This window comes from Leptopilina boulardi, unplaced genomic scaffold, assembly GCF_019393585.1.
Source record: "Leptopilina boulardi isolate dan_hultmark-lab unplaced genomic scaffold, ZJU_Lbou_2.1 LbouV2_224, whole genome shotgun sequence".
In the NCBI taxonomy this organism is placed as follows: Eukaryota; Metazoa; Arthropoda; class Insecta; order Hymenoptera; family Figitidae; genus Leptopilina; species Leptopilina boulardi.
The window spans coordinates 1,689,143-1,833,321 of NW_026137779.1; the positions used below are offsets into that span (position 1 = coordinate 1,689,143).

Genomic DNA, 144,179 nt, shown 5'->3' on the forward strand with positions numbered 1-144,179 from the left:
GTGCCAGAGTAGGTATTAAAATTTTATCAAAAAATTGCATATTTGAAGAAAATTTAATATGACGGCAATTCGATTTTAGTCATTGTCACCAAAAATTAAATTTTTTAAGAATACATTTTTTAATAGAATATTAATACTCTGGCAAATAACAGAGATTCTTAATACTATTTTTTAGTTTTTCACAAAATTTTAACTCAGTCTATTAAATATTTTGCGAGAATATCTTAATTAGACAGGAATAATTTAGTGCCCATATATAAGAGGAAAAGTTGATGCAAAAGAAGAAGAATCCTCTTTTAATGAAAACATTTTTTTCCATGTGGAATTATTGCAAAAAATATATTAATTGAAATATTTTTGCTTCAAAACATTTCGCAATTTTATGAAATTAAAACCTTTTTTGAGACCTAAATATTTTAGGTTTTGCAGATATTTTATTAATAATAATATAATAAATTTAGTATTAAAACTTGACGAATGTGTTTTGCTTCTATTTGAGATTATTAAATGTTTTACTGAAAAATTTTAACTCTAGAACTTGAAGTTGTTAATTTCTTACTTGCGAGTTTCGTTTTTGGTATAAAGTAAAGCTTTATTTTTATTTCAAGAAGTTTATATAGTATGTATACTTATTTATCTAATATTCTTCATTTTAAAAAGTGTCCAAAGTATTTCTCCTTTCAGAAATTCTCTTCAAAAATAATAAATTTTTCTTGATTCTTTTCAAATATGGAGAGAATCTTTATTATAGAAGTTTAATTGTAGAGTAGAATGGGGTGAAAAAGCCATTTGGCTTTTATATTAAAACTGATGAATTGTTTTACCAGCCATTTAGAATACACTCAAATTTCTATATAACGAGATTCCATATAACAATAGCGCTCGGTATAACGAATCAGCTGTTTCCCCATATAACGAGAAACGTAATTTCCGCTTACCCCCACTATCTAGCATATATTATTGAAGTTATAGGTTATGTTTAGAATATTTTGATCTTTTACTTACGCACAGTTTTTGCGCAACTCTCGTTATATAGAGAGTTTCCGGACCGAGCTTTTCGTTATACAGAAATTTGAGTGTATACGTTTAATTGAGTAACACGTAACTTTTTATGCTAGTTTGGATGTTGTATCGATAATATTATAGATTTTAATTAGAAGGTTTCGTATGAATAAAACGATAACATTCGGACCATTATTATTTTAATAAAAGTTTACTCCAACGTTTCGAAATCTAAATGATTTCCTCTTCAGGGAGTATATCAAATTACAATAAATTTGTCAAATAAACAAATTCAATAAATAATAAAAATAAAATAAACTGCAATAATAAATTAAATTTCAAATAATCTTACCAAATTAAAACAGATGTCAAGTCATAAAGTTAACAGTCATTTGCGGTGTCAAATTAAATAAAATAAAAAACAACCCTAACATTGGAGAAACAGAGTTTGGAGCTTAAGTCTAAAATTAAACAAATTAAATTTACTATAAAATTATTTGAATGAATAAATTATTAATTTTAAATAATCGAAATAATAATCGAAAGGGAAAATTATAAACACGTACCAATAAAAAGAATCCATTTTTTAAAAAAATAATAAATAAACAAACAGCAATAATTAAATAAATAAATTTATGTTATCGTTTTATTCATACGAAACCTTCTAATTAATATACTTCTCGGACGTTAAACATTTTTAAAAATTATAGTTTTTATTGTAATTTTTATTTTTGAGTTGCTCATTTCGATTACTGTAAATCAATAAAAGTAGGTAAACTTAACATAAAATACAATTTTGCATGCCAAAAACTTTTTAAAATTATTTATTTGCCATGTAAATAAAAGAAAAATATTAAAAAAAATGTGTAACAAAATATTTTGGAAAAATCGCAAAGTGGCAAAAAGCCACTTGCAAGTGCTTTCGTAAAGCTCTTATAATTGACTCCTTTCATGGAATACAAAAAATTGTTCTACATGGATTTTGAAGCTTAATAACTAAACTTTCAGTACCAATTGGAAATTAAAAAAAAATTTGAATTCCGATTTTATAGGGTAAAATGTAAAAACGTGGCTTTTTCAACTCACGCTACTCTATAACATGCAAGGAACAAAAATCATTTGTAGATTTTTAGTTTCATATTTCTTAAAAACGATTAGTTTAGCATGTTTAGTTTAACGATATAATTTATTTTACATACAGTTACCACATTTTTTCTAGTAAGAAGGTTCGTAATCGCCTTACATTTTTTAAACAACATACAGAATCATTTAAAAAATTATTCCCTGTTCTTTTCTACATCTTTAAATCTGCATTCGTAAAAATTGAGCTCTTCATTTGTTTTATTGGAAATGTCAACTAATTTTAGTTATATTTTTTACAAAAGACTAGAAAAAAAGAAATGAACAACTCCATTAGTGACATATCACTCACAATAATCAGTTGACATTTTTTACAATATTAAATTATCAGCTCCATTTTTACTAAATCAGAATTAAAGATATGCACACTTGAAATTTAATTATTAATTTTGACGAAACTGATTTTTTAAATATAATTTAAATCAAGTGTGAAAACAAGAACATCTATTGATAAGTAAATAACCTAACGTCATAAATGATTTTTCTACATTTAAAAACTTTGCAATTTCTCACGTTTTTAAAAACTTAGACTATTTTTATTTACAAGTCTTTCGGCTACTGGCCGACATTGATATGACTGAGAAATACTTTAATAACAATAATAATACTAGAACGTAATTATGGCAGTAGTAATAACTAATTTAGATTATCGAAAATGCATAATAATGCATTGCACATAACACTATGCGACAAAGCTTTTGATACAGACTTTCTTAAAAGAATGTTGTTATTGTGTTTTGTTGAATTAGTACTTTATACTCATTTTTTAATCTAAGTGATATTTTTTAATTGTTCAATCAAATATTTGCTTATGTATAAATACAATTTAATTGTAAGCATAACAAAATAGTTGTTTCAATCTCCTCGTTAATAGTAAATAAAATAAAAAAAGGATTTTATGAGAATAGAACTAAAAAATGATCTACTTTACAAAGTATAATTTTAAACTGAGATATATATTAAAAGAAGATAATATGTACATTATTTTAGAACCTATTATTCAAAAAAGTAAAATGGATATCTATATATCTTCATAAGTAAATGCTTAAAATGAAAGTATAGGTTTTTAAATTATTTAAAGAGGAACAAAAACTGACTGATATAAAGTTAACTAATATAATTCGTTTCTCCAAGAAAATGAATAATATAAAAAAAGAAACACTTTCTTTGTCGCACAGTGTAATTCATTACGGGTCTGGAATGATTTATATATTGTTTATACAATTTGAAATCTTACAAGTAAAATTATTACAATTAAAGAAGACAACTTTCAAGGAATAACGAAAATTATTGACGTTCAAGTTCATTGTACATTATAGTTATGATTTGTTTGTTATTTAATTTTACAATTTTCTTTCAAGATAGTAATTGGTTTGTCATCACTCACAATTTGTAAAAACCACACATAATTTGAATTTGTGTTCACTTTAACATCAATCATCATCATCATCAGAATCCAAATTATCATCCGGTTCACTATTATCGAGAGCACTTAGTTTCGAAAAATCTGGTTCTCTGAAATTCATTCGCCAAGAATGATAAAAAAAGTCAGTATCTTTTTTGCAGTTAAAGGTTCTAGGCGACCTTGAGAACTGCTAAACCACCTGATACTTTTGATCTGGAAGAATGTAATCTGATGATTCTGCTGGACACGAAGTAATATCATTCGAAGATGAATTTAAATGGTGTCCTGTTAGATGAGACATTGAAGACGTTAAGGTAACATTATGGTGATATTGCGGATGATGATAGTTACTTTGTGGGCTATGATGCATATGCGATATTTGAGACTGATAATAGTCTCCTGGCGTATAAGGATTTTGATAACTATTATATGGTTGACTTGCATAACACTGACTGGGATTAACAGCACCTGGGGAAGCGGAACTCCAAGCGAAACCGTAATCACTATGATGAATTTGATTTACAGAAGGTGGATATGATGATGGTGTCAATTGGCTAGAACCAGGCGTTAATGGTGGTGAAGGTGTCGTTAGAGCACTGCTTGCATTACTGCTACCAGTTGGTGTAGAACCCAGTCTAGGATATGATGAATTTACTGACAACAGAGGGGAATTCGATCCTGGAGCTTCCTTCCCTCGAGGTGGTGAAACTGGTGGCGTTCTTCTCGTTGTTGCAGGAGGAATTTTAGTGCTTGACGAAGAAGATGACCGTGAAGCCGGTCTTCTCGGTGCAACAGTTTGCTGTTGTTGTTGCTGTTGTTGTTGCTGTCTACATTTTGCTCTTCTATTTTTAAACCAAACCTGAAAAACAATAACAATGTTATAATCAAGTATAGAATATAACGATCATTTCGAATAATTTTACTCAAACAGGAGCAGTAAATAAAAAAAATAAAAATATAAACAAAATTTCTAAATATGAAAATTGATAATAAAGCACTCTATAAACGTACATATATGACGCGCTGAATAAGAGTTAATCGGTGCAATGAGAAAATAATCGCGGGCGGATGGGCGTAACATTTCATTAAATCGCAACAATAACAGCACATTCTGGTAAAGAAGGGCGAACGAGAGATCTGGGCACTCAGGCGAATCACCCCTGGGATTCTTTAGTTGATATACTGTACACAAAAACGTATTTCTATACTGTAAACTGAAATTATGTGTAACAGTGAGCGTGTTCAAATCTAGAATTGCACAAACTGTAGTACAATTGTAATACATATAGTTCATATACGTATATGAGATGAAGTGAAAAAGTGTGTGTTAGCGTGCGGTAGGTAACAGGGCGGAGAAAAGAGACAAGAGGGGACAAAAAGTTCCCCTTATATGCCACAACGTAGTACACACCCCTGTAATCCTTCGTACAATGTGGCTAGGGGCGCGATCCTATGAATCTATGCTATGCCTTTCAAATTGGGTCCCGCTGTTGTTGTTATTGTTATTATCATTTCTGCCGACGTTATTATTGGCTAGTTCGTCACAAGCGTCACAATTCACATTGTCAGATATACGTGGTAAAAAAATATCTCTCTTGTGATGACTATTGGCTGCTTATATGACAGCCGACACATGCATACAAGTTTCAAATTTAAAATAGAGGAGACAGTACCCAAGTTTGCTTTTATTACAATTTAGAGAGTTTAACGACGCCAATAACTGAAATTTATTTTTTTTCGTTATTTCTAAACAAAACAACTTATTTTTTATACAAATAAAATTTTCATTATTACAAAACTCATTAATCCAAACATATCATTCAAATTATAATTATATATTATATACTGAATGATGAGAAAGATTAACATCGTAAGAGCAAGAGCTTAAAATTTCTTGAAAATTCTAAGAAACTTGATAAAAAAATCCAAAAGGTACATGTGCTATGCGGAGCAGCTTTAATTTGGTATATGTTTTTTTCTTTGAGAATGTTTTTGAAAAATAATTCTGGGTGAGATCGCGACAAAAATAATTATGGTTTTCGGTATTCAAGTTTGGGTTTTTAATATAAAAAATTTCAGTTTTTTTGGTAATCGCTTTCAGGTTTTCAATTGGTTCCCTCTGATAATAATATGAATGAAAATATTTGTGTGGTTTGGATTATTTATAAAAAAAAATATATTATTATAATTACTCATAATTAATTTATAAATTTATTTTATAAGTATGATTAACATTTTTGATTAAATTTTCTTTGACTTGTTTTGATGATTGTAAAGTTTCATTCCTACTCATTTGTTTTAAGTTTAAAAACCGAAAAGAACTGAAAAAGCAAAATTTAGGTTCCGAAATTACTGTTTTTAAATTTTTACAATAAGGGTTTCGGTTTTTTAAAAATTTCTTTTTTCGTTCAGATTACCATCTCTTGAACTAACTAGCTCTACTCTAATCTATTCATAATTTTAATTCGCTTGTGATACTGAATTAAATATTAAAAATATTTTAATTCTGATTCTAAAATTGCAATTAGTGACACATAAATTTTCTAAATATAAAGTTTTATAAGAATCTATAATTTTATAATCCCGCGTATAGTACACCTAAAAAAGTTGCGTAATGCGTACACGGAAAAATTTTGTTCAAGATATATGTTCTTAAGAAATTTCTATCAGTGAATAAATTTACACAATTTAAGGTTTACAGATTTAATGTTTGCTTCATTGCATGTGTACCACGCCAAAAAGATGTTATTTAGCCTAATTTGAGGTTGCTGAAAATGAAAATAACACTAATTTATATGTATAACCGCACGCAATTCGACTATATATATATCATGGTTACTCAAGGCACGCAATTCAACCTATACCTGCCATCACTTGGGACGCAATTCAACCAGGCGCACGCAATTCGTTATCAGGCATAAACGGGCCCTCTCCCTTATCTGTTTTATAATTTTCAATCTATTAAGCTTTAATTTAAAATATATAGAAACAAATGGGAATTGATTGAAAACATAAAATTAATTACTGTGAAAATAAATATGAAACAATGTTCCTTAAAACAAATATATCATATACTGTGAATTTGGTTATAGTGAACAGAACCTACGCGCAGATCCGATTGTATAATTCACAGTATGTACGATTTTTCAATTTCAGTCGTTGAATTCATTTAAAAATTCTATTTTTTTCAGGAAATTCGTATTTTATGTATGGTTTTTGTTATTAAGCTTTTTTGTGTTATATATATATTTCGTGGAACTATACGATGGAGAGTATCAGCAATAACGTGAAAATAGGACAAAAGCAAAGAAAATCTGTCCTGAACTTTCCGCGTAAAGTTAAGCCGATATGAATAGCTTGCAGTTAGAAAAGGGTGTCCACACAAATATAAATACGTATGTATGGAGAAGTATACTGGTATGTACACTTCGCATAAGGCATAGTTATACATTCATGCTTATTTGTTGCTTCTGACTATTCCCCCCCCCTCTATATATATATATATATATATATATATATCGCACAATTACATGATTACACCAATGGAATTGTTTTTGTATGTGTGTATATGTACATTGCTAGAAGCTATACATACATGTATATATATATATGTACAGAAGTGCAGGATATAGTACACAACATAGTTGATTTGTTCGTGGATTATAGCCCCTGCGCCTCGCGTCATATATGTCCATACGTGAACATCGCAGCTGCGTTATTTCTCTATGTTTGTCGGTCGGTTTACTTATTCTCATTGGCATTTGAAAGAATTTTTTGACTATAGTCTTGACAAAATTAAACGAAAATTAAAATTTTTTATAAACATGGTCTTATAAACTTTTTACAAAAATGTAAAACAATAATTTTAGTACACATTTAATTGAATTGAATTTCTTTATTGTTTTTGATAGATAAATTTAACAGTAATGTTTAATTTAACAGTAAAAGTCAACAAATTAAAGAAACTTTCACTTCAATATCTCTTGTTGTGGATGAGTTTAACGAAATTTTCAAAACAGAATATTAATTTTTTTAGTTAAAATCTAGTGAATTTTAGTTTTACTTTTTATAAATTCAATTTTTCCTTTGACTAAAATTTTACACTTTCCTCTTGTTTCAAATTCAATAACCATTTTTCGAAATTTATATCATGTGCTGAATTCAACTTCAACACCGGCGAAAGTTCACATTATATACTGCACAGAATGAATGCATTTTTCCTGAAAAATGTAGTTTTACAATAAAAAATCAAATTTTTCTCCGTGCAGAATCACAATGTATACTGTAATGTATATTAATGTATACTCTAACCAGAATTCTAGCACTGTAAAAAAAGTACTAAAATAGTACCGATTTTAGGTATCAAAACAGAACCAAATGACAATTAAGTGCCTAAATTTGGTATTAAATTAATACCTTTCGTTTTACAGTGAGTTGAAATAACCAGTATTCTGGTTATTCTAGCCAGAATTCAATCCTTTTCTATACTATTTTAATTTTAAATTGGTTCAATCTTTCTACAATGTGGATGAGTTTTAAAAAGAGTAGTTTATGATTAATTTTCAATTTGTCTCCATAAATATAAAGGTGTATATGTCATAGGCCGATAGACTTTTCAGGCCAGTAGAGGAAATTGAATTTATATATTCTTTTAACGTCTACTTGCCTAGGAAAATCAGGCCATTAGACAAATATTTCACAAATGGGCTACTAGTCTGTCCATTATTAGACTATTAGAATAAGCACTGTTTATGTTATTGATTAAGTCTTGTTAATTAATTTAAATATTAGAATTAATACATTAATTAAATGAAATCAGTTTTGCACTTACATTTACCACGTAGAATAATTTTAAAATAAAATTTTAGTTTCTGAATTTATATTTTTCGATACAGTCGCGATTAATACGATGGAGAATATTGTCGATCGTGCGGAATTTGAAAAAAATGGATGATTATTATCAATAAATGCAAGTATCAATAATTTTATTTGGAATAAGGTGCATGAATTGAGTCTTATTAAATGTCTCTTGGAAAGTGCAAAGTAAACCGCGAAAAAAAGTCAATATTATCATTACTCTAAATTGTATGAACTCGTAAAAATCGGAGCAAACATGCACGTAATTTTGAAAAAAAAAATAAAATATAAAAGTATAATTTAAATTAATTAATGTTAAAATAAAATTTTTCTATGACTTACAAACTAAACAATTTTTTTCTATCGGCCTAAAGATAAATAGGCTAGTATATAGCCATCAGCGAGTTTTTCGTCAACTAACTGGCCGGCCAATAGAAAATAAAATAAAATATAGAAAAAGAGATTCAAAAGAATGAAAGTTTTTATTATATTATTTTTTTGTTACTGGACATTTGCAATTGTTAGGTTAATTTTACAAATTTTAAGATACTTTTGGGAGATAAAATTGGTAGTATAATAAATGTAATTCTTGGAATGATTGATACCCCAAAAAATTTTGACTTTACTATTTTATAAGTAAAGCGTTGGTGCATTATACTTAAAAAATCAACTTTTTATGAGAAAAAGTAAAAAAAAAAGAATTTAAATGAATTTGATCAATTAGTTCCTTAATACAGAAAGAAACTAAACTCAAAATGAGCCGTGTAGGCGGCTCATTTTGATGTGCAAAAAAAATGAACCAGGTTGGTGGCGCCACTGTCTATGTCGTTTACCATTGGCTCATTTTGATTTGCAACAAAAATGAGACTAGGTTTTTTCTGTGAATAATATTACATTTTAAAGTCCATTTTATAGTATCAAACAGTTATTGAGATGTCACAAGAACCACAATAAAAATGTCGAATAACCAACTGTCATATCTATCAATATTACAGTAGGAACAATGATTAAACGTACCAAAAGGAGATTCAATTTCTCCGCTCCCTATATAAACACTTAAATCTCAGTTCAGCTTGCAAGAGCACGAAGCATTTTAGATGGAAGAGTCATGTTACAATAATACTTTGCCCTATGATGCAAAAATACATTACAATTTACAATGAGACAACATATTTTCAAGACCGTAGATAATGTTAAAAATAAAAGATGAATGCAAATTAATATAAAAGAAAGTTTCATATAAATATGTAAATGTTATAAATTATTAATCTTTAAAGAAAAATTTCGACTTATTTATATATGTCAATGTTCGTTAAAATATAATAATTATAATGTAATGTTGATGAATTATAATTATAATGTTGTTGAATAATGTCGTTAGGGTGATTTTCTACTGGCTGGACAGTAGACAAAATCGAATTTAAATAATATTCTTTTAACGTCTTCTCGTCTATATAGAAAAATCTACAGGCCATTAACTGAATATCTAGACTGACCATCTTAAGGTCGTTAGAATAAGCACTGTTTATTTTATTAATTATTGTAAATGTTAGTATTTTCCTAATAAGAAAAAAACCTAAGTTTCGCACTTACATTTATCAAAGTAAAATAATTATAAAAATAAACCTTGCAGTTTCCAAATTTTTGAATATCTGTAGTAGAAAGAAGGCCAGACCAGTAGCCCTCCAGCGAGTAATTCGTTTGTATCGGCCTGATTTTGACTACTGGCTGGCCATTCATGCTGAGGGCATGAAAAGTTTATCGGCCTACAATATATATATATATTACATAAAGTTGATATATTACCTGAACTCTTGATTCCGGTAAATTGATTTTCAGAGCAACTTCTTCCCTCATAAAGATATCAGGATACCTCGTCTTTCCAAATAAAGCTTCTAAAACATCTAACTGGGCTCTTGTAAACGTCGTTCGTTCTCGACGTTGTTTACGTTGATTCATTCCTAAAATAGAATATAAAAAATCAAATTAGTTTTGTTTTAATTTTAAATTACAAGGATAATATTTAATATTTTTTTAAAATTTGAGAATTAGAACATTTGTGTTTTTGTTAAATTTTAATTAATAAAATTCATTTAAATGTATAATTAAATTTCGTAGAAAATATGGAGCACTATTTTTTAACTATCTGGATAGCTAGAAAATATAAAGTTGTCCGACTATCAGGGACTGTCACGAATCATTCGTGTCGTTTCTGTTCTGTACACAACACATTCACACATTGACTAATGTGAAATAAAAAAATGTTTTCATGTCCGAACACGGCACATTTTCTCATCGAATAACGTTTCGTGTTTGTATCTGACACTTTTCAAATAAAGAAATGTTTTCGTGTTCGGACCTGACACATTTAAAATAATAAAATGTTTTGTGTCCAGACACTACACATTTTCTCGTTGAAAACGTTTCGTGTTTGGATACGAGACATAATTCTTTTTTAATGTTTCGTGTCTAGTCACTGAAACATTTAATTAATTAATTTAATTTAATATGAATAATTTATTATTAATTTAATTAAATTTTTATCTTTGTGATCGGGGAGGGGAGGAGAAAGGAGAGTTGCTAGCTTTTGGGATCACTGAATCCAAATCTAATTTCAAAAATGAAAAAAAAAATCAAAACGGCGGATCTAATATGGCGTAACAAGTAAATTTGTTCATGAGAATATTTTACAATGAGAAAGTGGGTCCTATCCGGACACGAAAACTCTTGATTATATTAAAAGTGTCGGGTGTGGGCACGAAAACATTTAATTATTTTATAAGCGTCGTGTCCAGACACGAAAACATTTGAATATTTTAAAAGTGTCGTGTCCGGACACGAAAAATTTAATTATTTTAAAAGTATCGTGTTCAGACACGAAAACATTTAATTTTTTCAAAAGTGTCTGCTTAGAACACGAAAACATTTAATTATTTTAAAAGTGTCGTGTCAGGACACAAAAACACACGGAAAGAAATAGTTCAGAAAAAAATCCTGAAACAGTTTAATAACTCTGGATAAGGCGGTCATTTTAAGAGATTTTCATGAATATTCAATAGAAAGTCCTAAAAAGTTCAGGAAAATCTCAAAATAATTCAGTACTTTTTTTTCAGTACTTTCTCAAAATAAATTAAATAGTTTCTTCTGAAAAGTTCGCAAGATCTTATAAAATTACATTCCCAAATTTCCATTTTGCTCGCCATGAAAAAGTCAGGGATTGATCCTGAGAAATTACTAAACTCGTTCTTGACTTTGATGCGCAGTTGACCATTGCGCATCGCGTGACAGTGTATGCATTAAGTCCCCGTTCACAGTCACGCTCGCACTCGGCAAAAAATAAATTATTCTATTGGTGGAAATTCGTAAATTTAAATAAGCGCGCTAATCTGAACCAATAAGATAATTCTTTGAATACTTTTACATAGAGGATTTTATTAAATAACAGATATTACATAGCTTATGCTTAGGTTAGGGGATGCGCATCGGATTTCTGTACCGGAGACGAGAGTTCTAATCCGCCTGCTGTCAAATTCTCTCTAAAATTGATTTTCTGTTTCAGATTCTTAATAAAAATTGTTTCATGTGTGTGTTATATTAATAATATATTGTTTGTATTTGTTCGCTATGTATAAATTGTAAAGTGTAACGTAAATTATGTCTATATTTGTGTTTTAAAATAAGTGTGAGTGATGAAAGGAGAAACAAAATAAAATTTTTTTCGTCTTCCTTAGCTAAGAATTTTCCTGAAATAGTTCAGGAATTTTTCATGTGGGGCTTCATGAGAAAGTCGTGTGGTAACTCATCAATAAGTAAGGAAGTATTTCTTTAACATTTCTGGAATGAACTAAGCAAATTCTCATTTGATTTATTTTTGAATTTTTAGTGTTTACTTCAACACAAAGTGATGAAATATTTAAGACTATATCCAAAATATTTTATTACTTATTCAAAACAGATAAGATTTAAAATATACTGAAATGGTCGCGATATCCAAAGTTACAAAACTGAGTTCAGGACTTTTTCCTGAACTATTTTTTTCCGTGCATTTAAAAATTTTAAAAGTGGCGTGTCCGGACACGAAAACATTGATTTTTTTTTAAAGCGTCTGGTCGGGACACGAAAACATTTCATTAATTTAAAAGTGTCCGGCCAGGACACGAAAACATTATAAATTATTAAATGTGTTTGTGATTGACCACGACACTACTCAAAATTGATTTGGCGTTTTGTTTCGTTTCCGTGTCAGTCCTTGAAATTAAGGGAAATTTTTAATTCTTTATAAAAAAAGACAAATCCGTATAACAACGATTAATTCTTATCAGTATATGTACACTGCGGTGTTTCAGTGACATTCAACTGATGATTTATAGATTTAGAGATATGAGATGGCTGCTGCTGCCAAGCTGCTGATAAAAAAACTTTTTGCTTTTCATAAAATTAATAAATAATATACGTATTAATTTTTCTGTTGGTCTTAATGTAGCACGATAATTTCTACTTTTTTTCATGCGTATGTGTCACTATTTCTGAGATTTGGTAGCGTTGCCGCTTCTCTTTAAGCGCAGCTGAAACCGAGTTGAAACTTGGACTCCTCAAAACAGCGCTATATATTCCGAATGTGCCCCATGACCCCCTTGTAAGCGGATTATCTGAGTCCCGAAAGGAGCAAAGCAAAACTCGATGGCACGAGAAGGGCTGCTCAAAATTACGCTATCACGTCCTCCCAACGAGCAATGTCCTCCCTGACCCCTCGATCCTCTTCTGCATGTTGTAGTTGATACGATGGTTTTCTTCTTCTCTCTGTTTCGCATTTTACTATATATACTATGTAGTATTTCATTAACGAGCATTCTATATAGTACAAAGAGGACAACAACTCTTTGAATTTTATAAAGTAATAATAATCAGGGAGAGTTACCAAAACGAAATGTTTAAGTTTTAATTTGAAAGAATAAGGTATCAGAAAATATACATATAACATTCCACATATCTTTCACATAAAATACATTTTTTGCAATTATTACTCAAAGAAAGTGTAGATCTTAAATTCTTATCTAATTTAACGACTCCTTGAAAATCCAAAGCCCTTTTAAGTTTAAAAATGTTTGTTTGCAAAATTGTGAATGTAAAAATAAAAATATCCATGGCAGAGCTGTTTATTGTGATTCAATTATTGGTGGTATTGCTTGAATCCTATAATTTTATATTCAATAAATATTTAAAATATATGATGTATAACACGATAGTAAATAAGAAGGCGCATGTATTTTTCCTTTAACATTTTTTTGTAAAACGAATATTTTAATTACCTAATAAAGTAAAAAAACTGTAAAAATTTTATTTACAAATTTCATTGAATTTCAAAACATAAATTGTCGTATCTTCGACAATAACTAAGGAATCGTTTTCGAATTTGGTATTATTATATAATAAAATTGTAATTTATATTTATGTCAACAATAAATGGTTAAATATTTAAAATATTTAAATATTATTTTTTAAAAAATAAGAATTTTGAGCTGCAATATATATGTAACCTGGACAATTATTATATAATAATATTATTATTAAATTATACGAAAAAATATGTAGTAATTAATTTTCCCTCGTAATAAATGCCCTAACGAAGTCAAGCTTGGCTTGAAACTCCGTAGAGGCGATCGCTCACGCGCCGCGCGCTATTTGTTTAAACTAATATATTTCAAAAACTAAACGAGGAATCCTTCTGCAAACTTCCTTGTATATTAATAAACAAATGTCACACTAGAAGTTCTTTTAATTTTAAACTTCCTCGCACACTTTTTGTCGGCAATGGCAAGAACACGTTGTAGCAGACATTTCTCTATTTACAATAAAAAATAATTAAATAATTGATGATTTTCATCCTTCTTGTTATATTTTCGCCTTCTATGGACCTAAATGCGTGGTATAACAAATTCCAAAACGATTCCTTAGTTATCGTCGAAGATACGACAATTTATGTTTTGAAATTCAATGAAATTTGTAAATAAAATTTTTACAGTTTTTTAACTTTATTAGGTAATTAAAATATTCGTTTTACAAAAAAATGTTAAAGGAAAAAAACATGCGCCTTCTTATTTACTATCGTGCAGTACTTTTCAAAAATTAAAATTGTCCAAAATTGTCCAAATATTTCAACAGGTCACTGTCGACCGGTTAAAGTTAATATCGGTTAACTAGAGGTAACGGCCCGTTAAAAGTTGGTGGAACATACACGTTTAGAAATTTGACGGTCCTTTAATGACTTAACCATGGTTAGTGGATCCGGGCATAGAACTAATATCCGTAAGGAAAGTAAAAGTGCCTCTTAAAATTTGTTGACTTTGAACAATTATAAATCGAGGAATAAAAATTGAGCTGTAGCGTGCAATAACGACATCAACGCTCGGGCTATAGGTCCCAACCTCAATATCTACTAGGGGAGACTGGGGCTGTTTGGCGCACTTTAGTTTATTCAAAAGTGGGTTTCAAGTTAAAGTACTTGATGAACTGTAAGTTTGTACAAAATTTCATTAATATTCATTAATCATTGTGGAGTATAGATTAAAATAACTGATTTTGGCACTACTAAGTAATTTTTTAACCTCTTCATTTTTTTGTGACATCTCTTTAAAAAATGAATTTTAGAAGAGCTCAAATATTAAGTTTTGAGCTCTATACATTTGTTATTAAGAAACAAAAAAAATTTTTGATTTATATTAACAGTTTTTATAAAACATTAATAAATATTTCAAAAGTATATTCGGGGTTAGGTGTCGCGGTTATCTGAAAATTTCGTTAAATATTAATAAAATGATTAAATGAAGTTGATTATATGAAATTTACACATTAATAAGCACCAATAACAATCCTTTTCAAAAAATTTAACCGAATATTGGGTTTTTAAATATTCACAGCGTAATTATCAAAATATATATTTTGTTTTTGATAATTTTACGATTTCATAGAAAATGCTTTTAATTAAAATGAAATTTTCTAATTTTTAAAATAATTATATTGTAAAATTACAGTGCAAGACTTATTTTGTTAAGTCTTATATTGTTTAAACTTTAAATCGAATAATTTAATTAATTTCACTCCTGCGCCACGCAATCCCGGGCTAGGGTTGCTTGGCGCGCTTTGCACAGCTTCAAAAAAAGTGGTATAAAAAGAAAAGTATTAAATATATTTCCACTTTATTTTTTTTAAATTAAAGCTGAGATGTTACAACAAGTTTTCTATACAATATAACTTTTTATGAAAAGGAAAAATGAATGAGTTACACAACAAAGAGTAAAAAGTGCGCCAAGTAACCCCAGAATCCCCTACTTCGAGTTGCGCGGTAGAAATTAGACCGGGACAATTAGGAGACTAGATTCTATCCCCCTCTACGTGACTCGAAGTAGATATTGCGGTTGGGACAGACAGTCCAAGCGAACGTGCTGTTATTTCACGCTGCTGCTCAATTTTAGAATTTTGAGGTAAAAATTGATATAATTATTTATCTGCGTAAAATGACTAGATACTTTCAGGAAATTTTTTTTTTTTGTTAATATATACAATTTATAATTTTGAATAAACAATATCTAAAAAATTTTCTAACTTCACCAAGAAAGGCATTACTTTTTCATTTGTGTGCCAAGTGTAATGAATTTTCATCAAGTAATATTTCAGTAATTTTAAATTTAGTAAAAGGGTGCAAACATAAACAATGTATATAAATGCAGCGACAGTAAGAATAAATTTAGTTAGTTTATTTATTATTTAAATTAAAACATGAAATTCTTCTACTAAGAGTAAAATATATTTAGAAATTTGAAATTATTTTCTCTTAATGCAATGTTGGTATAAAATGAAAAATATATATTTTTGTCAAGTTATATTAGCATTGCATAAAAGAGAAAATAATTGAAATTTTTGAAACTTATAAATGTATATTTTAGATAGAAAAGCTTCAAATGATAATTTTAATAATAAAAAAGTCACTGCTTTGGTCATGACCAAGCAAAAAATCATTTCATTTCTTGCTTATAAAACTGCGTATGTCACAATCTACTAACAAATACATTGAGTCGAAAAAGTCCATTCTATGTTATCAAATTTCTAGAAATTGATCAGTGCTTGTCATACCATACCAATTATGATATAAGGTTTTTGTAGACTTCCGCGTCAGTAGACGACACCAAGACTTTATCTTCTTTTATTCTTCCTCTTTTCAATGTCTATAACCACACTATAGGTTTCCTCCCAGTCATTGAATCTATGATCCATATCTTATATATTGTTGGAACACACATCACGATCGTCATGCTGGGTTATGCCATAAAGAAGAACGACAAGGATAACAAAAACAGGAAAGGAAGGGAAAAGAAGTGGGAACCTTGATTGCCGAGTGGGCGTTTACGCTACCGTTAACGACGCCTTTGCTGAGCTACCGAGATTCCTGGGAGCGACCCATCTGCACCGTATAATAGAATTCCTATTATAACCATTCGTCCCTCATAAGTTCCGTAAAACGAAGTCAATTTGACCATTTGATATTGGATTTATAATTATTAAAGGTTTCAAGAGAATTAATAAAAAAGATATTAATAACTCTTCGTTGTCACTAAGTTTAGCAATTTTAAATGTAATTGCTTAAAATTATATGATATTAATTAAAAATACAAAAACTAGTCTCTCAAATAGAAGAATTTTCCAATGATTAATTATTTCGACCACTTCTCTCTTAAAGTACTAAATGAATTGAGCTGGAATTTTGTAGAGAAGTCTAAAATATTATGATAAGGAAGGGCAGTGAGATACGAAACTTGATATTTATTGAAATAGTTATATAACATTGGTAAATTGTTAGAAAATATGAGGTTAGGAGTGACATATTTTAGACTTTTCTACAAAATTAGTAATACCTTTTTTATTCAAGTTTTAGTGAAAAATGACTAAGAATTAGTAGAAATTTTCACTTTTTTAAATTAGTTAACGAATTCTCACTAATTCAAATTTACAGATTATTATTAGATTATTATAGGGTTGAAATAAAATATTCTTTCTCGAAATCTGTGATATATTTTTAAAACTTACTGTATAGGGGAGGATGGGGATCATATTGTTTTCTATATTAGTGCTTTCGAATATTTATTTACGTATAGTGTTTTCCGGAGTAGAATTTTCTGTTGAACACGAATATCGTATTTATTTTCAAATTAATTTACGTCGTTCCTTAAAATTTAGAAAAAACTGAAATATGGGATCATGGGGCAAGGATAGTTAGAGCTATTACGGCTCGATAAAATCCTGCTAATGCGACTGCAAATTATAAAAAAATGTTTAATTGTTCTTTTCAGGTTGATATACATAATGATACGTAATTATATACGGAAAACGAAGCTTATATTGACCAAGAAATTCGGGATCATCTGAAGAAAATTGGTTAAACCTCAGATTCTAATTCAGACGAATTTTAATGCAATAATTGATATTTAGAAAATGTTCAAAACATGTTATTAACACTTGATATATCAATATTGAATAGCCTAAATCCAAAAAAATAAAGAAAACAAAAATTTACTGATTTTCTATGACATTTTTAGCATCCGGATTCTTCTAACTATCCTTGTCCCGGTACTGGGGCAAAGATAGTTAAAATTTTTTTTTACTTTTTCATTCGTATCTCGTAGAGATTGCAGTCTACAGCAAAATAATGTAAAGAAAAATTATAGCCAAATAACCAGGCTTTCCAAAAATACTACTCGTTTGCAGATACAAATTCAGGTTTGGTTGCTAGATTCGAAAACGACTTACCTGACTATTCTTGCCCCATCCTCCCCTACATAAAAATATAATCCTAAAAGTGTATAAAAATTGTTTTCTTTGTTTCTAATTTTCACATTCTTTTAGGTTTATATTTTGAATATTTTGATGTAGAGAAAGTATAGTTTTTAAAAGTATATCACATATTGTTTGGAAAAAAAGCATTTGCTTCAGCTCAAAAATTCAGACAACACCTATTTAATGGCAATATGTTTCAAGCGAGCATTGTGAACCTAACAATATCACATGCTATTAATGAAGAATATCTTTACATTCAAAATAAAATTTCCTTGGGACCTTATATGACTTTTATATTATAACTTTATAAGGCTCCAAAAATTACGCACATTAATCGAGTTAAATATTATTTAATTTGAGTTATTTGAAGTTAAAATCAACTACTTAGATCCCCATATGTTTTTCATTTTCGATCCATTAGAGTTCCCCGCAGTGCGTCTATTATCATTGACGAGCATTGAATTTCAAACTCTTTATCCCTTTTCATCAAGGGGTTTTTTCTCTTAGGAGTTTAGCTAATACAAATTTGCAATTTACATGTTTTTAAAAATTTTTTATCTATAGGAAAAGCCAGAATAATAAGTTTCAATTCGTAAGTGAAAAAAGATTCTACGTAATTGATTCTATAGAAATTATATATATGGAAATTTCAGTATTGGACTTCCAATATGAATCCAGTATGGATCCGTCATCAGTTCATTAACATATAGAAACAGTACTTGAAAACCAACATGAAATTGATATCGGTCCAATATCAATTTTGTACTGTAAATACAGTATCGGATTTTCAATATGAATCCAGTACTGATTTAATATTGGTTCCTTACTGGAAAACTGATACAGGATTTCGGTGTCGATTTGGTATTGGTCCTACTTAATTTCTATTGTTTATCCAGTACTGAAATTCAGTACTGGATTACGATATCGGTTTGGTACCGTTCCGACTATTGGTGTCGGAAAACCCTACTTGGGAAGGATTTACGTCTTTTAAACGTCTTAAAGACGTTTTTAATTTGGCCTCGTATAGTATGAATAATATGTCGGAGGTACGTCCAAAAAAGGTTCTATGTCTGCTTATAGAGATGTTTTTATCATATCTAAAAGACATCTTTTTCAGATTTTGAAAATTTTTCATAAAAATAACTTTTAAATTTTATTTTCTAAGTTCAACGTAAACATAAAAACTGTTTAAAATAAATGTTATTGAAGTTTTTTAAGTTCGATTCATTTCATTAACAAATAAGTTCGTAATCTTTGTAAAGGCTTTTATCTGTCTCTGATGGCTGAGACGCTTAATGCTGACTCTACATTGGCTGCGTAAACGTGTACGTGAACGTGTGACGTCACCCATTCCCAGGTGCGAATTGTCGGTCGGGCCATGGTTGGGCCAACCTTGTGAATGGTCGTACCAACTTTGGCAACCAAAGGTCGGCCAAACTAGCGAATTGATAACGGCCGCCAACCAATGGCTGACAAAGTTGGACCGACTATCGGTACCAAAGTCGGGCCATCTATGGGCGCCAAAGTTGTGCCGACTATGGTGACGAAGGTCGGCTTGACATTGGTAGCCTTTGTCGGTCCACCTTTGGTAAATATGGTCGGGACAACTATGGGTGCCAATGTTTGGCCGACCTTCGGAGAAAAGTTTAAAAAATGATTATTTATTTCTACAATTAATATACATAGGGTATTATCTTAAATTCATAATTTATGTGTTGTTTACATCTTAACATTAAACGCAATCTTATACATACATATTATACTACACTGTTAGAAAAATCTGTATTAGATTTAATATACATGCGTATGAAGCGAATATGCACTACAGGTATTGAAATCTAAGATACATGTATATTAAATTTAAAGTGACAACATGGCGGCTGTAGATGCCTATTTCACCAAACGGTCATTATTTCCTTGATATTGAAAATTTATTTGAAATTGAAACAACAGTGCGTAATTCTTTAACTATTGTGTTGTTTATGTCCAAATAATGTTTTATAAGGGGGAAATTTTTCAAAAAAAACATTCTAAATACAAGAATTTTAATACTTATATGTGACATTTAGGTTAAGTACTATAAATGTCAAATTATATGCATTTTTACAATGTAAATTGATTTAAACTTGTATGTACATGAAAGAAATTACTTTGCTTTATTAATAAAAACCTTATTTTGTACACAAGAACAAGTATAAATTGAGTAAAATGCAATTTTTTTATTTGAATTTTTTTCAGTGACAAAATTTAATATACTTTGTATATGAATTACATTCTAATATACCAGTTTCTTAAATTTAAGTACTTTATGTATATTAAAACTACAAACATTTTTAACAGTGTATATATTATATCAGCTAATATTTTGGAAAGTTTAAAGTCAATTAATAGAAATTTTTTAAAAATATTGAAGTTTTATGAAATAGTGTATAAAGTATGAAAAATAAATAATAATATTTTAGAAATAAAAAGTAATATAAATTATTTTATTTCATTTCATAAATTTTTAATGCTTCCTAAAGAATGAACTGCCTAAAATAAATAAAGTTTTACCCTACACGGAGAGAAAAATCTATCTTTAATAGCATGAAAATGATTGCTACCATTAAAGCATGAATTTTTCCTACAAAGAAAGCCAGAATTCATACGTTCTTAGTATGTTTGAGAAACACGCCTTCATAGTATGCATTTAATACTTTAAATGCATAAGCACCACGCGTAAATTGTATGAAACCAAAACCTACTACTATTGCAGGAGTCTTATGCTTTTTCAGTATTAGAGTCTGGCGATCACCAAGTTTGAGTCAAGTTGCAGGACTCTTAAGGCCTGAGCAGAATAGAAACGTAACCGGAATCGTAATCGTAAACGCAAGCGGAAGAATAAGTTAGAGAAGGACAAACAATCTATCTATCCTTCTCTAACTCATTCTTCCGGTTGCGTTTGCGATAACGATTCCGGTTACGTTCTATTCTGCTCAGGCCTTAATACCGAAAAAGCATGAGACTCCTGCAGTAGTAGTAGGTTTCAGTTTTATATGATTTGCGTATGGCGCTTATGCATTTAAAGTATTAAATACATACTACGAAAGCATGTTTCTCAAACCTTTTAAGCATGGACGCCAATCATACTAATAACGTATGAATTCTTACTAATATTACTAGAATTTATCTACTATAATAGCATGGAAAAGATTCATGCGTTAAACGTATGCCTTATCATGCTATAAAAGCTAGATTTTTCTCTCCGTGTACTTAAAGCAAAAATGATATTTTACTCAAAAATATTTTATACGTGCAAAATATCTGAATTTCAATGATTTTTATATTTCATGTATAATAAAAGAATACGTTAAAGACTGAACGGTCCTAATGGGTTGTCAGACACCCACAGTAGAGCGGTTGCCGAAGTTTTATTCGATTTATTATCGCTGATACGCTGTCACAGGAAGACACAGGGAATTGATATATAAGGGTAGCTTTGGTTCATTGATCCGCAACAGGATCAGACACGATCCTAATAGCAAACTCGTTTTCTGTTTATTAGATTTTTGACTCCCTCAGTCAAGATTGCAAATGGAACCTGCTTCATGAGTTAATAGGGCTCTAATAATACATTTTATACCACACTTCTCTTTATATAAAACATACGAAAATATAGTTCTTGGTTTATGCATTAATTGACAAATGACAACATGAATTATATATATAGAAGTCGATAAAAAAGCGATACAATAAAAGCAACTCGATCAAATATTTGCGATGAAAAAAATGGAGGACTTTTTTAATTCTTGACCTTGTTTTTTCAATTGAAATTGTTTAAAAAATTGATGAAATATTAATAAAAATCATGAACTTATTTCGGACGATACCGCTATTTGAACAATCGAGCTGTCGGATGAAAGAAGGCCACATAGCCCATTTGAACTATATATATATAAGTTATATGCCCTTCTTTGATCCGGCACACAGCTCTATTATTAATAAACTCCATTACGTTAATTAATTTTAATTTGGCGGAGCTTTTAGCATCAAAGATGTTTTTGTTGGGATTTATTTAATTATGTCTTCAGAGTATTTGTAGTACCTATATACATATATGGACAAAATGGTTTAAAAGAACAGTAAAAAGCGTTTGTAATTATAAAAGTTTTTCAAATTTTTATGAAACATTGAAAATTATACTTTTTTAAAAATATCTAAACAAAATATTGTCAAAATCACTTCTTTCAGGTCTCGTTCATCTGATAATTTTATCAGTCTTTTAAGGTCATGTGACTGTTATGTCTGTAATGTTAATTTGTCCGTAACTTTTCTCGTAAAATGCTGAATGGATTATTCAGCTGTGAAGGAATTTAAAATATGATAAAGATTGGTTATGAAGTGCGAAAATGTTGATATATTGTTAAATAAATATAATAAAAAGCATAAAAATTGTTAGAAAATCCGATACTCGTAACCCTACATTTTCTAACTATTTTCAAGTATTTTATAATAATTATTTAACAATATGTCAACATTTTCGCACTTGAAAGCCAATCTTAATCATATTTTAAATTCCTTCATAGCTGAATAATCCATTCAGTATTTTACGAGAAAAGTTACAGACAAATTAACATTACAGACCTAACAGTCACATAACCTATTAAGTTATAAAGTGAAAACGTTGTTAGTTCCTATACATTTTAAGTTAAAATGCGTTTTTCTTGCAAAAAAATGAGTGGTCGCATAATTCTGTCCGATGGTGTACTCTAAATTTATGTTATAACAGTAAAAACGTAAAGAATCGGAAAAAAGCAGAAAATAATTGAAATGCATCAAGACGTAAGGATAATGGAGTCTAGATTATTCAAGGAACCGTGGGGATAATAGCACGTGGCAGAATATTAACAGTGGGTAAATTCATCCTAAAAGACCATCAGCAATACAAATATTTGGATAACTTTTCTTTTACACCGATGCACAAAAAAAAATTCTTAGTACATTTGACTACTTTTTAAATGTATAATTCAATAGGTTATCAAATGACTTTAATATTAGTCAAATATTAACATATTATAATAAAATTGTTTATATTTCTTTAAAGTTAGTTGTATGATTCATTTTGTTCGTATACTTTTACTATCTTCTTCATATTTTTAAGGGAAACTGAAAATATAGTAAAAATATTCCGTCCATTTTTTAGTGTTTTTTAAATTTTAGTTTTAATTTCATTTAATACTCGATAGATGCTTTTGTCACAATTTTTTAATGTATTCCCTATTGAAAATCCCTGTAAAAGATCTTATACAAGAAAATGTACATGTTCAGCAGTTAAACTTGTATCTGTTCTGGTGAGAACATGTACAAGATCTTGTACAATTTCGGCACCAGAATTTGGAACAAGTTCTTGTACGAGAACTTGTACAAGATCTTGCACAAGATTTTGTACACGTTCTTGTAGAGGAGACCATACTTGGCGCACTTTTTACTCTTTTTACGTAACTCATTCATTTTTGCTTTTTATAAAAAGTTATTGTATAGGAAACTTGTTGCAGCATCTCAGCTTTAATTTTAAAATATAAAGTTGCAATATATTTAATACTTTTCTTTTTATACTACTTTTTTGAAGCTGTGCAAAGCGCGCCAAGCAACCCTGGCCCGGGGTTACGTGGCGCAGGAGTGAAATTAATTAAATTATTTGATTTAAAGTTTAAACAATATAAGACTTAACAAAATAAGTCTTGCACTGTAATTTTACAATAAAATTCTTTTAAAAATTAGAAAATTTTATTTAAATTAAAAGCATTTTCTATGAAATCGTAAAATTATCAAAAACAAAATATATATTTTGATAATTGCGCTGTGAGTATTTGAAAACCCATTATTCGGTTAAATTTTTTGAAAAGGATTAAATTATTAAAATCTCAAATTTTTTAAAACAAAATTTTTTTTAAATGAACTTGTACAAGAACATGAACGGTTTCATGTGTAAGTACTTGTACACCCACACAGCACCGATAATTCCCTGAAGCTTCACTGAATGTTTTTAGGTTATCTTGGGAAAGTTCCATCTCCGCGTTCAGAAAAGATGGTTTAAATCTTAAAATGTCCGCATGTGAGCAAATGTTTAAGGCGAAACTTGACTGAATATGTAAATTACATTTTATCCCTTTTAGGGTTCCGTACTCGGTTCGGAACTCTATTAATATCGGTTTTTTTTTGAAAATTTGGTACACATATGCATTTTCACGTGTAGATTACAGGAAAAATATAGCGAACCTGATTAGAATTGATTATTATAGCGTTGTCAAGGAAAAACCATGAATTTTTACGAAAAATGCCTAAAAATGACTATGTACCCCCCCCTCTAGCGGCCACATCTTTTGACATAAAGAGCTCAAATTTGGTACGCTTACGTATTTTTACGTGAAAATTACAGGAAAAATATATCGAACTTGATTCAGATCGATTTACATAGCGTTGTCAAGGAAAAATAAAAAATTTCGAAAAAAAATGGTTTAAACTCCCTAGCGCACACATTATTCAACCCAGAATGTTTATATTTGTTGTATAAAATTTTATCTAAAGTAATTCAAATTTATATATTTCGACGTATTTTTACGTGTAGATTACAAAAAAAAATATAGCGAGGACGATTGGACTTGATGGTCCTGGTGCTGCCAGGAAAGAACTGATAATAATCACTCAAAAAGTTGGGTAAAATGGCTACACATTCGCTTTTGAACAAAGTTTCACCAACTGTAGTTCAAAATAAATTTTTAGTAGATGAAAATAAAATTGATGAATTTTTAAAATAAACTTCATAAAATTTCAGCAACACTTTGAAAATAATATAAAACTGTGAGTTAATTATCAAACCACATTTGAATAAAATGTAATCTAAAAATGTAGGAGAACGTATTCAACACATTGCAGTTTCACCTTTTAAAGCTTAAATTTCAGTCAAGAGTTGGGTAAAATGTGAAGCATTGATTCCTGTATTATCTACACTATATGAAAACTGTCAAAAAATTTATTTTTAATTGTCGATGGTTGATTTTCATACTTAGCACGAATTTCTGCAGTACATACACATTTTTACATACACATTACCGCTTTTTCACTCACACACCTTATAATACGCTTACATATAACCTAACCTAACACACATACAACGCAATACTAATTTCGCTCGCAGTTACATTGAACGGAATGATTTGAACTGTCCTTAAATATCAAGTGGCAGAAAAATTCACAACTTGTGAAAACGCTTGTAAAGCGAATAAATGATTTATTTTACTTTTATAATTATATTATTGACTCTTAATAGAATAAAATATATTGCGGTCAATTAATTATGGTTTAGAAATTAAAAATTTCATTCAAGTTTTTAATTTAAAATAAAAAAAAATATGAAAAAAACATTAATCTATTAAAAAAAACAGAATAAAAATAAAGTTAAAAATTATTTAGCAGAAGAAATAATAATTTATTTTATATTGTAATAAATAACTAAATAGAATATAAATTATATTGAAATTTATAGAATAACAGATTTTTTCATGTGAATGAGAGAAATAAATTTTTTTTAATTTTCAAATATACAATAATAAACTCAGGTGGGTAATAAAAAAACTTGGCGCCCTGTTAAAATATATATGGTTTTATAATCTATAATTGTTGATAATTATTAACTTTTATCTTTTTGAACTGCTTTATTAAAAGTAAATGCTACTAGTAAACTTATTTACAAATTTTTAAAAAGTTTTATAAATAATGTTTAAGTAAAAAATTTTTATGGGTGCCTAGAGTTTCACATTCAGTCCTGGCAGAAGTTGCGTGGTGGGGACATACGTTTTACTCAATTTTTGAACGAACTGTTAAGGCGGTTCCAGAATAGGTGCAAAAGCCAAGTACAAGTGCAAGTCCAAATGCAAATCCCATGAGTGCAAGAGAGATAGATAGACTACCTATCTCTTTCGCACTCATGAGATTGACACTTGGACTTGCACTTATACTTGGCTTTTGCATCTATTCTGGAACCACCTTTACACACGCAGACGAATAAGTACCAAAGTAAAGCATAAAGTACTACCAAATGTAAATCAGTTTATGATCAAATGCATTCTATAGTTTAGTCTAACATTTGTTTTAATCTTTACACTACTGTTTGAACACACTTTAAGAAATATATTTTAATAAACATACAAGAGAATTTTAAATATTAGAAAAATGCCCATGTGTAGCCATTTTTCCCAACTTTTGACTATACTTTAACATTCAATATTTGGTCTTTGGTTTTACTCCAGTTTACTTCCTTAGGCGTCTTGTTTATCGTGCAATTGGACAAAAAACATCGTGTGCAACACGGGCAGAAAGGTCAATTCCTTACCTCGTGCGATTGCCGCCCTCGCTTAGCTTGTGCGGCAAAATTCACACTCGGTCAGAAATTGACTACTTTCCGCCCTTGCCACACAATGTACTATTCATGTACAAGATCTTATACAGGGATTTTCAATATAATAATACTTTATATTTAATTTAAATAACTATTTATTTGATACAATAAAATAAAATACTTAGGTTTAGTAAATGTGTATTTGGTTCAAATACATATTTATTGGTTAATAGACAAGTAAATGATGAATTTGGATCAAATACTTTTTATTTGATTCAAATAAATTTTTTTTTCAGTGTGGATATCCATAGAAATGGATGTATCAACTAAAAAAATGCATATTCCATATTTTTAGGAAACAAAAAGAAAAAAAATTAGTTTAATATATTTAAGTTTAGTTGTTCTATAATCATCACAAAAATTGGAAACAAAAGAAAAGTTGACAATTATTTATTGATGTGTAAAATAGAAATAACTAAAAAAACACTATATTCTAGTCGGGAGGTGAGTGGCTTGTAATCAGACTTATTATTTGTTAAAGAGCTTTGGTATTGAGTAACATGATCTCATGATCTGATGCTGTTTGGGCAGTAGGGTGCTAGTCAGGTAAATATTTTGAGATATTCTATTTGAGAAAATTATCTGTCTATAAATATTCACCATAAAGAGTGCGAAGATGAGCGCCCATTCTATATCCTAGTTGCACACTAATTACGACGTATTATGCTGTCGTAAATTTAAAATAATATTGTAATATGTATAATTTTTTTAAGTATTTAAGAAATAATAGGTAATAATGAAAAAAGAATAAAATTGCGGAAAAAAATGATGTAGAAAACTAATAGTTTTAGCAAGGATAAGTGGCCTTCATAAGTGAGCTTCATAACAATAATGCAGTAAAGATGCTAATAAGTAACAATATACTAACACACACAGTTATACATCAAGCGAACTTAATCGGATGAGTCTCTTATTACCACTATTCGATGCATTTTATCCTTATTAAATATAATATAACATATTAATATTCCAAATGTAAGGGCGTGCAAGAATTTTATATCATAAAATGTAATATAATGTTGTGCAAGGTGTATAGTAGAAAAAGATTTATCGAATCGCGCGCAATTCCTCAAAAACGGATTCAAATATTACTCTTATTTATTCTGATACAGTTAATGGCACAGAAAGAAATGTAATGGGTGTGATATCCATATAAATATTGTTGTATCACTACTGCTAAAGTAACCAGTGACACTGAAAAACATATTGCATATTATATGCACTGACCAAAAGTGGTACGTACATCTATATACACCCTATAACTATGTTTCCTATAGAAATTTTTTTTAAAAATTTCCGCATTCAAAAGTTGTCTCACAGGGAAAGAATTTGTTTATTTTGTATGCCCAATGGTAAAGTATTTATTCTAAAAGTTTTTTCAATTGGTTGTTTAATTTATATCTTATGAATTTTATGAAGAAACAAAAAAAGTCTGATTTACTAGAAAAAATTATTAGAAGAAAAAAATCTATGTTTTATTCTTTGGTCCACCATTCTCTTGAGGAATCGAACATCCCTGGTTTCATACAAACTTTCGTCTTGCGAAATATTGCGGAATAAAAATGATATCGCAGTATTTAATAACTGCTAGATTTCAATTCATTCTTTACAATAACAATAATAATAATAATAATAATATTTATTGTTTTTATTAATTACTAGTATTTTGATTGATTCAGAGATAGAAAGATTGAAGCCAAAGTGTGTTTGAAATTTTAATTGTTTTCTAGCACTGAAATCCAAATAAACTCGAGTGTTTACTCTGCAATTAGAAGCGGATTTGTATTATTTCTGCCTCACCCTTCTGACGCTTTGCCATTTTCTCCAGTTCAATATTCTGAGCCTATCTACTCAATTTACTAACAACACGCGTCGAAGTAGGGGCTTTCTGTCATGTGGCATTCCACTTTGCTATCCTATTTGCGGTCACTTGGTAAGGACCTAGGACCACACGTGTCAAGACACGTGCCACCTTAACTTGATACCTATGATTGAATGATTGCTACTTTCTCCACCGGATGTTCTTATTTTCCGCTTGTATTCATTGCAACAAAAGTAAAAGTATAATCTGTTATCCCGAATTGTTAAAAATGCTAATCTACACTAACGCACATTTACTTTTAATTCATTATTATTTTTCAATAAAACACTGCCTGATGGAGCAGCGTTTATTTTTCACGAGAGAAAAATTAAAAATAAATAATTATTTTAAATTTAAATTGTTTTAAAATTTATTTTAGTTTAAAATTACGACTCCCTTTAAAATTTTTCAAATTAACACATGTGAATAAATATACCTAAGCTAATGTTATTGAGATAAAGATTTTTTTACAACTTCACTATAGTGATGGGATATCGAAAAAACTATAAATAGATGTACATATATTAGGGTGGCCCTTATTTTTCGAAATTTGGAATTTCTTAGGTCGCCGGACGGAATTCACTTTAAAATGTCAAAAAAATCACCTGTGCACAAGGACAGCTCGATTAATGAATATCATCCCGTGCCACCGAGGGTTTAAAGTTTATAAATGGGGTGTAACACAGGTTTAGTGCACTTTTTTACAGTTTGTATATTACTATTTTTACTTATTAATTTTTTTCTTTGACAATATGTATACTTATGATTTAGAATATGCTGAACACGAATTCGATGACAAAAATTATTTTATATATAATATTTATTTTATATGTATATATATATAAAAAAAAAAAAGTTGGTCGGATCTAACTTGCACATAGTTGCACATAATACTTTAACCACGAAGTATATTGTTAGGTTTTTTCAAAAACTGAAGGAGAGGGAGGGGGTTAAATTTTTTTGAAAAATTTAAACAGTGAATTATTGAAGACTTATAACTTTTAAACAGAAAGATTAAAAAAAAATTTGACCTATATGTTTTCGAAAGGTTTGTTCCTGCTCTTTCGAATGGAGGATAAATTTTTTTTTTAAATTCAAAATTTAACCCTTTTTTTAAAATCAAAAATTTTTTGACTTTTTTTAAGTTCGATCTTTTTTTTATTTTTCAAATTGTTTTAGAAAGTTAAAACGTATACTCTTAACACAAAAAATATGGAAATGTCCTTTTTCCTTGTTTTCGAGATATTTATTAATTAATTAATTAGTGTTTATAACAAATGAAATATTTTATAAACAAATAAAGTTATCGTAATTCTGACGTTAATTGAAATTTGACATAATTCCGCATCCAACGAGCCCTATATGAAGCATTTGGGAATAGTGGATTGTTAATAAACAATTGGCTAACATTGCAATTATTTATAAAAAATCTTCTAATCCAAAATAGTTCATATAAGGCTTGTTGGATGCGGAATTACGTTATCTTTCAATTGGTAGCTTCAGAATTACGATAACTTTATTTGTTTGTAAAGTTTTTCATTTTTTATTAACATTAATTAATTAATTAATTAATATCTCGAAAATAACAACAAAGGACATCTCAATATTTATTGTGGTGAAAATACAAACTCTTCAAAAACATATAGGTTGTCATCATAAAAATTAAATTTTTGGGTAAAATATAAAAAATTTAAAAAAAACATAAGACTTAAAAAATGTATTTTGATGCGTTGATTACGAAAATCATAGTGACAATACCCAAAAATTTAATTTCTATGGTAAAAACCATCAATTATAGAACTTTTTTATGGTTTTTACCATAAAAATCAAATTTTTGGGTATTGTCACTTAAAAATTATTGAAATCAAATTATTAGTTGTATGTCGTATGACCTGTTTCCCTGAAACAAGATATCTTTTAATCAAATATTTGTCATTATCGATTGCGATATCCGAGAGGATAAATGTAAAAGCGTGCTTTTTTAAAGTTAAATTTAGTTCGGTAGGCCGTGGGTTTGATCCCAAATAATGTAAGATTTTTCCGATAAATTCAATTGTTAATAATAAATATGCAAGTGTGAATGAATTGAAAATTAGAGAAGGTAATTGTGGACTTGTTAATAAGCAAAATGTTTGTTTTTTTTGTAAAATATTGAATATATATATTATATATATAAACATAAATATATATAAAATAATACATATATGTATATAAAAGCATATAGGTATATATATATATATATATATATATATATGTAATGTATATAATAAATCCTGAAGATTTATTTTCAGTATTTTCTTGAAAAAGGACATGTTTTCGTAAATTCGCTTTTTCTTAAAACAACGTTTTTTGACCTAGGTAACATCCTAAAAAAACTATTGCACCGATTAAGCTAAAAAATTTTATGGCTTGTTCTACATATATAGAGGAATGTGGGGTAATGGGAGCTTTTAAATTTCAAGTACACAGAGACTTTGAATTTCGTGGAAATAACTCGGAAAACTTGAACAATCTTCCTGTATGTCATACGAAGACAAACGGTCACATTTCTGACAGATTTGTAGAAACTATACTGAGAAAAATGTTTAGTCAGAGTAACCAAAATTTGGTTGGGCCAACAAAAAAATTTTGTTGGTATTTAAGCAACCAAACTATTTGTTTGAGTCAACCAAAAAATTTGGTTGAGTGTTTTTTGTTGGCATACCAAAAATGTTTGGTTAGCTCAACCAAATTTTTTTTGTTAGGTCAACAAAAATGTTTGGTTAATCAAACCAACAGTTTTTTTTTGTAAAATTAAAAATTTTATTCTACCTTATCTCCCGTGCAGCAATTTCCCTACTTAGTTCTATTTTAAGTAAGGCTCTCCCATGGCCCTTGCCAGTTTTAGCACAAATTTTAATTTAACAATTTTAATCTAAGAATTTTGTCAGCAACTCAAAAGAAATAAGTGATTTTTTGTTTACAGAAACTAAAAATTTGTCTTTTTTTACTATATTATCTATATTTTAGATAATAAGAAAACTTATGTTCCTAAGTTTTAATAAAATAAAAAAAATATGAAAATATTGACTTATATGTTAAATAAATTAATTAACTTTAAAAATAAATTATAATTTATATATAATTATTGTTTCTTTATTGTTCTGCTCAAGTCTTCATTTCTCCTGTCGCAACTTATCAAATCAATTTTGTATTTATTTTCTCACGTTAAGTTGGCGTAATGGTTAGCGTGTTAGCTTGCGGAGCGTTAGGTTAGGGGGTTCGATCCCAGCAAGCGTTAAATATTTTTCAAAATTTATGTAAGCGACTACTCTAAAGAATAATAGGTAGGGGTAAAATATAAGGTCTCCAATAATAAATAATGTGTTAATTGTATAATTAATTCCATATTTAATTTTTTTTAGTGTAGGTGATACCTATTTGAAGTTGGGTCGACTTTGGGATCATTATTTGTCGGGCTAGAATTGTGCACTGTTCTGATTGTATCAGTATATAAGTTTTGTTGTTTACTAATTCAATCAATTACTTTTTATAACTGATAATAAGCCTGTAGTACACTTTTCACTGAATGCTTATTTTTGCCATAAAATATAGGGTAATTCCCAGGAAAAGTCTCATGGCCCTGGCAAGTTCATCCCTAAGTGTGCAAATCCTTGCAAAATCGTTTCAAGCCATAACTAGGCCCTTACCAATTTGCCATGTCAGGCCCTTGCCAGAATCCTGGCAAACTGGGAAGGGTCTTGAGAGGCCCAGGCCATAATTTCTACACGGGCTCTTTTCTTTTTATCTTTTTTATTTATTTCGTTATTTATTTATTATCAATTTAACATTGAATTTATATTTATCCAATTGAAATATTTGAGGATTTTGAAAAATCTCATTTCCGCCTAGGATCGAACCTCTGTTTTAAAACTTAAGGTCGGGAGCTCTAACCACTGGACTACCCATCCTTGTGAGAAATTTAAACTAACTGTTCTCTTAAGCTATGAGCTGAGAGCGAATCAAATTATTTGGTTGTCGCAACCAAATTTTGGTTAGGACAACAAACGATCATTTGGTTTTTTAGACCAAACTATTTTGTTGTGTTAACCAAATTATTTTGTTGTCGTAACCAAAATTTTCGTTGAAATTTAAAAATGTTCAACCAAATAATTTTGTTGGCCTAACCAAATGTTTGGTTGAGATAACTACAACTTTGTTTCAGCCAACCAAAATTTGGTTACAAGAACCAAAATTGCCTAACCAAACAATTTTGTTGAAAACACTAAATTTTTTTCTCAGAGTACAAGGAAAAATCAAGTTTTCGAGTTTTTCTTCTTAAATTGAAAATATTTCCGGAGATTATAGTAAATGGTTAAAAATTTATTATTTAATTATGTTTTGTGATTTTATTAAAGATAAATATGTGTAGATTTAGATACATGAATAAAAATAGAGGTAATAATTAAATTTATTTATGTTTTTCTTCTTTTTTTCAAATTGTGGCCTGTGAAAATTCTTTGTGGTAATGGGAAAATTGTGCCAGCCAGCAGAGTTTCGTTACCTCGATATGGCTTTTCTTATTTTTTTGATAATTAAACAAGATTCATTTATAAAATTTGATATTGTTGCATATTTAATTGCTAAGAATCAATATTTGTGTTTTATTGTCTAAAATGTGTTATTATTAGATATTCTAATACTAAAGAAGCTGTAGATCTTTTTGATGTCTTAAATATTTTGTAAAATGTTCATCTGTCGAGAACTGTTGAAAAAATAAGAAAAATATTTTTAAAAAAATAAAAATTATATCATTTTATTGGAATTTCAAGTAAGAGCTCCCAATACCCCACAGGTGGGATAATGGGAGAAAATGCATTTTTAAAAAAAAAATTTTTTTTGCAAATTTCCATTCTTTCTCTTAATTTCTAATAATAATTATAATTAAAGATAAATAACAAAAGAAGCAAAATATGACCGAAACAATATTTTATTATAAGGATAAATCGGTTTTTTTTGGTCATTTTCCTTAAGGGGCTCCAATTCCCCCACCTTTTCCTACCGCTATCGTCAAAACTACAATCATAATTTTTTATTAATATTTAACAAATTTTTTAACAATTTAAGTTGAAAAAACAATGTCAAAAATGAAAACAGTCCGACATTTTTTTTTATCGAAAATAGTTGAGCGTAGTTCGGACGAAAGTCCAAAATAAACAATTTTCTTTGACCTGAATTGAAGATATTGTGTCAGCCAAAAAAATTTGAAGTAAATAAAATAAATTTTGTAATAAAAAAAATGTTTAAGAATAATCACTGAGATGTGCTACTAACCACTTAAGTATTTAACATAAAAATAGCGGTAATAGTAATAAAAATTAAAATTGATATTTTTTTCAACAAAATTAAAAAATACTTTTGAACTGTTTTTAAATATTCTTTGCAAAGAAAAACTTTTACTCTTGGCTATAAAACTTCCTGAGACATACAGTATACGCCATTAAACTGTACTCAGCAGTATTATCATTCTGTAAAAAGCCTTTCCTCTGCCGCCGTAAATCGATATATCATCAGAGTACCACACTCGAGTTGATTTTGATGTCTATACGTAAAAAAAACCGCTATCAAATAGCGAAATGTATACAAACATACATTTCAACAAAAAATCAATTTTTTCAGGTTTAGGTGGCACGTTTCAGAAATTCTTACTCACAAATTTTTAAATTAAAAAAAATAGTTAATCTTTACTATTATGACTCAGAGTATACTCTCATTATTTGTCCACCAGTGAAATCTACAATTTAAAAAAACTTTACCCCTTTAGCTCTTATAGTACCTATTCGAGATATTTACGAAAATATCACGGTATTCCGGTAAATATAATCTATGCAAATTGAATAATATGTGTTACTTTAAAGCCAAATTAAATACTTGAAAGAAGAATGTTTGGATATTCGTTTTTAAAAAGATGTATATTTAGAGAATTTCAACATGGAGAAAAAGAAATACGCATTACGTGTTCACAGAAAAAACCTGAACTCAAAATGAGTACGCTACTCATTTTGACGTGCAGCAATTATGAGTCAGGTTGGTGGCGCTACTTTCTATGTCGTTTAGCATTGACTCATTTTGAACTGCAGCAAAAATGAGACTAGGTTTTTTCTGTGTTGAAGATGTATTTATCTTCTAGGAAATATTTTTCGACAATAATATGTTTGAATAATTGCGTGAAGCTAGCTAATCATTTTTTGTGGTCATGGTCGGAAAAGTATTCATGAAGGGACAATTCTTGGTGCTTAAAAAGCCTTAGGATCCCATATAATAGTAGTAGCAGGAGTAGGCCGGAGGGGTTCGCAAGCTAGCGAAGAAGAGTGGAGAGAACCATGGGACTAAGCCGCTTATCAGGGTGGCAACAGGCAGTGTAGGACCAACCAACGTAGATATAGTAATATAGTTTGGTTTCCATGGAAACATGAATCTGTCCATTATGTCTGTACACCTAACGTCCGGACACCTATCAGTTGTTGGCGTATCCACTCTGATGATCGTAAAAAACTAAGAAAAAACTGTAACCTCATATTTGAAACAAAGTCTTAAAATACGACTTAATGAATTTCAATTTTCATTTAAATTTTTGTTATTTAAGCTTATAACCTTATAAGGCGATTATATTTATTTACTATTTGCATGAAATTCTTATTAAGAATTCTTTTGGGTCCAAATTCAAATCGATCAAATATTTCTTAAAATATATAAAGAATATTATCTATTTAGCATAAAGAACTTGAACAAATAAATTTTTTTAACTATTTCAATATATACTCGAAACAACTAGCGAGTTTTCAGGCACTGATGTGTCAAACGTTAGTAATTTTATGGTGAGTGCTTTATTTTAAGACTAAGTATTAGTAATTCGGTACCGAGTCCTATAGGATTATTGTAATAATATCTAGAGTTTTAGATACAGAATAAATTTGTAATTTTAATGACAAGATGCTTGCGTGACGATCTGACGTGCTAATTTAGCTGTTATTAATATATATATATATATATACTAGAGGGGCTGTGCCCCCCTGCGCGCTTCGCGCGCCAACCCCCCTATTTTTGGCGGGAAATACAGAGAGAGATGAGGGAAGGGAGAAGGACTTACTGCTTTATTAGGGTCTTAAAACAAACATAACCTCAAAATTTAGGTCAATTTTTGGCGGAGGAGGGGAAATGAGAGGAGGGAGGGGGGACTTGCGGCTATATTCAGAGCCTTGAAAAGAACATAACCTCAAAATTTAGGTCATTTATGGCGGGGGAGGGGAGGGGACTTGCGGCTATATTCAGAGTCTTGAAACGAACATAACCTCAAAATTTAGGTCATTTTTGACGGAGGAGGGGAAATGAGAGGAGGGAGGGGGACTTGCGGCTAAATTCAGAGCCTTGAAACGACAATAACCTCAAAATTTAGGAGGGGGGACTCCCCCCTCCTAGGTCAAGAATTCTTGAAACAGCAGCGGCGGCGATATCTTTTTGTAATATAGGAAGATATATATACATATATATATGATGCAAAATTCCTGAAGTGATCCAACTTTAAAATTGAAGGTTTTTGGATCGGGCTGAAATTTGCACAAGATTTTAGATTTTAGTCAAATATGAACAGTGGATTTTTTAAAAAATCGTAACATCTATATAAATAGATGAACAAAATTTTGACCCATATGTTTTCGAAAGGTTTTTTTTTTTGCTCTTTCGAATGATAAAATTTTTTTTTTTTAAATTCAAAATTTACCACTTTTTTTTGAAAATCAAAAATATTTTTTATTTTTTTTTTTCAAAATGACACTTTTTTTACACTCAAAATGAAGCTTAAGATATATACTTTCAATTCCAAAAAAAACTAGAATGACGTTTTTTTCTCTTTTTGAGACATTAATTAATAAATTAACTAATGTTTATAACAAATAAAATATTTTACAAACAAATAAAATTACCGCAATTCTTAAGTTACCAATTGAAAGTTAACGTAATTTCGCATCCAACGAGCCCTATATGAAGTATTTTGTATAAGTAGATTGTTAATAAACAATTGCAATGTTAACTAATTGTTTATTAACAATCTACTTATCTAAAATACTTCATATAGGGCTTGTTGGATGCGGAATTACGTTAACTTTCAATTGGTAACTTAAGAATTGCGATAATTTTATTTGTTTGTAAAATATTTCATTGTTATAAACATTAGTTAATTTATTAATTAATGTCTCAAAAAGAGAAAAAAACGGCATTCTAGTTTTTTTTGGAATTGAAAGTATATATCTTAAGATCCATTTTGAGTGTAAAAAAAAGGTAAAGCTTATTAAATTCATACCTTAAAGTGGACAATATAAGCTTTATAAAAAAAAATTTTTTATTAAAAATATTACAAAATGGCGGCATAACAGGCGTTTGAAGGTGCATCTTTGATTTTACGCCGTGCAGCCTACAGGTCACAAATTTCAACTAAAATTAAAAATCAAAATTTTTACAGTTAAAATACGCTTTGCATGACGAAGAGAAAACTAAAAAAAAAAATTTGTTTGAAAATTTGGGACCATTTTGAAAAAAATTACTTTTTTTATAAACAATGTTCAAAAACAATTGTTAAAAATTTTTTTTAAAAAAAGGAGCTCGTCATGCAATAGTCAGTAAGATAAAGAAGATTTGTGGTAAGTTTGATTAAAATCGGTTAAAAATTGGCTGAGTTACATTGCACGGCACGCTAAAAAACACGTTTCGAGAAAAACGCGTATAAAGTTTTCGATACCTAAAAGTAGTGTTTTAACTATTGCCTTGAAGACGTTATATATTCGAAAATAACTATTGCACAAAAACCAAGATTTACTATCACTTGCTTATGATGCTTGCTAATGCCAATTAATAAAATTATATTGACAAGAAACCGAAAGAATAGAGGGATCTCGTGCTCATAGTTATAACTGCATTTGGTTGCATCTGAAATGCTAAACTTATGTTTACTATAGACATTCATACATCTAATTATATATTAGTAATGTACGATCATATTCCACAGATAGTAAACTAATTTTTAAAGCAAAAAACACGAGTTTTCCCCCTTAATAATAATTTATGGGTAAAGTACTCACCCATAGTACTAAATTTTGTGTAAATTTTAGCCCGATCGGAAAACTTTTAATTTTAAAGTTGGATCACTTTAGGAATTTTGCCTCATATATACTTTATATGATAAGGAACCAAGTCACCGTAACGTCGCTTTGTCTGCAGTAAAAAGTTATTCCTATGTAAACTTTCGTTTATGTTTTCTTATCTTTTTTTTTTTGGGGAATCGACCTGTAACCTGACGAGGTTGTATAATTGACAATCTTAATTCTATAGACAAGTTAAGAATTGTGTGTACTTTTTAGACTTATAATTTTTCTCCAAACTTTGACTTAGAGTCATATTTCCTTTGTTCTCAAACTAAACATTTTATCATTTCACTGTACTTCAATACACTGCAAAAAGAAGTATCTTAATATAAGATGTTTTGGTAGTAACTTTTTAGTTATTTGAAATGTCTTAGTTTAAGATGTTAATAGTATCTTTGCCAAAGTGCTTCACAAAAATTTTAGATGAAAAAAATGTTGAGGTTAACTATGGCCTCTTATGTAAGATGCTTAATGTATTTTATATTTTAGTAACTTCAAATTCTGACGTATCTTAGAATTTACAAGCATCTTTTTTCTAAACATCTTATGACTTCACAAATATCTTAATTCAAGTTACTTATAGAAACTTACCGAAACATTTTAAGATGGAAGAAATATTTTAATTCTTGTTAAAACGCAAAAAGAATCTTAAATATTAATAAGATACTTTATAAAATATCTTTTTTTAAGATGGAAGATACCATTTTTCCATATTACATCTAATTGTAAGATACCAAATAAGTCACTTATTTTTGCAGTGTAGCATGTGATTGTTAGGTCTAAAAAGTAAATTTTGTCGGGAACTTTACTCTTAGAATATTGAATAGATTGATGTGAGATTTTGTGGAAGAGTCTAAAATATGATGAGGAAGGGCTATTATGTGCGAAAACTGTACAGTAAAAACAAAGTCTTAAACCGTTTACACCTTAAATTAAGCCCACGTATTTTGCATAAGTCTGTTCTTGTCTAATTGATCTGACTCTGTTTACACCTTAAATTCAGCCTCAAAAATAGGGTGAAATCAAGATTTTTTTTAGTGTGTGAGATATTTTATTGAATTAATTATTATAAAATATTTATAATAGAGAGATCACACCTAACCTCACATTTTTAAAACATTTCCAAAATATATCACGATTTTCGCATACATTAGTCGAATGTCGCTCATTTGAGACTAGATTTTTAATTAAAATCCGAGTCAATTTTAAATTCATTAAAAATATTTTATCATGTATTTTGAATACTAGCACACTGAAAGAAAGTAATTTTTACTAATGATCTTAAATTCTTGAGAATTTAAGATACGTTAATAATAATTTTTATGCATTTAACATTGTGATCACTTTGAAAAAATTAGTAGAAATGACCTAAACATAAAGAGACAAAAAAAGTTTTAGAAAAAAATTTTAACTCACTATCTGTAAAGACGCAAGAAATGCTTCCAAAGATGACGGGTATACCACTTAAAAAGTTATTAGTTCTAAACGAGAAAAGAATATGCCAATAGTTAAAATTTGTCATATTAATTGCCATAATATAAAAATTAAGGTGGACCATGACTCCCCACGAGGCACAACTCCCCACTCTCCCATACAGTATATGAAAAAAAGTTGCCGGTAGTACCTACCGGTAGCCACTACCAGTAGTCACTACCGAGAACTTTTCCAACTTGGTATACTTTTATTTTTAGAGTAAAAATACTTAAAAGAATTGTTTTTGTTCGTCTAAATTTTTAGAATTTCTAGTAAACTAAAAAAATGCAACTTAATTCTTTCATAAATTTCTAACGGTTCCACAAATTTTTCCTGTTTTCCCGAGAAACGAGTTTTTCAGTTTTTCAATATAATAGTGTTGAGTTGGACAACACTGCTCAGAAGATAGAAAATATCTTATTTTACGAATATTCTTTATATTTATATATATGTCTATAGCAGTGCGCTTCGCACAATAGTATCTATGTAGCTTTGTTGCATAACTCCCCATTATCTACATTTTCAAAACGGACACTGCGTTATGGACACATAGAATGTATAAATGTAAAATTTCTTTTGTGCGTAGAAAGGTTATTCAATGGTGATTATTTTTATGCACTTACAGTTGTGGTTAGCCGCAAGAGATATGTAGAAATGCCCTAAACATAAAAGCTCAACAAAACTTTTTGGAAAAAATTTGACCCCACAATCTGGCAAAGTACTATAAGAATTTTTGTTGACATAACAAATAGTAACAAAAAAAACTCAAGATCTTAGAAAGAATTAAAACAATTCGCAGTAGTCATAAACTTGTGCAAACTATAGACATATTTCGCAGATATGTCACGCCGTTACATACAATCCCCATATTTCAAAACTCCCCATTGTTCCCTGTACCATATATATAGTATACATTGAAATTTTATCTTTTATTGAAGCTAATTAATATCTTTTAACAGATTTCCGAGATATAACTATATATATGTTAGAAGATGTTCACTTCGAAAATCATGTCGCGTGCATTTGAACAAATATATATATATATATATAGTTTTAATGAAACAGTTAAGTGTCCCCGTCGGAAGGTGTTACATGACAATCAAACACGCAATAATTAAGTTTATAAAATAGTACAATGAGAGACTTAATGTTTGAAATATTACAGTTTATTATATCAAAATTTAATGTAATGCTATTTCAAAGTGAGGAAAAAAAACACTTATGATCTTATCTAAATAAACAGTTAACAGAGAATTTTTATTTTTAACACTGACTGTATGAGAAATATGTATTTGATTTCCAATGCCAGGGAGATCGCGAACATGGAACCGACCTAATTTGTAAAAAAATGTGTAAATTGTTAACGATATATGAAACTCTATACTTAACCTCTAAAATATTACATATACATGATCGTCTGCTTTCTACAGTTAAAGTGTTAAAATACGCACGTTGATTTAAAAAGCGTCTGACAGAAATCGGCGACCGGTATGATACTCGATTCTCGATTTTAGGGCTTGGGGTACCTATACTGACTATACACCACCGGTGCGATACTGATAAATTTCTACTCGGACCGGTACTGGTAAACCACCAGCGTGATTCAAATTAAATAAAAATTAATGATTAAATAATTAACCTAAACTATACACATTAAATAGAATACTGAAATATATTAATTGTAATTAATGAAAAATTTGAAAAACACGAGGAATTAAAATTAAAACTTGTGTACTGGGTTTTTTTTTTGACAGATATTATTTAAAATCCTTCCTGGTACCACATTACCGGTACCGGTAAGCATTAGCACATCACCGACTTTTCTGCCCGAGGTATAGTTCAACCAATCACAACTGTTCAAGAAATAAAACTATATTTGGCGTACTATATTTGGCGCATTAGGAAGAGGTGGCTAATACGACGCATGAAAAATGCTTCATTATTATGAAACATTAATTATTATAACATTAATATTATTCTTGCGAAAAAAATAAAAATCATTAGTTAAAATATTTCAACCACATACACAGAAAAAAGCTGGTATGATAAATAATATATATTAAGATTTTCAATTTCTTTTTTTGGGAATTTCATGAATATTTCTAAAATATGATAATTTCTTTAAAATGATACAGCACCAAGTTACCAGTTGCGCCGTTTTAGTCGTTTCTGCCCTACTATATATTAGTATTTCGTATAAAGCATATCAATTTTCTGTATTCTATTTTACAAACATCAATACACTCATACTAGAAATGCATATAATTTTCTCTTTTCCCCTAAATTAAAACGGAACTACATTACATATTTCATACAAAGATTCTGATGAGTGCACGGAGAGAAAAATCTAGCTTTAATACATGAAAATGATTCCTACCATTAAAGCATGAATTTTTCCTACAAAGAAAGCAAGAATTCATACGTTCTTAGTATGTTTGAGAAACACGCCTTCGTAGTATGCATTTAATACTTTAAATGCATAAGTGCCACGCGTAAATTGAACCGCCGGATCGTAAATCCAGCGCTTTAAGTTGGTCCCTGACATGAAAAAAATTTTTTTTTAATTTTAATTTTTGAATATTATATCCTTGTAGAGAATAAAATTACGCAACTTTTTTTCCAATAAATTTTTTTCTTAAAGTGAATTGTTTTCAAAATACTTGCAAAAAACTTGATTTTTTTATACCGTAATATTTCATTCAATTTTATGTTCAACTCGTCATAAATCCAAAGTTTTTTGACTTCAAATTCGGAGGATTTACTCATCAAAGTGTCCAAAATGTGTTAGATGAACAATAAATAAATAAAAATAATAACTAACATTTTTATTAATTTATTTATGTTAAAGGCAAAAAAAAATTATTTAATACTTTCAAATGAAAAAAGTCTGTGACGAACTTTCGAATTGGAAAAACTTTTAGCGGAAGAATTGTTTATAATAGTTCAATAAAGTTTTTCCAAAAGGTTTTAAACTAATTTGATTGAACATTTAGAATTTATAACAGTTTTACTTTTTGGTACGCCGCACTAGGCCCGGCCGTGAGCATAGTAATAGTGGCGTGATGCTTTATATCCTGGATATTTAGTTATTGTAAAGACTTTTAGTTTTTAAAAAATTATTTTAATGTTTTTGAATATACATTTTTAAACAATTTTTATAAAATATAATTTTTATTTTTTGTATGTATCATTTAAAATTTTTTTTTAAATTTATGATACATACAAAAAATAAAAATTATATTTTATAAAAATTGTTTAAAAATGTATATTCAAAAACATTAAAATAATTTTTTAATGATACATTTTTAAAATGATAAATAAAATAAAATTTTATAAATAAAATGTTTATTTTATTTTATTTTATAAAATTTTATTAATGTTTCAAATTCAATATTCATTATTTTAAAGTTTTTGATGTTTTTCTGTTGCTATATTCTTTTATCCAGTCCGTCCTCTATTTGTAAACATAAACATAGCTATTCCTATATTGTTGCGAGAGAAAAACATCAAAAACTTTAAAATAATGAATATGAATTCTTACTAATATTACTAAAATTTATCTACTATAAAAGCATGGAAAAGATTCATGCGTTAAACGTATGCCTTATCATGTTATAAAAGCTAGATTTTTCTCTCCGTGTACGCTACAGGAATTTTTTTAGGGTAGCGAATGTTTAGCTCGTGGTAGCTAATATATTTAGCTGACACAGGAAAACATGTCAGCTCTACGGAAGCTAATTATTAGCTGTATTAGCTAACAACAATTGATATCCATATAATAGCTTCATAATTATGAAGAATAAAAATCATCCTTTTTAGGATTTTACTGGCAATCAATCCAATAATAAAATGGGGCACACACGAGGCAGGAAAAATAGAAAAGAAACTCTAGAAGCTGATTCGAACGTTTGACACTTATTTCATCGATTGAATTATCGTTGAAATGTTATTATCATTATTAAAGTATTATTTGATTTTCGTATATGAGTAGAAGTGAATAAAAGTTAATAAGATAGGGTAAGTCCGGGGGAGTTGGCCATACGGGAGAGATGGCCAATTCAAATATTTTATAGAATTTTCTGCTAGGTATCGCTTATTAAAGATTAGTTCGCTTTGTTTTGTGGCAAAACACAATTAAAAGAAAAAACTTGACGAAAAATATTGAAAAAGTATTTAAAAATCTGATTTGTTATTTTGACTAGTTCGGAAAAAAAGTGATGAGTTTACGTTTCTCACTGGTGTTATGTTATTTTATAGAATAATTTTGAATTTTATTTTTTTCTGTAAAGTACATGACCCAAGCTTTGTCATAAATTTATATATATTCAAAAATTTTATTTATTTATTTATATTTTAGTTGTGTTAATTTGTCTCCTGACATTAGGAGAGATGGCCATGTTTAAGTTATTGGCACCCTTGAGATTCGTATGTTCGCTAACAAAAACATTAATTCTGTGGCAAATTACATATATTACAACAATACACTCCAACAAAGATTTTCAAATTTAAATATGATTAAATAAAATAATCACTATTGTGTAATTAAATCTGAAAAACGTTTATAAACAATCATAACACAGGTCTACAAAATAAGACTTTTATATATATATCAGAGTGGTTTTCAATGTATTTTTGTGTGCTGAACACGATCCGGGGTTCTAAAATTGCGTATGAAGTCAGGATTTTGAGTAAAGTGGGGGTAAAGTCTTCAAAAACCATGTTTTTGAATGTTTTCAGTATTTTTTTCTCCTTAACCTGACGTGCTAGAGACTTCTATCTAGGCTTAATTTGAAGTTTAAAACGTACATTTTAAGACCCATATGCGCAAAATAAAATTTTTTTTGAAATTTTGATAAAATGGGGGTAATGACCCCAAAAATCTTTTTCAGTGACTTGAAACTAATTTTTTTTCAAAATTTCAATTTTTTTATCTTGCGCATACCTATGTGTCTTAAAGTGTAAGATATGAGCTTTAATTTAAGCATATATAAAAGTCTCTATCACGTTAGGTTAAGGAAAAAAAATACTGCACAGAAAAAAACTGAACTCAGAATGATGCGTGTAGGCGGCTCATTTTGATGTGCAACAAAAATGAACCAGGTTGGTGGCGCCACTGTCTATGTCGTTTAGCATTGGCTCATTTTGATTTGCATCAAAAATGAGACAAGGTTTTTTCTGTGTGAAAACACAGAAAAACACGGTTTTTGGAGACTTTACCCCCACTTTATTCAAAATCCTGACGTGATACGTAATTTTAGAACCCAGAATCATGTTCAGGACACAAAAATAAATTAGAAACCACTCTGATATCTCGAAAAATTTCCTTGCAGCCTTGTTGTGTTGGTGAGACAGACAAATAGACAGCGCTTATGAAAATTGCACTGAATTTAATCATAAATGTTCGAAATGTAGTCAGAACAAGAAAAAAAGACTTTAATCCCTTTAAATTAAAAATTTTGATAAAGCGAAAAGCTAAAAATTGATTTTAAAGTATTGGCCATCTCTCCCGTACGCCTATGGCCATCTCCCCCGTACATTCCGGGAGAGATGGCCAAACGCGTTTTTTAAAAAATATTAATTTTAAGATTGTTTGCATTTAAAAAATTTCTATCATTTTTTGTAAGTTAAATGTTCAATGTTTAATTATCAATAAAAGTTAATACTTAAATCACTTTCTTTTTATTTTTACAGACCTTTAAAAAAACTATGGCCAACTCCCCCGGACTTACCCTATACATTCCGAAATAAATAGAATGTTTTTTTTGTTAGTTTCTTTCTTATTCAATTTAAATGGGAAGTTTTTTCTATAAAATTTGGGCAAAATTCCGAAGGAAGCTAGGATATTCAGTAGAAAAAATTTTTTTTTGGATTTTTTTTGAAGACTTTAGGTAAAAATACTTATAACATGTCAATTTTTACTTAAAAATATTAAGGTAGTTTTTCCAAAAACTTTGAGTAAAGATACGGACATTTTTTGCATTTTTATCTAAATCAATCTAATTCAAAAAACGTTAAAATGTTATGTAAAGACAAAACATTATTAAATAATATCCTACTCTTTAAATTTGAATCAGAGAAAATTTAAATGATTTCAATTCAGTGACTCTCAAAGTCCAGTTGTCCCAGTAGCGACGGGTTGTCAAGATACAGAGGCTTGAAAAAGTTTTGCAAGTTATCCATCCAAACTTTCATTACACTGTTTTAAAAAAAAATTTCTCTACTATAAGAATACAAATTCGAAATTTTTCTTATAATAAAAAACAAATTTTCTCCATTTACGAATCTTTTTTCTTCCTTATATAAATGAATAAAAAAATCTTTCAAAATCGATTTTTTGATATGTCTTTATGTTAATTTTCAAAAATATCTTGAATTTTATAAAAGTTATAGAATGAATTTTTGTAAATTGTAAGTCTCACAGATAGAGATAAAATGAGAGTATTTTTAGTTATATTAATCAAGACTTACTATTTTTTTCATATTTAAAAATTTTAAAAAACGTTTTTTGCTCAAGTTAAATTTTTTCAATTCCCATCACAGAAAAAACGCTGGGTAAATTTTGTTGCGGGTAATTTTAACCAATGCTAATTTACATAGACGGTGGCGCCCTCAACTAGGATAAAATTTGTTGCAGGTAATTTTTATACCGATTTTGGGGTAAAAATTCTACTTTTTTTTCGTGTGATCTAATTAATGGAAAAAATTAGAAACAAAGGTAGGAAATAATTCCGTCTAATTTAGTGTAAATTTGTGTAAATTAGTCTAAATATTCAAAAATATGGTCAAAAAATTACAAAAACAAAAATTCTTAAAACATAGAATTTTTTATGTATACTTTAAAATTACACATTAGCAGAAATGGGAAATTTCACTGGTTTACCAAATTTAGAGAGTAAGTTTGTCTTTTCTCAAGTTTTCCGTAAAAGTTTTTAATTTTCTTGTTTTCGCCTATACACACATATATATATATATATATATATATATATATATATATATATATATATATATATATACTGTAGTATATGTGAATGTCAAAAGAAAATAGTTTCCAAAAGTTATCACCAGGGGGAATTTACTATAGTTAAAAACGTGTACAGTGGACTACCGGTATTACAACTCATATTACCCTTATTACTAAGCGATAGACGTTATTACATAGGTATTACAGAGTTTTTTGCGTTATTACAGCACCGTAATAACGCACTATTACACGGTATTACACGAGTAGGGGAAGGTGGGGTAATGGGAGATAATGGGAGCTTTAAATTTCAAGTACACAGAGACTTTGAATTTCGTGGCAATAACTCGGAATACTTGAACAATCTTCCTGTATATGTCATAAGAAGAAAAAAGGTCACATTTCTGACAGATTTGTAGAAACTACAAGGAAAAATCAAGTTTTCGAGTTTTTATTCTTAAATTAAAAATATTTATGGAGTTCAAAGTAAATAGTTAAAAATTTATTATTTAACTATGTTTTGTGATTTTATTAGAGATAAATATGTGTAGATTTAGATATACTGTGAAAGTTCTTTGGGGTAATGGGAGAATTGTGTCAGCCAGCAGAGTTTCGTTATACCTTATTGATATGGCTTTTCTTATTTTTTTGATAATTAAACAAGATTCATTTATAAAATTTGATATTGTTACATATTTAATTGCTAAGAATCAATATTTCTATTTTATTGTCTAAAATGTGTTATTATTGGATATTTTAATACTAAAGAATCTGTAGTGAGAGGTCCAAATACCCCACAGGTGGGGTTATGGAAGAAAATGCATTTTTTTAGAAAACTTTTTTTTTGCGAACTTACTTTTTTGTTCTTAATTTCTAATTAATTATAATTAAAGATAAATAACAAAAGGAGTAAAATTTTATACTCCTTTTGTTATTTATGTTTAATTGTTTTGGTCATTTAAATGACCAAAACAATATTTTATTATAACAATAAGTTGGTTTTTTTAATCATTGTCCTTAAGGGGCTCTAATTCTTACCTTCCCCTACACAGAAAAAACCTGAATTCAAATTGAGTATAGAGTCTATACTCAATTTGATTCGCAACAAAAATGAAACTGGTTGTCTCATTTCGAGTTCTAAGGTAAAAGTATCAAAATGAAACAGGCAAGTTTCATTTTGAGAAAAAGAAAAATGGAAAAATATTGTGAAATAACGAATAATTTTGCACAAAAACATGAAATATAATAATTACAAAGAAGTAAATAACACGCTAGACTTAATATATTTGATTAAAAATTGCTTGTAATCGCGTAATAAAATAATAAAGGAAATATGTTTTTAGGTTAGAAAAATGAAAACATGTGTTTTGACAACAGGAAGGGTACTGCCAACTTAAATAATAGCGGTAAATTTAAAAACTTATGAAATTAATTATTATCTACGTAAATAATAATAAATAATTTTTATTTAAAAACTTCTAAATATTCGTACTGGTCAAAATAATCTTTCTGGTGTTGTTGAAATATTAGAAACAATAATTGAAATACAAAATTACTCTGCTTATGATGCCAACTTAGAAATCTGAAATTCCAGCCAATATCATTTTGAATAACATGAAGTTTGTCCCATACTCATTTCGATACCCAAAAGAAAATGAGTTGCAACAAAAATGAGTCCAAGTTTTTTCTGTGTATTAGGTACAGGAAAAATGTCCATTGGATTAACTGACAATGAGTAAATTCCTCTTCGGTTATCACATTTTATTTTTTAAGAAACTTCTGAAAACTGCACCGAGTGAGTATTTTCAGACAGGCCTGTTACAACTATTAAAAAAATCTTAATTTAAAATTTTTGAATTTTGGTCCAAGATGCAGATTCAGGGACCCCAAGATTGAAATACTCATTGACATTCATATCGAGTTAAACTGAATTTTCAGGATTGAGGAAATTTATCTGCAACGTAAAATTTCCTTCTTTTTTAATGACATGACTTATTTATAAATAATTAAATAATAATGAAAATAAAAATAGTCGTTTAAATTTGGAATCATTTTTTAAAAGCAACTTTAGACAAAAGAGAATGAAAGTAAAAAACATTGTTAAAATACTTTAATTTAATTTTTCTTCTTCTTCTTTAATATGATCTTCGATGCAAACGGTATTGTATGCAGCGTATGATAGTTATGGGGTTAGAAAACAATGGTTTGGACAAGGATTATTGGAGAGAAAGAGAGGCGGGCCCAGGGCGGAGCTTTAATGTGGTGCGGAGGGGGCGAAGCCCTATAAAAAGAGTTAAACAAACAAGTAAAGTTGACGAAAGTTAAAGGTTAGAAAGAATTTGATGTAGGAATTGGCAAGTAGGCCTATAGACGTGGCAGCACTTATCACTAAAAGCTTTGCATAATAAAGTATGCTTCTCACCATTAACTACACTGTTAAAAATGTTTGTAGTTTTAATATACATAAAGTACTTAAATTTAAGAAACTGGTATATTACAGTGTAATTCATATACAAAGTATATTAAATTTTGTCACTGAAAAAAATTCAAATAAAAAAATTGCATTTTACTCAATTTATACATGTTCTTGTGTACAAAATAAGGTTTTTATTAATAAAGCAAAGTAATTTCTTTCATGTAAATACAAGTTTAAATCAATTTACATTGTAAAAATGCATATAATTTGACATTTATAGTAATTAACCTAAATGTCACATATAAGTATTAAAATTCTTGTATTTAGAATGTTTTTTTTGAAAAATTTTCCCCTTATAAAACATTATTTGGACATAAACAACACAATAGTTAAAGAATTACGCACTGTTGTTTCAATTTCAAATAAATTTTCAATATCAAGGAAATAATGACCGTTTGGTGAAATAGGCATCTACAGCCGCCATGTTGTCACTTTAAATTTAATATACATGTATCTTAGATTTCAATACCTGTAGTGCATATTCGCTTCATACGCATGTATATTAAATCTAATACAGATTTTTCTAACAGTGTATATTTGGACCGCGCAGAACAATAAACGAGAACTTGGCTTTAATAAATATACAGTTGAAGTATAGACTAATAAGATTGAAACTATTACATTAAGTACACCGAAAAAAATGATGCCATAAAATTAACTATATTTCGATAATTAAATTTTTTTGAATTGTATTAACCAAATTTTAAGTAGTGTGAATTAATTTTATGAAGTTAAATTTACCAATGTAAATGATTAAAATTAAATCATGTTTGTCCATGTTTGTCATTTCAAATATATTAATTGTAGTACCTTAACGTTAAGCTGGCACCAACCGCTTAAAAAACCAAATAAATAAAGAGATAATTAACATTCTATCATGCCATAATTTAGGGCTCATTTAGGGCTTTCAAATGGACGCAGAAAGAAATTTAAAAAAAATTCTAAATCAAAAAAAAATCTTCATAGTTTTTTTAAAAAAGGAGTTGGTGCTACCTTAACTCTAAGCTGGCAAAACTCACTTCAAAACCCAAATAAAAAATCAGATATTTAAAATTCTACTTTGACATAATTTAGGGCTCATTGAATTCTTTCGAACGGACGTAGAAAAAATTTAAAAAAAAACTTTAAAATCAAAAAAATCCTGTTCATATATTTTTTTAGAAAGAAGTTGGTGCAAAATCTCAAAAAGTATGCATTTTCGCATAGAGATATAAGAATAGAGTGCGCAAGAGGCTCGAAAAAACGACATATTATATGCGTTGCATAGAAAGAGACAGATGCGATTTGTAGGCCCCTTTCCCATCCTTGTTTCACTGATGTTTCAGAGTTAGTTAATAGACAAGAAGGAAGGCAGGGCCCACTAGTTGCATCTGTCTTCTTCTATTGGTTTATCGCAGCGTAACATGGAAATTGTACAGGCTTGCGCACTCTATTCTTATATCTCTATGCATTTTCGTGATATTTCTTTTTTCACTGTTGGGTCCTAGGCACAATTTTTTGGGTTTAAAAGTGTAGATCTTTTTGTCGGGAACAACTTTTGTGTTGTATATTGTTCACGAAAATGCGTACACAGTAAAAACCCGGGCTCAAAATGATCCAGCCAGCAGGATCATTTTGATCCGCAGCAAAAATGAGTCAAGTAGGTGGCGCCACGTTTTATGTCTTTTAGCATTGGCTCATTTTGAACCGCAGAAAAAATGAGCCCAGGTTTTTACTGTGTACTTTTCAAAATATTTAAAAGTTTTCATACTTTTTGTACACCCTGAATAGTTATTCACTATTTGTACCTCTATTGAATCAGGTATAAAGTATACAACTTTTTCCAATCAATGTATATACACTGATGAATCAATTAAATTTCAATGATTTTTCAGTGCATCGCTGCAAGTAAAATTATCTGTACAGATATAAACAATAACGAAATATGAAAAAATAAACCTCAATAATTATAAGTACAAATAGTAATTCCAGTTTCATACTTGAAATATATTTGTTACAACTACAGAGTTGTCGACTATATTAAATCCCTTTAAGTAATGTAAAATTTACTATTTACATCTTAGTTATCACTTTTTTCTTAAATTCAGTCAAATCAACTTTAAAATCATATGAATATATATTTGACACTTGTACTTGTCAATTCATAATATTCCTGACCTAAAAATTCTGTTATTTAATATCGTAAATTTTCATAAATCATTCAAGAATTTAAGTTTTTCCTGTAATTATATTTGCAGGTAAGTCTGCAAACATTCATTTTCATAAAAAATAAGATAAAATTTTTTTATGGTTTGATGTGAGTCATAAATACACGGAAAAACTTTGTATAATAATCATTCCTGAATTTGTTCAGGAACTGAGGATATGAGAAAAATTCTGCAAAACTTACAGAAAAGTGCAAAAATTATTCAAGAAAATACATGTATTTTTATTATAATTTTGAAAGACTTGTTGTTAATACAGAGATCGGAATATTAGTCACTGGGCTCTGAAAGATTCTTGAACTGTTTTATATCAAAAAAATTTTTTTATTGGTTTTTTCCCTGCGCTGGGCAGGGATTGATTGCGTCAAATATGTTTCCAATGTATAATACCATAAGCTGCACTAAGGTAGGTGAGAGACTTAAAAGGAAGAGTTTGGAGTCTCGAGAACGTGGATTCGAGTACTCTTACAGTAAATTTTTTTTCTCGCAAACGTAAAAAATTATTCTAAAACGAGTTCAAGAATTTCTGTAGTAAGTTTAGGAAGTTGTCTTGAAATTCTCTGCAATTCTTATATAAATAGCGCTTAGAATTTTTCAAAACCTCAATTATTTTCAAATGTAGGTATTGAGTTTGGTGAAAATTTTTGTTCAGAATATTATTATTATTAAGTTCCTGTATAGATATATCAATAGCATATATTTTTTGGACAAAAAAGCATAAATGGACATGATACGTTGTTAAAACACACACAAAAAAAAAAAAAACGAAAACAGAGTGAAGGATGTAGTTTAACGTTATCCTAATTGGCGGTAATTTTTATTAGGTTTTGTTGATAAAATTAAATAATAGAATAATAAAATAAGTCGTATCTTTACTGAATACTTTTATAATATGTTATTGATTACAAGGGAAATCGATGTATTGACTGAAGCCACAAATGTACGGAACAAAGTTGGGGCTTCTCAAGTATATGTATAGTAGACAGTATTATTTTGTACCTTCGTACCGTTGGATAGATGTCTTAAAATATTTCTTTTTGTTTAGTATATTGTATGTTTAATATATATTTTGATTGAATACTTTTTACTTTATGTTTATTCTGGCAACTAAATAGAAAAGATTGTTTAGATATGGAGAAACTATACTTTTTTATTAATTATTATTAATTAATTTATTAATTCTGTTTGAGCTGTCACTAAAATAAGGTTATTTTGAGGCCTGCTTAATGCGCATGACTCTATATATATATTTAGTAACACCCGTATGGCTTAAATTACCCTGCGGTATTGGAGCGAGTTTTAAAAAAAATGAAAACTTTCCTTCCCCCTCTAATGAGTTAAAGTAAAAACATTACTTAAATGAAGTTAAAAAATGAAAGAAAATTTGAACGAAAAAGCTCACCTTGGGGAAATGCCGAGAGACTGTGATCGAGAGGATGGCCATGTGGATGGCCGTGAGTGGCAAGACTGAAGGGGGATGGCAATCCCGGATGAGGACCTCCAGGATGAGCATGAGTATGTGGATGCGGATGTGTGCCCATCCCCATAGCTGGATGACCGTGGAGATGATACTGGGCAGTTCCTGTTGGCACGCCAGTAACAGTTGTCTTGAGAAACCCTGCCATGGCGTAGCCCTGAAGGCGAGCCGCCAGTTCTCCGCTCGCCCCGGCTGTACCTCTTTCTATTTCTCTTTCGTTATTACCACTTTCCCCCCACCAACTCTCCCTCTTGCACTTGAACTCTGCCTTCACGTTCCCCGCCAGCTTCGTTGCCGCTTTTGCTTCTTCCTTGTCCTGCTGACGTATTATTCCCAACTCTCCACCTGAATTCAAATTCAAAAACTATGTATTATTTGATTTCATTCAAATTTTCATTATACGAGTCTCTTATCTATTAAATATATATTTTCCTATTCAATATAATTAATAAATAAATTAATGAAAATATACTTATTTAATTATTGTTATTTTTATGTTATATAATTAAAATTTAATTGATTAAATTAATAAGAATTATTAATTTCAATTTTAATTTACACAAAGTAATTTAAAAATGAAAAAAATAATCTTATTTTAAACAAAAAAAGTTTTTTTACCAAATGGTAGAAATAAAAAAATGAAAATATTTTCTCATATATGTTAAATAAATTATTTAACATTAAAAGTAAATTATAATTTTATATGTAATTATTGTTTCTTTATTGTTCTGCTCCTCAAGTCTTCATTTCTCCAGTCGCAACTTATCAAATCAATTTTGTATTTACTTTCCCATGTTAAGGTGGCGTAATGGTTAGCGTGTTAGCCTGCGGTGCGTTAGGTTAGAAGGTTCGATCCCAGCGAGCGTTAAATATTTTCAAAAATTTATGTTAGCGACTGCGTTAAATAATAATAATAATAGGTAGGGGTAAATATATAAGGTCTCACATTATAAATAATGTGTTAATTGTATAATTAATTCCATATTTAATTTTTTTTTGTAGGTGTTACTACCTAATTGAAGTTGGGTCGACTTTGGGATCATTATTTGTCGGGTTAGAATTGTGCATTCTTCTGATTATATCAGTATATAAGTTTCTGATGTTTACTGATTCAATCAATTACTTTTCACAACTGATTAAGTTATAAATACTGTTTATTTATTAAATTAAAATTATAAATATATTTTTAGGGGCAAGGGCGAGGCTTTGCGCTAGCTCTGACAGACAACACTGCGCCAGTGCTGGCTGGCAGCACTTCGCCAGCGTAGCTACATGTTATTATTTCAGCTTCCCGCCAGGGCTGGCTGTGAGTGTTGCCGCCAGCGCTGCCAACGCTGCCGCAGTACTGCGCCAGTGGCGTACAGACAGCTGTCCATCTTTCAACTTGTCAGTTGTTTGTAAATTCATTTTTAAAATAGGTCATTTTTTCATTCGCTAGAGTAGCATATATTTTTAAAACTTAAAAATTTGTCAAACTAAACTGATGTAGATATAATTACATCCAAATTCAGTCATATATATTATCTTTTAGTGAAAACTGTTAATTTTCTGTTTACCATGTCACAACATATAACTGCTCAAATGTTATGATATTTTAAACTTATTTATTTTGCTTTTATGAAACCATCAAATTACACAAAGTTTACTGATTTTCACTTCCCTGCAATAATATCAATAAATTACTACATGACATAGAACATAATTACTGAAATAAACATATAACAAAATTTTGAGAAAATTCAACCAATTTCACAAAAAATATTTTTTGAGTTCACAAAATTGGGGAAAGTATGTAAGTATATATATATATATATTACAAACCAACCGATGATATAGATCGGACGGTGAAGCACCTTGGCTTGCGATCACTAAGGTTAAGCACAGCTGAGTACGGTTAGTACTTGGATGGGTGACCGCCTCGGTGCTCGCTATAGCCCTGGTGTTTTCACTGTGATCGAGATATATCAAGCGGGAGGTTTGACGCCGAGGATGTGTTTGTACATTTGTGATGATTATTATACAAATATACATTCACAACTCGACTGTCAATAAACCGGCTGTGCTCGGGAGAGGTTTTCTGTAGTTTTCCTTTCCCCTGGCCAAAAGTCCAGGCAAATGCGAGTGCTTCTAATAAAAGTCGGTCTACAGCCGCAATTTTAAGAGTTTGTTGAGTTCAAAGAGTTAAATAAAAGTTGTGAGCAAATTGTAAAGACCCCTAAGGGGTATACAATGAAATCAATTTTAATTTATATTACAAACCAATTTCCACTTAATTATTTCTCATAACTCCTTATATTAGAATCGCATCAACATTTCAAACTGATATATTTAAGAAAAAATATCAAAGCATGAAAATCCCGTGTCAAATGTATACAACACAAAAGGATTATAATTATACTTTGACTGCAACAAAGAAAAACTCTGGTCTCATTTTTGCTGCAGTTCAAAATGAGTCAAGCTGACTCATTTTTAGCAGGTTTTTTCTGTGAAAATTTACATTAATTGTTAGGAAAAACTGCTTAAAATATTTTTACCACAAAACGTGACATTATATATGTATATACTTAAATTAAATTTCTGTAGAAAATTCTTTGCCAAAGTTGACTAAAAACAGAAGCAATATGGAAATAAGAAATAATAAAAAATATCTGAGTGAAATATTACTTATTTCTTTTATTCATTTACTTAAATATTGTCATTTTCTTAAATTTGCTAAGAAAATTTATGTTGTAATAAACATAGAACAAAAATGGTTAATTAAATTATTTTCATTAATATAATTTATATATTTTATTTGAAATAAAAGTAAAAAATTTGAACATATTAGTAAAGTTTAATAAATAAAATACTTTTCTGTATTTCTTATTATTTTTCAATTTTTTACAGTAATATAAAATTGACAGAAATTATCAATATAAGATTTGAACTTTATAGTAATTGTAAGAAATATTTTTAAAATCGTATCAATCGAACACACTCAGTAATGCTTATATATTCAAAATGTTATTTAAAATTTCTTGTAGATTTCTTTAGCAAGAAACTTTGATCTTGGGTATTTCTTATAATATAATAATAATAATTCCTCACTTTTTGTTTTCTACTTCGAACGTAATCCTAATATTACTCATATTATATGTTCCAAAAGGACTCTAAGAAAAGTTTTTGTAATTAAATAAATACGAGAAAACAATTATATCTGTAATTTGTTACATAGAATTATTTTTAAAAATATAATTGTGATTTTGGAATTAAAAATTCGATTAAAAAGTAGAATATGTAAAAGTGAAAATGTATTTTCATTTTTGTTTGTTAATAAAGGCCAAAATCATAGTGAAACCATGGTGAAAAGCACATCTGGTAGATATAGTGTTTTTTTTGCCACGCTATAATCTTGCGTCTCCAACCGAGCTCAAGATCTTTATCAGAAAAAGCACATCGATGCTTAGTCGACCCTAAAAACATGAAAAATTTGTATAGATTTTCTTTTTCTATTAGCAGATAGTGTCGTTTTCACTAAGTTTTCTTTGAAAACGATGTAGTAAATACCAAATTAACACCTAATTAATGTGATATTTAATTACTCTAATAATAGATAAAGTGCGTGTGTATAGTATGGTTAGTGGTATTTATAGTTTATACTATGTATATATATATATGCATACAATGGCATTGGAAAATATTTATTATTGATGCTGCAATTTGAAATCCCAAGATTTTAATCAGGGTTTCTACAAATTTCTCTTCGCAAAATTCGACGATTTTTCCATGATTTTCAGGTGATAAATGATAAAATTTTCATGATGTCATTTTCAACGAAAGTGTATAAATTCGAGTCTTATAGATACAAAAGTTTAAAATGATCAGAAATTCCATAAAAAATTTCATAATTTTCATGATTTGTATAAAAACGTTCCTCAAGAAACGTTTGGTCTGATCAAGTACACGCAAACACACACACATATATATATATATATATATATATATATATATATTTCCAAACTTATAACCTGTTTATATGGATGCGGCGTAAAGCCCAGACCTTCACTGCAAAAACGGCGTGAATTTCATAGATGTTTTAACAAAAGACACTAAAACACAGAATAAAGAAATGTCTTTTTTAAATAATCTTAGATTAGATTACTTAGACGCGAAACAGAACTTCAAAATAAACACATTTTACGAAAAGGTAAAGATGCAAAAAATATGTGTAGTGACATTTCTTCAAATACATTTAAATATTAATAAAATTCTGTTCTTTTCTGTCGATAGATTCATGTATGAGAATATATATATATTATATATATATTTAGAAAATTTTCTTATACTAATCTTTTCGCGTTGACACGTGAAGAAATGGAAAAAGCGATAATTTGGATGACTATAAAAAAAACATTATTGCTACGAAGATTGTATAAATAATTACGGCAAAAATTTATCACTTTTATTATATGTATATATATATATATGTCCAATTTCTACACTCAGAAGTTTATGTTTTCAGAAACGTCGGAATCATTTTTAAGTGCTTCATCACAAGTGTTGTCAAACTGTTAAGGGTTTTGACAATTTTCAGTAAATTTATACTTTATTATTAAAACTTTTGACTTGTAATAACATTTTTTAAAAAATTTAAATGAAGCGTGTAAAATCTTAATAAAGACATTAATTAATGGTTTGCTATTTTTCAAACATACTTCTTGAATATTTTTGTGAAAACACTAGTTGTTTGTAAATATATAATTACCGTTTGTTAATTTTTTTCTTCTATCCATAAAAAGAGTATTTATTGTTTATTTACTTAATAAACTGTACGAAGGTTATGATAATACAAGTCAAGGAACTGACACCAGTTAAAGGACACTCGCATGCAATATTATCCATACGCAGTAATGTAATAAAACTATCGTTTTTGGTATATTGCAGACAAAAGATGAGGTTACCAACGTTTTTATCGACGCAGTAAAAAAAAGAAAAAAAATGTAAGACTAATTTAACCTGTGATTTATCCTAAAATAAGAATGTAAAATGTGTTTTTTGCTATAAATAAAATAATTTTATTTTAAGAAAGGGAAAGTCTTGTTTTAAGTTACAATATTTTTAAGACAGATTTTGTGCCTAAATTAAGATTAACCATATACTATTTAACTTTAAGTGTATCTTTAGAATAAGATTTTCTTTTTAATGTGTTTATTAAGATGAGTTTTTTAAATTCTATTTTTCGAAATAAATTTCGACAAACTTTTAATCGAACATAATACATATTTGTTAATAATTATTTCTTGTTTGTAACTTTTATAGAAAATTTTCGGCAACTATATTACCACAAGAAAGACATTTTCCGAAAAACATTATGCTATCGGTGAGGAACAATCTTTCAATTTATAGAAAAAGAAAACGCTTTGTGGCATACATTATGTACGCTTTAAAAGCGTTTGTAAAATAGACCAAAAAATTCGACAAGGAATGTTATTGTCAGGACTACGAAACGTGATATGTTGCCGGTAATGTTCGTCTCGGACGTGATGCGGACAATAATTCTATTAGCATTTCTTTCGTGATCACCTCCGTCGCTTCACGTTACTCTCCGTATGGTATATAGGGAGAAATACAATTGAAAAGAATAGCTGATTTCTCAAACTTTATACTCAGAAAAATGGATTGTCGCTCGGATATTCACAAGTGTATTTATAATATAAAGTCATTTCTCACGTAAACAGAAATTCCTAAAAAGATTTTTGCAAATATGCCACTAATTTTATTTTGAAATTTTTTTAGTCTTAAATTAAGAGAAAAATTTTATTGATTTTTTATAAAAATCTTGTACCAAATTGGACTTAATATTTTAAAGTTTATAACTCTTATTTTATACCCTACCCTACTGAGAACATTTAACTCTTTAAATGAAAAGTTTGTTTATTTAAAATATTCTCTTTTAAGCAGTACTTGTTATTTTCTTTATTTATTCATTTACGAATTGACGACAGACTAATTTAAATAACTATAAAACTCACCCTTTATTTGGTAAAGACGTTCACATATATTCCACAATTTGAAGATATCCGTTAATACGATAAGATAATGTGAAAGTTGTTATAAATATTGAATAACTATTATATTCATTTATGTTTAATATCACAGGTGGCGAATATCACTGACAATAATGTATGTTTTTTGAACTTAAACAAACACAACATATTACGAGAGAACTAATTTCACTAAAAAGAATAAAAAGATTGAACACATTTTCATATTTGACACTGAAAACGAAAACTAAACAGCACAATATATTCTTCGGATAAAAGTTGTCAAGTGAAACAGTCTTCCCGCCGGATGGATTTAGTTAAACTGCTTGCTAGATCTAAAGAGAGAGTCCTAAATAGATGATGTCCCATTGAGTCCCGTATTCTTCGGGGGTGGGGGACTTGTGGGCGGGCAAAGTGGGGAATTCGTACGAATGACCACCCGTTGTGGCCCAAAAGGGCCCTACAAATAGGGTTAGTAGCAGAGGCGTGCACACTATTAAGCTTTCTAATACACAATATATACATATACATATATGTATGTGTATGCTTCATGTAAATACGAAGCAATTAATTTTTGCAAATGCAATTTGTTTAGCAATCAATTTTTTAAAAAATAAACAATCTTACTTAACTTTTTATCTCACACTGACTAATGTATTTGCAAAATTTTCCTAAAATAAAAAATTCATAATATATATATATATATATATATACATATAAAGTAAATATTTTATAAAAAACTGTAAAAACAAAATCACGTCTTTTTCCAATCAGTTACTTGAAGTAATATGAATTACTTAATATTCAATGTAGTACAAACATATATGTATAATTTTATAATACTAAAATAGTTAATATAGTAAAAAAGTTGAAAAAATAATTTTTTTTAATACAAATCTCTAATGTTTTTAAGTATATTTGAATTTTAGTTTATTATATTGAAAATGAATATTTCTGTGAATATAAATAACAAACATCTTGTTTGAAGATTAAGAGGTGTTAAAATATTTAATTTCTTTTGCTTTCTTATTTTATGAGTGGATAACTCTTGAAACCAAACTGTTTTTAATACCTTTATGTATATAGGGCGCGTGCTAAAAGGCAGGCAAGGGTCTGTAGGCTCAGCCGGTTTATCCATGAAACTTAACTTCTAGTGAGGCTATACGCAAGTCAAATAAACGTAACGCGTATTTTCACTAGCGATAGTGTTTCATTCGTCAATAGGCATGCAACGAACGAAGGACGATCTGCTAGCTAAAGAGAACACCCAGCAGAAGAGAGGCGGAGTAAAACGAATAAGGGAATAAGCTATATAGATATACACACGTAGTGTGTGGAACAGAGTTAAGGAAGGGAGAGAGAAAGTGCGAAAAAGGGTAGATGAGCTTATGAAAAACATTATATATTTACATTAGGTCAGTTTTTAGAATAGTTCTTATTATTATCTGTATTAAAGTGCAAGACTAATAGGACTTTTAATAATTGAGAAGGTAAATATTGTTCCAATGAATGAGAGTCGATGATAACATCGAAAAATATTTCAATTTTACAATTTACGTATGTCGTTATATATATGTATATTTAGTTTCCAAACTTTATTTGTTTTGTTCCTTATGATCAATTTAAGGTAGGATTACTCTTGAAAATCGAGCTCAAGTAACATTTTTTTCTAATACGTTGAATAATAATATTTTTCTTTTACATAATACTCTTTATTAAATGTATTAAACGTAAATTATATTTCAAAAAATATTTTTCATGTTAGGAGGCAAAATAATAAAAATAAGAAAAAAAGTGTAATTTTGTGAAACGCAATTGCATTTCACAAAAGGGGAGAGTGGGGAGTCGTGCTCCACCTTCATTTTTTCATTATGGCAATTAATATGACTTTTAAATATTGGTATATTCATTTCTCGTTAAGAATTAACTTTTTAAGTGATACTCGTCATCTTTGGAAGCATTTTTCGTGTCTTTACAGATAGTCAGTTAAAATTTTTTTCTGAAAGTTTTTTTGTCTCTTTATGTTTAGGTAATTTCCACTAATTTTTTCAAAGTGATCACAATGTTAAATGCATAAAAGTTAGCTGTCATTAATAACTTTCGACGTGCAAAAAAAAATTCGCATAAACATTCGATGTATTAATTAAAAAAATGACTATTTTGAAAATATAGAACATGGGGAGTTTATTTGCTCCAACGTTAGTAGGGAGTTGTGCCTCACACATCATATATATTTAACAGTTTTTAATTCTAATACGCACACTCTATTTTCATTTCAAATTATTTATGAATAATTAGAATGTTTTATGAAATATATAAATATTGTTCTTTAGTGAAATGAGACTTTTTACATCTGTATTCACTGTAAATGAAATTAACTACCTAGTTTAATTCAATTATTTTTAAAATAATTTAATTTTACCTAAATTATCTAAAATTAATTTTTAATTATCTATTACTTTATTTTATATGTAAGTTATCTTACTTTTTCACATTTCATAATTTTAATAAAGAATATTCTAAAAAATATGTCCTTTTACTCAATTTTCAACGGTGAAGCACAACTCCCTACTGTTTTTGAAAACTCCTAAAAACAGTATTTTCGAAAAACAAGCAAAATTTCTATTTCCGTTTTGAGTTTCAATTAATCAATCATGCCAAAAGTAGTGTTTGTACATGTACCAAAAGTTCTATATATAATAGCAATGTGGCAACATCGCATTAACCAACTAACAAGATTGTCGAACAATAACAAATTAGAGCAATATTTTTTTGCTTTACTTATAACTTTTTCCCTACCAAAAGTAGAGAAAAATGTTGACAATGTTTTTTACGCAGAAGACCTTAAACTTTTAGAAAAAAATTATGAAAAAAAAATATTAATTTTTAAACAATTTGTTTAAAAAATAAAATTTGTTTATAACTTTCAAACATGTTTTCCCTCTCTATGAAGCGCGTAAAAAATCATGAATATTGTTTAAGTCATAATAAATCGATTGGTATATTTCTGAGATGGCATTATTTTTTGTTTTCGAGATATTAATTAATTAACTAACAAAAGTTAATAAAAAATGAAATATTTTACGAACAGATAAAATTAGAGTAATTTTAAAAACATCATTCCAATGCTTATCGAAATCCGCATCCGCAACATGATCAGTGTAAATAGCATTTTTAACAATCTAAATTATTAACAGATGATTATTGAAAATCGCTGTTTCAGCACCCCACGGCACAACTTGGCGAAGTTTCCCCACCTACTCGGCAAGGTAATTTTCAGTTTTTTTTTAAATAACATTTTTTAATTATTTTTGATTCTTACACGGAGAGAAATAAATGCTTCGTGGTAACTAAACAGTATTGTTAATTTTCGACGGACCAATATAAGAGTAAGCTTTACTAAACAGCCGTCTAGTAGCAGTAACATGTTCAGTGTACAATAGTGCCAACCTTTAAATCAGTTAAAAATCTAATATGGCTGCTTTTGTTTTGAACATAGCAAACATAACCTATAATGTGTTGATTATATTATTTTCATGTTTCATTAAAAATAAATAATAATGCACACTGTTGATAAATTCCTAATAATTTCAATATAAATTTATTCAAATAAGATAAAAAAAAAAAATTAAATAAAAACATAAACAAAGTGTACTGTTTGGAGAAAGAAGCGTCCGACATTTTAACATCTCAATAAAAAGTGGGGGAACATAAGCAATATCGTAGCATTCACTCAAAAGAGAGTGAGGCCAAAAACACTGTTGAGTATCGTAAACTAAACGGAACTCAAAGCTAGCTGTTTAGTTACAACAACTGCTAATAAAGTTGTCATGACAATATTTTAGGCTACTAAACATGTTTTGTAGCCACAACCGTAACTTTTCTCTCCGTGTGGTACGGGGTATTATCTAGATAGTACCAGGTATCATGTTTGATCTTACATATACGGACAGCTATCTATAGATTCTATCTGTTACTATTTAGATTGTAGTGGCTAACATAACCATACTTTTTGTAACATCTTTGATAGTACCGAGTAGCATAATGATGGTACCGGATAACATTTACTTTTTACCATCTTAAGATCATAAGTTCTTACCATCTATTTCTCTCCGTGTAGTAATACTTCCCGTGCAGAAAATTTGAACGGGCCCAGACCAGACACGTCCGGGGCCAGATCTGGCAACCTGATCTGGTCCCGATCGAAATGAAACAGGGAACCCGACCAGGGCCATGGTAATTTGCCCGATCTTATAGTAATTGTAATTTTCAATAAATTATAATTATTTATCTCAAATTGATAAATAAAACAATAAAATTAATCAATATTATTTTATTTTATGAATCTGCATTTAAAAAAACACCTTATAAAATAAATAATTGTTTCGTTTACTCTCTAAATCTGAATTAGTAAAAATGTTTACTAATTTAAATTATTGACTCACTTTTTGCTTATGAATTAGTACGATTTTACTAATTATTAGTAACTTTTACTAACAATTAGTAAAATTTAAGAGAGAATCACTTTTTGCTTTAGAATTAGTTAAATTTTATTAATTGTTAGTAAAAGTTACTAATAATTAGTAAAATTTTACTAATTGATAAGCAAAAAGTAAGTAACTTATTTAAATTAGTAAACATTTTTACTAATTCAGATTTAGATAGTAAAAAATGTCATAAAATGCTATAATGTATTTTCACTAGTTTTTTAAAAATTTTAAATATGGCAACCAGGCCTGGCCTTGGTCGGGCCCATAGAAATTTACTAACCCGGGGCCAGAACAGGAAATTGGATCAGGTCCAGGTCAGTAATCGGGATGAAAAGTGGCAATTTCTGCACGGGTTAATATTCTTTCTTTGACACAGAGTTAAATGATCTTTCCAACAAAACAAGAATTGACGGTTTATCTTCATTCCCAGACAGCACAAAAACTTGTAACAACCTTGCAGCATTATAAAAATGCCAGGTTCCCAAGCTTACAACAAGATTGCCTCAAGTAACAAAATGTCCCACTTTAGCAAGCTTGCAATGAAAGGTTGCTGTCGGGTTTCAAAAAAATGTTGCGGCAATTTTGCAATGACAGATTGTTGCATCCTTGCAGTGAAAGCTTAATGTAAGCTTGCAATAAAAGGTTCATATGTGCTTAACATAAGCTTACAATATGCTTGCTGCAATCTTACAAAAGACTTGTGCTTGAAATCACAAAAGGAAAAAATTTAAATTTACCGAATTTTAAGAAAAATCCGAGACATGACCTCGTATTCTCATATGAAATTCCTCATATATTAAAATCTCTTATATGGTCATAAATACGATAATTTTATTAAATGTTTATTTAATAATTAAACGCTAACCTGTTGACACACTTTGACTGACCGATATCTTGAAAAAAAAATGAAACAGTCTACGCCTGCGTGCGCTTTAAAGTCAATAAATATATGGTTACTATACCAACAATGGATTGTAAAATTTGGAATAGAAGTATTTATGGTTGTCATAATCACATTGCGTTGACTTTATTTTGTACGGAGCCTGCCACGCGCACCGGTAGCATCCGAACATAATGGAAAGGGAAACAGAATATTTTTGTAACCTTCAATGAAAAAACATACGCAAAGACGCGTGATTCTGAACTATTGAGAATCGTTCAAGAAACATTACAAAAGTAGTTTTGATGATCTTATAAATATCATGTATAATCTGTTATATATATGCACGGAGAGAAATAGATGGTACGAGTTAATGTTTTTTAAAAAGTTTGTTAGTTTTTAACTAGTTGTTTTTTTTTCATTTACGACAGTATTATGTACCATATTTGATCTTATATATACGGAGAGCTATCTAGATTTTATCAGTTACAATCCAGATTGTACGGAGCAAGAAGACTAGAGACAGGAGGAACAACTCGAGCTGTAACGATGATTGTTACACCACGATTAGGCGTACTACCCAGAGGCGCACTAGTATTCTGCGCATGCCCACACATGTTTAACTATATACACATACGCTGTCACATAGTGTCACAATCCGGCCCACAGCTCTCTGTAGGCAAACAGCCGAGTTTTTCCTTCTGTCTCTAGTCTTCTTGGTACGGAGGAACATCTTGAATGTAGTGGGTAACGTAACCATATTTTTGTAACATCTTTCATAGTACTGAGCAGCATAATGATGGTACCGGATAACATCTACTTTTAACCATCTTAAAATCATACATACCATCCCAGATAACAATCGTACGCCGCATGTTCCGCACGTCACGTGCGGGGCACGAAGTGATGGTTATAACGCATGCATTTCGTTTGCATTTTGCAGTCACGTGTAAAGGCTATTTTAATGCAAGCACAATGCGTGCTACTTCGCTGGCATTACATGCGTGTTACCACGCACGAGCATGATTTTTTCGATCTTTATAAAAAAAAGGTTGACTTATTTTTTTATAAGTGCCCAAATTATCGAGTTATGAATTTTTAAAAATCTGATTTTTTCGAGTTTTTTAAAAATACACTTAATTTCAATGACATCTAACTCTAAAAGTATTGAATTTAGGAATTATGACCAAAATACAAAAAAGTTTCAGTTTTTCATCGACTTTCAAAATATGTTAACGAAACAAAATTTTTAATCTGTTTATAAAAAATAACGATTTTTGTAAAAAAGTCGGGCCCAAATTAAGAAAAATTTAATTTGTTTATAAAAAATCGTTATTTTTTATAAACAAATACATAAACATAACCTTAAATTTTTCGTGTGGAAAATTTCGCTTACACATAATTATATAATAATAATAATAGTGAAAAATAAAATAATAATAGTGTGAAATAAAAAGTATTATTTTATATTTACGCTTTTTTATCTATTAAATAGATTTTTAAATACAGGTAATCCCCGCAACCTGACTATTTTTCAGAATTTTTCCCCCTTCTCAAACATTAACAATCTACTTATCCAAAATACTTCATATAGGGCTCGTTGGATGCGGAATTAGCTTAACTTTCAACTGGTAAGTTTAGATTTACGATAACTTTATTTGTTTGTAACATATTTTATTTTTTATTGTTATTTAACTAAAATTGAACAAAAATACTTCATATAGGGCTTTTGGATGCTTGTTGTTAGTAAAAAATAAAATATTTTACAAACAAATAAAGTTATGGTAATTCTGAACTTACCAATTGAAAGTTAAGCTAATTCCGCATCCAACGAGCCCTATATGAAGTATTTTGAATAAGTAGATTGTTAATAAACAATTGCAATATTAACTAATTGTTTATTAACAATCTACTTATCCAAAATACTTCATATAGGGCTCGTTGAATGCGGAATTACGTTAACTTTTAATTATTAACTTCAGAATTACGGTAACTTTATTCGTTTGTAAAATATTTCATTTGTTATAAACATTAATTAATTAAGTAATTAATATCTCAAAAACTTTAAAAGATCCCACTCTGAAAATTACATGTTTTGTAGGAAATTAGTCAAGCTTTCCATTGAGATAGTTAAAAATAATTTTAAAAAATCCGATTTTGATATAAACGTAAATTAACATTTTGACCTTGAATTTCAAGGTCAAATATTATTTAAAAAAAAAAATTTTTATTAACAGCGTGTAGCTCGTCAAAAAAGCTTTAAAATCATTATATATATATGTTAACTTTTATGCATTCTACTTATAAATATTGTACATTGAAAAAAATTTTTTTTTTCAAAAGTCAAAAATTAAAAACGTTGTAATTTAAAAACTATTTTATTAAATTCAATAATAATTGATTTTTAGACTTTCACCAACAATAACAACATTTTAGAAAAGTATGGATTAAATTCGAGAACTTTTAATTTTTTGTTCGGACATTTCAGGAATTTTGCCTCATATAATTAATCATAACAATGTTAATGAATATGCATTATATCAGATTGATAAATAATTAAAACAAAATAGCCGATTAAAACAATATCTATATTCTCAAAATGTAAATACATGAACAAATAATTGTAACGTTCAGAAAATGTACAATAACATTTTTTTGTTATTCGAAATGTTGATAAAATCATATTTCAATTCTATTGTACAAAAATATATAATATAGCGTATTGTTAATGAATATGCATTGCTCATCGATATGGGTTATAAAATTCCTTAAAATTTAAATACTTGCCGCTAATGTATTAAGGCAGGTTAGGGAAAATTTTTTTAAAATGTTTTATATTTATTATTTACTTTTATTATTTTTATTTTGCCTATGCAAAATTAATAAATAATAAAATTGTTTTATTTTAAATAGTGATTTCAATTTTATTTTTTATTTATTTTTATTGTTTACAAAATATTATAAAAGATAATTTTTGGAAAAAAAGAAGACAATATTTAACTATTTCGTTTTACTTACAAATATTGTATATTAAGAAATGAATTTAATTTTAATTTATATTTGAATTCTTAATATTATTATAAATAATTTCCTATCAATAAAAAAGCAATGATTTATTTTTGGACTATTAAACACCAATAGCTAAATAAAGAATCATTTCATAATTTATTTTTATTAAAATTATGTAATTATTAATTAAAATTTTCATATTTATATTAAAATTGAAAATATTATAAAATGGTCTTAATTAATTAAAAATACTTATTTCTTTTCACAAAATAATTAACTTTCAAAAATATTTTCGTTTTAATAAATATGAAATTAACACCACTAAAATTTTACTACTGGACACTATGTGTAGATACAACACTGTTCGTGTACGGGAACTAAAACTTTGATTAGTCAGGTTGCGAGAATACGAAATGGTCGAATAGCGGGGATGGTCAAGTTGCGAATTATGCAGGTTGCGGGGATTGCCTGTACTATAATTTAAAAATTAAATAAATTTTTTAAATAGAAATTAAATATGCATGCATGCATTTCAACGTTACGCGTGCGACACTCACGCCCTGCATCACATATAAGGACGCAACTGCGTGCTCCAATGCTGTCACGCCGTGCTGGTTAATCGGCACGCGTGCGAGCGAAATGTCTATCAATGTGCATGTATTTTTGCTATCTGGGTATCTTTTTCTCTCCGTGTGGGGTAAAATCCCTGTCCCAGGTGGAAAAGTTCCCTGTAGTAACTACTGGTATCGCTACCGGTAGCGAATACCGGTACTTTTTCCGGGAATCGCACCCAAATTTGTTGTAATTCCCGGAAAAATTACCGGTAATAACTACCGGGAACTTTTCCACCTGGGGAGAATTTGGACTGCTTCACGGAAAAAAAATTCCGTAAGAATTACCGAATTTGTACCGAAATCGAGGATTTGTGCAAAAAACCATAATTTTTCATGAATATTACGTCTATCTAATAACTAATCTATCTAACTGTTCTGAAAGAATTCCGGAACTGAATCCGTAAGTCTTTAAACTTATCAATAAAAATAAATTCCTGAAAAAGTCTAGAACTATTTCATAATATTTCAGGAATTCTCTTGTAGAAATTACGTTTCTTGTGCCAGAATATTTACAATCACCTTATTCGGAATACCTACGTTTACAATTCCGGAAGAATTCCCGAACTCTGCCGTAAGAGATAGGCGCACAAACTCCGCGCTCACGTTTTTAATAGTTTGTGTATCTGAACATGTGGAAGCAGAGTTAGGATTATGTATATAGCAAATTTTGCACGATTGCATACTGAATTTGCCTTAAGGAAATCTATAAATTTTTATAAATCAACAACTAATGCGTGGAATTAATTTTCTTCATGTTCATTAACGTTTATTGGTACAAAAATTAATTTGAAAGCATATTTTTTTCTTTTATGACTACTATGTATATGCTTGAGTTATTCAACCTTAAATATCTATAATTGTAATAAAAATAGTAACAATTAATTTTCAATTTATTAAAAAAAATTACTTTAAAATAATTTTTCAAAATTTTTGCCCTTTCATGTAAATTTGAATTAGTTAAAAGTAACTAAATTGATAGCAAAAAGTCATTCACTCAAATAGTAATATTTCTACTAATTTTTTTGTCAAAAATAACTAACTATTAATTAAATTTACTTTCAGGTTGCGTCAAAATTGCAATTCAGTGACTCACTTTTCACTGATTTTTAGTGAAGATTGATTGAATCAGTAAAATTTCACTGTGAATTTTATTTTAAAGTGAATATATTCATTTTTCACTATTCCCAGTGAATTCTTCACTAATTTTAAATCAGTGACCCACTTTTCACTGATTCAGATTAAGAGAGCAAAGTTTATGATCGACCATTAGAAAATAATTATTTTTGAAAACGGAAAATTTTTACTATTTTTTCTAAAAAAATGTTTTTTATAATTTCTTTATCAATAAACGTTGATAGAAATATGTTTAAAACGAAAATTCAAAGAACTTTCCATTCAAAAAAAAAAAGAAATTTCTATAAAAATCGTTGACCATAAACGTTATGCACTTCAGCTTTATTCAGAATAACTAAAATTTCTTCTAACAAATTCAATCTGTAAAAATTGACTATTTTTCCAGTGATAATTACATAGTATTTTCCACTTGAACTTATTTAGAACTTTAGGAAGAACAATATTTTCGATCCAAAAGTGTATAAGTTATTTAAAAAAATATATGAAAAAGTTTGAAATATCAAATCAAACAAATTTTTTTTCAATGTATTTTATTTGAAACTATCAAAATTTATTTCAAACAAATAAATTTGTATTTCCTCTGAGACGCTTATATTTTTTAAGTAAAATATATAATTTTATTGATTTAAAATTCAACTATATTATAAATCACAAACGATCTAAAATAAACTATATCAATTATTATTTGATATATAATGTATTAAAATTACTTAAATATATAATTGTTTATTTCTTGAAATTAAAATAAAAAATGTGCATCATTGGAAAATTAAACTGATCCTCCAGTTTCTCACAAGCGCTAAACGAAAAGGACGATTAGTATATAAGAGAGTTTCGAAATCCCTTCTACCAGCGTGCGAGTTAATGCGTCGTGTATTTGCGTTTGTATGAGTAAATAGCGAAACTATGTTAGGTTATAGATTTAAGTGTTCGACTCTATACTTTTTACTAACATTGCGTTGAAGTATGTATAACGTTAAAAATAACGAAAAATTTCCTTTATATACAATAAAAACGAAAAATCGTTCATTTATCATTTACTTATTTTGAACTGAAGCAAAAATAAGACTAGGTTTTATCTGTGTATGATACTCATATTTTCTTTAAGTATATAATTAATTGCAGCTATTTCAAAAATGTATTTTTATTAGATACAAAAATGTAATAATTATTTTCTCTTTAAGGTCATGTGATTGTTGTGATTTCACATATAAATATTCTCAGCAGGTTTTTTCGTAACATATATACTTAATAGACTGAGATAAAGTTTTGTGAAGAACTCAAAAATTAATATAAGAATACATATTAATGGATTTATTTATTTTATAAATTTGTAAAAATAATGCACATTGTTCTTTCTTTTTAAATACTGTAAATATTGATAAAAGCTTTCTTAAAAATAAATGGAAATTAAGTTGGCCATGTATATTCAAATATACGCAGGCGTAGCATCTACAAAACTCTAACCTGATTAAGTTTCCCGTAGTTTTCAAAAGCAAAAGCACTATACTGACTTCAAACATAAATCTTACTTTAGTATTAAGAACATAAAGATACAAAAGTTTTTTTTAAGGGGTTACGCCACTCTGAGCGCAAAAAAATTTTACGGTTTTATTAGAATTTTTTTACGAAAAAATTTTAAAAAATTTAAAAATGTCGGAGATATGTTGATTCTTGTACGACCATGCTTTTTGCAATGGTGGACATGATAACTCAAAAAATATTTGACTGATTGACTTGAAAATCCAAACATAACTTATCTTAAATAATTATATTCTCCACAGAGTGACGTACGATTTCTGGCAACTTCATTTTCTGGTTTTAAGTGTCTTTAAATAGCTGTATGCCAATTGCCAGAAGTGAAAATTGTTGCAGAGTTGTTTAAATATGAGAATAAATATGATAATGTCAGTATTAATTGCACAGGATTACAAATTCGGGTCAACTTTTGGACCCAAAAAGGCAGGAAGTTTTCTCAACGTATTTTTTAAGTTGAATTCGGATCCATTGTTAGATTTTTCTTATCACGCCAAATTGCAAAAAATCGGAATAAAATAAAACAAGGAAAGGATCCTTTATGTTTATTTCATAAATATTTTGCTTCCTCATTGTGTAAAGCAAAAAATTTGCCTTCTCGTGGAGGAAGCAATGAATTTCTCCAATTCAATTGATTGATTTAAAACATTTCGAGTTGAAAACAGTTTTAAATTAATTAACTTTTTTAAAAAATTAACAATTAGGGTAAGTCCGGGGGAGTTGGCCATAGTTTTTTTTTAAAGGCCTGTAAAAATAAGAAGAAAGTGATTTATGTATTAACTTTTATTGCTAATTAAACATTGAACATTTAACTTACAAATAATAATAGAAATGATACATTTTTTAAATGTAAACAATCTTAAAATTAATATTTTTTAAAAAACACGTTTATGGCCATCTCTCCCGGAATGTACGGGGGAGATGGCTAATACTTTAAAATCATTCTTTGGCTTTTCGCTTTATCAGAATTCTTTATTTAATGTGATTAATGTCTTCTTTTCTTCTTCTGACCACATTTCGAACATTTATCATTGAATTCAGTGAAATTTTCATGAAGCCAAAGGTGACAATCATTGCACTGAATCCAGTCTTCTATAAGCGCTCTCTGTTTGTCTGTCTCTCCAACACAAGTCTACAAGGTATTTTTTTGAGAAATCAGAGTGGTTTCCAAAGAGTGGTTTTCAAAATTTCAAATTTTTTGTTTAATTCTGCGTAAATGAGTCTTAAAGTGTACGATCTAAGCTTTAATTTAAGCATATATAGAAGTGACTTGCACGTCTGATTAAGGAATAAAAAAATAATTAAAACCCTCAAAAACATTGTTTTTGGAGACTTTACCTCCACTTTATTCAAAATCCTGATGTGATACGCAATTTTGGAACCCGGAATCGGGTTCAGCACACAAAAATACATTGGAAACCACTCCGATATATATATATATATATATATATATATATATATATATATATATATATATATATATATATAAAAGTCTTGTTTTGTAGACCCGTGTTATGATTGTTTATAAACGTTTTTAAGATTTAATTACACAATAGTGATTATTTTATTTGATTATATTTAAATTTGAAAATCTTTGTTCGAGTGTCTTGCTGTAATATATGTCATAAAAAATGTCATTTACCACATAATGTTTTTTTATCGAACACACGAATCTCAAGGGTGACAATAACTTAAACAGTATGGCCATCTCACCTCGAAAAAACATGGCCATCTCTCCTAATGTCAGGAGACAAATTGACACAACTAAAATATAAATAAATAAATAAAATTTTTGAATAAATGTAAAGTTATGACAAAGCTCGGGTCCTTTGCTTTACAAAAAAGCATGAAATTCAAAATTATTCTATAAAATAACATAACACCAGTGAGAAACGTAAACTCATCACTTTTTTTCCAAACTAGTCAAAATAACAAATCAGATTTTTACATACTTTTTAAATATCTTTCGTGAAGTTTTTTCTTTTAATTGTGTTTTGCCACAAAACAAAGCGAACTAATCTTTAATAAGCGATACCTAGCAGCAAATTCTATAAAATATTTGAATTGGCCATCTCTCCCGCATGGCCAACTCCCCCGGACTTACCCTAAGGAAATTATAATTAATTTTAGGTGTAACATATACTTCATATATACGAATCGATTCGTTTTAATGCAAGGAATACAATTATTTTCTGTATTAACTTGAATTTAAATAAACACAACATTTTTTAGCTAAAATATGAATTTTTAATTTTCATTAATTCTTTAAATTTAAATCAAATCCATACTTTATATATATACCAATCGATTAGTTCAATGTAATGAATAAAATTATTTCATATATAAATTTGAATTTAAATAAACACAGAGAGATTAATGTGATAAATAAGCCTACCAAATTGTACCCAAATCCATTAAAATATGTTAAAGATATCGTGTTCACAAAAAAGATCCACACATACATTCATCCGGACAATTGAACAGGATCTTATATAACATGTTTCTATATAGAGGAAAATTTGTTTTCTCCATTTTTAAAAATGTTATAAACTAAAGGACTACAAAGCTCTTACTTGGGGGTTTTCAGAGTCGCTGCACCTCATAATTTTTTTTTCATCAAAAATTTTCATCTTTTACCTCCCACACCCATTTCCGGTGACCAAAGCGCCTTTTGGCAGCAAGGTTATGTGTTTATCCATCAAAATGGAAGGCTTTTATACAAAAGTTTTCTTGCACCTTATCGTTGCTATTTTTCGTAGCCAGCTCTCCGTCTTTAACTATACTCTCTTATAGTTAATACAACTTTTTAAATTCACTTGAGGACCTATTGTGTCAGGCAGAGTAGTTAAAAAGTAGTCAAATCTACAATAGGTCCTCAAATGAATTTAAAAAGTTGTATTAATTGTAAGAGAGTAGTTAAAAGAACTAAGAAAGTAGTTGGTAGAATGAGATTTTGTAGTTGTTTCAGTTTTTGTAGTTGATTTAACTACATTTTTTATTACAATGGACTGCTAATTATTAAATGCATAAAAAAAATTAAAATTAATTATACACACAGAGTTAAACTAACTAAAAATGTAGTTACTGTAACTACTTTCCAGTCAACTATCCAACGGTAGTTGAAGACCTCAGCTAAATTATTTTCAGTGCATATTTTTTAAAATTGACAAATTAAAAAAAAAAAACCTTAAGTATTGTTTTCTAAAAAATTAGCGACATTTTTTTCTTTCGTTTCATAACCTGATATGTCTATACACTATCTGAACGGAAACAGGAAAATCCAGCATTGTAATGGTTAAGGACACCCTCATCTTCAACTGTTTACTGAGGTTAGTTAATACCGAAAAGGGCGTTAGGCGACAAAGTGACTACAGAAGTAATGAATAGGCAAGCGATTAAGGGTTTTCCCAGTCTGCTCTTTCGGACTTGAAGTTTAGGGACATGGGGTTTTGCTTAACCTCTGTGACGCCGGCGCAATAAAATCATCAAGTCTTTATTTTAAAGAAATAAGAAAATGTAATGCAGATCTTAGGTATCTTATTATAATGCTATAAAAAAGCATAGATGTATCAAAAAAATGCAATCCTATCTTTCTTCAGATTTTGTACATTTATATTTTTAAATTTTTCACAAAATGTAAACATTAAATTCACGTCTACTTTGCTGGTACACATTACTGAGCTTCCTTATAAAAAAAATTGTAAACTAATAATTGTAATTTTTTGTTGCAATAAATTTTTTGACTATTTTAATGTTATCACAAGAATTCTAAATAAAAAAAATTGTTAATTATACAATAACAATCATTTTGTCAATATAAATAATCCCTTTTCGCAATTTTGATAGTTTTTATTTAAATTCAAACAAATTGCTAAAATATGAAATATGAATCAGAATGTGATTAAAATTTTATTTACTGTTACACAGAAATATTGAAAAACAGTTTATGAAATAAAAGTTAATAAAATTAATTAAAATGTAAATAAAAGTATGCAATTGGAATATATTATTATTGTTTAGAAACTCAGAATATTAATCTATTTAATGTTGTCATACAAATTAAATTTTAAAATAATGTAAATACTTAGTAACGTAAAAAGAAAAAAAAACTATTTTTAAGGATTGTCCAGGGTGTCGATTATGTAATTTGATTTGATTCTGACGTCAGAGTCAAATTCATTCTGACCTCAAATTAAAATTTATTTCGACGTCAAAATAAAATTTAATTTGAGGTCAAAATCAAATCAAAAAATGAATTTCTCGAATTAAATTTGACTTTGACGTCAAAATCAAATCAAATTACATAATCGACACGCAGGGGATGTTGCGCTGTAAATGTATTTCTCTTCAAATCCAATATGCATAAAATGTAGAATTGCAACCTAAAGAAAACAAATTATTAGTTTTTAAACTTAAATAAACACCATTTGTTTATATGTGACATGGACAGTGAAAAGAGGGCTTACGTGCGAAAAAATTAATTTTTTATTAATTGGTGATTCTAATAGAAAAAAGTTTTCTCTATCAGAATCATCAATCAATAAAAAATCGATTTTTTCGCACGTAAGCCCCCTTTTCACTGTCCAAGTCACATATTACCTGTGCAAAAATTTCCACTTTTCATCCCGATTACCGACCTGGCCCCGATCCGATTTTTTCTTCTAGCACCAGGTTAGTAAATTTCTATGGGTCCGACCAGGGCCAGGCCTGGTTGCCATATTTAAAATTTTTAAAAAAACTAGTGAAAATACATTTATAGCATTTTATGACATTTTTTACTCTCTAAATCTGAATTAGTAAAAAAGTTTACTAATTTGAATTAGTGACTCATTTTTTGCTTCTTATAATTAGTAAAATTTAACTAATTCTAAAGCAAAAAGTGAGTCACCCAAGCAGAAATCGACGACTGGCATGGTACCGGGCCGGTACCGACGGCGGACTTGCCGGTGCCGGCGTGATACCGGCATTTTCGCCGGCCCGAAGCCGGTCCAGTCAACAATGATAAAACGGGAAATATACGCCTTGGTGCCGGTAAATCACCGGCCCGGTTCTTGTTTTTAGTGTTTTTATGTCGGTTTACTGACGGCACAAAACCCGGGAGATACCGGGCCAGTAGAAATTAATATAAGAATACATATTAATGGATTTATTTAGGGTAAGTCCGGGGGAGTTGGCCATAGTTTTTTTAAAGGTCTGTAAAAATAAAAAGAAAGTGATTTAAGTATTAACTTTTATTGATAATTAAACATTGAACATTTAACTTACAAAAAATGATAGAAATTTTTTAAATGCAAACAATCTTAAAATTAATATTTTTTAAAAAACGCGTTTGGCCATCTCTCCCGGAATGTACGGGGGAGATGGCCATAGGCGTACGGGAGAGATGGCCAATACTTTAAAATCAATTTTTAGCTTTTCGCTTTATCAAAATTTTTAATTTAAAGGGATTAAAGTCTTTTTTTCTTGTTCTGACTACATTTCGAACATTTATGATTAAATTCAGTGCAATTTTCATAAGCGCTGTCTATTTGTCTGTCTCACCAACACAACAAGGCTGCAAGGAAATTTTTCGAGATATCAGAGTGGTTTCTAATTTATTTTTGTGTCCTGAACATGATTCTGGGTTCTAAAATTACGTATCACGTCAGGATTTTGAATAAAGTGGGGGTAAAGTCTCCAAAAACCGTGTTTTTCTGTGTTTTCAGTATTTTTTTTTCCATAACCTAACGTGATAGAGACTTTTATATCTGCTTAAATTAAAGCTCATATCTTACACTTTAAGACACATAGGTATGCGCAAGATAAAAAAATTGAAATTTTGAAAAAAAATTAGTTTCAAGTCACTGAAAAAGATTTTTGGGGTCATTACCCCCATTTTATCAAAATTTCAAAAAAAATTTTATTTTGCGCATATGGGTCTTAAAATGTACGTTTTAAACTTCAATTTAAGTCTAGATAGAAGTCTCTAGCACGTCAGGTTAAGGAGAAAAAAATACTGAAAACATTCAAAAACATGGTTTTTGAAGACTTTACCCTCACTTTACTCAAAATCCTGACTTCATACGCAATTTTGGAACCCGGAATCGGGTTCAGCACACAAAAATACATTGAAAACCACTCTGATATATATATATATATATAAAAGTCTTATTTTGTAGACCTGTGTTATGATTGTTTATAAACGTTTTTCAGATTTAATTACACAATAGTGATTATTTTATTTAATCATATTTAAATTTGAAAATCTTTGTTGGAGTGTATTGTTGTAATATATGTAATTTGCCACAGAATTAATGTTTTTGTTAGCGAACATACGAATCTCAAGGGTGCCAATAACTTAAACATGGCCATCTCTCCTAATGTCAGGAGACAAATTAACACAACTAAAATATAAATAAATAAATAAAATTTTTGAATATATATAAATTTATGACAAAGCTTGGGTCATGTACTTTACAGAAAAAAATAAAATTCAAAATTATTCTATAAAATAACATAACACCAGTGAGAAACGTAAACTCATCACTTTTTTTCCGAACTAGTCAAAATAACAAATCAGATTTTTAAATACTTTTTCAATATTTTTCGTCAAGTTTTTTCTTTTAATTGTGTTTTGCCACAAAACAAAGCGAACTAATCTTTAATAAGCGATACCTAGCAGAAAATTCTATAAAATATTTGAATTGGCCATCTCTCCCGTATGGCCAACTCCCCCGGACTTACCCTATTTTATAAATTTGTAAAAATAATGCACATTGTTCTTTCTTTTAAATACTGTAAATATTGATAAATGCTTTCTTAAAAATAAATGGAAATTAAGTTGGCCGTGTATATTCAAATATACGCAGGCGTAGCATCTACAAAACTCTAACATGATTAAATTTCCCGTAGTTTTCAAAAGCAAAAGCACTATACTGACTTCAAACATAAATCTTACTTTAGTATTAAGAACATAAAGATAAAAAAGTTTTTTTTATTATGGAAACAATTAAGGGGTTACGCCACTCTGAGCGCAAAAAAATTTTACGGTTTTATTAGAATTTTTTACGAAAAAATTTTAAAATGTCGGAGACATTTTTTTGATAACTCAAAAAATATTTGACTGATTGACTTGAAAATCCAAACATAACTTATCTTAAATAATTATATTCTCCACAGAGTGACGTACGATTTCTGGCAACTTCATTTTCTGGTTTTAAGTGTCTTTAAATAGCTGTATGCCAATTGCCAGAAGTGAAAATTGTTGCAGAGTTGTTTAAATATGAGAATAAATATGATAATATCAGTATTAATTGCACAGGATTACAAATTCGGGTCAACTTTTGGACCCAAAAAGGCAGGAAGTTTTCTCAACGTATTTTTTAAGTTGAATTCGGATCCATTGTTAGATTTTTCTTATCACGCCAAATTGCAAAAAATCGGAATAAAATAAAACAAGGAAAGGATCCTTTATGTTTATTTCATAAATATTTTGCTTCCTCATTGTGTAAAGCAAAAAATTTGCCTTCTCGTGGAGGAAGCAATGAATTTCTCCAATTCAATTGATTGATTTAAAACATTTCGAGTTGAAAACAGTTTTAAATTAATTAACTTTTTTAAAAAATTAACAATTAGGGTAAGTCCGGGGGAGTTATGTTATGTTATGTTTCGATTTTCAAGTCAATCGGTAAAATTTTTTTTTGACTTATCATGCCCACCGTTGCAAAAAGCACAATCGCATAAAAATCAACATACCTCTGCCATTTTTTATTTTTTTTTAAATATTCTTTGATTTTTTTAAAACTTAAATACATGTACTTTATGCCATTATTGCATGAAAAAGCTATATCTTTAACGGTGTTTTAAAAAAATTGCATTAAAACTATAAAAATTTTTTACATTCAGAGTGGCGTAACCCCTTAAGGTATTTTAATATGAAACATAAGGAAAAATATTAATAAATTATTTTAAACAATATTTATGCGCAGTAATATACTTTACGATGTGCAGTAAATTTAATTAACCCAGTGAGAAATAATCAATTAAAATGACGTCAATTTTAATTATTATTGTCAATGATCAAATTCTAAAAAAAATTTGACAAAATTTTAACTATCAAGAATTTTAGGAAAAACTATATCCACACTGGAAAAAAACCAGTAGATTTGACTACTTTGTAACTACTCTGCCTTGTACAATAGGTCCTCAATTAAATTTAAAAAGTTGTATTAACTATAAAAAAGTAGTTAAAAAAACTAAGAATGTAGTTGTCAGAACGAGATTTTGTAGTTGTTTCAGTTTTAGTAGTTGATTCAACTACATTTTTTAGTAAACTGAACTGCTAATTATTAACTACATAAAAAGTAGTTCACTTAATTACACACACAAAATTAAACTAACTAAAACACTTAACTACTTTCCATCAGTCAACTATCCAACAGTAGTTGAAGATCTCAGCTAAATTTTTTTCAGTGCGCACTAACTAATATTAGTGTTTCCTAATAGTATTTGCTTAATATTTGTAAATTATTGCGAAGTATGTTAGAAATTCCAATAAAAGTCAAATTGACGTCAAATGGTCACATTTCTGTAAGATATGTAAAAACTATACAAGGTAAAATCAAGCATTCGAGTTTTTCTTCTTAAATGGAAAATATTTATGGAGATCAAATTAAATAGTTAAAAATTTATTATTTAATTATGTTTTGTGATTTTATTAGAGATAAATATATATGTAGATTTGGATACATGAATAAAAATAGAGGTAATAATTAAATTTGTTTATGTTGTTCTTCTTTTTTTCAAATTGTGGCCTGTGAAAATTCTTTGGGGTAATCGGAGAATTGTGTCAGCCGGCAGAATTTCGTTACCTCGATATGGCTTTTCTTATTTCTTTGAAAATTGAACAAGATTCATTTATAAAATTTGATATTGTTGCATATTTAATTGCTGAGAATTCATATATGTGTTTTATTGTCTAAAATATGTTATTATTGGATATTTAAATACCAAATAGAAAATAGAAATTTTATCATTTTATTGGAATTTCAAGTAAGAGCTCTCAATACCCCACAGGTGAGGTAATGGGAGAAAATGCATTTTTTTTTGCAAATTTCCTTTTTTTTTAATTTCCAATTAATTATAATTAAAGATAAATAACAAAAGGAGTAAACTATGACCGAAACATTATTTTATTATAATGATAAGTCGGTTTTTTAGTCATTTTCCTTAAGGGACTCCAATTCCCCCACCTTCGCCTACTTTGGAAATAAGAAACTAAAAAATTAATATTTATGGTTAAACTATGATATAAGTAGGGGAGACCGGAGCTGAAAGTGCCGGGGGTAATTTGTGCCGATAGGAATATCTCAAAAACAAAATTTTTTTTTGAAAAGTAGGAAGTGAGAGAAGTATTATTTTACTTATGAGCATCTTTGGCAACTATTTTGATTTTGTTTGCTTCACCGATTTTCGTTATCAAACCCAAATGTTCCGCGTTTGAAAAAGAGAATACTAAAATTTCCTATCAGATTTATCAAATATTGCTACTAAATTTCTTTCCGTGTAATTGTGCCTTTCACTTGGGGCTGGTTGTGCCGCTGTCAATCGCTACATAACCATAATCTACTATTGCCTCGTTTGTTCAAATGGGCGATGTCCAAGTTAGCCCCGTGAGGGGAAGCACTATACCCCCACTCTACCGGCCGGGCCATAAACACGGAGCTCGAGGGACGCATGCACCGCGGGGGGCCTAAGCAGCGTTCTCGGGCCTAATGACATTTTCTATTTATGGCCCCTAATGAGTTTTTCATGAAAATTATAAAATTTTTTAATATTAACAATTTTTAATTTTTTTTAACATATTCACATTCCTCATAATTTCACGATTACGAGCATATGTTGTCCCAATTAAAAATGTTAATATTTAAAATGTTTATAATTTTTATTGAATTATGTCGCCTGAATCCCCCAGTATCGATCTAGTCATGATACCGAATAAATTTTTTAATAAAAATTAAATCTTTTCAAATATCAACATTTTTTTCCCCTCATTTTTATGCGATTCAGACATAATTTTTTTTTTTAAATGTTGAAATTTAAAAAGTTTTAATTTTTTTTAATTACAACTTTTCCAGGCTTAGGACTTTTTAAATTTCAACATTTAAAAAAAAAATTATGTCTGAATCGCATAAAAATAAGGGGAAAAAATGTTGATATTTAAAAAGATTTAATTTTTATTAAAAAAGTTATTCGGTATCATGACTAGATCGATACTGGGGGATTCAGGCGACATAATTCAATAAAAATTATAAACATTTTAAATATTAACATTTTTAATTGGGACAACATATGCTCGTAATCGTGAAATTATGAGGAATGTGAATATGTTAAAAAAAATTAAAAATTGTTAATATTAAAAAATTTTATAATTTTCATGAAAAACTCATTAGGGGCCATAAATAGAAAATGTCATTAGGCCCGAGAACGCTGCTTAGGCCCCCCGCGGTGAATGTGTCCCTCGAGCTCCGTGTTTATGGCCCGGCCGGTAGAGTGGGGGTATAGTGCTTCCCCTCACGGGGCTAACTTGGACATCGCCCCCGTGTTTATGGCCCGGCCGGTAGAGTGGGGGTATAGTGCTTCCCCTCACGGGGCTAACTTGGACATCGCCCGTAGAGCCAATCAAACGTTCGAAAAAATAATAAAAATTGAAATTCAAAGTTTTGAATTTTGAAAAATACTACATTGTAGGAAATTAAAAGCCGCATCTTTTTTCTCTTTTAAATTTTTTAATAAAACGAATCGTAAAGTTTCTAGAGACCAAAACCTTTCAAATTTAAAATTTAAAATATTTTTTTTCATGATCTATTGCAGGAAGCCGAATTAAAAACATTCCTGAAATGCGTTTTTAAAAAAATTAATTATTTAATTATTTATTAACAACTGAATATTTTCTTACACTAAATTTGCAATTACTCTGTTGCTTGTTAATGAAATTTAATAAAATTTGGTGAGTATATAGAAAGTTAACAAGTTAATATTGACTCCATTTTAAAACCAAATTTTCTCAATAGTCAAACATTCAAAAAATTTTTGACGCGATATTTTTAACATTTAGAGGTATTCTGAAGGGATAAGATTTGAAAAAAAGTAACTGAAGAAAAATTCTAAAAAAAATCGTTTTTTTAAATGCTTGTAAATTGTTTATTTATAATTTTTCGGTTCTTTAAGCACGCCATTCGATATAGCAGTTCTTGAGACATAAGAATTGTCTATTGCAAAATTGTCAACGCAGCGTTTAAATGTTGAAAAATGGCCTCAAAGAACCTGTAAAAGTTTGTACATTTCGGATTTAATGGGTTAATGCACGCCCTGTAATTTTCCTATTGTATCTTAAAAAAAACACTTCTCGCAATTTCAACGAAAAAATCTTGGGCATACGGGGAGCGAACACGGGTCCGCTGGGCGGGAACGAAAGAAACGCACGCTTTACGCAACTCGGCCGTTCTGATCAGTGATATTAGAATAAATGCTTGACGTGTTTCACTGTGCTTAATAATATTACGAATTTGTGCATATTTTTATTATTTTCTAGGCAAATAAACACTTTAGATGTTTATTTGATTTTAAGTGATTTATTGATAATTTAATTTAAACATTAGACAATTATAAAAAAACTAATTACTAATTTTTTAAATTTATCATCCTCAAAAATTATATGTAAAATTTTATAAATAAAATAATTTTAATAAATTAATAATTATTGATATAATATAATATAATATAATATTATTAATGTACTAGCACCTCCGATGGCCTTGGGCCGTCTCTGTTGCTTCTATTCTTGTCCATTCTATTTAATTTTCAATTTATGTTTCATAATTTATTACAATTATTTTATTAAATATTTAATAATATTGTTAACAAAAAGCAAAAAGGCATGTAATTATAGAGAAAGTTTCAAACAGAAAAATGATAATCTATAATATTTGTAAAATATGTCTAAAAATAATAATAATTGTTGAATAATTTTTTTTTAAACTAAAAACACTTTTTTATTCAAGGTAATATTATTTTCATAATAATTTAACTTATTATAATTATTTTATTATAATTTAATAAATTTTATTATTTTAAAAAAGCGCGCGCTATTTTGTCTTGAGCCAATCAGGTGATTTCAACTAAATGTAGATTGTGTTCGTTTCTGATTGCAAACAGAGAGCTGCAAACATTTACAACAAATAATGCTTTCCAAGTCCGTATATTTATTGCAATTAAGTAAGTTATATAAAAAATATATATGGTGGAACAATAATTTGAGGTGATTTTCATAAAATGAATATTGATTTAGATGCTCTGGAAAGCAAAGTTCATTTTTTCTTACATTCGATTTTTTCGACCATCGAGATATTTCGATACATTTTCATGTGTTTTGCATGCACTATCTTTTTTAAGAAAGGGAAATCTTCAATAAATTAAACATAAGTACCAGGGGGCCTGGTTCACCCATAGAAGGTTTTTTTTCCTCAGTGCCATAAAAGTTAATATTACTTTTTATAAAAAAAGTTATTATTAATGAAAGGTATCTTTTATACTATAGTGTTTTAATATTTTTGTTTACTTTGGGGGTTTGACAAGAATTCCCAGCCGAAACCCCAAATAGGGTGTTGACTATAGATTTAAAACAGGGCTCTGATCAGGGTCTCGGAAGTATTCTCTATTTAAAAAAATGTAAATAAAGTAAGTTTTTAAGATTACCTTTTTTAAAAGAGTTATTAATAATTTAAGTGGGTACTTATATGAGTTGAAGTTTTTCAAAAAAATCGATTTTGGGCTTTCATCATTTTCTGAATGTACCCAAGTAAAAATTTCTCTCAAACTCCGATATTGACAACAGGTGCAATCATGCACCAATACTGGCTGGCCAACAATTGGCTTACCAGTATTGGTTCAGTTCTGATGTGGATTAAATTCTGTACTGTGTCAATACTGCAAGCCAATACCGGCATACAGTATTTTCCAATACTGTGCCAGTATTATTGAGACAGTAATGGCAAACCAGTACTCGGTCAGTATTAATTCAATACCGAATGCCAGTATCCAGAAAAGTTATGAAAATTGACCTCCATGAAGTTGGTGTTGACGCTCAGCGCCGAAAATTATTTTTCACAGGACCAAAAATGTCAAATTATTTTTTTTTAAAGATTTTCGGTCCAAATATGTAATGCCTTAAGAAATACTTTTTAAGGTATTATGTGAACCCAAAACTTTTTTAAAAAGGGTTGGTATTTTTGGTCCCATGAAAAATAATTTTCGACGTTGAGCGTCGACGCCAACTTCATAGATATGAAAATTGTGTATTTTTGTTGGTTAGAAATTAAATTTACATAATATTTTTTTAAAATTATTTTAATACTTCTTTTCGATTACTGCAATGCGTTCGTTAACGGAATTATGAAATTTAAATTTAATATTTAAACTTTTTAATAAAAGAAATACATAATTAATCAAGTTCTCAAATTATTTTTCTTACACTAAAAAAATATATTTGAATCAAATAAACTCTATTTTTACCAATAATTTCATTCAATTACGGGAATTTAAACAAATTATTTGAATAATAAAATAAAGAGTAAAATGTGAATATAAAAAAATAACAATTTAAAAGTTATTAAAATAATTTATTATTATTAATAGTTAATGGTATGAGTCGGTTCTTCGATCCAGCTGCTCAATTAATGTAAAAAGCAAAAAGAACCCTGAATTTTGAATATCTACTAGTGCTGGCTTATTACTGGTTACTATAATTTTGCCCGTACTGGCAAAATACAGAATTACTGCTAAATTACAGTATTGAACCAGTACTGAATGCCAGTACTAAGCCATTACTAATTAACCAGTACTAATAAACGTTATCATCCCAAACATATGCCAGTATTGGTTCAATATTGGCGGTCAGTACTTTGCCAGTAATTGCCAGTACTGGCGCAACTCTGCGCCGGTTGTAAATTTTTGCTTGGGTAGACCATTTTGGAAGTATTTCATGAAAATTTTAGACTGATTCGATCAATTTGGAATGAGATATATATATGTTACTTTCAGCAAAGTAAAGAATCGTGCACTTTATAGTAGTTTCGCGGTACCGAGTCATGCAGTCTACACTGAAAAAAAAGTTAATTGAATCAAGTTAATGCATTTACTTGAGGTACTTTACTTGAAACAAGACGATATTTTCTTATTGGAAGAAATTTATTTTCTTGAGTCAAGTAATTTTGAGCATTGAGCAATGTTCTTGAAATAGGAAAATGTGAGTTTCATACAAGTAAATATATCTTACTGTTTCAAGCGAAATGTTTTACTTGCGTCAAGAACAGAAAAAGAATTGAGTCAAGAATATTATTTTCTCATGTCAAGTGATTTACGTTGAGTATTTTATTTTCTTGGGTCAAATCGTTTTGTTGTTTCCTTTAAAACAACATTTTACTTAATCTAATACTCATAGTCTTGAACCAAGAAAATGGAAAGATTTATATTGTTTGAATTAAACATTAATCACTCCAAGTGTTTAATACTTTAAGCATTTTCATATATTATATTGTTTCAAGAACATTCAATTTCTAGAAATAATATTATATTATCTTAAATGAAATAATTAATTTTTTCAGTTGAAATAGTGATATAATCTTGAATGAAATCATTTTTTTGTTTTTTTGAAAATCTTTTTTATTTAATTCAACGCTAATATAGTCTTGAGTAAAGAATCATTAGAATCAAGAATATTAGGTTATTAAGCAAAATAATAAAATATTGTCTGAAGAATTTTCATTTCTTGAATCAAATAGTTTTATTCATTTGCTTTGAATTAATTTTTTACTTAATACAAATCCCGTATTCTTGATCCAAGAAAATATTTCTCTTCAAATGGATGTGAAACTTAAATAGGAGTTTTTGAAAACCATCAATTGAGTCAGGATGGCATAGTGGTCTACGTTACTGCCTTTGGTGCGCGCAACTCGGGTTCAGTTCCTCGGACCCTGAAAAATTTTCATTCAAGGTATACTTATTTTAGTTGTGTTAAGTATTAATTAAATATAAATATGTATGTAAAATAAACATTATTTAAATAAATAATAAAAAATATGAATGATAATAATAAATAAAAATGTTTGACTTAAGAATTAGACATGGTGGGATAAGGAAGGGGGGGTAAATTCAAGTAAATATTTACTTGTATTAGAGAAATATTTTTTTGGTTGAACTCCATAAGTTTTCTCAAGTCAAGAAAATATTTCCTTGAGTTAATATATATATGATCTTGACTTAATATATTTTACATTTCTTAGAAGTCAATAAACTTCTTAGACGAATTCCATATTTTCTTAGACCAAGAACATATGGTCTCCACACAATATAAATAATATTTTGATTTAAATCTTGTCTTACTTGATCCAATATTGCAAAGATTTGAATGAATCAAATGAAACAATTGATTTGACTACATATATTCTCAGAACAAGAAAATATTTTCTTCCTTTAATGTATTTTACATTTGTTACAAGTTGATTAATATATTGCTCGAATTCCATATTTTCTTGGATCAAGAATATATGCTCTCGTCCCAAATATACTATCTCAAGACAATCGTTTACTTGAACCAATGCCGTAATTGACTTGTCCCTATTCAATTCCACGGTTTACTTGAAGCAAGTAAAATTTTCTTGATTCAATACTATTTTTTTCAGTGTATGTAGTTCTTAAAATAGAATGAGAAGGCAGAGTACTCCACAGACAGCATCAAACTGAAGCTACAGAAACTGCAAATGATTTTATTTATATCTAGAAATTACTTATTGCAAACTGTAATTATACTAGTGCCTGTACTGGATTTGTCATGGAAAACTATTCAAAAAAACTATTGAAAAAAAAACTATTCAAAACTATTGAACTGTCCTGGATATTTCAAGGCGCTAGGAACTTTGAACTGAGGTCATCACGCGCATTCATCTAGTCTCTTTATACAGTTAAACGTTAGGTAAGTAGTAAAAGTTTATTCTGTTTATCAAAAACTATTTAAGTTATAACAAACAATATTTCATAAGGACTAGCTATATTCTTTAAATTTTGATTATTGAATGATTCTAACCTTAAATTTTTAGCTTAATCAGTAATTTAACTAAATCTAAAAAAAACATGATCTATACCGGAAGAACGAACAAAAATATAATATGTTCAATAATAATTTTATTAATCAATCTTTTACGTTCAATAATTTTGTTTTATATTTAAATAAATAAGTTTGAAACGGTGGATTCGAATTGCGTACGGTTTTTCAGGTATGATCCTTTTTTGTTCGAATTGCGTCCCGATCCATCCCTGGCTGTGTTTGGATTGCATGTCGTTCCGTCACAAATCGCCTTCGTAGCACCAAATTTTTTAGTTAATAGACATGAAATATTTAATAAAATTTTTTGGTAGAGTTAACCAAATTCCCCAGTTAAATATTGCTTTCTTCTTTGTTTTGTCAACCAAATTTAAGTATTATCAAGAAAAGTGCTTAAAAAAATTATTTTGTGCAACACCTGAAAGAAAAGCGTTACTTTACTTTAACGTAAATGCAGCACAAAGTTGTTGATTTCTGCATTCTAATAAAGTGTACAGAAAAGTACAATTTTCTGCACGGAGAGAAATAGATACTAAGATCTTATGATCTTAAGATGGTTAAAAGTAGATGTTATCCGATATCATCATTATGCTATTAGGTACCATCAAAGATGTTACATCGCCTAAATGTTTAACGTGCAAGACCTCCCTATACAGGTATACAAGCACCATCAAAGATGTCACAATCGAATCACGAATCGAATCAATTTTAAAATTTCCTCCATATTGGTTTACAATTTTGAACTTTTTAAATTTTACCTCAAATTTGGATTCAGCGACCCCAAAAACTCCCGAGTACAAAATTTTAAACGAAACAAATCAATTTAAAATTATTCTGTCATATTGGGTCCGCCATTTTGAAATTTTTTAATCTGAACTCAAATTCGGATTCAGCGAGTTAGTAATCGAAAACATAAGAAATTCTGATATAAACAGCGCAATACAAACTATTTTGGAATAGAGGATTTTTTATAAAACAATTGCAATGTTTGGAAATGGATAACAATGGTTGGACTTATAAAAAAAAAAAATTTAAAAAAACAAAAAATTCATAATTTTATGAGTAAGTTACTGTAATTTGTGTTAATTTAAAGTGGTTTAAACAAAGATAATACATAGTTGCTCATATTTTTTCAAAATAAAGTAATTTTGCCCTGCATTTTACCCATTTTTCATCCGTTTTTGTCATTTTTTGTCTTTTTTTAAAAAAAGTGGTATAATTTTTTTGTTTTAATCGCTATTAAAAATTGTCAAAGGAAAAAAGTGTTTCTTTTTACTTGTATTTTTCGAAAAAAATTTGAAAAAATTTTTTTTTTGAAAAATGCGAATTTTAGGAATTTTTAAAAACTCAAAATTTGAATAATTTTGTTGATTTTTGACGAAATCATCTGGCCAACGAACTCAGGCGAGATTTTGGTACACTTAAAGTGTATACCAAATTTGAAGTCGATTCATTAAAATTTGTTCGAGTTATCGTCGGACCAAATTTTGTCTACAGACATACATACAGACAGACATTTTTTTAAGACCCATTTTTTCGGCATCAGAAAGTCTCAAAACGTCGAGATTTACTGGAATTAGAGAGGGCTCAAAATCGCCCAAATGTAATACCTTCTCATTATGATGAGAATGTAAAAACAGGGAATGCACAGTAGGCCAGGATCGACAAAATGTGGACAAAGTTGAAAATGTTTGTAGAAGGTTAAAATAATTTTTTTTCAAATTTTGATACGTTAAAAAGTATCTACAGAATAAAATAAAGATATTATTATTATTACAGAACAAATATTAGGAGTTTTATTATACTATTATATATTATTAATGCCAAAACTTTAAAATATGAATAAATTTCTGTACAAATTTAACTATACAGATTTAAATATTTTAGGTATCAATTCTTAAAAATTTATTCTTATGATTTTTATTTGTTTTGAGTACATATTAATCTTTGATATCTAATGTCTCAAAGACATCATAAAGACATCCAAAGGACTTCTTCAAGACGTTCTATGTCTGGCCAAAAGACGTCTGAAAGACATTCGAAAGGGACGTCTTACACTGTAAAAAAAATTAGTGAGTTAACGTTACTGGGAGTTAAGAGTTAAAATTTTCGTGTTAAAAATCAACTCAGAAAGAGAGTTAATAATTAAATTAACTCCTTAAAACTAACTCCCTAAGCATAAAATTAACTCGTAAAGCATTAACTCCCTTCGCTTATTCAACTCCAAAAGGGTGGGACTTTTATACACGGAAAAAAAATTCTAGTATTATCAACAGGATCTCTAGCGCTATCTATAAAACCCGTTTGGAGTATTCAATTATTATAAACAAACAAATCTCATAGAGTGTGTCACAATACAATTCGTTGCGCATGCACTATGCCTCTGAACTAACGCAAATCGGATTGTGCTGTTCCTAATTTATGTGTTTGAAACACAATTTTCTTATAGTCTACATGACAATTTATAGAATTGTCTTTTCTAAAATTTGTAGTGTTTTCGCTACAAGAAATTTTTTTCTGTGTAGCATCCCCTCACAGTTTTCTTGTGTGTATCAAATTGATACAAGAATGAAGATCAACTCATGCAACGTTTTAAATCAATATAAGATATCAAATTGATCCAAATATTTGGATCATTTTCAAGAAATGATCCAGAATATGGGATCATTTTTTGATACCTGAATTGATATCAAAGTATAACTGTCATGGCTGGCATGCACTTATTGACAAATTTATTATTTAATTTATTCACTTCACTGAATATTAAGATATTAAAAATACTTTTATTATGAATGTTAAGAAAGAGAGAAGCGAAAACTTATCAATTGTGAACAATTAAATAAGAAAAAATTTATTTGGAAATAAAATGAAATACACTAACCTTTATTTATGTTTATCACATAAGATTTAAGTTACCCAAGTAGAAATGTGCCACTGGCATAGTACTGACCCAACACTGCCAGTCAGTATAACAGTACTGACTGCCATACTGGGCCAGTAGTGGACCAACCCTGGCTGGTAACGCTGTCCAGTACTGATTTTGTCCCGCTCACCAGTACTAACGTAGTACTAGAATAATACTGGCATAATACTGGCAAAGTACTCATCCGGACTTAAAATCTCACTTTTTTACAAAATGCTAAAACACGCTTTCCAATGCAAATTTCATCCTTATTAGCTTATTACTCCCATTTTTACCACGAACAGGTAATGTGAAGCCAATAATAGTTAATGTTATTTAGAATATATAAAATATTATTAACAATAAATAATTAAAATAATAATTATCATTTATATTAATTAAATTATTTTATTTTTAATAAATTATTTTACAAAAAATAATTTGTGTTGTAAATTTTTTTATTTTTTTAAATTCATAATATTTAATTTTTTTTACTTTGCACTTATACTTAATTTAATAATTATTTAATAATTGATATTACACATGAACAAATATTGTACTTATAACACTTAAAACTAAGAACGAAAAATCTCGCACGCATGGGGGATCGAACCCTAAACCCTTAGAACGCAAGTCAGATACGCATACCGCACAGCCGCGCTGGCTTGAAGTGCTGACTTGAAGTAGTTCACCTAATACAAAAGTTTTGATTTCAAAGTTTGTATTATCTATTGATCACGAAAATAAAATGAATTTATTCTTAAATTTTTTCAATTTTTACAAAGATTTAATGAAATAAAACTGGATATCAATTTCAGTTAAATATTTTTAATAAATTATTTTTACCGTAAATACTATTAAAACAGACAAAAATGATTGATGAATTACATAATTAAAAATAAGTTAATAAAAGACGACTGTAAAATATGAATGGTAAAAAATTTTTTAAATTTAATATTTAATTATTAATAATTAATAATATTTAAAAATTACAGTGAAAAAATTACATTTGCTTTATTTTTAAAACTATTAGAAAAAAATTCTCAACTTATTGTTATTGTATGCATGATAAATAACTTAATGCACATATTTCAATGAGTACTAAAATAACTAAAAAACATAAATATATTTTATATAGGTATATAATAATACATTACAAATACATCCACAATTTTGAGGGAAAGTATTCGAAAGAAATTAATATACATTTTTTTAAATAAAAAATCATCGTTTTCTACCTATTGAAATAATTTAAAGACTTTTTCATTTAATGTTTTTTATCACCGACATAGTACTGATTCGGTGTGAATGACAGTGTACTGCCAGTACTGGTTTTAATATTTTTTTACCTCCGACATAGTACTGATTCGGTGTATTAGTCAGTACACTGTCAGTACTGAAAGTCAATACCGACAGCCAGTATTGGATCAGTACCATGCCGGTGTTTAATTACGGCGAGCTACGGATATTTCTACTTGGGTAAGTTCACAATCGCACAACACTAGAAGATTTTTAATTATTTTTATGGTTTAAATAATTATCAATAATTTATATATTATAAATCAACAAAATTTAAGCAATGCACTCTTGATAAATATTTCTAATACGTTGTCAATTAATGCAATTAATAATTTCCTATTACAAAATATTTTCGTCCAAAGCAGAGTTGGGTAGAATTCTGTTTCACGTTTAAGGAAAACGCACGTGTAATTTTGAAATAGGGAAAAACTGAATAATTATTTTTTAATAGTTTTGTTAAAAATAATTTGAACTGTAAAAATAGTGAAAAAAATTCAAATGTTGCGATCTTTTTTCAGACATATGAAAATTCTATTAATTAGAAATTCTGATAAGAGTGTCGAACGTTGTCTTGATCAAAAACATGAAAAACTATAGTCTGTTTCACGTTCACCTCTTAATTGCAATGTTTTAACTAATGAAATTTAATGATTACTGTTAATATTAAATGTTAATTTAAATTTAATGTTTCAATCAATGAAACTAAACTATACTTTTATAAACAGGTTGAGAACCTTTTCGTGATAACTGAGCGCTCATAGCGAGAATCTGGAAAATGCATACACTTTCTGAAAATTATTGTTGGACATAATTTCAATCCAACCCAACTCTGCTTTGGACGAAAATATTTTGGGCTCTTGTTTCCCAACCCTGATTGTTTACAAATGTCAAATATGATACCATCAAGTTTACAGTGCTAGGGAGTTGAAATTCAACTCATTTTTTTACAATTTAGGACGTCTTTATGACTCCCCCCACTGAAAATTCCCACATAGGCTCCCATATGGGAAACCACATGGGTCCTTATATAGGAAGCCATATGGTTTCCTATACAAAATCGTATACGTAATTGGAACAGGAATTTGAATAGGAAATTAAGTCGGAATTATCATATGAATCCACATCCACACAGGAATGTACATTCCTATGTATATTCCTATTTCAATTCCTATAATATGAATTTTTTTTTCAACTCTAAGATATATATCTTTCAATAGTAGAGGTTCCTGATAGACTACAGAGATGAAAAAAATTTATTGCGCAGCCGAAAAAGTTGAAGAAAACTACTGCGCATGATATTAAGATATAATGTGCGTTCATATGATAATTTCTACATAATTTCCTATTCAAATTCCTGTTCCAATTACTTATACGATTTTGTATAGGAAACCATATGGCTTCCTATATAGGAGCCTATGTGGGGATTTTCAGTAGGGCCCAGTGGGAAATTGCCAAGACTGAATATTGGCTAAATATTGGACCAGTTATTTTAGCCAATATTGGACCAAGTCTAGGAGTGTAGAGACCAATGCCAAGGCTCGAATTTCAATATTGGCCCAATATTCAAAAATACAAAAAATCAGACTTCAGCCAAGATTAAAAAAATTAATTATTAAAAATGAAAGATAATAAAATTTTTTTGTTATATTTATATATTATATTTTATTATATATAATAACATTATTATTTTCCTTCAGAACAAGGGTTATATAATATATAAAATCATCCGCAATAAACGGAGAAAAAGAAAAAAATATTTTCTAACGTCCTGCTAGGCATTAACAATTTTCAGCTAAATAAAAGAGATATTGTGAAGATTTTATACATATCGTGGATACTTATACCCTAACCAATTGATGTTGTTTATGAGAGAGAAAAACACTGCCATCTGGTGGATAGTTGGAAAGTTAACTTAGCGCGAAATTCAAACAGCATGAAGGAAAAACTGTTAGTATAAACATTTACTTGAAAATGTATTTACTTAAGAATGCGAAATTCAAACTGCATGAAGGAAAAACTGTTAATATAAAAATTAAAATTAAAAAAATTATTTGTGACCATTATAACATTAATTAAGTTTTGTTTAATGCAATAGTATGTATTCTTAAGTAAATACATTTTCAAGTAGGGTAAGTCCGGGGGAGTTGGCCATGCGGGAGAGATGGCCAATTCAAATATTTTATAGAATTTGCTGCTATGTATCGCTTATTAAAGATTAGTTCGCTTTGTTTTGTGGCAAAACACAATTAAAAGAAAAAACTTCACAAAAAATATTGAAAAAGTAAGTAAAAATCTGATTTGTTGTTTTGACTAGTTCGGAAAAAAAGTGATTAGTTTACGTTTCTCACTGGTGTTATGTTATTTTATAGAATAATTTTGAATTTCATGTTTTTTTGTAAAGTACATGACCCAAGCTTTGTCATAACTTTATATTCATTCAAAAATTTTATTTATTTATTTATATTTTAGTTGTGTCAATTTGTCTCCTGACATTAGGAGAGATGGCCATGTTTTTTCGAGGTGAGATGGCCATACTGTTTAAATTATTGGCCTCCTTGAGATTCGTGTGTTCGCTAAAAAAACATTAATTCTGTGGCAAATGACATTTTTTATGACATATATTACAACAAGACACTCCAACAAAGATTTTCAAGTTTAAATATGATCAAATAAAATAATCACTATTGTGTAATTAAATCTTAAAAACGTTTATAAACAATCATAACACAGGTATACAAAATAACACTTTTTTATATATATAGCGGAGTGGTTTCCAATGTATTTTTGTGTGCTGAACCCAATTCCGGGTTCAAAAATTGAGTATCACATCAGGACTTTGAATACAGTAGAGGTAAAGTATCCAAAAACAGTGTTTTTGAGGGTTTTCATTATTTTTTTATTCCTTAACCAGACGTGCTAGACACATCTATATACATATGCTTAAATTAAAGCTTAGATCGTACACTTTATGACTCATTAACGCAGGATTAAAAAAAATTTGAAATTTTGAAAAAAATGGGGGTAAATACCCCAAAAATCTTTTTAGGTGACTTGAACCTAATTTTTTTTCAAAATTTCAAATTTTTTTTCCTTGCGCATATGAGTCTTAAAGTGTAAGATATAAGCTTTAATTTAAGCCTATATAGAAGTCTCTATTACGTCAGGTTAAGGAGAAAAAAATACTGAAAACCCTCAAAAACACGGGTTTTGGAGACTTTACCCCCACTTTACTCAAAATCCTGACGTGATACGCAATTTTGTAACCCGGGATCGTGTTCAGGACTCAAAAATAAATTGGAAACCACTCTGATTCCTCAAAAAAATACCTTGTAGACTTGTTGTGTTGGTGAGACAGACAAACAGAGAGCGCTTATCGAAGACTGGATTCAGTTTAATGATTGTCACCTTCGGCTTCATGAAAATTGCACTGAATTTAATGATAAATGTTCGAAATGTGATCAGAAGAAGAAATTAAGTATTAATCACTTTAAATAAAGAATTCTGATAAAGCGAAAAGCCAAAGAATGATTTTAAAGTATTGGCCATCTCTCCCGTACGCCTATGGCCATCTTCCCCATACATTCCGGGAGAGATGGCCAAACGTGTTTTTTTTTAAATATTAATTTTAAGATTGTTTACATTTAAAAAATTTATCATTTCTATTATTATTTGTAAGTTAAATGTTCAATGTTTAATTAGCAATAAATGTTAATACATAAATCACTTTCTTCTTATTTTTACAGACCTTTAAAAAAACTATGGCCAACTCCCCCGGACTTACCCTAAATGTTTATACTAACAGTTTTTCCTTCATGCAGTTTGAATTTCGCGCTAAGTTAACTTTCCAACTATCCACCAGATGGCAGTGTTTTTCTCTCTCATAAACAACATCAATCGGTTAGGGTATAAGTATCCACGATATGTACAGAATCTTCACAATTGGGATCTGAAATACTGCGATACGCCATCTGGTGAGAGCCTTGTTGTGGTGGCCATGTTTTAATTCCGTGTTTCTCTAACATATACAAAAGAAAGAGATAAAAAACCAAGATGGTTGTCACAAGAAGGCTCAGGGGTGGGTTAGTTTCGCGTGATTTCTGATCCCAATATCTCTTTTATTTAGCTGAAAATTGTTAATGCCTAGCAGGACGTTAGAAAATATTTTTTTCTTTTTCTCCGTTTATTGCGGATGATTTTATATACACGGAGAAAAAGAAAAAGTAATTTTTACTACTTTCAGAGTAAAACTGGACCAACTCGAAGTTTCTGCGCATCTCTGGCAATTTTTACTCCAAAAATAGTAAAATTTATTATTTCTGTAGTAAATTTTACTGTTTTCGTAGTAAGTTTTACTATTTCTAGAGTAAATTTTACTATTTTTGGAGTAAAAATTGCCAGAGATGCGCAGAAACTTCGAGTTGGTCCAGTTTTACTCTGAAAGTAGTAAAAGTTACTTTATAAAAGAAATCTTTTTTCTCCGTGTATATAACGCTTGTTCTGAAGGGAAATAATAATGTTATTATATATAATAAAATATAATATATAAATCAGAGACCGTCACCTGCACGAAATTATACGGTATATTATGATCGTATCTAGTCGGGTTCAAGACACTTTACGATTAGTAATAGATAAAACGTATCGTTTCCCCACACGATACGATTAGTAAAGAGGGCAAAAGTGTCGGGCCCGATACTATTTTTAGTCAAAGAAACGTATCGTGCCCACACACGATTAGTAAATATAAGGAAAGTATCGGGCCAAGGGACGATACGATTAATAATAGGAGAAAAGTATCGGGCTCAAGAACGATACGATTAGTAATGGGTTAAAAGTGTCGTGACCGACACAATACAATTTGTAATTTTAGAATCGTATTGTTTCAGAAAATACTTAATTATATTATATTATATTATAATATTTTCTGAGTATATATGTTTTAAAAATTTAATTTGTCATAAAAAGAAGATTTTGTTATAAAATGTTAGTGATAAGTGTTACGGCCCTGCAACTGTTATTAAGCTCCACTAGGCGTTCTCTTTGATAACTATCTCAGAACAGTTCTATTGAATGTACCGCTTGGTTTATACTTTTCTTATTAAATGTAGTTAACTGTAAATCGTGTGTTACTTAATTGTGTCAAAGATCCCAAACCTTTAACAGGTTATGGGCCCAGGACGTTAGACAAAATTTTTAGTCGGCAAACGTGGATATCGAAGAGTTATATGCCCACGTGTGATGCGATCGACAAAAATTGCTGATATTCACGTTTACGGATTAATTGATCGTACATTGATCGTACGAGTCCTAGTTCTAGTGTTGATCGGTTTTCAAGAGAGTGATTGTACACGAGAAAAAATTTTGCGCAAGAGCTGTACTGCCTACTGCGCAGCTGCAGCTCTGTACTTTGTGGGTTTCCGCGAGCTAGTTTATGGGTAGGAGCTGACCATGATTTGACAGCAGCTAACCACAGCTGGACATGGACTGTGCAGTCCTGGACAGCGGGTGCACTAATCATGGATAGCACGTGTCCACAGATACGCAGGCAGCAGCTACTTTCACTTTTGTACAAAGCGTGACCACTAGTGGGCAGCTCATGCGCAAAATTTTTTCCCGTGTAGACGTGCTCGTGAAACGTGAGGATTATCCTAGAATCGGAAACATCAGATACTTTTCGTTTTAATCGAAAATAAAGTGAATGACTTGTTGGCGTCGTTTTTTTTCCGTGTATCTATAAGCGCAGACACGAAGTCATCGTACATTCGCAAATTGTCGTGTGTATTCGGACTTTCTCGTGAATTTAACCTCGAACCCAAAACGTCTAGTTGTTGACATCTCGTGTTCTTTAATTTTGCTTTTGCTCATGTGATACTGTGTACTTGCCATATACATATTTTATTGTCGAGTAAATTTTTTATTCGTTTGGACATTAAAAGGTCAACATGAGCGGTACTGTGCGAATTGAAAAACTCGGACGCGATAACTACGATACCTGGAAAATGCAGGTACGCGCGTTACTTGTAAAAAACGATGCCTGGGGTTATGTCGGTGGAACTATTGTCAAACCCGAACGCGTTGAAGGCAACGCGAATGCCATTCATGAATGGAATACTAATGACGAAAAAGCGAAATCGGATCTAATCTTATCCATAAGTGCGAGTCAACTCAAAATAGTGAAAAACTGTGAGACTTCCCGTGATCTATGGCTCACCCTGGAAAATACGTTCCAATCAAAAGGCCCTGCGCGTAAGGCGACTTTATTGAAAAAGCTTACTCGGCAGAAGATGGAGGAAGGTTATGACGTTCGTGAACAACTGAACAATTTCTTCGATTCGGTCGATAAACTGGCTGACATGGATGTCAACATAAATCCGGACCAGCTAGCGATAATGATGTTATACAGTCTCCCCTCAAGTTTTGAGAACTTCAGAATCGCGATTAAGAGTCGGGACGAGCTTGCAACACCTGACAATCTACGCTCGAAAATCATTGAAGAGCATGAGGCAAGGATAGCTACGACGAGTTCGGTCCAGGATGCGATGTATGCCAAGAAGAAATTCGCGAGTGATAAAAAGCCCAGTTTTAATAGAGGTGAACGTGACAAAGAAGACAATAACCAAAACAAATCGCGTATGATCAAGTGTTTTAAGTGTCATCGGAGAGGACATAAAGCCTCTGAGTGTAAAACCCAAAAGGATTGCTCAAATCGCTACGCTAGTAAATGGTAAAAAATGTGACGTTAGTTTAAGTGATACATGTTCCAGAATTGCGCACAAATTTACTATCTGAGTCCAAAATAACTGACAAGGGATATAGTGTAGTTTTTGATAAAGAGAAAGCCATTGTGGTCGATAAAGAAGGACAAACAAAATTGTTCGCGATACGAAAGGACGATCTTTACTATGTTGAAAGTGTACCGTTGGACAGTTGTCGACAAGCTACACCAGACATTAGCGAAAAATTGAAATCGTCAGCGAATTGTGTCAAAATTTGGCACGAGCTATTGGGCCATCTTAACTTCGGTGATCTGCTGAGTGCTGTCAAAAAGGGATTCATCCGTGGAATCAACCTCGAACAAGGAAAGGAACGTCTGACTTGTGAGACTTGCATTCAGGGAAGATGACAAGATTGCCTTTTCCGAAGGAGTCGCGACACGTGACGAAAAAGTTGGAGCTCATACACACAGATCTGTGTGGGCCCATGCGTGTGACAAAAGAAGCCATATACATGAGAAAACTTCTAAGAACTTTCGGAGTAAATCTAAAGGAAGTCATTCTCAAAAACGACAACGTGGGTGCTGAAAGACTTGCTGTGATTCCTGTATATCACTCTCGCACCAAGCACATTGATATACGACATCATTTTGTGCGAGATGCCGTCGAGAAGAAATTGGTGTCCATTCAGCATGTGCCTACAGACGATATGGCTGCGGACATTCTAACGAAGGGGTTATCAAGAAATAAGCACGAGAGATGTGCTCGTCTTCTTGGTTTGAAATCAACATGTTCTCCAGAGGGTGACCTTCAGTTGCTGTCCGAGGGGAAGTGTTAGTGATAAGTGTTACCGCCCTGCAACTGTTATTAAGAGCCACTATGCGTTCTCTTTGATAACTATCTCAGAACAGTTCTATTGAATGTACCGCTTGGTTTATACTTTTCTTATTAAATGTAGTTAACTGTAAATCGTGTGTTTCTTAATTGTGTCAAAGATCCCAAACCTTTAACATAAAATAATCTAATAAATTTAAAATAAGTTCTCTATTTACTGTTTACATTGTTTATAAACAAGATACGATTCTCAAGTCTTTATTCGTATGGTGCCCAGATACAATACGATTCTCAAGTCTCTTTTCGTATCGTGCCCGGAAACAATATGATTCTCGAGTCATTATTCGTATCGTGCTCGGATACAATACGATTCTCTAGTAATTTTTTGTATCGTGCCCGGGTACAGTACGATTCCCTAAATCATTTTACGTATTGTATCTGGGCAACATACAAATCTCAAGTCACTATTAGTATCGTACCCGGACACGGTACGATTGTGAAGTTAATAATCGTATAGTACCTAGGACCAGACCGGGCACGATACGATTGTTCCGTGACAGTCCCTGATATAAATATAACAAAAAAATTTATTATATTTCATTTTTAATAATTAATTTTTTTAATCATGGCTGAAGTCTGATTTTTTGTATTTTTGAATATTAGTTGAATATTAGGTTAATATTGAAATTCAAGCCTTGGTATTGGTCTCTACACTCACAGCCTTAGACCAATATTGGCTAAAATAATGGACCAAGATTGTCAAAAGTGCTCCTAATATTGGATCAATATTCAGCCAATCGTACTTTTCCCACTGGGCTTACATATTTTTCCTTCATAATATTTTCTAACTTAAAACATGTTAAAGTTATTATCTTATTTAAATTTTGACTTTATTTTGATTTTTGTTTTATTTCTACACGCTTATACAGAAATCAGGAATGAAAAAATCGTCCCGGACCTATGGGATCGAACCCGCTATACGTTGGATTGAAACTTAAGCCTTAAGCGTCTCAGCCATTGGAGACAGATAAAAGCCTTTACAAAGATTACAAACTTATTTGTCAATGACATGAATCGAACTTAAAAAATTTCTATAGCATTCATCTTAAACAGTTTCGATGTTTACGTTGAACTTGGAAAATAAAATTTAAAAATAATTTTTATGAAAAATTTTCTATTTTCAAAATCTGAAAAAGACGTCTTTTAGACATGATAAAAACATCCTTATGAGCAGATATAGAACCTTTTTGGACGTACCTCAGACATATTATTCATATTATACGAGGCCAAATTAAAAACGTCTTTGAGACGTCCAAAAGACGTCAGCAAAATGACATTCTCAGGACGTATTTTAAACAAGTGTGCCCACTGGGCACTTTTGCGCATATTCATGTTTTAGGGTTTATAAACAACAATTTATCGTCGCATGGTGCACGAAAACTCGATATAAACGCATATCAAACTGTGTGTAAGTGTAAAGAAAGGATATATTGAATAAACTAACTCACAGTTGCATAAGTAGCATAAAGATTTATTTAAAATTGAAAATTAACAGAAATTATCGAAACTTTTAAAATTCTCAAAATATTTATTAAAATATTATTTAACCCTCCTACGGTTTAATTAATGAGGCAAATAAATTTTCTCCAAATTTCAAATGACCTAAAACTTAATTGACCTAAATTCAATAAGCCTAAAAGTCGTATAGATTAATTATTACTTGGCCTAATCTGTATATGACCTAATTATTATTTGTTCTAATCTTCATTTAGTCTAATCCTCATTTGTACTAATCGCCATTTGTCCTAATTCTTATTTGTCCTAAACACCATTTCCCATAATTATCATTTGAAATAATTTTCTTCTGGCCTAATTATCATTTGGACTAAACGCCGATTAAACTAATTTTCATTTGATATAATCTTTATAAAACATAATTCTCTTTTGGCCTAATTTTACTTTATTCTAATTGTTACTTGTTCTAATATTAATCTAACATAATTTTTAATTGGCCTAATCTTAATGTAACCTAATTCTCTTTTGGCCTAATCATCCTCATTTGATATAATTCTAACTGGGCCTAAACTTTAATTGTCACCCTCTCATGAACGCGAAGCATAAGAGAGAAAATGACAAAACACATTTTTGTTCTTTTCTCTCTTATTAGTCACGTTCATAATCAGGTGACAAATGAAGTTTAAGCCATATGAGAATTAGATCAAATGAGGATTAGGCCAAAACAGAATTAGGTTACATTAAGATTAGGCTAATTAAGAATTAGGTCAGATAAATATTAGAACAAATAACAATTAGGTTATAGTATCTCAGCAAACACTGTTACAGGTCAGTTGTAGAACTGTTACAAATTTTTTGAGAACATGTTCTGTAACTGGTTATGAACCTGTGAGTCACTGGTTACGCAAAATGTCGAACTCAGCGAATATGTAAGATTCTCTAACAGATCTAGAATATGGTTACAAATGTATTTCTTACAGTTCTAGAACTGTTTTGTAACAACTATAAAATGGTACATAACTATTATCGCACGATTATTACCTAAAAATACGTGCAAAATATTTTTATTCTTAATAAAACATAGTTAGAACAGTGTCAAATTTCAACTGTTCTATAGCAAGATCGCTCCACAGGCTAATAAGCTAACCATTACTTCAAAATTCTTAATCTCAGGTACAAATATATTCCAGAACTGAACTTCATCAAAATTTTAGAACAGTTACATATCATTGTTCCGACATAGTTCTAGATATGCGATGGAACATTAGTTACAAAAAATTTGTGGCTGTAGTGTTATAGAAATGTTATGTAATACTGTTGCAGAATTGTTCCCATTTTTAGGTACAAATATCATCCAGAACTAATCTGCAACAAATTTTTAGAACAGCTACATAATAGAAACTTCTAGAACTACGTTGGAACGTCAGTTACAGATCATTTGTGATGATTGTGTTACAGAAATGTTACATTACATTGTTACAGAACTGTGAAGTTAGCATAATATAGAATCGGTAACTCCCTTGTAAAAATGTTCTAGAATTCGTAATCAGCGACCCCAAACACAGTATACTGTTTTTGGTACTTTATAAAGTACGCAGATCTGTTGCAATAAAAAAGGACCCCGCACTCTTAGTACAGAAAATTGCTTTCGGTAAATTTTTCTGAAACTCTGCAGTTTTGTAGTTTAAGGTCTCCTGAACAAAAAATGTTAATAACAAAATTCAAAATAATGGCCAGTTTTTGAGCTACAGTAGCTCAAAGTTGAAAAATGATAACGTAATAAATAATGTTTTTGTGAATGTTCTGTTCTTATAATCTATCAAAATCACTCAGAATCTGTTACTCGGGGGTTTTTGGGGTCACTGATTACGAATCTGAAGTCAGATTTCAAAAATTCAAAATGGCGGACACATTTTTAAAAAGTTCATCGGATTTGCTTGAAACTCGTTACCCGGGTGTTTTTGGGGTACCTTATTGCGAATATGAAGTCAGAATTTCAGAATTGAAAATGGAGGATCCAATATGGCTGACTTACTTTTAAAAAATCGATCAATTTAACTGAGAATTTGTTACTTAGGGGTTTTACGGTCGCTGATTGCGAATCTGAAGTCAGAATTACAGAATACCTAAACCCGTGTCACAGATGATATTGGAACTGACCCTGTATTTCGCTTTATTTTCGTGAGGCTTATAACAGCACTTATATTCACGTCCAGCTAATGTCTACGACCGTTCAAAAGACGTTCAACAGATATATTCTGTCCTAGAGGCATCCTTAGAACACAAGATGTCTTTTGGATGTCTTTCGAATGGAGATAAATGTCCTAAGGATGTTCTAAGGACGTCGTAAAGACATCCAATGTCCCAGTGTCTATAGGGAATAAACCGTAAAAAGTATAAAAAGTGGATTTAAAAAGACGGCAAGATTTTTCTCACAATAAAAAACATTTTACCACAATACTTTTAACTCGATAAGTTTTTGCTGTTTATGCTGACTATCTCATTTGGTATTACCAATTAGAATAATAGTTTTTAAATGCAAATAATTTTTATTTTATATCTAGGGACTTTAATGGATATTTTTTTCTTGTCCAGACACGAATAGTAGTTATTTATGCAACAAGTATACATCTGTAGGAAGAACATAAGTTGCGTGAAGTCATATTGTTCTTCAACATATTTTACAGCATAAAATAGCATAAAACCTACATATTGCTACGTCATTCTACATTATATTTAATACTTACGACAATTATTAAAATGAATGATGACTATTTTTTTTACTAAAATAAGAATAACTTGTTAAAAACTGGTGTGAGTTTAGTTTAATTTAAAAATTGACATACTAACATAATGACAAAAGTTGCATAAAAACGGTTACCATAATTACCGTTACCAAAGCAACCGCTGATATAGATACCGTTACAACTGTAATCGCTACAATTGCAACTATTAACACGACAACTGTTTACATAGCAACGAATACCATGACTTTCATTAGCATAGCAACCGCTGCTACTGAAATGATTAAAATAGCAAGCGTTACCATTGCAATCATTAACATGACAACTGTTTCCATAGCAATCGTTAACACGGTAATTGTTACTATAATAACTGTAACCATGACTACCGTTACCATAGCAACTTTTGCTATGGAAGACCTTAAAATAATAAGTGTTACTACAGTGACAGTTACTATAACAATGGTTACAATAACTAGCGTTTCCATAGCAATGCTAACCACGGCAATTATTACCATAACAACGGTTACCATGACTATCGTTTCCATAGCAAGGGATGCAATAGTTACAGTCATCATACATGACAGTCCATGAAATAACTATATTTACAATCTTATTGCGTCAAAAGTAATTGACCTAATCAGTTTTTGACTTTTGCGTGTGAAAGAACAACTTTCGCTATGAAAACCGCTAAAGTAGCAAGCGTTACTATAAGTAACTGATACCATGAACACCGTTTCCATAGCAATGGTTACCACAGCAATTGTTATTGTAATAATCGCACAGCCACACACAAAAAAAAGTTTTGATCAGGGGGTCTGACTATGTATACTTTATGTTTTTTGAGTCCCTGAATCCGAATCCAAGGTGCATTTAACCCCATCAGATTATGGTTTTGACATAACCTCAAAAAACCAATATGGCGGACACGTTTTTAAAAAGTTTATCAAATTCGCTTGAAACTCGTTAATCAGGGGTTTTTGGGGTCTCTGAATACGTAACACCTTTAGTCTAAATGTCTATATTTTCACGTTTATTTAACTAAGTAATGTACCGTCGGCATTAGCATTACCCGATGTACACCGTGAGAAGGTTGCACGATCGGATTTTGTACATCATGTTTTCACCAAGATCTTAAAATTATTGGAACTCGTTACCAGGGCGCTGGGATGCTAATATGCTAGCAGATTTTTGCTGGATTTTAAAAAGAGAAACACTAAGACAAGGGACGAAACGAAAAAGAAATCCTTTACATAGATCTTTCAAAGAAAAAAGAACTCGATACAGCTCAAAGAAGGAGAACAATTAAAATAATATACATTTCTTAATAGCAATACCAACCAAGCCTTTTAAGAGCTACATGATGTACAAAATCCGATCGTGCAACCTCCTCGCGGTGTACATTGGGTAATGCTAATGCCGACGATACATTACGTAGTTAAATAAACGTGAAAATAAAGACATTTAGACTAAAGGTGTTACGTAATCAGAGACTTTAAGAACCACCGCGTAAGGAGTTTCAAGCAAATCCGATGAACTTTTTAAAAACGTGTCCGCCATATTGGATCCGCCATTTTGAATTTTTAAAATATGACTTTTGATTCGTAATCAGAGAACCCAAAAAACCCCGAGTAACGAGTTTCAAGCGAATCCGATAAACTTTTCAAAAACGTGTCCGCCATATTGGATCCGCCATTTTGAATTTTTAAAATATGACTTTAGATTCGTAATCAGAGAACCCAAAAAACCCCGAGTAACGAGTTTCAAGCGAATCCGATAAACTTTTCAAAAACGTGTCCGCCATATTGGATCCGCCATTTTGAATTTTTGAAATCTGACTTCAGATTCGTAATCAGTGACCCCAAAAACCCCCGAGTAACAGATTCTGAGTGATTTTGATAGATTATAAGAACAGAACATTCACAAAAACATTATTTATTACGTTATCATTTTTCAACTTTGAGCTACTGTAGCTCAAAAACTGGCCATTATTTTGAATTTTGTTATTAACATTTTTTGTTCAGGAGACCTTAAACTACAAAACTGCAGAGTTTCAGAAAAATTGACCGAAAGCAATTTTCTGTCCTAAGAGTGCGGGGTCCTTTCTTTATCATTTTGGACAGTTTTTATTGATCCTGGCCCACTGTGCAAGGGTGTGGGCCACCCAAGGATTATCGATTATTGGTCTAATATTTGTCGCCAATATCTGTCTGATACTGGGAACATTGGCTTTCAATATTGGACCAAGCTCGGCCCAAGTAAAAATTTTTTACTGGATTGTTAAACATACAGATTTTATGTAAATATTACAGAAAAAATTACACATTAAAAAAAATTCTACTAAATATTTAGTAAATTTTATTTGTCATCATTTAGTTTATGGGTGATTCTCCACGTAGCATGATGGAATCCAACATTGGATCGATGTTGAATTTCAGTATGAGACCAATGTCACTGGAACAAAACTTAAGAATTTTCAAAAAATGTAAAAACAAATTTTTTTTTAATTCTTCTTGATTATTTATAACTTTTATCAATGTATGTTATTTATTAACTTTTTTGTTCTGCACTTAGAAAGATGCAGTTTTTTCTAATTTTGCAATTTATTAAGCCGAATATAATAAACGAAAGATTTGATGTAAAATTATTAATTAAACAATTGTTTAAACAATGAATTGTTGTTATTTACTAACTTTTTTTGTATTGCTCCTAGAAAAAAGATGCAGTTTTTTTCAAATTTTGCTATTATATTATGCTTGTTAAGTTGCAAAATTAGGAAAAAATTGCAATTTTCTTGGAACATTATAAAAAAGTTATTAAATAGCAACAATTATTTGTTTAAACAATTGGATAAATAGTAAATTTATATAAAATCTATATGTTATTATATTGTGCTTGTTAAGTTGCAAAATCGGAAAAAATTGCAACTTTCTAGGAATATTATGAAAAATGTTAATAAATAGCAACAATTATTTGTTTAAACTATTTATAATAATAGTTGTTGCAAATTTAATTATATATTTTATTTATAACCTTAAAATTAATAACTTCGAAGAAAAGGTAACAAATTCATAAAATTTTGCTACTGTCTACGTAAATTTGAAAAAGTTATAAGTTTTATTAATAATAAATTGTTTAAACAAATAAAAATCAACAAAACATTAATAAAATATATTTTTGGTGACATATAACAATTTCAGAAACAAACTGGATTCCAAGTTTTTATTGCAATTTACAAAAAAGAAAACATTTGACTCACCCTGGGGGTGAATTACGTAACTTTTTCCGGATTCCACATTCCACTTTTCACATTCCGGATTACACTTTCAAAATTCCGGATCCTATATTCCACATTCCGGATTCCACTTTCAGAATGTGGGATGTGAAATTCGGAATTTTAGAAGTGGAATCCGGAATCTGAAATACGGAATTTTGAAAGTGAGATCCGGAATGTGGGATTTGGAATACAGGATGTGGAATCCGAAAAAAGTTACGTAATTGACCTCCTGGGTGGGTTCTCGTCAACCGCGTATATAAAAAATCTGCAGTCCGGCGAAGAGGTTATTAAGTTTAACATAAAAACAGTCAATTTGAAATTTTTCAAATTTCCAGAGAAAAGCAATTGAATTTTACAAAAAGTTAATGGAGGGTAATATTTTGTTTACAAAAATTACTTTTTAAAATGTTTCGAAAATGAATATGATTTAATTTTCAGTGGAAGACAAAGAGGACGAATTGACCCCCTGGTAACCACTCAATGGAAAATAAATCATTGGTTTAACCCTAGAATGGAAAACTGGGGTGGTTTGGAGCCCCACGCGAAGTTTAAGGTGCAATTACGACTTAACCACTAATGTTTTTGGTTCAGGATCCTAACCATAATTCATTTTATACTTCTGACAATCGATTTTGTCGAGTTAGAGCGATAGATATGTTTCTGGAAGTTATTGGCGCGTCAATTTTCCTTAATTTTCGTCGTTTAATTTTTTAAAAAAATTTTATATTTTCCAGTGATGCAAAAGTCAATTTTTTATATGAAAAAATATTGAATATTTCGAAAGTAGCCATATTGTTGAGAAACTGCAATAAATAATTGTTAAAAAAAGATACATTTTGCAAAATTTTTTATTTTTTCCTGTCCTTTTTTGTTTTTGCAATCTGGGGTGCCAAACCACCCCGTTCATTTCACATATCCCGTGTAGAAATTTATCGTGGCCGTCCTAATGTTAGCCTATAGCTAGACAGTGTTTGTCGTGGAAATTTATTCTCAAATAACTGCAATGGCCCCTCAAAGTTCATGTGAAGTTTTTATACAGTTTTCCCTTTATTTCTTTAGATATGTAGCCTTTCTAGAATTTAGCTAGTTATTGTCTAGAATGCTTACTTGAAAATTTTCTATAAGTTCGTACAGTAGGTTGTCTAGAATTTACCAAGATGCGACCTAGAATACCGTCATCAAAAAGTAATATAAGTCCGTCAAGCAGGCGTCACTGAATTCGCTACAGTAACGAGCTATTATTATATTATGTAAGCATTATATTATAAATAATAAGTTTAATTGATTTGAAATTTTTATTTTATTGGGCTAATATTGACAAATAAAACAAGTAAGCATAAATAAAATTTTATTTAAGATAACATATATTCATAATAACAAATTAAATAAATAAATCAATAAAAATATATTTATTTAATTATTGTAATTTTTATATTATATAATTTAAATTTAAATTTAGAGGATGGTGGGGGAATTGCAGTCCCTTAAGGAAAATAATTAAAAAAAACCGACTTATCCTTATAAGAAAATATTCTTTCGGTCATATTTTACTCCTTTTGTTATTTATCTTTAATTATAATTATTAGAAATTAAGAGAAAGAAAGGAAATTTGCAAAAAAAAAAAATTTTCTAAAAAATGCATTTTCTCCCATTACCCCACCTGTGGAGTATTAGGAGCTCTTACTTGAAATTCCAATAAAATGATATAATTTATATTATTTTTAGATATTTTTCTTATTTTGTCAATAGTTCTGGACAGATGAAAATTTTACAAAATATTTAAGACATAAAAAATTCTTTAGTATTAGAATATCTAATAATAACACATTTTAGACAATAAAACACAAATATTGATTCTTAGCAATTAAATATGCAACAATATCAAATTTTATACATGAATCTTGTTTAATTTTCAAGATAATAAGAAAAGCCATATCGAGGTAACGAAACTCTGCTGGCTGGCACCATTTTCTAATTACCACAAAGAATTTTCACAGCACAGTAAAGTTGGTTGTATCATTTTCTATTGCAACGTTTTGATGCACATAAATTATACCAAAATGAGAGCGTTTTGTAAATCATTTTTAGAAATGATACACGAAGCGGTCTCATTTTTTGATGCAAAAAATTTATAACTTATATTAATCATGGCAGAAATGAATCGACTGAAAAATAAACGATTTATTTTCAGTTATTTTCGTAATAGTGTAATTGCCGAGACTAGTTTGCTATTTAATTTGAAAATGGAAATAATAGAAAATCAAAGACAATGTGCAATTCGATATTTAAATAGTGACAGCTTATAAACATAACCTAAAATGCATGACAAAAAATTTGTCGATAAAATCAATATAGCCGAGCTTTTTAGAAGGTAGGTGGCAGCACTCATCTTTTTTCTTCCTTTAAATTTTTTCTGAATCGTTTTTATAAAAAGCAAAACTCTTACTTGCTTAACGAAAATATTGGTCAAAAAGATGTATTATGTTTTCAAAAAAAGTAATATTGTAATCAATAATATTGGTTTAAATAAGATATTAATTATTTTCAACAATATTTTTAATGAAAAAATTAATTTTTTCACAAATATTTTTGATCAAAAAATTTATTTATTTCACGAATATTTTTGATTAAAAAATTAATTTACTTCACCAATATTTTTAATTAAAATTTTGTTTTTTGATGAAAATTTCCTTTAAAAATGTATTTTTTCTTTTTGTAAAGAGGAAGAGGTAAAATCTTAATTTTTTTTGGAAAAAAATCTCCATTTTTTATTAAGGGGGTGGGACTAAATATTGTCAAATAAAAAAATTTAATTTTTTCTCCATTTTTAATTTTTGACGCCATGAATAGAAATATTTCTTAATAGAGAGGAGGAGTTTAAATTTTAATTTTTATTGGCAAAAAATCTCCATTCTTTATTTAGGGGAAGGACTAAATATTGTTAATTTAAAATTTTTTCACTATTTTTAATTTCTGAAACAACAAATAGGAATTTCTTTTCTGTAGACAGGAGAAGATTAAATCTTAATTTTTATTGGCAAAAATTGTAATTTGACAATATTTAGTTATATCCAATAAATATAGAATGGAGATTTTTACCCAAAAAAATTAGGATTTTACCCCCTCCTCTTTAAAGAAAGAAAAATACATTATTAAAGGAAATTTTCATGAAAAACAAATGTTTTTAATAAAAAATATTGGTGAAATTAATTAATTTTTTAATCGAAAATATTAGTGAAATAAATTAATTTTTTCATAAAAAATATTGGTGAAAAAAATTAATTTTTTTATCAAAGAAAAGGTGAAAAATATTCATTTTGAACGGAAACATTGGTGAAAAATATTTATTATTTGATCAAAAATATTTGTGAAAAAATTAATTTTTTCATTAAAAATATTGTAAAAAATAATGAAATATTTTATTAAAAATATTGTTGAAAATAATTAATATCCTATTTAAACCAATATTATTGATTACAATATTCCTTTTTTTGATAACATAATACATCTTTTTGACCAATATTTTCGTTTAGCAAGTAAGAGTTTTGCTTTATATAAAAACGATGCAGAAAAAATTTAAAGAAAGAAAAAAGATAAGTGCTGCTACCTACCTTCTAAAAAGCTCGGCTATATTGATTTTATCGACAAATTTTTTGTCATGCATTTTAGGTTATGTTTATAAGCTGTCACTATTTAAATATCGAATTGCACATTGTCTTTGATTTTCTATTATTTCCATTTTCAAATTAAATAGCAAACTAGTCTCGGCAATTACACTATTACGAAAATAACTGAAAATAAATCGTTTATTTTTCAGTCGATTCATTTCGGCCATGATTAATATAAGTTGATTAAATTTTTTGCATCAAAAAATGAGACCGCTTGGTGTATCATTTCTAAAAATGATTTACAAAACGCTCTCATTTTGATATAACTTATGTGCATCAAAACGTTGCAAACATTTGATGATATTTTTGGTCTCAATTTGATACTATCAAGAAAACTGTGAGGCCACAATTTGAAAAAATGAAGAAAAACATAAACAAATTTAATTATTACCTCTATTTTTATTCATGTATCTAAATTTACACATATTTATCTCTAATAAAATCACAAAACATAATTAAATATAACGTTCCCCTAATTGATTAAATTAATAAGAATTATTAATTTCAATTTTAATTAAAACAAGTTATTTAAAAATGAAAAAAATTAACTTATTTTAAACAAAAAAGTTTTTTTTTCCAAATTGTAAAAATAAAAAAATGGAAATATTGACTTATATATGATGTATTCCACTCCAAAGTGTAAGTGAATCTGCAATTGCATCTCCGATATTTTTTTCTTTTAGTACTAATTGACACTAGCTTCCATGAATTTTTTCAACTTTTTTTAGCAAGCCGTTTTCGAGTTATAGAATTTTTAAAATTGGAGAATTTTCATGACTTTTAAGTTTTGAATGCTCATAACTTCCTTAAAATTGCATCAATTTTAAAAGTCTTTTTTTCAAAATGTGTGTTTTTAAACATACTTAACAAAAAAAACAAGGAGGGGGTCCTTTATGTTTATTTCATAAACATTATGCTTCCTCATTGTGTGAAGCAAAAAATTCGCTTCCTCGTGAAGGAAGCAATGAATTTGTCCAATTCAATTGATTGATTTAAAAAATTTCGAGTTAAAAATGTTTTAAATTAATTAAATTTTTTGAAAAATAAAGAAAATTTTAATTAATTTTGAGTGTAACATAAACTTTATATATATGAATCGATTCGTTTTAATGCAAGGAATACAATTATTTTATTCATCAACTTGAATTTAAAAAAAACACAAAATTTTTTAGCTAAAATATGAATTTTCGATTTTTCAATTTTTATTAATTCTCAAATTTTAAATCAAATCTATACTTTATATATACCAACCAATTCGTTTCAATGCAGGGAATAAAATTATTTCATATGTAAACATGAATTTAAATAAACACATCATTTTTTAGCTAAAATGAGAATTTTTGATTTTTTAACTTTCTTTAATTCTTTAAATTTCAATCAAATCTATACTTTATATATATCAATCGATTCATCTTGACATAAAGAAGACGATTATATTATATATTACCTTAAATTTTTCGATTTAAAAATTTTTTCAAATAAAAAAAAATTTTTGGAAAAAAGACGATAAAATTTTTTTTTTGGGGTATTTTTAAAAATCCTCTCGTAATTTTTGAGAGATTAATGTGTTAAATAAGCCTACCAAATTTTATCCAAATCCATTAAAACCTGTTAAAGATATCGTGTTCACAAAAACGATCCACACACACATACATACATCCGGACAATTGATCAGGATCTCATATAACATGTTTCTATATAGAGGAAAATTTGTTTTCACCATTTTTAAAAAGTTTATAAACGAAAGGACTACATAGCTTCCTCTACGAGGAAGCAAAAATCGAAATTTTTTTTGCAACACTAACCTCTAAAGTTAAATTTTACACACTAAAAAGTGTGTGTAAAGAATTTCTTTTTAAAACGCTGCGTAAAGTGATTCACTTTACGCACTAAAATTTACTTTACGCACCGAAATTTTTCTTACATAATATAAGGATTGTTTTAGACCATACAAAACCACAAAATTAAAAAAAGAACGTCCCACGTGAAAAGGTTCCCGGAATTTTTGCAGAGTGACTCTGGGAGTAGTTCCCAGAACATTCTGAGAACATTCCCGGAATTTTTTTGGTTTTTTCCCAGAATTCATGTAATTTTCGTTTCAATCAAATAATTGATACCCCGGGATCAATTCTTCAGGGAAGTTTAGTTGTAATCAAACCATCAATACTCCAGGATGACTCCAACGTTCATCATGATGACTAGGAATCAATTGGAACACTTCTCCAGGGAATTTTAGCTGTTATCAAACAATCGATACTCTAGGATGACTCCAACGTACATCCAGATACCCAGATGTCAATTGGGCAACTTTTCCAGGGAATTTTAGCTCTAATCAAACAATCGATAGTCCAGGATCACTCCAAAGTACATCATAATGACTAGGAGTCAGTTGGACAACTTCTTCAGGGAAATTTAGCTGTAATCAAATAATCGATACTCCAGGATGACTCCAACGTACATCATGATGACTAGGAGTCAATTGGACAATTTCTCCAGAGAATTTTAGCTGTAATAAAACAATCGATACTCTAGGATGACTCCAACGTACATCATGATGACTAGGAGTCAATTGGACAACTTCTCCAGAGAATTTTAGCTGTAATCAAATAATCGATACTCCAGGATGACTCCAACGTACATCATGATGACTACGAGTCAATTGGACAATTTCTTCAGGGAATTTTCGTTTCAACCAAATAATCGAGTTTCTATGACAACTCCAACGTACATCCAGATACCCAGATGTCAATTGGGCAACTTCTCCAGGGAATTTTAGCTCTAATCAAACAATCGATAGTCCAGAATCACTCCAAAGTACATCATAATGACTAGGAGTCAGTTGGACAACTTCTTCAGGGAAATTTATCTGTAATCAAATAATCAATACTCCAGGATGACTCTAACGTAGATCATAATGTCTAGGACTCAATGGGACAACCAGTCGAGAGAATTTTAGCTGTAATCAAACAATCGATTCTCCAGGATGACTCCAACGTACATCATGATGACTAGGAGTCAATTGGACAACTTCTTCAGGGAATTTTAGCTGTAATCAAATAATCAATACTCCAGGATGACTCTAACGTACATCATAATGACTAGGAGTCAATTGGACAACTTCTTCAGGGAATTTTAGCTGTAATAAAACAATCGATACTCCAGGATGACTCCAACGTACATCATGATGACTAGGAATCAATTGGACAACTCCTTAAGGGAATTTTCGTTTCAAACTGATTCTTAATAATTAAAAGAATTATAAACTTGGATTTAATATTTATGATTATTTAATATTAGGATTCTCACAAAATTATTGTTGTCCCACTTTACTTTACCGAAGGGATGAAAATCGAAAAATAAAGGGTTGATTTTGAAAAAAAAGGTCAAAATTTTTTTTTTTTAAATTTTGTATACATTTTTGAAAAGTACGTAAAAAATGCATTAAAATTCATTATAGATAAATTAAAATCCATTAACTTTTTTCATAGTTATACGGATTTGAAAATGACAATGTTACCCTTAACGTCAAAACTTCAACCCCCTCTACTTTTTACAAATATTTTTTTAATGCGTTTATATTTTAGGGATTTATTACTATCATATCGGACAACAATTTACCAAAGTATGAAGCCAAACCCAGAACATTGACTTTTTGGGCTGGGGCGATTGAAAAAGAATCTCTCATATAAGAGATGTACATGACATGATATATTTTTTTTGGGGGGTTTCATAGACAAGCTCACATGTGCTCAGAAGAGTACTTGATGTTTTAAGCGCCCCTAACTTCATAAAAAATGTATTTTCAATGTATAATCTAACCGGATTGTGAAATTTTAAACACAGAAAAAGAAAAATAACCTATACATTAAAGCCTCATTAATATTATTTATGATATAATTAAAAGTTAATGAATAATTGTTGCGATTAAGTCGGGGCTTCATCTAACCCTTTTAAATTACGACACTGTCCACGTCGAATTTTTCTTAAATTGACTACTAAATATTGAAAAAAAGAGGTCATATATTGTTAAAGAGACTTCTATTAAATAAGAAATTTCGTCTTCTTATTGTTTTTTCCCCACTTTAGTAGTCAATTTACTAAAAATACATATGAGTTTAACAAAAAGTGATACTTAAATTTTCTCCGTGTAAAATTCTCTGAAGAAGTTGACCAATACACTCCTGGGTATCCGGATGTACGTTGGAGTTGTCTTAAAAACTCGATTATTTGGTTGAAACGAAAATTCCCTGAAGAAGTTGTGCAATTGACTCCTAGTCATCATGATGTACGTTAGAGTCATCCTGGAGTATCGATTATTTGAGTAGAGTTTAAATTCCCTAGAGAAGTTGGAGTCATCCTGGAGTATCGATTATTTGATTACAGCTAAAATTCCCTGAAGAAGTTGTCCAATTGACTCCTAGTCATCATGATGTACGTTGGAGTCATCCTGGAGAATCGATTGTTTGATTACAGCTAAAATTCTCTGGAGAAGTTGTCCAATTGACTCCTAGTCATCATGATGTACGTTGGAGTCATCCTGGAGTATCGATTGTTTTATTACAGCTAAAATTCTCTGGAGAAGTTGTCCAATTGACTCCTAGTCATCATGATGTACGTTGGAGTCATCCTGGAGTATCGATTGTTTTATTACAGCTAAAATTCCCTGAAGAAGTTGTCCAATTGACTCCTAGTCATCATGATGTACGTTGGAGTCATCCTGGAGTATCGATTATTTGATTACAGTTAAAATTCCCTGGAGAAGTTGCCCAATTGACACCTGGGTATCTGGATGTACGTTGGAGTTGTCATAGAAACTCGATTATTTGGTTAAAACAAAAATTCCCTGAAGAAGTTGTCCAATTGACTCCTAGTCATCATGATGTACGTTAGAGTCATCCGGGAGTATCGATTATTTGAGTAGAGTTTAAATTCCCTAGAGAAGTTGTCCAATTGACTCCTAGTCATCATGATGTTCGTTGGAGTCATCGTGGAGTATCGATTGTTTGATCACAGCTAAAATTCCCTGGAGAAGTTGTCTAATTGACTCCTAGTCATTATGATGTACTATGGTGTCATCCTGGTGTATCGATTGTTTGTTTACAAATTAAAAAATTTGATAAAGCGAAAAGCTACAAATTGATTTTAAAGTATTGGGCATCTCTCCCGTACGCCTATGGCCATCTCCTCCGTACATTCTAAGAGAGATGGCCAAACGCGTTTTTTAAGAAATAATTATTTTAAGATTGTTTGCATTTAAAAAATTTCTCATTTCTTTTATTTTTTGTAAGTTAAATGTTCAATATTTAATTAGCAATAAACAAAAGTTATAGATCTTATTAAAATACATTTTTTTTAATTTTGTATATTTTACCCAATAGACGAAAAAAACCATAAATTTTGGAACTTTTTTATGGTTTTCACCATAAAAATCAAATTTTTGGGTATTGTCACCATGATTTTCGAAATCAGCGCATCAAAATACATAAAGGTACTTAGTTTAAAAAAAAACCAAAAATATTAAAAAAAATTTTTAAATTCAAAAATTTTTGAAAAATTTCGAAAATATAGTAAATATTGTTTGCCCATTATCGGGCTAGACTTAAAAGTTTCGTAAAAAGAAGTAGTTTTTTTGAAAAAATTTTGAAAAAATCGATCAGTACGTCAAATGAGAAAAATGACTTTTTATCATTAAAACTCAAAAATTTGATAGTAATATCGTTTAACAATAGTTATTTATGATACAGTGCGTAAAGAGCGTAAAGTGAGTATCACGCGAATATCACAGGAATATCACTTAAACCTAAAGAGCCTACAATCAGCCTAAACTGTGTCGCTTTCATCCATTTTCTCCTATTTTAAGTTGATTCTATAAAACTACATATATAATTTATATAATGTTTATATTTATATAATTTATAGTAAGTGTAGGGTTAAAGCAGTATCAAAAAGGTCGAAAGGAGTGTCGTCAGTAAAAATATTGTAGGGTTGTTTAGGAAGTTTTTAATTTCATTAGGATCATTATGAGATGACCTTCGGAAAAATTTTTTCCCTTGCTTGATTTACGACCCTATTGTAAATTAATGCTGGTGACATTTGTTAGTAATAATATAATATTAATAAATATTAATGTTACATAATATTTAATATTATATTTGAGATCCTTAAATTTTTCTGATTCTTATGGTATGTTGTTCGACTTAAAAGTATGGAAAATAAAATAATTATATACATATATGTATTAAGATTTTTTTTCCATATTTTCAAGTAAAACATCCCAGATGCGAGTTGGCGGACGGCCCCAAGTTGGGCCAACCATGTGCTCAGTCGACCCACCTTGGGCAGCCAGAGGACGGGCCAACTAGCGAATTGATAACGTCAACCGACCTAGGGTCGACTTGGTTGGCCCAACTGTGGCTGCCAAGGTCATGCCGACCATTATCTCCCACAGTCGGCCCAACTATGGGTACCAGGGTTGGTCCAACTAGGGCTGCCGACGTTGTCAGCCATAGTCGGACCACCTTTGGGTGACAATATTTACCATGGTCGGCCCAACTAGGGCGGCCGACTCTCGTGCAGCCCTAGTTGGGCCGACCATGGGCCAAGCAACCATCTCTGGCGGCCGACCGAAATTCGCACCTGGGATACAGTTGGAATCAGAGAAATTCAACGGTCTCAAATATAATATTAACTATTTTATAGCATTAACCCATTTCGTCCGAGAAGTCCGTTTTTCTTCCTCTTAATTTGCTTTCGCCATTTTCAAAATTCATGGACTAAAAAAAATTGTCAGTAGGTGATTCTTATGTATTTTTTAGTCCTCTTTCAGAATCTATAAGAAAATTTAACTTTTGACTTAAGGATAAACAGTTATGATTGTTTAAACAAAAAAAAGACGTATTTTTTGGGTTTTTTTCCCATTAAAACTATATTTTTGATTCGAAATCGCGTCAGAAAAAATTTGGAATGTCAAAATATCGCGTCCAAAATGTCTGCCCTTTCATTTGGTGATGATAAGAAATTTTTATTTTCTCTAAATTTAAAATGGCGCCTCCAAAATGGCCGCCAAAATGTCTGAAATTAAATCGTTCAGTCCAACTATTAAAAAACTAGAAAAATATCTGCAAAACTTGTTACTCGGGGGTTTTCGGGGTTGCTGATCCCGAATTTGATGTCAGATTTTCAAAATTCAAAATGGCGGATCCAAAATGGCGGACGACTTTTTGAAAACTTAATGCAATTCGCTTGAAACTAGTTACTCGGGGGTTTTTGGGGTCGCTGATTATGAATCAGAGGTCAGTTTTTTAATATTCAAAATGGCGGATCCAATATGGCGGACGACTTTTTGAAAACTTAATGCAATTCGCTTGAAACTTGTTACTCGGGAAGTTTTCGGGGTCGCTGATTACGAATCCGAGGTCAGTTTTTCAAAATTCAAAATGGCGGATCCTATATGGTGGACAACTTTTTAAAAAACCTAATATATCCGTCTGAAGTAGTTTCCAGTTATATTAAATATTTGTCCGCCATGTTGCATCACCCATTTTGAATTTTGAAAAACTGACTCCGGATTCATTTTCAGCGACCTCAAAAATTCCCGAGTAGAGAGTTTCAAGCAAATCCGAACAATTTTTTTAAAAAAAAGTCCGCCATATTGGATCCGCCATTTTGAATATTAAAAAACTGACCTCTGATTCATAATCAGCGACCCCAAAAACCCCCGAGTAACTAGTTTCAAGCGAATTGCATTAAGTTTTCAAAAAGTCGTCCGCCATTTTGGATCCGCCATTTTGAATTTTGAAAATCTGACATCAAATTCGGGATCAGCAACCCCGAAACCCCCGAGTAACAAGTTTTGCAGATATTTTTCTAGTTTTTTAATAGTTGGACTGAACGATTTAATTTCAGACATTTTGGCGGCCATTTTGGAGGCGCCATTTTAAATTTAGAGAAAATAAAAATTTCTTATCATCACCAAATGAAAGGGCAGACATTTTGGACGCGATATTTTGAAATTCCAAATTTTTTCTGACGCGATTTCGAATCAAAAATATAGTTTTAATGGGAAAAAACCCAAAAAATACGTCTTTTTTTTGTTTAAACAATCATAACTGTTTATCCTTAAGTCAAAAGTTAAATTTTCTTATAGATTCTGAAAGAGGACTAAAAAATACATAAGAATCACCTACTGCCAATTTTTTTTAGTCCATGAATTTTGAAAATGGCGAAAGCAAATTAAGAGGAAGAAAAACGGACTTCTCGGACGAAATGGGTTAATATTATATTTTTTACTAACAAATGTCATTAGCTTCAATTTACAATATGACCATAAATAAGGTAAAAGATCCAAGTCTCCGTGGTGTCCATAAAGTCCATTTATTTTATTTATTATTCATTTAGTATTATTATTTATTTATTTATTTATTAATACAAACATTATAATGATGCTGAAGTACGCAACGTTTATAATCAACGATTCGAAATTAATTTTTATTTGACACGGAAAATTATACAATAGGGTAAGTGTACCAATTACGGCGCGTTCATAAAAAAATAACTATTATTACTATTATATTTAATATAACTTTTGCAATATGATTAAAAAAAATTATTTTAATATTTTTTTGATACAATTAATTATAAAGATGCACATTCAAACAATTATTAATTTAATTATTGAAGATCAAATTTTTTTCCGAGCCGCAATTGAAACATTATTAAGATTTCCATTGGCTCTAATTTCGGCGGGCAAAGTATCTTCAAAATACACGTAATTTTGGTCACCGAAATTGATCCACCGAAACTGATACAAACGCGCCCTAATAGAAAATTACGGTATTAGTTTTCATTTCTCATATTTGTTTAAATAATCGATTTTTATAAAGTTAAATTTTTTTAATATACACTCAAAAAATGGTTTGGTATAGCTAACGAAAAGTTCAGTTTTCCCAACTGAACTTTTCGTTTGGTATTGACCTGACCGAACTTAGCAGTTGTGATGACCAAACGAGTTAGGTTGTCCTTAATTTAGTTGAAATAACAAAAAAGTTGGTTGTAGCAACCGAACTATTCGGTTGACATTATGATAAAAATTTAGTTATTGCAACCGAACTTTCCGGTTACTTCAACCGAACTTTTTGGTTACAACAACCAACATTTCTGTTGTTTCAACTAAACATTTTTGGTTATTTTAACCAACTCTTCGGTTGTTTCAATCACACTTTTCGGTTGAAGCAATCAAACTGTTCAGTTATAAACCAATAAAAAATAAGGATGTTTTCTTTGAAGGGGAGTAGTGTAATTAAAAATAAAAACACTACATTTCCAAAACTATTATTTTTATTTTCCATTTTTAAAAAAGTAGCTACTTACAATATACATTTTAGACTTACAAATTTTTTACCATTGCTAAGAATGTTTTTAATAATAACTGGCATTTCATAGGCTTCAAGATTTTTGTCAAAGCCGAGATTTCCCAACTTTTTGCAAATTAGACATACTTTTTTACATTATAATCAACTATCAAAAATTTTTTAATAACTTTAAAAGAAGGAACAATACACTCTTCACACAAGTCTTAAATAACGCACATTTCTTCTCTACATTAAATACTGTTGAATGTAATGCATTTTACACTAACACATACAAGATTTAGGAAAAAATCAGGCAAAGCAAAAATAAACTGTTCACCTCTGAATTTTTCTATATATTTTGTATTCACTAAGAAGTCGAACGTAATTAATTTTTTCACTTTATCACTTCTCAATAATATTTTAAACAATTAGTCTTTGAAATAGAGAAATCAATTAATTGAAATTAAATTAATTAATTCACAAAAAATACAATCTTTTTTGTGTTGACGAAAGAATTAAAAAAATTTGCCGTTACTCCAGGAGTAAATCCTTGCAACTGAAGCGTTTTCATCGGCCGGTCAGGCGATCGGAGTACGATATAAGTTTTCTAAGTTCCACTTTTAAAGTAGTGGGGATGGCATAAATCGTTTTGTTGGAAAGTGTTTGTTTGTTATAACCAAACTGAAACAACCATTCGAGTTTCGTTCTAACAACCGAACCACTTAGGTTATGACAACTATTCATTTGGTTTCAACAACTGCTCTACAGTCAACCGAACTCAGTTTACTTATATTTACCAAACCTCTTTTAATTTGATATATGATGCAAAGATCCACAATTGCGCTCCTCACACCATTGCCAAATCATACTTTTTCGGATAAAAATATTGTTCCATTTGTTGTTTGTTACTGATTTATTAAGCGGATACAAAGTCAAAGGAAAGAAATACGCATCTGTGGCGAAAACAATAAAACAAGTTGTTATTAATTTGTTTGTAACTTTATTGCAAACCAAATCAGCAGAAAGAAAGTGAAACATGGAATAAAATTAAGATTGATACGGCAAGTAAATTTATTTCAACTAATTCAGCAGAGCCGATCAACTTTACAAATAGAGCAGATTTCTTACCTTGAAAAGGAATATACAGCAGCAGAGAGCCGTAGCTCAACTCCGCAGAGCAATAATTCCAAACAACAAAGAATTTAAACACTTAATAATAATGAAAGACAATTTTCATTTTAGAACTTCTCCAGACTCTTCGACAATCAAATTATAACTGACTTCTCAGTCTTTCGCTCTTGCTTTTTGTGAGTCGTCCCCTCCGATCCACCACGATTAATCCCGTGTTTTTCCGAACATTAAGAGGGGATAGTTAATTTTATTGGACGCAAGAAACTTTGCTTGTACTTTTAGAGGGAACAAAAGAAGGGGATAAGGGATTCTTCCAGGTAAAGAAAAGATCGAAAATTTAAATTTGTCAATGGTATTTACAATTGTTTAGCGCGTAAAATTAGAAGGTGAAAACTTTGAACATCCCGCCCGCCGTGGTCGGTCAGACAACAAAAAAAGAATCCAAAAAAAAAGATCTGAATAATTCTCTTTAAAACTGACTATATACTAAATTTCTCTATTCTTGAGGACACAAATCTTAACTAGAATTGGGTAATATAAGAGGACTTAGACGGTTTATATGTCTTCGAAGAGTGCTAGTTGCCGTTTTTATGGACACTACTCGTACTAGTTTGTCTGGCCCACGATGAGTTTCAACTACCCGACCTAATGGCCATTTGGAAGGCGGGTAGCGACTGTCATGAATTAAAACCAATTGACCTACAGCAAAGTTTTCTGTGGGGTTTCTCCATTTCGATCGTTGTTGTAGGTGGTGTAAATACTCTTTTGACCATCTCTTCCAGAAATGGCCCTGGATACGTTGCAACAGTTGATATCTACTAAGACGATTGTCAGGAACATTTAGTGGCTCTGAGTCTGGGATAAGGCCTGAAGCAGAACCCATAAGAAAATGAGCTGGAGTTAAAATGTTAACGTCTTCCAGGTCATCAGACATTGGATGCAGCGGGCGAGAGTTGAGACAGACTTCGATTTGTACCAAAAGAGTTGAGAACTCTTAGAAGGTGAGTTTATGATCTCCTAGCACTCTTTTGAGATGGTGATTTGTTGACTTAACTCCCGCCTCCCAAAGACCGCCGCAATGAGGCGCGTTCGGTGGAGTAAAACTCCAAGTTGCCCCTAGAAATGTGGTACCATTGTCGCTATGAATATTTTTAGGGACTCCGCGTCGACCAGAAAATCGCTAACCGCTTCTAAATGGATTGCACGAGTAGAAAAGCAGATAAAAAGGGCGATGTAACCTTTATACGATCGATGTCCTCTCCCCTTGGTCGTTCTGATATGAAAGGGTCCTGCATAGTCCAGACCTGTAGAGGTGAATGGTCTAGCAGGCGTAACTCGTGCTGCAGAGAGGTCAGCCATCTGTTGGTAGGTAAGTGGTGGTTTGACATGCTGACAAACTACGCACGAGCGGATTACAGCCTTTACAAGCCTTCTGCTGCCTGGTATCCAAACATGCTGTTGTAGAATGCTTTTGGTCAATGTGGGTCCACCGTGGAGGGAAGAAAGGTGTGCAAAGTGAATGAACAGTCGACTGAGTGGAGACTGACGGGACAAAATAGGCGGGTGTTTAGCATCTCTATGAAGAGAAGAATATGTAAGTCGATCACCAACTCGTAGGACTCCGTCTTTAACATCGACAAAGGGGTTCCATTTTTGGTAAAGAATTGGCTTTGGGTAATGCATTACCTTTTGTTTCGGGATTAGTAAGGAATCTTTTCTCTTCAATATAAGTTTCAGATTGGGCAATTTGAATGAGTGAAGTACGCGCTTCGTTAAGTTTTGCACTCGATAAGAAGGACCTATGTGGTAAACTTCCATTTTTGCACTGTTGGAGATTTTTGAAAAAACGGATGCAGAGGGCAGTAACACGAATAAGTCGAGAGAGATTAGAGAAACGGAAAAGAAGCTCAGTCTTAGATTTAGGCCTTTCAGTGTGTAAAGTTTGAAGAACCTTTGACTGATCTGGCCAGAATTCAGTCGTTAAGGAGAGCCAATTGGGCCCGTGCCACCATAAATCAGAATCTTTTAATTCACAAGGTTTTATTCCTTTAGTGGCTAGATCAGCTGGGTTTTCCTTTGTAGTTACGTATCTCCACTCTGCAGAGGGTAATTCTGTTTGGATATACGATACGCGGTTCGCTACAAAGGTTTTCCAGCTACATGGATGCTTGCGTAACCAACAAAGTACAATCTGACTATCCGTCCAAGCAAATACTGAAATATTTTTTAAGAAATCTAGTTTTCGAATATAATTTATTAATTTTACTAGTAAAGCGGCTACCATCAGTTCAAGATTAGGAATGCTTATGGTTTTAACAGGGCTTATTTTGGATTTAGCACATAAAAGGGATATTCGTGAGTCACCGTTTTCGAACTAAACCTTCAAGTAAACTGCGGCAGCGTATGCTCGGTTTAAAGCGTCAGAAAATGCGTGGAATTCGTAATATGAATTATCACAGTTACCAAACCATCGGTCTATAGAAATGTTCTGGGTCGTAGAGAGAGATTTAAAATAATTGGACCACCTTTCAAGAATTTCCGGAGACAAAACTGAATCCCAGTCGTATCTTAAGATCCAAAGATCTTGCATAAGTATTTTTGCGATAACGGTGATCGGGGAAAGCCAACCCAGGGGGTCAAATAACCGAGATATCGAAGCGAGAATTTTTCTTTTAGTAATTGATGTCAAAGGAGAGTGGTCTGAGAATTGGAAACTGAATTCGTCTGAAGTTGGCCTTCATTGTATACCTAAAGTTTTAACTGTCTCATCTTGATCGATAGGTTTACTAGTTGTATGATCGTTCTTTTGTTGACGACGTTAATGAGGGATTAGTTCTAAATGGTTAGACGACCATTTATCGAGATCGATTCCAGCCGATTTTAGCAGATTTATTAACTCATCCCGTTTACGTTTCGCAACTGATAAATTTGAACTACCCGCATAAATGTCGTCGACATAAGTATTTTCTCGAATACATTTAGCTCCAAGAGGGAAATTAGACAGTTCATCTTGTGCTAATTGCGCCATTGTGCGCATGGCCAAAAATGGAGCACAAGCGGTACCATAGGTAACCGTTTTCAGTCGATATTCTAAGGGGGTTTTATCTGAGCTGGGTGACCACAAGATTTGTTGTAGATCCTGATGGTCGGGATGTATTCGTATTTGACAAAACATCTTTACCATATCCGCAGTAAAGACAAACTTATATCTGCGCCAATTTAGTAAGATCAAAAAGATATCAGTTTGTAAAGGTGATCCGGACATTAAAAAATCATTCAAACATACGTGTTTTGAGGTACGACGTGAAGCGTCAAAAACTACTCGAAGTTTTTTATTAGATAAAATTCCTTGTATTACTGAATGATGCGGTATATACCACACGTTAGTGTTTGCTAGTTCGTCAGGTGGTACCTTTTCCATATGATCTAACTCTTCATAAGTTTTGATAAATTCCTGATAAGCTAAAGCTAATTCTGGGTTCAGTTTGAACTTGTTATGAGTATGTTTTAGAGAATTCATAGCTTGAATTGGTGTCTCAGAAGATGAGTTCGGGATTTGAGACTTAAGCGGAAGATAAACTACATATTTGCCATCAGGGTCGCGACTTTGAGTATTTTGGAACAATTGTTCACAAGTTTCGTCTTCTGGATTGGACAGAGAATGGTAAGGAGGTAGTTCCTCTATTTCCCAAAATTTCTGAAGCCAAGTTTGTAAGTTCTCATCTGGCATACGCTGTGTATTAAGGCACTGTGTTCGAGATACCGTGGTGGTACATGGGGAAGGATTGACTGGTATAGGACCAGTAATAATCCAACCTAATACTGTGTCCTGAGCTACAAGTTTAGATGGGCTTAGGCGTTTTAAGCCAGGTTGTAATATTTGACCGTAGATGTCAGCGCCTAGGATCACATCAACTGAATCTGGTCTTAATAAATTTGGGTCTGCTAAGGAAAGGCCAGAAAACAGTAAAGGATCGAAGTTTATGACTTCCTTTGAAGGAAGTCGTGATGTGAGTTTCGGTAGAACTAGTGCTGTTGTATTGAAGGTATTTTTAAGATCGTGAGCAGAGCACATTGATAAATATATGGAAGATCTCGCAACACCAACTTCTGAAGTACCAAGTCCTGTTAGCTGAACTTGTACCTTGTGTCTCTTAAGATTCAACAATTGGACAACTGATTCAGAATCGAATGACGATTCAGAGCCTTGATCTAGTAAAGCTCTTACCTTACATCGAGCTCCAGAAGGACTAACAATCATTATTTGAGCAGTTGCTAGAAGAATAGAAGATTGGGGTGTGGAAACGTTAGCAGTAAAAGTTTGAACGCTTTCTAAAGTTTCGGTATTTTTTGTAGCTTCAACCTTTGTTTCAGTCTCAACCCTCTCATCAACTGGTTTTTGAGATTCAGTGTGAAGTAGGGTATTATATCTTCCACGACATTTTGAGCAAAAGCGAGTAGAGGTACAGGATCGAAAATCGTGCGGAACAAGACAGAGAAAACACAATCTAAGTCGACGGGCGATATCTCGATGTTCGTAGGGGATTTTTGGTAAAAATTTATTGCATGACCAAAGGCCATGTTGGCCCGAGCAAGATGGACATTTACGATCCTTTAATTTTGGGTCTGAAGAGGTGTTAGAGTGAAAAGATCTTTTTGAAGATGTCGAGGGTTTGCTAGCCGAAGGAATGATCGTGTTTTTATGAGAATTATTAGCCATCATGATAAGTGTTTGGGATCTTTCCTCTAAGAATTCAGAGAACTCAGAATACGTTTTAAAATAATCCATAGTACATAAGTCATTTGTTGTAGACCTAGCAGTCGCTAACGCGGATTTTCGGACCTTAGCACTTACCACTGATTCCCAAAGCTTACGGGATTCTGGATCTAATTTTTTCGACAAAATATGAACGAGCCAAATATCCCATTGATTGACTGGCAACTGGAGACAATTTAGGGAGCGAACGATACATTGTGTTTTGTCAATCAGTGCACGTAAGTCTGTAGCTAACTCTGTTTTCATATGAGGCAGTTCTAACAATGTGTTCAGGTAGTTGTTAACGATAAGACAAGGGTTAAAGTAGCGCGATTTCAATGCCTGCCAGGTAGATAAGTAGTAAGCGTTTGTAATGGGGACATCCTTTACAAGGTCAGCAGCACTTTCTTTTAGACATGATTTTAAATACTGAAATTTTGTAGCATCAGAAAGCCTACTGGAGTTGTGGACTAACGCAGTGCGTTGGAATCTATAGGTGGATTAGGGCTAGGATTGCTATTTATTAATGATGTTGGGAAGCTGTTTAATAATGAGACAATTTCATCATGGGCAGTCTCATAGACTCTCTTCATTTGAAAGAATATCTCTTCAGAGACATACTCGAGAGCGTCGTTATCCTTTTTTCTCAAAATGTCTAGATTAACATGACGCGCCTCATCCCATATGAGGTTAATTGAGTCAAGTCTAGCCTGAACAATTTGATGATTTAAAGTGTTTACGTCCTTTTTACGTAATCTTAAAGCAATTCGTTCTATTTCCCTTGAGCGACTATTTTGTTGTAAAACTAATTTTCTTGATGAACCCGTCATTTTAACTAACCCTATTTTATATTACAAAACAAGAAATCTTATTGAGAAGAAAAAAAAAGGAAGGGAATTTAATTTGCCCCATTTTGTTAAGCAGAAGGTACTGAGAATTTTCGTAAATTCTGTCACCGAGTTCAGTTTGAATTATAAAGAAAATAAAAGAAAAATTAATTAGAAATAGCAGAAGTGAAGGGCAAAAAGAATAAAGAGGTCACGGTAAACCAAAAGAGGACGAATTATTTGCAAAAATGTACACTAAAAAAAATAAACAGATATAAGAAATTAGTGAATTATTATTTAGTGTTATTTATTGCAATCACCACCAAATGCGTATCCGGCTCGAAGGACCATGTTGTTTGTTACTGATTTATTAAGCGGATACAAAGTCAAAGGAAAGGAATACGCATTTGTGGCGAAAGCAATAAAACAAGTTGTTATTAATTTGTTTGTAACTTTATTGCAAACCAAATCATCAGAAAAAAAGTGAAACATGGAATAAAATTAAGATTGATACGGCAAGTAAATCTATTTCTACTAATTCAGCAGAGCCGATCAACTTTACAAATAGAGCAGATTTCTTACCTTGAAAAGGAATATACAGCAGCAGAGAGCCGTAGCTCAGCTCCGCAGAGCAATAATTGCAAACAACAAAGAATTTAAACACTTAATAATAATGAAAGACAATTTTCCTTTTAGAAATTCTCCAGACTCTTCGACGATCAAATTATAACTGACTTCTCAGTCTTTCGCTCTTGCTTTTTGTGAGTCGTCCCCTCCGATCCACCACGATTAATCCCGTGTTTTTCCGAACATTAAGAGGGGATAGTTAATTTTATTGGACGCAAGAAACTTTGCTTGTACTTTTAGAGGGAACAAAAGAAGGGGATAAGGGATTCTTCCAGGTAAAGAAAAGATCAAAAAGTTAAATTTGTCAATGGTATTTACAATTGTTGAGCGCGTAAAATTAGAAGGTGAAAACTTTGAACACCATTAAAATTTCCCTCTGATTTTAATAATGCCAAGTACTTTTGTCGTTCCATTGCTTTTGTGTACAAAAAACCATATTTCATACAGGGACAAGCTGATACTAAAACTCCTAAACACTGAGCAAAATCTCGAATGCGACACTTATCTTTAGATTTAAATTTAATTGATAGTTTTAAAATCTTTTCTCGCTTTTCACTTTTTTCATTTGGCAACTCAATTTGCATTTTTTGGCTATAAAACAATCCTTTGTTATTAAATCCTCTATTTGGAAAAGTCTTTTTTCATTGAGGTCTGAAAGATGACCGAACGACAGCTTTATTATTTGAAGAAGTTCGAATTAATTTTCGACTTAGTTCCTCGACTTTCGCCGCTGCCTTGATCTTTGCCGGGAAATCTGCTCCGAAAAGTAGCTTCGAAGATGTGGGTTGCTCTTCTGCTACATCCTTAACTAATTTACTAGCGATTGGAGTTATAAAAGATCTTCTGGTCATTGAAATATTATAGTGAACATCCGCTAGCACTCTCCCTACGTCACCGAGATAAGTCACTAATTTTTCATCTTTTGTCTCAGCTGCGTCAAAAATAGTGTTTAATGTAGCAGCTACTCCGTAAATTGACATTCCGATTTTTTCCTGAGCCATGGTCTGGTACTTTTCTATTTTCAATCCCGAGTCGGACATGAGCGATTTTATCTCAGGATTTAATTTCGGCTTTTGACAGCCTTTTCATAACACTTCTGACCACAAAGAAGAAAGAAACGATTTTATTGTGTATTTTTACAGACACAATATCTTTGCTAGCTTCAGGTTCACCGAGATTTTTTAAAACTTCGGTACTTCATTGTACATCATCGTTCCTGTCAGATATATTATTCTCCTTTTGTTTAGAATCTGAAGAAAAGTCGGTAGATGAACCAGAATCTTCTTCCCTATGAGGCGAATCAGGATCATGAGAAGTGTCAGAAGATTCCGTCGTTTCTCGCAGATAACGATCGGATTTTTTGACATTTTTATCCGTCGCATCTCACAGATAGCGATCAGACTTACTACCTTTTTCCCCTGATGTAGAAGCTGTCGGTTCTCTCGGAACGCGAACATGCTTGTTAGAAGGAACTGAATCGGAACGCCTGTCAGCTTGGGAACGAAAATGGCGTCTGTGGTCAACTGAATGATCTCTCCCTTTTTCAGGATACTTTGAATATGTTTTTTGGCAATGTCTGTCTTTTGGATAACGATGGCTACGACGAGAACGTTCCCTGCGAGGCTCACTTACGTAAAATTCTTCAGAATCTGTTGACACTACGGAAACATCTGAAAATAGACCATCGTGTTCACGTCTGGATTCTCTTGGAGATCGACGCCCTCTTTTTCGATCACCTCGATCATAAAAAGGGTCCTCTTCGTATTTTCTTTTTTCACGAGATTTTCTTCGCTCCAACGAATTCATGATGGAAACTTATTCAGCGAAGAGAAAACAAAATTATTAAAGGAATAAAATTATAGAAACACGCGGACAAAATTTGGCGATTGTGATCGGCTTTCACAGAAAAATATAATGAGGTAGGATGTAGGCAGCGCAACACAGAAAGGTGCGTGTGGCGGTAATTATGTTTTCGTTTAAAAAATTGTCTTTAAAAACTGATTGCTTTGAGCAGATTAGTTGACGACGAAATATGATTCAAGATTTTTTTAGGATTCTTTTTCTGAATTAATAATTATTTAATTAAAAAATTAATTATAAATTAAAAATACTTACTCTTATAAATAATTTTATTCAAAAATTGTAAAACAAGAAATTTGGTATAATATATTTTGCGGAGAAAATCTTTATATTTAACATATGAATTGAAGCAAAACAAAAACTTACTGATATCAGAATTTCATTATAAATATTTCAGAGCAATTTTCATGTTTTACAATTCATGAATAATTGTATATTTTGCACCTAGAGAGGAAAATGGTTGATTTCCACAAGTGGGAAGTTTGCAAAATAATATTTTGTCGAAAGTTTACAAAATAAATTTTCATAAATTGATAACCTGTCAGTATTAACAATTTATATTATAAAACAAAAATAAATTCTTCATTTCTATCTATCAGTAACAACACCTGGAGGAAAAGTAACTCTCCCTCCCGCTCGCCTGAAAAGACATACTTTTCTTCCGCTACACAGGTAAGAAATGATGTACTTTCGGTGCGTGTGTTAGAAAAAAATTAGTATTTTTATTCATTATTAAAAAATTATTAATTCAGATGAAAAAGAATCCTGAAAAAATTTGCAATTATATTGTAAAATAATTATTTCTAAAATTAAAAACAATTAGATTAAATAAACTAATTTTTATTAATATTATAAATATCTTTTAAATATAAATAAATTTTTTGAAAGTATTTTTTCATTTTTTTAATTATATAAATTTTTTTAAAAACAGTAATAAAAAATTATTATTGTTTATTATTATTATTAATTATTATGTTTATATAATTTAATAGTATTGTTTTCTCTTCGCTGAATAAATTTCCAACATGAATTCGTTAGAGCAAAGAAAAACTCGTGAAAAAAGATAATACGAAGAGGACCATTTTTAATAGGGACTGTCACGGAACAATCGTATCGTACCTGGTTTGGTCCTAGGTACTATACAATTATCAACTTCACAATCGTATTGTGTTCGGATACGATACTAATAGCAACATGAGAATCGTATTGTATTAGGGCACGATACGAAAAATTACTTGAGAATCGTATCGTATCCCTGCATGATACGATAAATTACTTGAGAATCGTATCATATCCCGGCACGATTAGAAAAATTACTTAAGAATCGTACCGTATCCCGGCACGATACGATAAATTACTTGAGAATCGTATCGTATCCGGGCACGTTACGAATAAAGACTTTACAATCTTACCTTGCTTATAAACAATTTTATTATTTTAAGCCAAAAGTTCTGAACATTCAAATGAACCAAATATTTTTTTCAATTTATCAATTATAAAAACTTATAATGGAAATGTAAAATAAAATATATGAAATTTTAAAAATATACTTAGAAAATATTATAATATATTATTTCATGAAACGACAAAATTTTAATATTAAAAATTGTATCGTGCCTGGGCATGACACTTTTCACCTATTTACTAATCGACACTTTTTAACTATTAACTAATCGTATCGTGTCTGGGCACGACACTGTTCACCTATTTACTAATTGTATCGTGTGGGGGCACGATACGTTCCATCTATTACTTATCGTATAGTGTTTTGGAGCAGAGCCGATACTATTCATATAGCGTATAGTTTCGTGTATGTGATAGTCCCTGCTTTTTATGATCTAGGTGATCGAAAAAGAGGGCGTCGATCTCCAAGAGAATCCAGACGTGAACACGATGGTCTATTTTCAGATGTTTCCGTAGTGTCAACAGATTCTGAAGAATTTTACGTAAGTGAGCCTCGCAGGGAACGTTCTCGTCGTAGCCATCGTTATCCAAAAGACAGACATTGCCAAAAAACATATTCAAAGTATCCTGAAAAAGGGAGAGATCATTCAGTTGACCACAGACGCCATTTTCGTTCCCAAGCTGACAGGCGTTCCGATTCAGTTCCTTCTAACAAGCATGTTCGCGTTCCGAGAGAACCGACAGCTTCTACATCAGGGGAAAAAGGTAGTAAGTCTGATCGCTATCTGTGAGATGCGACGGATAAAAATGTCAAAAAATCCGATCGTTATCTGCGAGAAACGACGGAATCTTCTGACACTTCTCATGATCCTGATTCGCCTCATAGGGAAGAAGATTCTGGTTCATCTACCGACTTTTCTTCAGATTCTAAACAAAAGGAGAATAATATATCTGACAGGAACGATGATGTACAATGAAGTACCGAAGTTTTAAAAAATCTCGGTGAACCTGAAGCTAGCAAAGATATTGTGTCTGTAAAAATACACAATAAAATCGTTTCTTTCTTCTTTGTGGTCAGAAGTGTTATGAAAAGGCTGTCAAAAGCCGAAATTAAATCCTGAGATAAAATCGCTCATGTCCGACTCGGGATTGAAAATAGAAAAGTACCAGACCATGGCTCAGGAAAAAATCGGAATGTCAATTTACGGAGTAGCTGCTACATTAAACACTATTTTTGACGCAGCTGAGACAAAAGATGAAAAATTAGTGACTTATCTCGGTGACGTAGGGAGAGTGCTAGCGGATGTTCACTATAATATTTCAATGACCAGAAGATCTTTTATAACTCCAATCGCTAGTAAATTAGTTAAGGATGTAGCAGAAGAGCAACCCACATCTTCGAAGCTACTTTTCGGAGAAGATTTCCCGGCAAAGATCAAGGCAGCGGCGAAAGTCGAGGAACTAAGTCGAAAATTAATTCGAACTTCTTCAAATAATCGAAACAGACTCGAACTCCTGTACAGCACCAGTACCATCGTTAATGGAGGTAAGTAAACATTCTGGCAAAATAAAATTTTCTGAAAATTCTTGTAGTGAAATAACAGATGATAAAAATAATTTGGAATTTGTAACAGGTATAATGATACGTGTTTTTTTCAATAGGGTTTTCAATACAGGAAGCCAGATATTCCCTTTTTTGTTTCAGCCTTGGAATTTGATCAACATCTTGCAGGAATTACAGATCTTATAAGTAAGGGTAGTGTGAGAAAGTGCCAACCTATAAATAAACAATTTATCTGAAGTTATTTTTTGGTTGATAAGCCTAATGGCGAAAAGAGATTTATTTTAAATCTAAAATCTTTGAACACTTTTATAATCCCGCCTCATTTTAAATTAGAGGATTTAAAAACGGCAATTAATTTAATAACAAAGGATTGTTTTATGGCATCGATAAATCTGAAAGACGCATATCTTTTAGTCCCAATCGCGGACGAATTCAAAAGGTTTTTGCGTTTTGAATATAATGGAAAAACTTTTGAATTTAATTGTTTTCCTTTTGGCCTTTGTACTGCACCTTACTTGTTTACAAAGATTATGAAACCTGTAATGCAGGTTTTAAGAACTCAAGGTTTTTTATCAGTAATATATTTAGATGATATCTTGCTAATTGCGAACAAAAGAGTTTTTAGAATCATTAGTTTTTGTAGTAAATTTTAAAAAATCGAAAATGACTACTTCACAACAATGTAGATTTCTCGGTTTTAACCTCAACAGCCAAAAAATGCAAATTGAGTTGCCAAATGAAAAAAGAGAAAAGCGAGAAAAGATTTTAAAACTATCAATTAAATTAAAATCTAAAGATAAGTGTCGCATTCGAAATTTTGCTCAGTGTTTAGGAGTTTTAGTATCAGCTTGTCCCTGTATGAAATATGGTTTTTTGTACACAAAAGCAATGGAACGACAAAAGTACTTGGCATTATTAAAATCAGAGGGAAATTTTAATGGAACAATATTTTTATCCGAAAAAGTAAAAATTGAGTTAGATTGGTGGATCCGAAATATCTCTTTCTTAAATAACCAGATTAAAAATTCATTTTTTGAACTTGAAATTTTTTCAGATGCATCTCTGACAGGTTGGGGTGCAAGTTGTCTGGACCAAAAGACTTATGGCTGATGGAATTCAGATGAACAAAAGGAGCACATTAACATCTTCGAACTAATTGCAGCTTTTAATTTAAAGGTTTTTGCAAAGAATTGTCGTTCCTGTCAGCTTCTTCTTCGCACCGATAATACTACGGCGATTTCTTACATAAATCGTATGGGTGGAGTACAAAAGGAAAAATTAACTAATATAACTAAGCAGATCTGGCAATGGTGTGAGGAGCGCAATTTGTGGATCTTTGCATCATATATCAAATCAAAAGATAACTCAGTCGCTGATAGTGAATCTCGCATCCTACCTTCAGAAGGAGAGTAGGAATCTTAATCAAAAATTTTTTCTACATATTCAGTATAATTTCGGAAAATTTGAAATAAATCTTTTCGCTACACGTATTAACACAAAATGTCAGAGATTTGTTTCATGGTTTCAGGATCCTGAATCAATAACTGTTGATGCTTTTACAATTTTTTGGACAAATTTTTTCTTTTATGCTTTTCCCCATTTAGTTTAATTTTGAGAGTATTAAGAAAAATAATTGAGGATCAAGCAGAAGGTGTAGTAATAATCCCTTTCTGGCCTACTCAAGCTTGGTACCCTTTATTTTTGGAGTTATTGATTAAAAAACCTTTATATTTTGGTCCACAGATGAATTTACTTTCATGTCCTTTCAGGGAGATTTATCCACTCGTCAGCAGCCTTACCCTGGTCGTCGGACATTTATCTAGAATTCTTTCCAAAAAAGAAGAGTTCCGGAAGTTGCCATTCCAGTCATGATTAATTCTCTTTCCGAAGGAACGATAAATCAATATGAAAAGCCGCTTAGACTTTGGTAGATACATCGTGTATAGTTGAATACGTCTCCTTTTGAAGAAACTGCATCAGAGGTTTTGGAATTTTTAATGAGTATTTATGACCAGGTTGGTTCTTATGGAACTTTGAATTCTTACAGGTCAGCTATTGCGTTAATTTTAAATTCAAATTTGGGACAGGAACCATTGATAAAAAGATTTTTCAAAGCAGCCATTTCCCGTAGTTTTTGGTGCGCTAAATCCGAATCTGGCAACGAAAACCTCCTATCACGTCAGGATTTTGAGAAAAGTGTTGGTAAAAGTTCCAAAAATCACGTTTTTGGCAATTTTTGAAAATTTCTACCGGGTAAATCCAACGTGCTAGAGTTGGAGTCAAATTAAAACTTGAACCCTATACTTTACGACGATATAGCGATATTGACAGCAAAGTAAATGTCACTCGGGGGTTTTCGGGGTCGCGGATTACGGATAGGATGTCATATTTTCAAAATGGTAGATCAAATATGTCGGATTGAATCGATTTTTAAAAAGTCGTCCTCCATATTGGATCCGCCATTTTGAATTTTGAAAATCTGACATATCCGTAATCCGCAACCCCGAAAACCCATGAGTGACAAATACCAAGCGAATCCAAGTATTTTTTATAATAGTTGTATTTACGAACAGTTGTTAGTCAATTTTTATGCCTGACAACTTGAAAAACCAATGGACGTAAGAATATATGGACGGAGTACGTTCTGACAAACGTTGGTGAGGGGGATAAATTATCTGAAGGGGAGGGAAGAGGTTGTCCGCCATATTGGTCGGGGAATGTTTTCTGGTTTCTGATTGGTTGATTCGCTGATTGGCTTTTGAGCATAAGGCGGTCAAATGAAAATGGAATATTCACAACTTTATTTTTATTATTGTATTTTCTTATAATTAATACTGTAAAAAATTATTGAAATAGGTGTATTAAATATAATAATTAAATTATATAGAAATAATTGACTACATAAAATAAATGTATTTTTTAAATCTTTTCAACAACATAACCTCAAAATATTCACTATTACTGTTTAAAATAATTAACCTGTGGTAAGTGATTTTCCTCTCCGAACTGCTGTTTATTTCCACTATTTTTCTTTTTCGATGAATATAATTTTTACAACTTTTTATTACACAGTTCTTCATGATTTTCACATTAATCTTAACATTTAATCATATTTATTTTCACAACTAAGCAGGTTATGTGTCAAATACAATGCACATGTTTACATTTTCTGACGATTTTAACGTCAACCAATCAGAAGTCTAAAATATTTTCCCCGACCAATATGGCCGCGATACATTAGTTACCGCTTACGTCTGTCGGCGCACTCCCCGCATGATAGTACTCCGTCCATATATTCTTAGGTCCATGGAAAAACCCATATTCGACAGCTAATTTATTTTGTTTTTGTCAATATCGCTATATCGTCGTAAAGCACACACTGAGAGACCTTTTGGACTGCAGCGGAACAAGGGAAGTAACAGCAGCGCCACTATGGTTTTGGTGTGCGGCGGTACATTTTTGGGAGCGTGACTGTCCAAAATGTTGGTGAGTAGCTCACCAAAGTTGTAAGGACGCCACCTTTGGTTTGTAGCTGTACAACTTTTTGTCAGACACGCGCCCAAAAATATATCGCAGCAGCCCAAACGTATAGTCTCGTAGCTTACCAACAGAATGTTCCGCAGCCGCCTGTCGAATGTCGGCTACGGTGCAAAAGGTCTCTCAGTGCAGGGTTTAAGCTTTAATTTGACTCCTATGACAAGTCTCTAGCACGTTGGATTTACCCGGTAGAAATTTTCAAAAACTGCCAAAAACGTGATTTTTGGAACTTTTACCAACACTTTTCTCAAAATCCTGACGTGATAGGAGGTTTTCGTTGCCAGATTCGGACTTAACGCACCAAAAACTACGGGAAATGGCTTCCCGAGCTCTGACAACGGAATTTTTTGCATGCTTGTTACTATAGGCGTTTTCCAGATTCTCGCTATGAGCGCTCAGTGAGCATAAAAAGGTTCTCAACTTGTTTATAAAAGTAGTTTAGTTTCATGGATTGTGATTGATTAAAACGTTGCAATTAAGAGGTGCACGTAAAACAGGCTACATTTCTCTGGGTTAGTGGAAAAAAAGAACACGTCATATAGTTAAATCAAACGAACGTGTCCTTTTTTCCACAAACCTAGCGATTTTCTCATGTTTACGTCCAAAACAGGTGTGCTTGTTCTGTTGTTTTTTAGGAACTTGTTTTGTTTACAGCTTTGTACTGAGCAAACGACTGTATTTAGACGGCTCAGGCAGTGCTAAGAACAAAATGGCTTAGCCACGGAGTAATAATAAGGATAATCATCTCTGTATTTGCCACCTGTCTAGGTCACTGTACCATAAGAGACATGTTCGCTAAAGGGAATTAACTTTCGAATGAGAGCGCATGTGCAGTGTAATATACGCATCTCTCTCTAACTAATAGGAAAAGTGCGAGTGAGAAAGTTGCCGTCATCAGTCTAATGCCGGCAACTTTCTCACTCGCACTTTTCCTATTAGTTAGAGAGAGATGCGTATATTACACTGCACATGTGCTCTCATTCGAAAGTTAATTCCCTTTAGCGAACATGTCTCTTATGGTCCAGTCACCCTAGCCGGTTTCCGATAATATACACCATTATAGTTGAGTCTCCTTATTATTACTTCGTGGGCTTAGCACGAGTTTCGATAAAATTTGCTCAGTACAAAGTTGTAAACAAAACAAGTTTCTAAAAAAGGACAAAACAATCACACCTGTTTTGGTCAAAAACATGAGAAACTGTAGCCTGTTTCAATTGCACCTCTTAATTGCATTGTTTTAACCAATGAAATTTTATGTTAAATGTTGAAATTATGAAATGTTAAAATGTTGAAATTAAATGTTTATTTTTAATTTAAATTTCGTGTTTTAATCAATCGAACTAAACTATACTTTATTTAAAAAATTGAGAACATTTTCGTGCTAACTGAGAGCTCATAGCAAGAATCTGGAAAATGCTTCCCAGATAGCACCACTCTTTCCAAGAAGTATCCAGGAAGTTTCCACTGGAAAGTTCGCATGTTTCCAGTGGAAACTTCCTGGCAGCTTCCTGGGAGTTGTAAATGTCCTCACTGTTTCAAGTTCACGATGTAAACTTCCTGGATGTTTCCAATATAAATTTGTTGGAAAATTGCACTGGAACTTTTTAGCAATATTAAAGTGTAAACTTACAGGAATGTTATTTTTTAATTTTCTAGGAAATTACAAGGAAATTTTCCTCAAAATTAATTTAAACTATAAATATAGTTTATATGCATAATAATCAAATATATTAGTTTAATATTAATATATTAGTTTAATATTAATATATTATAATTAATGATAAAGTTAATAATACTAACAATGAAAAAAATAATAATAAAAATTATAATTATTATTATTATTATTATGTGTTTGAAAGAAGTACTGATTTAATAAATAAATCTATTTAAAAAATTTTATTTTTAAAAATTGAAAAAAAATCAATTATAATCAAATCTTAAATTTAGAGATTTCAACATTTGATCACAGAAGTCTTTAGAGGTATAACCTAATGAAAACAATTTAGAATATAAATTTGAGGGGACTGGGGATTAAACGCAGGTCCGAAAAACGCAAACGCAATACTTAACCGATCGAGCTAAACGAGTTACTACATTTAGGAAAAAAAATCTTGCCTTTAAGCTACATGTAATTTTATTGGTTGAGGGCAAGGCGCGCGCTTTTTTGAAATATTAAAATTCAATTTACTAAAAACTTTTATCATTAATAATTTACTATATAAATTTTCAGTTATTTTATCATTTAAGAAGCAGATATTAATATCATTAATCAAATTTCATTTCAAAAATAAATATATAAAAAATATATAAAATTTTTAATATAAAAGTATTATCAATTTCAAATCAATTAATGTAATTCTTAAAAAATTTTTACAAATAATATTTCTTGCTTTCAATTAAGTACAAAGCAAAAGCAATAGTAATATGAATTTATCAATTAAAAACAATAATTTATTAGTATAAGTAAAAATAAACGTAAAATATTTTTGAAAAAAGGTCTTTCAAATAACGTTCAAAAAATACTTCAGATTAAAAAATTAAATATTACATATTTTGTATTCTAATAATATTATTTAAAAAAAATTAAAATATAATTAAAAAACAATTGTACAATAAGAATTATTATTAGTAATTAAGTAATTACCGTAAAATGGGGTAAAGTCGGCGTTTGGGGGTAAAGTCGGCCGGCGCTTTAAATCATTTTAAAGTTTAACTATTACTTTTTTCCAGAAGAAATCCGAGTTTTATTAAAAATGTAGTTAGAATTAATGTAAATTAATAAATGAAATACAATATTTAAGTGTTAAAAGCGCCGGCCGACTTTACCCGCAAACGCCGGCTTTACCCCATTTTACGGTATTTGAATAAAACTTATTTTCAATAAAAAATAAATATCTCATTTAATGTCAATAATTTGAATTATATAATAAAATTATAAAATTAAATTAATTTAAAATTAATCAAATTTCATATATAATTTAAGAAAATAGTATTATTAAATATTTAATTTCAAATATTTTTTATTATTATAGCAATGCAAAATAACACAGTAACTGAAACAATTAATAAATTATAATAATTTCCAATTTAGGTATTTAAACCAATTGTCTTATTCACTATAAAAGTGACCATTTTTCAAGTTTTTTAAAAATATTTTTATTTGTTTTATTTAAAACTAGCTGTCGCACCCGTCTTCGACGGTTATAATATTTAGATTTAATAAATTTTGAAATTTATAATTACATCCAACTATACGTGTTCTCCTGTATTAAAATATCTTTTTATAAATTTTTAATTATTATTTATTCAATTCAATTTATTTTTTTCACTGCTTTTAATAAAATTAAAATAATTTAAAATTGTATTTAATTTTATAGTATTGAAAATAAAAATTATTTTAATCAATACAATTTAAATTAAAATTTTAAAAAACTTTAAAAATTATTTGAAGAATAAATTTTTAATAGAAAAATTTCTTTTAAATAAAATGAAAATAATTTAATTTTATTATACCTATTTATTATATTATATTTAAGTTTATTTAGTTTATTTAGTTTTATTATATTTAAAAATAATTTGTATCTATAATAATAATAATAATAATAATAATAATATTCAATAATAATAATAATAATAATCTATATTAATAAAATCAGACTTTTGTCTGTACATTGCTCCAAATTAATTTTTTCTTGCATAGTTTATCATTTTAAGTAGTAAAGATAACAAATATACCATAAATAAAAATTCTGTCTGTCTGTCTATCTGTCTGTCTGTCTGTCGTCAATATTTTGTACCGGCACAACTTTAAAACGACTCAACCGATTGAGGTGAAACTTGGCAGTGTATTCAGTCTTAACGTAACTTAAAATCTTAGCCATATTTGATTAAAAAATATTAACATGAACGAAAGTTATGACATTTTTTCAAAAAAATCAAAAAAATGCAAATTTTTTATTTTTTGTCAGATTGATTTGAAACTATTTGTACCTAATTTTTTTTACATAAATACAATCAATTTTTTTATTAAATTAAGTAAATAGTCTGAATTTAAAAGTCTGAATCAAATTTTTGAATTTCCAATTTTTTTAATAACATTGTAATATAAGAATTCGTTATGTTCAACTTTTTATAAGTAAAACAATAATGTTTTTAGTCTGTTGGGTATTAAACGCAATCTTAGCTGCACACCAATGAAAAATATTAATTTAAACAAAAATATGACACTTTCAAAAAATTTAAAAAATTTAACATTTTTTATTTTTTGATAATTCTTTACTAAACGTTCTCTATTTAAAATTTTGTGACCAATTAAGTATGCTTTTAACAAGAAATTTTAAGAATTTTAATTTAAGAATTTTATCAGAATTTTAAAATTAATAATTGCAAATCTGAATATGAAATCAGATATTGTAAAAATAAAAAATCGAAAATTACTTTTTTACTCTTTGAAATTAACAATTATTATATTTAAATTATTATTGAATATTATTATTATTATTATTATTATTATTATTATTATTATTATTATTATTATTATATAGATACAAATTATTTTTAAATATAATAAAACTAAATAAACTAAATAAACTTAAATATAATATCCCGTGTGGAAAAAGCCACGATCTTGCCCTCAAGAGTTCGGGGCCCCCGGCGGGGGCCCATGAGGGCTGATCCATATGGCGAATCCATGAGGGGCACCGTAGGGGCCCCGCATGGATCGCCCTCATGATCGATTAGCAAAATTTTCTAAGTCCAAAAATCAAATATTTTTTTATCAACAAAAAATGAATGTTTCCAATGATTCAAAACAACGAAAAACGCGTTTTTAATAAAAATATATTTACACTTTTTTTGAAAATAACACTCACACTTATGGCAAAATAGATGAGGGCCACCGTAGGGGCCCGCATGGATCGCCCTCATGATCGATTAGCAAAATTTTCTAAGTCCAAAAATCAAATATTTTTTTATCAACAAAAAATGAATGTTTCCAATGATTCAAAACAACGAAAAACGCGTTTTTAATAAAAATATATTTACACTTTTTTTGAAAATAACACTCACACTTATGGCAAAATAGATGAGGGCCACCGTAGGGGCCCGCATGGATCGCCCTCATGATCGATTAGCAAAATTTTCTAAGTCCAAAAATCAAATATTTTTTTATCAACAAAAAATGAATGTTTCCAATGATTCAAAACAACGAAAAACGCGTTTTTAATAAAAATATATTTACACTTTTTTGAAAATTCACTTGAGATGATTCATGAGAATAATCATAAAGCATATAATTAATTATATTTTATAAATTGCATTTGATTGGAAAATATAATTTAATATCTTAACTTTAACTAAATGATGTTAAGCACTTTTCTTTGTTAGGTATTTTTGAAGTTTAAATAGCATCAAGAAGTTAGCATTCGTTTTGAAGTAGCGTGCGTAGCGTAGTTGGTAAAGCGTTAGACTCATAGTCCGTAGGTCGTAGGTTCGATTCCCCCCATGCGTTAGATTTATTTATTTCTCAGGTTTGCGTTTAATTATTAATTCTATGTATGAATTAATTGAAAAATGAAAATATCCGTTAATAGTATGCATAAATTACATATTTTTTAATTTTTTATTTAATTAATTTATTATTACTTTTAATTATATCCGACAGTTAATTAATTAGAACGTTAATTAATAAATTCAATTTGAGTAAGAATTTAATTTAAAATTGAATAATTATTAAATAAATATGTTATTTATTCATAACTTAAGCTTATTTATTATTAATTAACTTTTATTATTAATATTATTGATTAAAAAACATTATGGCAAACTTGAGGGCAAGATGAGGGCAAACGTGAGGGCCCATAAGGGCGCCCGTAGGGGCACCCTCATGGATCGCCCATGCGGGCGCCCTCATCGATGAGCATGTCGTTTCCATGAGGGGCCCCTATGGATCATCCATATGCGGCCCTCATGGCATGAGGGCGATCCATAAGGGCCCCCGCTGGGGGCCCACATCACTTTTCCACACGGGATAATATAATAAATATAATAAAATTAAATTATTTTCATTTTATTTAAAAGAAATTTTTCTATTAAAAATTTATTCTTCAAATAATTTTTAAAGTTTTTTAAAATTTTAATTTAAATTGTATTGATTAAAATAATTTTTATTTTCAATACTATAAAATTAAATACAATTTTAAATTATTTTAATTTTATTAAAAGCAGTGAAAAAATTAAATTGAATTGAATAAATAATAATTAAAAATTTATAAAAAGATATTTTAATACAGGAGAACACGTATAGTTGGATGTAATTATAAATTTCAAAATTTATTAAATCTAAATATTATAACCGTCGAAGACGGGTGCGACAGCTAGTTTAAATATAATAATTGTTAATTTCAAAGAGTAAAAAAGTAATTTTCGATTTTTTATTTTTACAATATCTGATTTCATATTCAGATTTGCAATTATTAATTTTAAAATTCTGATAAAATTCTTAAAATTTCTTGTTAAAAGCATACTTAATTGGTCACAAAATTTTAAATAAAGAACGTTTAGTAAAGAATTATCAAAAAATAAAAAATGTTAAATTTTTTAAATTTTTTGAAAGTGTCATATTTTTGTTTAAATTAATATTTTTCATTGGTGTGCAGCTAAGATTGCGTTTAATACCCAACAGACTAAAAACATTATTGTTTTACTTATAAAAAGTTGAACATAACGAATTCTTATATTACAATGTTATTAAAAAAATTGGAAATTCAAAAATTTGATTTAGACTTTTAAATTCAGACTATTTACTTAATTTAATAAAAAAATTGATTGTATTTATGTGAAAAAATTAGGTACAAATAGTTTCAAATCAATCTGACAAAAAATAAAAAATTTGCATTTTTTTGATTTTTTTAAATTTTTTGAAAAAATGTCATAACTTTTGTTCATGTTAATATTTTTTAATCAAATATGGCTAAGATTTTAAGTTACGTTAAGACTGAATACACTGCCAAGTTTCACCTCAATCGGTTGAGGCGTTTTAAAGTTGTGCCGGTACAAAATATTGACGACAGACAGACAGACAGAATTTTTATTTATGGCATATTTGTTATCTTTACTACTTAAAATGATAAACTATGCAAGAAAAAATTAATTTGGAGCAATGTACAGACAAAAGTCTGATTTTATTAATATAGATTAAAAACTAAATATTTATATTTTTAATGAACTGTGGAAGCTCAGTGTACAAATGCTGTTATTTAAATAATTTAAACAATATTAATAATTTATTCAATCGCAAAATTTGACAACAGAATAATAATTGTTAATTTCAAAGAGTTAAAAAAGCCATTTTTTATTTTTACAATATCTTATTTCTTATTTGTAATTAATAAAAAATAATTACTTAATAAAAAATATTTAATAATAGTATTTTCGTAAGTTAAATATGAAATTTAAATAATTTTAAATTAATTTAATTCAATAATTTTATTATATTATACTAATCAATTAACATTAGGTAAGATATTTTATATTCATAAAACGAAGGATATGTTAATCAATTCTTTCAAGTCAGGCCTTTAATATATTTAATTTTTATTTAAATAATATTATTAGAATACAAAATATGCAATATTTAATTTTTTAATCTGAAGTATTTTTTGAACGTTATTTCAAAGACCTTTTTTTCAAAAATATTTTACGTTTATTTTTACTTCTACTAATAAATTATTGTTTTTAATTGATAAATTCATATTACTATTGCTTTTGCTTTGTACTTAATTGAAAGCAAGAAATATTATTTGTAAAAAATTTTTAAGAATTACATTAATTGATTTGAAATTGATAATACTTTTATATTAAAAATTTTATATATTTTTTATATATTTATTTTTGAAATGAAATTTGATTACTGATATTAATATCTGCTTCTTAAATGATAAAATAACTGAAAATTTATATAGTAAATTATTAATGATAAAAGTTTTTAGTAAATTGAATTTTAATATTTCAAAAAAGCGCGCGCCTTGCCCTCAACCAATAAAATTACATGTAGCTTAAGGGCAAGATTTTTTTTCCTAACTGTAGTAACTTGTTTAGCTCGATCGGTTAAGTATTGTGTTTGCGTTTTTCGGACCCGCGTTCGATCCCCAGTACCCTCAAATTTATTTTCTAAATTGTTTTCGTTAGGTTATACCTCTAAAGACTTATCAAATGTTGAAATCTCTAAATTTAAGATTTGATTATAATTGATTTTTTTCAATTTTTAAAAATAAAATTTTTTAAATAGATTTATTTATTAAATCAGTACTACTTTCAAACACATAATAATAATAATAATTATAATTTTTATTATTATTTTTTTCATTATTAGTATTATTAACTTTATCATTAATTATAATATATTAATATTAAACTAATATATTTGATTATTATGCATATAAACTATATTTATAGTTTAAATTAATTTTGAGGAAAATTTCCTTGTAATTTCCTAGAAAATTAAAAAATAACATTCCTGTAAGTTTACACTTTAATATTGCTAAAAAGTTCCAGTGCAATTTTCCAACAAATTTATATTGGAAACTTCCAGGAAGTTTACATCGTGAACTTAAAACAGTGAGGACATTTATAACTTCCAGGAAGCTGGCAGGATATCAAAGTGATATCAAGCGGGAATATTCTTGTGACATTCAGGCGATATCATAATGTCCGCTTCATGGGGACATTCCACTGTGATATTCCTGTGACATTCGCGTGATATTTGTATTATACTGAGGGAATATTCCCGTGAAATTAATGTAATATTGAAGGGATACCCTTGTGATATTGAGTGGAATATTCCTATTGTTTAGAATATTCTAAAATGTTGTTTGTTTTGATTGTTTTGAATATTTAAATAAAAAAATTAATAAAAAAAAGAATTTTTTTTTTATTTTATAAATTATCTCATCAACATCACTGGAATATTACCTTAATATCACAGGAATATTCCTCTTAATATCACAGGGATATCCCCTCAATATCAAACAAATTTCACGGTAATATTCCCTCAATATCATACGAATCTCATGTGAATGTCACAGGAATATCACCGTGAAATGTCGCAGTAAAGTGGACATTATGATATCGCCTGAATGTCACAGGAATAATCCCACTTGATATCAACGTGACATTCAACCAATATCCCATGCTACTTGGGTTATTACAGTATCAATATATATTATCAATATCTAAAATCAGACGCAAGGATTTCCAAAAATATCCACATAATTTTTTTATGTCACTTTTTGAAAAATTCGAAAATACGTTTTTCCACCAAAAATTTTTTAACACTGTAAATATAATTTTTTTTGTTGAAAACGAATCGATTGATGTATATAATAAAGTTTACATTTTACCAATCTTTATAAAATTGATCGCTATTTTAGTTGTAATCTTTCTTTTAATATTGAATGTGTAGTATCATGATGAGAAAGCTAAATTGTCATGAAATAAACACCTTGTTATAATACGATGTCAAGTTTCATATGAAAAATGGCTATTATTTTTTTTACTTTTACAGTACTGCTGATACGTTATATTTGTCATAACCTTAAAACAATTTGGCGCTAAATTTGAATAGTCGTTCTCTTACCAAGTGTTAATTTTTAAATTTTGTCGAACAATAATTGTAACAATTATTAATTATAAATTTTGAATTTATAATAATATTATTATTAATAATAATCAGTGTTGCCAATATCCACGTTTCATAAACTTAAATTTTTGCCTGGCCCAGTGTTGAAAACAAGCAATTACAAGAAATTATTTATGTTTATGGAATTTTTAAATATTTTAAATTATTGGATATTATACTTAAAAACATAAGTAAATGAAGTAACAAGTAAACTGTTTTTAAAAACTGTCCTATCTGTATAAAAAACATCATTGTATTTCAAGAAAAAATATACTCTGCACCCAGAGAAATGTTTTATTTGAATTAAATAAAATATATTTGACTTAAATAAAAATGGATATTTGTCTCAGAGCCTACTAAAGTTTTCTTTGTCTTAAATA

General features: G+C 29.8%; 1 protein-coding gene and 1 long non-coding RNA gene across 4 annotated transcripts; one reads left to right on the forward strand and one right to left on the reverse strand.

Moving 5' to 3' along the window:
* Positions 1-1,810: 1,810 nt before the first annotated feature.
* On the reverse strand, positions 1,811-59,514 carry LOC127279854 (homeobox protein OTX2-like). 3 transcript variants are annotated; one of them, XM_051302482.1, is made up of 5 exons: positions 58,306-58,652; positions 56,302-56,382; positions 52,220-52,639; positions 10,211-10,365; positions 1,811-4,406 (listed from the first exon to the last, which is right to left on the reverse strand). In XM_051302482.1, the coding sequence occupies exons 3-5, from the start codon at positions 52,440-52,442 to the stop codon at positions 3,738-3,740; spliced, it is 1,047 nt and encodes a 348-aa protein (XP_051158439.1). In that variant the 5' UTR covers positions 52,443-52,639; positions 56,302-56,382; positions 58,306-58,652; the 3' UTR covers positions 1,811-3,737. The 3 variants fall into 3 exon arrangements, with proteins under 3 accessions (XP_051158439.1, XP_051158440.1, XP_051158438.1); XM_051302483.1 differs by lacking the exons at positions 56,302-56,382; positions 58,306-58,652 and adding an exon at positions 59,390-59,514; XM_051302481.1 differs by lacking the exon at positions 56,302-56,382.
* A 170-nt stretch (positions 59,515-59,684) lies between these two features.
* On the forward strand, positions 59,685-106,201 carry LOC127279855 (uncharacterized). Its single transcript, XR_007842714.1, has 3 exons — positions 59,685-59,807; positions 85,700-85,989; positions 105,838-106,201. It is a non-coding gene; the product is annotated as an uncharacterized LOC127279855 (long non-coding RNA).
* The last annotated feature ends 37,978 nt before the right edge of the window (positions 106,202-144,179 follow it).

Excerpts from the sequence above, each read along its gene's own strand:
- LOC127279854 (XM_051302483.1), bottom strand. The coding sequence starts at position 52,442 with ATGGCAGGGTTTCTCAAGACAACTGTTACTGGCGTGCCAACAGGAACT. Across the intron at positions 10,366-52,219 it reads TCTCTCGGCATTTCCCCAAG|GAATGAATCAACGTAAACAA; the intron begins GTGAGCTTTTTC and ends ATTCTATTTTAG. Across the intron at positions 4,407-10,210 it reads TACCGGAATCAAGAGTTCAG|GTTTGGTTTAAAAATAGAAG; the intron begins GTAATATATCAA and ends ATTGTTTTTCAG.